This window comes from Brachyistius frenatus, unplaced genomic scaffold (assembly GCF_029030835.1).
Source record: "Brachyistius frenatus isolate BFR_SWC_R1_liver_20210118 unplaced genomic scaffold, ASM2903083v1 Contig_104, whole genome shotgun sequence".
NCBI classification, from domain to species: domain Eukaryota; kingdom Metazoa; phylum Chordata; class Actinopteri; family Embiotocidae; genus Brachyistius; species Brachyistius frenatus.
This window is the reverse complement of record NW_027210703.1, coordinates 1,218,304-1,359,407: the sequence shown is the minus strand read 5'-3', so window position 1 is coordinate 1,359,407 and position 141,104 is coordinate 1,218,304. Positions and strand designations below refer to the sequence as shown.

Below are 141,104 nucleotides of genomic sequence, written 5' to 3'. Positions count from 1 at the left end.
ACACACACCGCTCCTCAGCCTGAGAGATATATGGTTCCATGTAACGTTTGGCTCCCGTGAATTGGAGCTGTGTGTCCCGAGCTGCCCGCCACATCCATTCATCAACACCAGCGGCTGTCCGTTTAACATGTGGTGTGTCATCCGAGTGTACCAGAGCTGTGTGTGTGTGTGTGTGTGTGTGTGTGTGTGTGTGTGTGTGTGTGTGTGTGTGTGTGTGTGTGTGTGTGTGTGTGTGTGTGTGTGTGTGTATCCCCTCTGCACGCGGTGGCTGGATTTACCCTACTGACCGCCAAACCACACACCTCCTGGCTTCTCGTGCATTGTGTTACATCGTGTCACCTCCCGGTTCCCGTCAAGCACAGACTACACAGCAGATTATACGTGACAGCTTCGTTCAGAATGCGGCTGCTGGCATCAGGTAGCGGAGATCAATGCCAGGTGGCACGAAGGGAGCTGAGAAGCAGAAGAAGAGCATAGCGGGCAAAAAAAAAGAAAAGAAAAGAAGAGCAAACCGACACGGTGAAATGTGCAAAGAGCAGCGTTTTAATCACCTTCTGTGTGCTGTCAATAGATGATATTTACTTATTTGTTGAGGTGCGCAAACAAGATTTGCCAAAATAAAAAGTCAAATAATATATTTCACTTTGAGAAGTTTATTTAAAGCAATGCAAATCAGAGTAAAAAAAAAAAAAAAAAAAAAATCCAAGAGATTATGGGAGATGTATTTCAAGACATGCAGTGGATATCTTAAAACGTTAAAATTATGGAGCTGGGATTGTGTACCTTAAATTAAATGGCAAAAATTATCATCAGGAGGAACCATCCTTAAATCTTTTGCACGTGCTGGAAAACATTCATCTGGGCAACAAATATGAATATCGTTGAATGGAGTTAAGCTTGTGTGGGGAATCAGATGGTGGCATCTTGCGTCTTTTAGACTCGGCTTGCAGTGAAGACAGAAATCCTGCAGAAAAATCGTTGATATGACAAAGACAAATGCAGTCGTGGCAGAACAGTAAATGTACCGTTTGGGCTCTGACATATTTGACATTTTCTGACATATTTGTTTATTGTAAGGCAGTGATATGTTCAGCAAATGTTAAACAGAAGCCTTTAAAAAAAAAAAAAAAAAGCCAGAGTTTCATGCTGGACATCACGGCCGACTGTCATTTTGCTAAAGAAAAGAAAAGAGTGATTATTAAAAGAAGAGGAAAAGAAGTGACATTTATTACGAGCCCTCCGCTGCTGATTCTGGTAAATGCAGCCGTTTTCCAGACAGCCAGTGATAAACTGAAGAAGCAACACATCGTTTGTTTCGCTGGGCCACAAGTCAGCAAATTTTTTTTATCACCATGCTTTTGTAATTCCATAGAAGCCCCCCTCCAACATCATTTATTTTAAACCGACTTAAAAGCCAGTGATGGCAGGCTTTGATTTTTAGCCCATTTTCCAGATTACAATCCGAACCAATAAAGCTCTTTTGTTATTTATTAAAATTACAGCCACAAACTTTATCCCATCTCGTTAATTTGCAGCAATTTTCTCTGAATTAATCGTCAATGTCACGCTCAAGCGTTTTAGGTCCCATTTTGTGTTCCAGCGCACAGAACAGCAGACGTCACTAATTCTCCCAAACTGTCCTAATTTATTCATTAAATTGTCCAATTCTGCTACGAGACTCCAGCGGCTGTAAAAAAAAAAAAAAAAAAAAAAAAAATTAATTACAAAGAGATAATAAATGATTTATCCATGTAGGGGCCAGGGATGAAGCAAATGTCTCACTGCAGCTTAATGATGTTTTATTGTTTAGTGTTTAGAGGCCAAAAGTTCATAACACGCATGTTAATTTTTCTTCTTTTTTTATTCAAATGTTACATGTTAAATCACTATTTATTGAATACAGTGGACAAATGTACATATGAGCCTTAAGCTATGGCTATTATGAAATAATTTGAATTTATTAAGTGTATGAATATATAAAATTGATTCATTTAGCTAAATTTAAATGAATTATTCTGGTTTAATTTGATGAAACAGACTTTTTGAAGTGTATGTCATGATTTGAATGAATTGTTCTTCGTCAGGTGCATGTTGTTTTTGAATTAGAGCCCTTTTAATATCCATATTAATATGTTAATACAGTCTGTGCAGCGATGATTTGTCAAGCTGCTCTTTAACTAAAGATGGGAGTCAATGAGGTTAATCATCTCTCCACTGGCTCCGCCGCCCGGGCCGATCTTTCTTCGTTAGGGGGCCTCAGTTCATCCGTCACGGGGAGAAAAAGCCTCCGAATTCTCTGAGATTGCTCGACAGTTTCTCGGCCTCTCCCTCCGCTTACACTCAAAACGATCATCAGAGAAGATGAATATGCACGGCGAACGCACGGGCTGTCGTAAAAATGGCCTCTGTTCCGGGAACGGCCAACTCTCGATGCGCTCCGCTCCATCATCCGTCCAATTGACAAGGGGGGAGGGAGGCTCGGTCCGGGCTTGTCGTGGGTAAAACCGCGGGCTGGGAGCTTCGCCGCTTTTGTGTCCTTTATGTCTTCCTGGACGCTCGGGGGTGGGGGGGGCCCAGCTGCTCGTCAGGGCTCCCCGAGCCGCCGTTCTGTCAGTATCGGCAGCCCAAACTAAATAAAGATGTTTACTGACAGCCTAATGAACGGATGGGTCCTGGTGATTTAACCTTGATGAATGGTCCGCCCAGGTGTTTTCAATAACGACAATAAGCACTGCAAGCCGCAGGCCCACTGATACTGGTATAATGCATTATTAGGCCATTAGAGGCAGGCCAAGAGAGACCACTTATGCACCGGCCTATCAATAATGCGGTGTCCCAGTCCACATTTGGGCCCAGGGAATTAGTCATACTGATATTCTATTTAATAAAAAAATCACAAGACGACGCATAAAGAATCTCATTACATTTTAACAGGGTTACAGTAACCCAGGAGGACTGCGAGTTTAATTTTCATAAGAGCATCCATTCCTCAATTATGTCAAGCAGAGAAAATGTAAATGGCAAATGGAATGCTAACAATATCTAACCAGCAGCGCATTGGCAGGAGAGGAGAGCGAGGGGGCTGCAGCGCTGTCTGTCTGCGTGGTGTGTGACCGCATAGTTTCTGATCGTGCAAAAAAAATAAAACTAAACAAGAGAGAGAAGCTCTTGATTTGCCACAAGTGTGTGTGTGTGTGTGTGTGTGTGTTGACCAGGTCCAATCCGGTGAAACACACTGCGAGCAGCAGCGAGGTGTGACATACCTGCAATGAACAGGATTCCTGCAAACAGGATTCCTGCAAACATCTGACAGTAAAAAACTATTAATAAATCACGATAAAAACCTGTTACGTTATTCTCATTTCTAAAAGGTAAAGGAATGTGTCCACTTCTTGTCACCTCTGTCGGTGATCACACAGCAGGTGACAGAGTGATGATGAGCGATGTTTTGCATAATAAATCTTTACATTGTTTTCAAAGTTGTTGCTCAGAAATGGGTAAATACCACTTTTGCACTTTGTTTTATAATTGTAATTAATATGCACTGCAAAAAAGAGCAAATTCAAGAAAGTCATACAAGTTATTTTATGATGATTAAATCTTATTTTTTGTGACAAAAAGTAAATAATCGTAATACTCTGTTCAAGTTTTGAGAAGAAGGATATGAGATTGAAAACTTCTCGAGGGGCTTTTGACGGCTATACGAGGGTGTCATCTGCATATAAGCTGATTTTGTGGTAAAAATGATCTGTTAGTGCAAGTTTAATATGATTATTTGTATTAAATGGCAGCTGCAGGACGTTCAATGAAAATGGTAAACAATAATGGAATCCTTGTTTTGTGAGTTGTGAAGTGTTATGAGGTGTGATTGTTGATTATGACTCAAGCTGACGGGGATTTTTTTTTGATCCGCTGAGTGAACGACTCCTCAAAAGGAAATTTCTTTATGGTTCGCGAAAAGAAATGTCAAGTTGACTTCATCAAATGCGTCCAGTGATGCAGTAATTGTGTTTTCTCCGGGATAGAGAATAGAGATATTGATATAAATGTCTGTCCTTGATGAATCCTGTTTGGTCCGGAACGATTAATGTAGGTATAACTGTTTCTCCTCTGTTGGCTCGTGTTTTAAAAATAGTTTTTACGCTGCAGTTAATCAAGTCTACAGTTTCAGGTGAGAGCTGCGTTTGTCTGTTTGGCTCCCGATAATTTGAATTTGTTGATTTCTGTGACTCTCTGACGCTCTTAAACTACAAACAATACAGAAATGAGAACAAGCTTAGGGTTTGACTCTGTTCTACATTTATATTTTTGGAAAGATTCTTGCAAAGAGAGAATTGAGAACAGAAATCTCTCTCTGATGTCAGAGAGCCAGCTATTGATTAGCTTAGCATAGATTAACATAAAGACAGAGAGCAAGGAGAAAGAGTTACCTCAAATAGTCCACCGACGCCTCTAAAACTGCTTAATTAACACTTCGTATTTTGCTCCTTTGATTCGAACACAAATTTCTGGTTTTACGGAGGGAAATGTGCAAAATATTGAAATATTTCTTGCGGTGACTTCCAAGTCTTGCCAATGCCGTGTGACAGCCAGCGGCTGTCCGAAACTTCAGAAACTGTGTTAATTGAGCTCTGTTAACTGACAAGAACATTCATATGGGACAATTCTGCAAAAGCCGGGATCACTTCCAATGTTAACACTTTTAAAATTCTTGCTCCATAAGGTTGTCGCTATGTAAAATGCATGCTGCTTCCTGTATTAGCACGGCGTTGACATCGGAGTATAGAACTGTCGAAAACGGACCTAATTCTCTGAGATACGTTTGGTTAATTTATGAGCCCCCGAGGTGTCGACAGCTGTAGTTTTTTTTTTTTTTTTTTTTTTTTTGGGGCTTTGGACAGAACAGGGTGTTTCTGTTGGCTTTCGGTCTTTATGCTAAGCTAAGCTACTTTCCTCCAGACCGGTGCCAAACGTACAGAGTGGAATCAATTCTCTGATCTCGCTGATGAATGAATGAACTTAAAACTGTTCCTTTAATATTTGTAAAAAAAAAAAAATTTAAAAAAAAATTCCAGAGTTAATAGTTTGACCTGAGTGACATCGTCCCATTAAAACAGCAGCGTGTCTATAAACGGCCACGACGACAGAATCAATCACAGAGAATCAATCTCTGATTACTCACCGAAGTTAGAGTCCGAATGATTGAATGACTCTTTACGGCCCATCCATGACTTTACCGTGTAGAACAGGACACGTGTTTTAAACCGAGGCACAAACCAACACACACACACACACACACACACACACACACACACAAATGCATCAGTAAGTCCTGCGGAGCTCAAACACATCAAGTCTTCGGTCGACTCACGCCACGTCTCGTCAAAAACTCCAAAGACCGCCGTTGACGGGTGTCACTCCGCGCTCTGGCGTCCCCGTCCCTCTCGCACACACTGGCTCACACACTGTCAGTTGCGGTATTGGCATGTAGCTATCAGCGCCCGGGGGGGAGTGGGTGGTTAGGGGGCGGGAGGTGAGGGGGGGAGGCGGGGGACGAAGCCGAGGGGGCCCCTGCAATAATAAACTGCTAATTGAAGGGCTGCAGTGAGCAGAGAGGTGTTAGCGGGGAGCCCGGCCGCTGAAAGATCACCGCGGCACGCCGGCCAGCCGAAAGGCGCTGAAAGAGCCCATTACACCTCGCCTCTGTACCTGGACCCCCCCCGCGCTCATGAAAACGCACACTTTGCACACGCTCTGCCTGGAGGAAATATACACCGTGTTCATCTGACCTCACCTGCTGCACGAGCACGCAGGTCTGCAGAGCGGCAGGACGTCGCTGCGGGACACATCGACCGAGCTCAATATATAACCTGCGTTGTTTTACTCGGGGTTTTTTTCTGGTGGGGTGATTTTTTTATTGTTGTTGTTGTTGTTGTTGTTGGGTTTTTTTTCAATATTACGTCCCTGCGTGCTAGCTGTTGTTGAGTTTGATCAGTTCGTGTAAAAGTCCAAACAAACAGTAAGTTAGTAATTATGACACGGATTGACATAAACAATTTCTATAAGCCTTCAAATCATAATAATGGATCAATACCTTCCAAAAATGACCACTGGTTAGAAAACCTGCATTTGGGAATTGAGACCACGATCGTATTGACTCTTTTTTTAATGGGAGTCAACTAGTGGCTGTCTGTATAATTGCACTTTTTCTTGGGATAATTTGTTGCAGAAGTGTGTGTGTGTGTGTGTGTGTGTGTGTGTGTGTGTGTGTGTGTGTGTGTGTGTGTGTGTGTGTGTGTGTGTGTGTGTGTGTGTGTGTGTGTGTGTGTACTTATAAAAACAACTAATAAGCTCCTTTTATTTCACATCTTTCTGTATGATTGCAGTTGCTGCATATCAATTATATAACCCTGAATATGGGTTGTTGAAACTTTCCAATTGACATAGATGCATTGGCTCACTCTGACAACAAGTTGTTTACAAGTAACACTAAATAAAAAAATTTAAAAAAAAACCTGCCATTGTCTCCATCCCCCGGCTGAAATCAAAGACCGGTTAGTTTTATAAGTGCGGGATCAGAGAGGTTGACAGGAGTAGCAACAGAAGCCAGGAGTGTTGGGGGCTTAGCGAAAGGTCAGCAGGCTACAGACTTGTGGCTCTGTGCAATTTTTTTTCCTATTTGGAAATGGAAATTCCTGCATTTAACCCTGACATGGTGGCAAATTTGGAAACAGCTGCTAAGCAAGCTAAAAAAAAAAAGAAAAAAAAAAAAAAGGGGGATTCATGATACTGTGGTGAAATTTGGGACTCTTCAGATGTCTCTTCTACATTAACAGTCAGTGGAAGCTGTAAGACTGACCTGAAAACACCACATCTTCTGCATGCCTCTTCCCACCCCCTCCGGCACCAAACCCACCACACCCCCCCGTCGGCCTCCGTCTCACCCCCTCGGAGAATTAACCGAGGGGCCCCCGGGGAGAAACAGCCCCTTATGCGGTGTGCATGAAGCCATGCAGAACACTCATAATCTTTTAATACTCGCACAGGCAGGAAAAGATTAAACCGTCAGGGTGTTGACAAGTGACAGGAGAAACTTGTCGAGTGTGTGCGGACTCACACATACATTCACACACTACATGCAGGGTCTTTAACCCCCCCCACCCTCCCATCCTCACCCCCTCTTCCCCCCCCCCCACCTTTTTTTTTTTTCTTCTTTTTCCCCAAATGGTCAGTGACTCTTAATCTTAATTAAAGCAATTGGCTCTGCAGGTTGCCTTTCCCCGATACTCGATCAGGTACATCTGTAGCAGAGTAAGAGGCTTAGTCAAAAATCGCCGTGGTAACGAGAGAGAGAGAGTACTGGACGAGGACGGCTGGAGAACAGAAATACACAATTAGGACGATAAAAATAGGAAATAGGCCATTCATTCACGGCAAGTACACAACATGGTTGTTGATATAGTTGTACTATATATGCTGACATAACATAACTCGCTTTCTATCTGTAAGTATTTACATGATTCTCTACTTTATTTTTTTCTGCTTTGCCATCGTAGGTTGAACAACAGGCTTTGCACTGCTGCTCTTATTGGCTCGTCTTCTTTCTCGTTTTATCTACATTTTGGTGCTATTTTTATATCGAACTTCTTACTTAGTCATTCTTCTTTCATTCAGTAACATTAACAATAAAGCTTTTTGGATTCTAACATGTAAACATACCGTTTAAAATCACATAACGGAATGAAATATAATCTTTGCTTCATGTGAGTATTTTCTTCCATAAGGAACTAGATTATCGCCAATATAGTTATGATGTAACAGTCTTTGAAAAAAATGCTTTAAATATGAATTGAAAGACTTTGAAGGAGTTAAAGACCAGGTGTGTGTGACTGAAATGCACTGACATGATTTTTTTTTTTTTTTTTATTCAATCCGAGAACGTGACAAATTTCCGGACATTGTATTTTCTTGGTGTTTTATTTTGATGTATTTTCTTGGTGTTTTATTTTGATGTATTTTCTTGCTGTTTTATTTTGATGTATTTTCTTGGTGTTTTATTTTGATGTATTTTCTTGGTGTTTTATTTTGATGTATTTTCTTGGTGTTTTATTTTGATGTATTTTCTTGCTGTTTTATTTTGGTGTATTTTCATGCTGCTTTATTTTGGTGTATTTTCTTGCTGTTTTATTTTGGTGTATTTTCTTCACGTTTTATTTTGGTGTATTTTCTTCCCGTTTTATTTTTGGTGTATTTTCTTGCTGTTTTATTTTGGTGTATTTTCTTTCTGTTTTATTTTGGTGTGTGCTTTCTCTTCCCTCCCATGTGTTTGGCACACAGTCCCTCATTGCTAACTGGTCCATTATCCACAAGGTCCCAGCTGGGTGACTTTAGAGGTTTGTGTTGATCGTGGCAAAGCAACTCAACTTGTGTGTGTGTGTGTGTGTGTGTGTGTGTGTGTGTGTGTGTGTGTGTGTGTGTGTGTGTGTGTGTGTGTGTGTGTGTGTGTGTGTGTGTGTGTGTGTGTGTGTGTGTGTGTGTGTGTGTGTGTGTGTTGGGAGATTGCTGCCGAGACCTAGCAGGGCCCCTCTGTCATTGTATAGAGTCTGAAAAGGAGGTCACTGATTTGGGCTAATTATATTAGATAGACCCTACTCAGGGCTGGTGAGGTCTACTTTCATGTCTGTGTGTGTGTGTGTGTTTGTGCGTGCACTTGTCTGTCTTTGTGAGGACCTCGGTTTTAGTCCTTGAGATGGGTGACGTTGTCTTCGATCTTTTTCAGAGATCTGTTTGAGGGGACTTCATTTTTGGATTTAAATACTAAAAGCTGGTGCGATACACGAGAAACCGAACTTTATCCCCCAAAAAAAAAAAAAAACGCACTCCTCGTAATTCTACCCATCCATCAAACAAAATGCTGCCACGTATTGCTGTATAGCACGGAGCCAACACCAACAATGCCAACATGCAGCTTAGAACCACGTCACCTGTGCGTCGTCCACGTTGCTGCGGCTGATTCGGCGCGCGTCGGCCTGTTGACTCTGTCGCTGCTCTGCTTCATTTGTCTGCACAGCCGGCGCGGAGCAAAGCCCGTCATATGACTGCATGCTCTGCACATCGGCCTAATCATATGGAAGAGATGATCACAGGGCAGGAAATCACAGCACAGGGCCAAAGGAAACAATCTTTCTGCACTGGCTTAAGCCAATCATGTCCTCTCTCTCAACCCGACGCTTGGCCTCTCGCTGGCCCTCCGTCTCTCCCTCGGCTCCCTTTTTTTAAACCTTTTTAACTGTGTGCTTACAGTTCCTGGATTTTCCAGGAGTCGTGTAGTTACATTTGATTTTTTTCTTCATCTATTTTAAAAAAAATATTTGTTCAGTGTGGACACACCATGAACTTTAACGACAACATTTTTGTTGTTGACGTTACAATATAGTGGCTTTTTTTTTTTAATTCAAAAAGCAAAACAAAAAAACATGGAGGTGTTGACGTCCCACTTCCTGCCTGCTCAAAGTAATTTATATTTTTTTCCCTTGTCATTTTCTACATTAAAAATATTAGAGACTGCTAGTAGTCCCGCTAACTAGACATCAACTGCTTTTTTTTTCACGTAGACTGGTTGTGCTCTTGGCTTGCGAGCTATAACGTTAGCATTGCCCAACAGACGCCAATAAATCACACGGTTAAGGAAAGTTGTACTTTTCTCCAATTTCCGTCCATCTAACCTCCTTATAACATCAAATAACTATTCGAAAACAAACTTATCAGAAAAAAAGACCACTTGACAGGATTGATTGGATTGAAATGTAACACAAACAATATTTTTTCTGAGATCCATTTTTTTTAGTTCAGTTTAGCTCCCATTAGTTTATGACCTATACTGTTGCCAGCCACCAGGGGGCGATCAGGATACTTTGCTGTACCTTGAGAGGAGTTGTTCTGCAAAACCCGGCTTCCAGGGATGGTGCATCTTCAGCACGGCCACTTAGCTAACTGCCAAACTGTGGGCTATAGCAAGTGCAGTAACTCGCAAATTTAGTGGGAGCACCGCCGGTGCTAATATAATCAAATTTTACGTGATTCTTTAGGGGCGGGGTCATGCTAAGTACAGCTCGAATGGATGATTATCAGGGATAACGTGTTTATTTTGTAAACAGACTTTAAGTCTTTTAAGTCTCTCCCCAAGGATAGCGACTAGGAGACAAAGGTTAGATAAATCTCTTTACTACAGCTAATGGTACATTTTTTTGTTTACGACAAAACCGAAGCAGCCTGTCTGATGTTCAGCCCGACGTCTCCTCCTCCGTTTATCTCTCCATCAGCGGAGCAGCAGGTGAACCGGCCGACAGCTTTTGTCCCGGGAAGCGAGGGATTCAAAACGCTCGAGGTCATGGTGCCACTGGTAATCCAGGCAGCTGTGTTACCGGGATTAAGATGAGGCCAAGGCCATCACTGTGTCCACCTAAAACAGGTGTTGTCATGACGACGACCTGGGGGTAAAAGGCAAAAAAAAAAAAAAAAAAAAAAAAGTCCTACATCCGCAGCACCTGTTGGGGTTAAAGACAAAACATCTGATCATGGGAATAACAGTCAGATAAAAATATACCTCGCAGATGCACCGTTAATACTCGCACGGTTACAATCAACGACGGACTCGGACGAGAAAAGATCTCCTATCTGACACAAGACCCTCATCCCTACCTGGCACCACCTTATTTAATGTAAATAATATATGCTCGAATATCAGTTTTTTTTTTTTTTTTTGTTCTTATTATTTCAACAAAGCAGGCCATTAAAGGAAAATCACATGTAAGGAGACTTTATTTATGTGAACAGATGTGAAGAAAACATGAAGTATAAGGTTGTCATGAGTTGAACTGCGGGTTGCAATACAAGCCTGTTTTTTTTTGGCCTATATTTGTTTACGTTTTGAAAAATTAGGCATGCCGAAAATAACAAATTCAAAGTTCATGTTTGATTCCTGTCACTGAATTTAGTTACAACTGTCAGTGAATTAATTTAAGAGCGAAAAAATCTTAAAAACCTCGATTCTCAGGCAAGTTCTGAAGCTTTCTAATTCCTGTTCCATCATTGAGATTTTTTTTGTCTCGTGTTTATGGGTGATGATGTCATAAAGTGGATTCTCAAAAAAAAACATAAATAAAACCTTTATTCAAAAAAACAACTGCACAATTTCACTGCAATTATAAACCAAAGAAAAATCGAGGACAGCATTTGAGTATAAGAGTTTTGTCTTTTTAAACTCGATCTCCAGTTTTAAGCATAAACCAGTGTCGAAAAAGTAAAAAAAAAAAAAATCAGTTAAAATATCATCACTTTTAACCTCTAAGATTTAAATTCCCTCTTCACAAACACACAGACACACCCTGTGTCCGACAGCCGCTCTCTCCTGCGGTCTGACTGATGTGGTGTCGCGGCCCCCCCGAGGCCCCCTGGAGAGCGCTAATTGAATTGGTTTCCAGAGAATACTAATGGACCTTAATGTTGAGATAACTGATACGCAAACAACGAGTGATCATTGACAGCATGTGTTTCTGCTCCGTAATAAACATGTCACAGCGACACGGGGAGCCAGTGGGCCCCTAAATTAATATCCTCTGCCCCCCCCCCCCCACACACACACACACACATATGACTTGCTTGAACTGTGCTTGCGAGGAAAAATATAGCGCCTGTTCAGCCAAATAATCTCAGACCAGATAAACCGATAAACTGCCAATTGCCAGCCGTAACGAGGTCATTAAGATAACTTTAGTTCCCTGAGTCAGGAGAAATTCTGACAGACTTAGAGCAACAAAAAAAAAAAGATTGTTTGCTCTAACGTAACCTGCCTGTTAGCAACATTTTAAATGTATTGTCAGACAGTCAAATAAAGGCTTTTAGGGTGAGAAATAATTCTATACAGTTAGGAAATAGTCAAAATTCGAGTCATGAAAAGGCCACTTTTAATCTAGCTTCCTGTCCTCGGCCGTACAGTAACACTCTATTACGGCGACTGCCACTACTACTGGCGCTGTTGTTTAGTTTAATTTGATTTAATATTATTCTATTTTATTTGTGTATATATGTGCCTTTTTAAATTTTTGATATTTAATATTTAGACTACCTCTATTTTTTTTTCTGTCACCTACCTACCTAACTACCAGTTAGCTGGACATGCTAACACCTGAACCTTACATAAGAAAACACACCGTTTCATTATTTTGTACACTTTTTATACACTGCTCTTGTGTTTTTTGTTTTTTTTTGGCATTAAAGAAGCTAACTAAATAAAGTCAAACCTAGTGAACAGTCACTATTTAACCTTTAAAAATAGGTTGTAAAATCTATAGTCGTGAAAAATGTGCTTTAGCTGCTCCCGTTCTTGCTTTATTTTTGTTGGTGCCGTCCAGCTGTCTTTAATTTAGCCGGAGGTCCTTTTAGGCAACGCCGATCGTCTCGGATAGAAGATGTCGTCAACCCCACCACCACCACCCACAACACTGACTCAGACCCCCCCTCTCCCACCCCAAAAACCCCACCTTCCTGACAGTATACCCACCCACCCACACACACCCTCACCCGGCCTGGGCCTCTGCCACGCTGTGTTTGGTGTAAAAACAAATTCCCTCAGTGTCATGGCAAAGCTGAGCGAACAGATTTTCAATAGCTTGTCCTTCACCGGCGACACCTCTGCGTTTCCTGACGGCCCCTGCATGGCGACCACTCAGCTTCGGGTTCTTGTATTTCGGCCGGGCGTGGCTGTCTCCAGTCAGAGGGGAGTTTGAGAAAATACCACGGCGGTAGAAGCGATGAGGAACCAGAGGGGCTCCATGCGTGGGTTGGAAATTTGGGGTTGATGATGAAAGATGTGGCATGCGGAGGTGGATTTTTTTTTTTTTTTTTTTTTTTAATTTATCCCATGCGATGTCCACATGTGCTGGTGGTTTTTTTTGGACTGGCGAAATGAGGGGAGGCACAAACGCAATGGCACTCCAACAATAACTGCTGAGGGTGGTGTAACAATAAGCATCATGTCAGAGGTGGGTGGGCAGATGTGTGAGGAAGATTGTTTGAACAAGGCAGTGACAGCAAAACCAGTCTGGGAAGCAACATGGTGAGAATTATATGTAGGCCCGATAAGTAATATGGGATTAAAGGGAAGGAGAATATTGGGACAGTTTGACCTCGAGCAAGCAATACTTTTCATGAAGTACTGTACTTAATAATAATAATAAACTTTATTTGTATAGCACCTTTCATACAAGAAGTGCAGCTCAAAGTGCGTCATGTGTTTCACATAAAAACAGATATAAAGGAACATTTAAAAATATAGGAAAAAAATTTGATGTATAAGAAACGGATAAAATGCATGAAATTAAACACAAATAGAGTTCAAATATAAAATAACCAATAGTTACTTAATACTTAAGTACAAATATGAGGGAGCCTACTCGTACGTATAGAATATTTTTTTTATATGGCATTTTGTACTTATATTCCTCAATCTCACAACTTTAGTTAAATTGTAAATATGACTTTAAAAAAAACACACAAAGAGATTAGGAACTATAGCTACAATAGCCATGGAATATTTTCAACACTGAATAGTTTTTTTTTTATAGATACATAATATTTGCTTTATATTAAACACTTTCACCACTAATTGAGTATTATTTTTTATCGTCTGGTATCAGTACTATTACTTCAGTCCTGTATATTGGAGGTTAAAGTTTCCAAAAAGAGACAACCTGAGTTTAAACTGACTCATCACTTTTTTTGCCTGTTTATTAGGATTTTAGTGGTCGTGGCAACTAAATAAACTCAAACAGCCATCTCGGTATAACGAATATCCTCTGTATCATGATGTTTCAAAGCATTACAAAAAATAAAAAAAAAACTTTTTTTTTCTTTGGTATGAACTATAATGAAGACGTTAGAGTGACATCACTAGAGAAAATAGATCAAACACAAAAAAAATACCATCAAATAATCAAACCTATTCCTTTCCTCTGCACATGGCGATTCTCACATGCCAGCCTTTAGAAAAAGAAATTAAAAAAACACTCACCGCCTCCAAAAATGTCTCAGCCACCTCTTCCCCCAGTTTTCTCACCCTCCCAGAGAGGGAAAGCGTTTGTTTGTGGAGTTTGAGGGAGACGGTCATGATGTAACCACCAGAGGGCAGGCGGTTTTTCCACCTCTTTTTTTTTTTTTTTCCCTCCTCAGTCCGTCTCCAAGCCAAACAGATGAGATCAACTCATCTTTCCTGACGTCCCCGCTCGCCACACATGAGCACCGCACCATCCAGTCTGAAACAACAACAACAACAACAACAACCGTTTAATACATCAAAGTCGTCTTCTCTTGAGTTTTGCCGTGATTTTTATGAAAATGCTCAATTTCTCCTCCCTTTTATGGACAAGGACTTTCTCCTGAATATTAAAACTTCTGTTAATCAAATTAAAGAGAACGTGAAGATATATATATATATATATATATATATATATTTATTTATTTTTAAAAAAATTTAATAAAACAAATTCATAATTAATAATAATAAGCCAGATCTTGATTTGGAAACAGACAGCCAGAGTGAGTGCTGAGATGAAGTTCAGAGTTTTTCGAGTGCAGATATATTGTAGTCCTTTAGTGACATCTACTGGCACTTAATACTTTTGTGATTGTTGAGCTTCAAATTCGACCTGATATTTTGTCATATTAGTGGCCAATTTTTATTAACATTCATTTCAAAATGATCAAAAACCATAAACATATGTCCCTGCTTGGGTAAATAAATTGAAATTGAAATACGGTAAAAGCTACCAAACACAACATTTGAATGTGGTTTTGTGGTTTTATTTATTACTGCACCATTTTTTGCAGATCTGTGCAGCCTCGGACTTTCCATTGTTTGTTTGCAGTCATTTTGTGTCCCTTCGTGTTTGGTTTTTGAGGTTTTGTTGACACATATTTAGCAGCCTTTGTGTGCCTCTTCTGGGGTCGCCCGGCAATTCTTTGCAGTTGTTTTATGTCTCTGGTCATTTCAGATGTGATTTTAGTCCTTCTGTGTCTACATAGTTGTTTCATCTATTTGCAGTCATTTGGTAAATCTTTGCGTCAATTTTGGGACTCTTTGGTGTCATTTTGAAATTATTATTTTTTTTAGATGCCATTTGTCTTTTTGGTATGATTATGTCATGTTTATTTGATAGACTTTTCAAACAGCATATGTTTCAAACTTATCCCTCTGTGTGCAAAAGGCCCCCTTCAGCAATCCTTTATGGATGAATCTATCTATGCCTTTCAGATGCCCACTTTTTCCCAGTTCACACTGGGCAACAAAAATGACCAAAATATGTGAAACTTCGTGTTGTACTTTTTACACTGAATTCAAAGCTACATTTTTATATCAAGCATGATTTTTAAGTGACACAGTCCAGGGCGATATTACTTATAAGACTATTGTTACAATTTAAAATATGTCGCCTACAAACTTGCTGCCTATATTTTGTGTCCAGCAGTTGTCTGGGGACTCTACTTTTCTTATTGCTTATCCACCACCATGTGATTAAACTGAAACAACAACAACAACAACAACAACAACAAAACCGTGTCGAGACATTACAAAAACATATGGTAGGTAGGTAGGTAGGTATTTACTTTATTAATCCCTGAGGGGAATTTTTTTTTCGCTACAGCAGCATACAGAAGCAATAAGATAATAATAGAAATAATAGAATAAAATAATAGAATAGAATAATAGAAAAGCAATAAAATAGCAGTAAATAGCAGTAAAAAATATAAAATGCACAGTATATACAGTACATTATATATATATATATATATATACAAACAAACCAAGAAACACAGTCAACATATATATATATATATATATACACAGTACAGTATATATCTATATATATTATATACAAATAAACCAAGAAACACAGTCAACAGTGTTATTGTACTTATATATTTGGAGTCGGCGAGCAAAAATACATTTAAAAAAAATGTTTTAGCATGAGATAAAAAGTATTTATTTGCCAATTAAAATCCCCTCCCCAAATTATGAAGACCCCTTTATTCTACTCTGACAGCGTGTGGCGCGTTGCGTGCTACTTGCCGTTGCCACGGCGACCGCCAGAAAGCTCTCGTGCAGTGGCACCCAAACGGCCGGCAGGGGGCGCCGGCCTCACAAAGAACCGTTACGTGGGAACCAGTCGAAGCGTCACTCAGGTAGTAAAAAGGGGGCAGATCCGAGGAGCAGATCCGAGCGGATAGTGTGGAGCTTTGCTGGAGCTCAACACCCCTCGGGTTGTTGGTTTTTTTTTTCCTCCTCCCTCTTCCTCCTCCTCCCTTAAACCTCGACTCTTTCCACTGGGGGAAAAAAAAACCAAAAAAAAAAACCCAACAGCAACCATGGTGGCTAGAAACCGAAAACAGCCCTCGAAGAGTCCGGCGACCCAGACCGACCGCGACAGGAGCCCGCTGGTTTCGCCCCCCGGCGGCAGAACCACCGTGAGGCGACTCGGCAGGGACGGCAAAGCGCTCAACAGCCCGTATGCCAACGGGCTCTCGGGCATCAGACACAAGCTCGGGCTAACTCCCTCCGCAGCCGCGAAGCTGGGCACCGCTCTCCTCCTCGGTAAGTTACGGAGCGCCGGGTTTTTAGCCCCGCTTAGCTTCCGCCGAGCTAACGGGGTGCTAGCGGTGCGTCTCACCGGTAGCATTCAGCGGGTTGAAGTTATCTCCGCCACCGATCTCTCCTGGCTAACGTTAGCTCGGCCAACGGCAGCTAACAGCTGCTCCGTTATTCACTGAAATGCAATCAAAGTATGTTTTTTTTTTTTTTTTTTTTGGGCTTATGTGACACAACACATCTCCACACGTGTTAACAGGTTTTTTTTTGTTTTTTTCCAGGCAAAAGTTCAAGCTTGCATTTCTCCTCTAAATGCACATCTGTATCATTTATCCAAAGTCACCACCACCTTGTGATTTTTAACTAGTGTTTTTGTGGCATTGATATTTTCTGACCGTCTGGTCTCAGTCATGAAGAAGCATTTTGTTTTCTCCTGCAGCAGTGAAAGTTAATTCTCTCTGTCCACAGCTGCTCTGACTGGATATCTGCATTGGTAAGCTGCTCTTATCATCAACAACAAAATAACTACGGTGTTATTACTCATCCTCTGCTGCTGGGTTTACTTTGCTCCTGGCTCATATATATATCTATATATATATATATCTATATATATATATTTCTCCTCCTGTGATCAGGCATCATCTCTCACAGCTCTTCGAGAATGACAGACACTTCTCACACCTGTCCAACCTGGAGAAGGAAATGGCTTTTCGAACAGAAATGGTAAATTAAACAATGTTTTTTGTTGTTGTTGTTTTTATTGTGAATGCACCAACAACATTGTTTTGAAGCTGATGTTTACTGCTGTCAACCAATAGCTATGCATGTGTTTACGTTGGAGGAATGCTGGTGCAAGCCTATTGGAGGAAAGGTGATTAAGTTTAGTAGCTGGTTTGCGGGGCTAAACAATTACGTTTATTATCAGTTAATGAGTTGATTGTTTTATTAATCAGTACAATAATTGCATTAGGATATTCATTTGGTTCAAATTGACAGCCCGAATACAAGTCGGATGCTTTGTTTTGTTTTTGTTTTTCCCAATTAACCGTCCATAAACGTACAAGCATTCATTTTATAATTGGGTCACACAGAGGTGCCACGTAAACTCCTATTAGAGAAGCTGGAGTCTGGAAATATTTCTATCTTTGTCTGAAAAATGACATTTGAGGTTCTAACTAGGTTCACGACAAACAGCCGAATGAAAATAGGGGGATTCAGCTTTTGTCAGTTCTGCTCCAAAAGATGTGGAACAAACTACCTGTAGAAATAAAGGAAGGAAGCGAGCTCAGGAATTATTATTTTTTTAAAGAAAGATAAAAATATATCTCTTTGCTTTAGCCTTTAACTGGCTACTCCTGAAGCTGTCTTGCACTTGAACGACCAGACCTTTAAAATACATACTGCTTTATTTTATATTTCAACTTATTATTATTTTTATGATAGCTGGTAATCAATCTTTGGTCGATCAACAAATAGACTATTTGTTTCCGTTTAAAATACTGTGATTATTATGCTGGTTTGACACGAATACCGTTTATCTGTCCTGTAGAAAAAGAAACGAATGTCAAATTCTGAAGTCAACAGGTATGTAATATGTAATCGGTGTTCGGGGAAGTGAGCAACATTTTCTGAGGCAGCAGCTTTGGTGTGGTGAGTTTATTCACCCTGTGTGTCGGCGGATGGGCAGCCTCCGCTTCTCATTTATCGTTATATCATCTGAATGGACGTGATGATGCCAGGTCCATTTATTCTGAAAGATCTGAACCGTGAGAGTTAATCCTAGCGATTTAAAAAAACAAACAACAACAACAACAACAACAAAAAACATTTGGACTCTTACAGTTCAGTCCATTTCCAATTTTCACTCACTTTCCTAACTGGGATCACCACAAAAGGCAAAGTCAGTGAATGTGTGTCTTTGTGAAGTCTGTTTTTCGATCCCCTTCGCTGTAACTGTGTGAAAGCTGCTGATGTTTCACTGGCGACACCGAAGGTGAAGATCCAATCGTATGCGAACCCGGTACTTTTCTCGCCTCACCTCCCCGCTGCGATTCTACTGAACGAGCCGCGAGCCGTTGCCATCTGCTGAATTAGATCATTTCCGTTTTTTCTGTCCGTCTGCTGCCTCTTTCTCGCGGTATAATTCTGTTCGGTCTCCCTTTGCTTTCTTTTTTCTTTTTCTTTTTTCTGCACTAGTTTCATTTGTGTGACCTTTCTTCCTTTTGCTTCCAGGGTCTGTACTACTCCTACTACAAGACCATCATCGAGGCTCCTTCCTTCATGGACGGCCTCTACGTGGTCATGAACGATCGGCTGACGGAGTATCCCCTGGTCATCAACACGCTGAAGAGATTCAACCTCTATCCGGAGGTAAATGTGTATTTTTAGCATGATGTTTAAATTATTTTCCAGTCTTGTAGTGTTGCTCATCTGAACGTGCAAACATTTATTTACAAAAAAATGATCCAAAATCTTTAAAATATTTAACAGCATAAGTTGAAATCTCACTGCTCAGACCGGATCTCTGTAAATGACTTTGAATTCCTGCACAAGGCGAGATCTCTAAACAAGAGACTCTTATCTTTTACAAAAATAACAAGCGGTTTGTTGCGTGTTTCAATTTAACTTGATGTGAAGGTTTTTTTTTTTTTTTTTTTTTTTTTTTTTAGCCTTGCAGGAATACATAAAGTTTTATAGTGATTTTTTTTTTAGTGGATGGTCGGAAGTGCAGCTGGTAGCAGAACGAGCATCTGGATGCATTCAGTGCTTTTATGAACTTTAATAAACAGGTGACTCAGAGAAACGAGGTAATGCAGGTAATTAAAAGAACTTGTTTCCCAACATCGCAGACTTTGGATGGAATTACTCTTAAATCCCCGGATGCATTGTTCCGTGTAACCCCTACCCCCCTCCAGGTGGTCCTGGCCAGCTGGTACCGGATGTACACGGGTGTAACGGGCTTCTTCGGGATTCCTACGAAGACGTGCTGGTCCATCAACAGAGGAGAGGGACTCACTCCTGTGGACAGCTGCGAAGGTACAGACCGTCGCCAAAACATTGTTATTTTCCAAAGTTGTAAGAGTTATATATTCAGCAGAAGTTGTAAACAAGCCCAAATAAAATGAATCCTCACGTTGCTTTGGATCAATGTCCCAAATTGTCAATCTGTTCCTTTAATAAAAGACTTAACTGGCACAGAAGATGAAAAAATAAGCATCAAATCTCACCAGTGAAAACCTCCAACTTGTTAAATATTAGCTCGACACTCTTGTCAGTCAGCCGATCAATACATTTTCAGTGCTGTACTCGGTCATGGGTCGCATTGAGGTAAAAATAGTTCCAAAAAAAAGTCAGGTCGGTTATTGCACACAAAGCGGTTGAATAACAGCTGTAACACAGCAAAAAGGGGAACACTGTGACTATTGTAGTCGCCCTGAGGGAGTAGGAGAAGAAAAAAAAGAGGCTTTTTAACCTATTACATAGAAATCATTTTTCAATTTGCCGGCGGGACCATTTTTCTCCTTCGAGGAGTCAATCTGCTGACAGTGAACAAGCCAAAACAGTTGTCGGCTTTCCTTCGTGGAGCTGCAATCTCTGTGTTTTCTGTCAGTCAACCCCACCCCACCCCACTTCTCCTCCCTCCACCTCTGCCTCCCCCCCAGTGTACACATGCTGTTTTCACACTGTCTACATAAACCTGACACAAGCCGCCCTGCGTTTCCTGTGACTGTCAGCCGGGTTACAATATTTATGTGCGAAGTGAGCGGAGAGGGTGTTTCAATATAAAAAATTTGCGACTGTTTGGAACGAGATCCTTTTCTCTTTGTTGTTGCTGTTGTTGTTGTCGTTGTTGTCGTCCTGTGATGTGCCGTCACGTCGGCTAACCTTGTTCAGTCGCTGCAGCTGCGTCAGTCTGATGTGTGTTTAACTGATCAATTCTGCGGGCAGGAGAGGGAATAGATTGTTTTTTGGGGTTTTTTTTGGAGGTGAAGCAACGTCCGGTTGTTGACCTCCAACGGAAACACAACATCTGAGGATTCGTTTCTTTGCTGCTGTGTAACCTCAGACTTTCCCGTCCTGAACAGTCCAGAACCTGGAGATTATTTAGTTCTAATAAACCCTCACGTTTACCAGCAAATATTGTTGCATTATGGGATGATGATTCATTACTTGGATGGAGTCTCAACATTGTGTCTATCTTGTCTATTTGTGTGTGTGTGTGTGTGTGTGTGTGTGTGTGTGTGTGTGTGTGTGTGTGTGTGTGTGTGTGTGTGTGTGTGTGTGTGTGTGCGCGTTGTCAGGGATGGGCGACCCGGCGTACTTCTACGTGTCCTTCGTGTTCCTGCTGAACGGCGCGATGATGAGCCTCTTCTTCGTTTACGGCGCCTACCTCAGGTAACTCCGCCCGGCTCTCCGTCACCCTCAGATCCCCATCGACGGAGAGAGAGAGAGGATCGTTTTTCTTTTTCACGTGGTCCGTCTTATCTCTCAGCGGGCGAGCTGTCAGCGCGAGGACCCGTTTCTCTCTCTCGCTCCCCCAGATTTATGGATGTTGAAGCCTGAGACTGGGCGGGGGCGGGAGGGGGGAGAGATAACCTCCGTGAATCTCTCTCCTCGCCCTCTGCCTCCTCTTATCTAATGTACTTCTTCTTCTTTATTTCTTTCTTCTTTTTTTTTTCTTTTATTTCCCACCAGCGGCAGTCGACTGGGCGGTGTCGTGACCGCGCTGTGTTTCTTCTTCAATCACGGCGAGGTGAGCGGGACCCCCCCACCCCACCCCTCACGTATCTGTATTGAGAAGGGAGGTGGGGGGGGAGGGTCAAAACTCTGCAGCTCAAGCACGAGTACAAGTTATGGTAACATCGAGTGTAAGCTTCTGAAATGTGTAAAACTCAAAAGGAAGAAAGAAAATGGAAGAAAAGGCACTCAGAAAAGCAAAGGGTGGTTAATACGGACTCATTTCAGCCCTCAAAGGAGCTTAGAGTTGTTTTTTTGGCTGGCGCTCAAAGCTAAGTCCCTCCACCCACCCGCCTCTTTCTTCTCCTCAGTTGCCACCAGAACAAGAAAAGCAAGACGTTTTGTTTTCACAGACGTTTGTGACACGCGCGTATAAACTAGCAGGTGTTCGTCGGCGCTTTCGCCGTGTACGGAGGTGTTTGGTGACATTTCTGGAGCATCCGTGATTTCTTTTTTTCTTTTTCTTTCTTTCCCTTTTGGTTTGGAGGAAGAAGTGAGATGGTAAATTGTGTTGAGCGCTCGCGAGGCGACGAACACACGTGGAGAAGGAGGTGTTTGATTTTTATCAATCAGCTGCAGGTCAGGAAAACCTCCCCAGCGTGCCATGACATCATAGTTACGTTCAGCATTTAGAAACACTGACTTTACTTGTTAGATGATGTCATATTTATTTTTATTTTTTTCAAAGGTTAAAAAGCTGCTTTGAAAATAATAAATAACTTGCATCTGATATTTTGATTTGTTTACTCTGTAATACTGCACTGCTTTTGTTAATTCATTTTTTTGGCAGCTGCTTGAGTTACTTCGGCGTTAGAAATCCTCAGTACAGGATAAATAACGACATTTATTTATGAGCTCCGGAGGAATAAATTGTCCGTCTGCATCAGTATCTTGTTTGTTGTTTCCTCTGGGAAATTGTGTCTTTTTTTTTTTGTATTATTATTATTATTATTATTGTTGTGGCTTCACGTCAATCAGAGCACTCGTGTGATGTGGACGCCGCCGCTGAGGGAGAGCTTCGCCTACCCCTTCCTGGTCCTGCAGATGCTTCTACTCACCTACATCCTACGGTAAGCTCGCAATCTCAGCTGCTCACTTACAACTTCAAACGTAGCCTTTTGTTTTTTATTTATTTATTTTTCATTAAAACACAAACTTACTGCAAGATTTTACCATCAAGCACACATTTTCTTCAAATTGCTGAGTCATACAGTGTCCCACAAACACGGTTCAAATATTGCCAGATTCTAGACAATCCCCTCTACACAACTATAAACGGATATCTTCACTGCCAGTATTTATTGGTAAATGTAAAAACATGACAATTTCAGAAGACAAAATTATTAATTTTTTCCGTGATATAAAGGCTAATATTTAAAAAAAAAAATCTCTTAAGAATTATCAAATTAAATGATGAAAGATTTGGGTAGCCTAGACTGTCCTGAAAAAAACAAGCTATAGCACGGGTGGTTAGCGCCTATAATGACCAAGACATGAGCGAAGTGAAGGAAGCGAAGTTACTCTAAAAATTGCCGTTAGGGTTCAATGAGTAACAATGAAACATGGACGGGCATCTGGTTTTTGGTTTCTTTTCTTTTCTTCGTGTTAACAACTCGTCTCCTCGTGACTTTACAACTAAAGGAGGCTGCAGACAGTTTCTGCCAGTTCGCCCTGCGTGTTGTAATTAGCGGTGGCAAAGCGGAGAGCAGCTAAATAGTCCATCGAGGCGGGTTGTTCAGCGAGCTCAAGCACCGAAAACGTAGTAATCGTCTCGTCAGCAGGTCGAAGTCGCCTTCTGCTTCGTCGAAGCCGTGACTTCTTTTTAGCATCAGTTATTACAGCCAAACGAGGGATGACCTCCGTTTGGTTTCACCGGCTCGGTGCGTGATGCTGCAACACGGTCACGAGCGAGATTAAATGCGAGCTTGTGTGTTTTTTCTTCTTGTGTCTTAATGCGTCCTCTCTTATCTCCCCTCCTACACTCTTATTATTATTATTATTATTGCTATTGGTTTTTCTTTTTTCTCCTTTCACCCTCTATCTCCGTTCTCCCTCCGCAGGACCCGGAACCCGAGCCGGACGGCCATGGTCGCCCTGGGCGTCTCCAATTTGTGCTTCATGCTGCCGTGGCAGTTCGCCCAGTTCGTGCTGCTCACTCAGGTAAACGGGGGAGAAACGGGGAGGAGGAGGTGTGTGTGTGTGTGTGTGTGGGAGAGGGGGGGGGATTAGGGAGAAAAATAAGAGGCCTGGCGGGGGGAAGGTGCAAAGAGGGGCAGGCATTGGGTGGGATGGAAAGGAAATTGAGAAAGGCAGGAAAGGCTGCAAGGAACCAAAGACGAGGAGAATACAGTAGAAAAACACACGTGAAATCCAAAGAAGATTTTAATTGGAACGGACCGAGCTGGACGGATTCAGCTGAAACCACAACTGCGGAGCGAACAGGTCACAGGCAACATCTTCGCCCACGCTGCCCCCCACCACCACCCCTTCAAACCCCCTCAGGCCACAGCCGCTCGCTTCCGTGCAGCGATGTCGACGCACAAGCTTTTTATTTACTCCTTTTACATTCGTGAAGCCGGCTAATTGAACCCATTCGCAACGCAACGCCGACTACAGCCGCCCACGCCGTGCACTCAACGGTCTCAAGGGGAGTTTAGAAAGTCTGATTTCTGAACTGCGCTACAATTATGCAGTTTCAAAACATGATTATGACATCCATTTTGCGGCAAAGAAGGAGGAAGAATCGTTTTGATCTGCCAGTATGTTTTACACAGGATTTGACACGCTTAAATTTGACCTCTGTATTTGTAGCCATCCATGAGTGTGTACACACACGCGCACACACACACACACACACACACACACACACACACATACACATACATCCCTGGCTGTGGACAGAGCAGCTGGCGTTTTGGTGGTTTTATTAAGGACTTTCCAGTCATGCGTGTTTTTCCCTTACCAGGCGCAGGAATTGAACCGTCACCCCTTCAGTCCCGCTTTTAGATATTTAGAAAAATTGTCACATGCGTCATATTTGACAGCAGTAACTGAATTTCACATTTGAAACTCCAAAAATGCGGAAGCTTTGTTGTAAGTTGTAAACGGGAAGAAAAACCTCCCGACAGAAGGAAGGAAAAACTTTCTTTTAACAGGGAAGCACATAAACTACGCGAGCGAGGGGAACCGTATGGAGAGGGCAAAAAAACGATAAGCAAAAACCACTAAAGAGAGAAAGCGTGAAGTTATTAAGATGTAACGGTGGCATACGACTCTATGAAGCTTGACAATGACACAGTTGTTTAAATGTGGTTCGGTGTTGGGAGTTTTTCTGCAGTGCATCGCTGAGGTTTTCTTTTTGTTGTCCAGGTGGCCTCTCTGTTTGCGTCGTACATCCTGGGTTACCTCGCCGCCGCCAAGATGCAGTCCATCCTCGTTACTCACATGGTACAGTAGACGACCTCCCCAACTTTCCTACATCACTCAACCAACCAGTCGAACAAATCAGTGGCATTTTTTTCTCCCGTGCTTCTGCCTCGGTTCTCCTCTTATCTCCCCACCGCGGGATTACTTTCTCCGGCATTAACGATGCCGCCGCGCCTGTACACGAGACCCCCTTTTCTTTTCTTTTTAGCATGGGAGACGGGAGAACATTTGGGCATCTTATTTCACGACCGCCAAGGACAAAAGTATATCTGTGTTTACTCGAGATGTGTGTGTGTGTGTGTTATTCCGGCCGTTATCCCTCTTCTTCTTTTTTTTTTTTTTTCTCCACATTCTTTGCCTCCTAATCCTCTCAGCATGACAGGCTGTTAGCCAGCGTGCTGCTCCACAGATAAGGCGACGGGCCTCTGTGGTGAGATGCTGGAGATTTGTGTCAGAGGAAGGCATATGGCTCTGCATAATTTAGAGAGCTTGGCAATGGTGACTTTGTGTGTGTGTGTGTGTGTGTGTGTGTGTGTGTGTGTGTGTGTGTGTGTGTGTGTGTGTGTGTGTGTGTGTGTGTTCAAGGAAAGAATACAGACATACACACACCCAGGCGGGTGTGTGCGTCCTCTCTGACCTACAGCGCCGTTTTCGAGCTCAAGCGGTGTCGCTTGTTGCGGAGCGTGAACACGTGTTGGGCTGGAAGTGAAACCGTATTTTCATTGTGACTTAATCTGGTATTTTTTTTTTTTTTTAATTTTTATGATTAATTGATTGTTTAGCAGATGTTTAAGATGTCAAAACAATTATTGTGGAAAATTGCTCAACGCAAGTTTTCAGATCCCAAAGTGACGCCTTTAAATCCATCGAAACCCCCAAATATTCAGTTTGCAATGATGATAAATCAGAGCTGAGTAAATTAATGAACTGTATATTTTGTTAATTTGATGAAGCAAAAGTGTCATAAATTCACTCCTGGTGGTCTTCTGTGATAGTTAACAGATTTTCTTTGAGGTTTTTTTTTTTAAAACAAGTAATTCTAGGAAATTTAAAAAGTCCTATTTTATGACACTTGATAGACCAAAACATTGATTAATAAAATCATGACTAGATTAATTATGAATGACATTTTGACTGATGGCCAGAGTAACCTGAAGTGTTGCGTCCGCACTAAAAAAATTATCGGTAACCCGAATTTTCACCTCTCGTTACTCGCGCGACTAGGACCGCTCGAGTTAAATATTTCCAACTTGCGCGGACGCGAATTCGTGTCTTTTGCGTCGACTTTTGTACGTAATCGCTTCTCGGAAATAATTCGCTTTGGTCCGAAGACGCCGTAACACGGTCGGGCCCTCAGGAATGTCAGATGGACCCTCTTTACGCTATTTAATGCTTATTTGGTCTGGTTTGGATTTGTACTGCGTGGCTACCTGTTTATCCAGGATATTTAGTTATTAAACTATTCATGTGGTTCATTTAGTAAAACATCTCATCTCTTTATTGATTTACGTTTAGCTAACTTCCTTCGAGAGTGCCTGCTGGATCTCCTCGCTCGTTTAACTTCTTTTTTCCGTCGCACTTTTTCTTTTCAAAACATTTTTCCCAAATACTTCCTGCTAACTGCGTGAAATGTGCCTCCTTGATTGTAAGTGCTCCTGATTGGTTATCGCCGTCCACACAATGCCGAGCGCGATTATTCCCGCTCCTCACTGTGGGATTAAGCGTCGAGAGTTCATTGAATGGGATTATATCCCGGCTCGAGGGTGTGTATTCACAGTTTAATGCATTTGCGCGGCTTATTATTGACACTTTAATACGATCTATCTCCCGGACCCACCCTCCCGCTCGGAGAAAGAGGCAGAGATGCTATTTGAAATGTGGGAACCGTTTGTACGTGAAACCCTACAGAAGCTGTCCGAAGCCTCGGGGAGCTCAACGTCAGCCATTATTTCTAATTACACAGACAGATCACGCACATGGAGCCGCCGGGGTGGGCTATGGTGGTGAATACCGTGGCAATCGGAATGAATGTAATTTGTGTTTCCTTTCCTGCCTCCTGCAGATCACCCTCGGTGTCTGCTTCGTCCTGATGTTTGGGAACTCCATGCTCCTCACGTCCTTCTACGCCTCCTCGCTCGTCTCCATCTGGGTGAGTTCGACCCGGAGAGTCCGACATGCAGCGTGCCTTGTTCACTCGTTGATTCGGTGGGTCGGCGAGGTCTAAAACCGCAGCGCGTATATTTTGTAAGAGTTGACTGTGTTATGAGGAGAAATGGACCGAAAAGTTACCTGTTTCTAGTTTTGTTTTTTTATTATTTCAGGTGATCATCGCGTTGAGGGATCGATTCGCTCAAGTCTTCAAATCTGGCATCATCATCTGGGTATGAACAATTACCGGTCCTCTTTTTTATATATATATACATATACCTTATTGCATTACATATGTTGATAGTTTAAAGACAAAACAAGACAGAAGGTTTTTTTGAAATGGTATGAAAAAGGAAAACGAGAGAGAAGAATATACAAAAAAAACCCTCTGAAGAACACCTCAAATAAAAGATTCCTGTTTTATTTAGCTGTGGGTCTCATATTTCATCTTTTTCCACCACACATTCAAAATACTCCCAACATTTTCCTCCTTCTTCTTTTTCTGTATCGAGTTATGTTAAATAACCAAACATGGCTAAAAGCAGTCACTTCATATCAAATTTTTTAAAGTGCTTCTTACGTGTGCGCCCCCCGCGCCCCCCTCCAAAAAAATGCTATCGCTTATGAAGCCTTTAGTTTAAATTCCTGTCAGTTAGTTTGCAAAAAAGAAACAACACCAACAAATCGAAGCTGACAGGGTAAAAAATAATGTTGTTTTTTTGAATCAGTCAGAGTTTATTAGCTCACTCTCGATCGTGTGTGTGTGTGCGCACCTCTCCCTCCTCTGCAGGTCATGCAGGGTCTGGCCTGGGTCGGCTCCACGGTTCTGCTCAAATTCATGCTGTCCACGATCTTCGGTGCCTCTGATGATGTAAGCTACCTTAACAAACACTTTATACTCCTCGCGTGGTAACGATGATGCATTTGACTGAACATTATGAGTACACGACTACAAAAAGGGCTTTCATGTTTCCTAAAGGGAGAAAAGAAAATTAATTTTGACATCTATGTAAAAAAAATTTGGTAGTTGGACCCCCCCCCCCCCCCGCCCCCAAAAAAAGAAGACATCAGGAATTGGAAACGTGCAGTGGATCTGTTTTATTAAATATATAAAGGTGTAACCCACAAAAAAAGGTCATATCAAACAATTAAGAACATTTTCAAATGCATTGAAGAATGTAAAAGTCAAGATTTTTTAATTTAGTTTTAAAATACAAAGTTTTTTGTGTGTCTTTTCCAGGCTCACATCAGCGGACTAATCAAGTCCAAGTTCACGAGCTACAAGGACTTCCACACGCTGATGTACACGTGTGCGGCTGAATTCGACTTCATGGAGTTGGAGGTAAAAGTTTGTTTCCGATCAGAATCTCTCTTCCTCCCAATCGAGAGCTGATATTTATCTTCGCGGCTCTCACAGCGGGGGGGCAGCGTGTCGAAGGAAGCAGGTCTGTGCTCTGAATGTTGACAGGAAACAGAAACCTGGCAGCTTATCTTTTCTGCTGAGTTGTGTGCGAGACGGCGGCCTGGTTTTGAGTTTGTGTTAACTGAGCATCACGGAGCAACTAATGCAAGCCGTCAGAACTAGCTGACTCGACAAAAATACCATGACTCGGCTACAATCAGTCCAGAGTTGACAAACTAAGGGCAAAAAGAGACCACACATTAGTTTAATGAAGAAAAACACAACCGTTACACTGGCTTCTTCTTATATTTAGCATTTTAAAGTTCTTCGATTCGTTCCTTAGTCACTTCATGGCGTTGCACCGAGCTGTCTATCAGAAATGTTTTGAATTTTTTAAGCAGCAGAAAGGCCCATTGTATCCGCTCATGCTGAAAATATTGATATTTTAAGACAGGCAAAAATATCTGTTTATGTTGTAATTTTCATAATATACATTTTGTAATGTCTTGGTCCTTGATGCTTTTATTTCCCAATTCCTTTTCAATTAACATTTCACATTTGTATTGTGAGCTATCAAATCTATTTTATGCACTATTTTAGAAAATCGTATAATTCCCTGTTGTTTTAACTGCTCTCTAAACTGCTTTCTACTCACCTTTTTTTTTTTGATTGTTGTATCGTTCAATTAATTATTATTAACTAATTCTTCTAAAGTCATTTTTAAGTATTATATTCACATTTAAAAAAAATCACGCTCCTTAAACGACATTCAACTTGTGTGGAAGTCTGAAGTCTCTATAAAGTCTGATTGGTTGATTGATTGATTGATTGATTGATTGATTGTTGTAAATGTACTTCAGTGTATATATATATATTTTTTATTTTTTTTAATCATTAGTCATCCCGTCTCTGTCCTCTACCTCACTCTGTTTCTGTCTCTCCCCCTCAAGACGCCTCTCCGTTACCTCAAAACGTTGCTGCTGCCCGTCAACGTGCTCGTGGTTGCTCTCATTGCCGGCAGGGTGAGTCTTCTCGACAAACACTTGTTTTCAATGCAGCGTAACAAATTGAACAAACAAACAAAAAAAACACGTTGACTACATAAAGTCGGACAACAAAGCAAACAGAGGCTGCAGTATGAAACCTCTCATCTCCCCTTTCACAATAAAACAGCAGGCGGTCAAACTCGAAGATCGAATCTTGTCTCGCCTGCTCTGCTTGCTGCTTTTTCTACCACCTGAAATAGAAGAAAACACTTTTATTTTTAATTCGGGTTATATTCTTAAACTCATGTTGTTTTATTTCTGTTGACATATACATGTGTATATTTAAGTATTACGAAAGAAAAAAAAAAAAAAGGTGAGATTTGACACCCGAACCGTTTTTAGAGAGGAAACATCAGAGGAAAATATATTTGAGGGATCGGCTCTTTATGTAGTTTAATCTTATTATGTCTTGCCCACGCTAAGCTAAGAATACATGAATTGATTTGACAAAGCATGGTGTGCAGTACATGAGCAGGCTGTTAGGTGTGTGTGTGTGGGGGGGGGGTATTCTGGGACAAGAAATGTGTTACACAGAGCTGGAAACGAGGCTTAAGAAAGGAATATCCTCTTCAGTTTTTTAATTTCATTATCACCGTTTGTCCTCTACAGACTGTCCAGGATATCGTCCGCTTCCTGAAGCAAGGAGGGAAGACGTCCGTCAATACTGACGACGATGAAGCTGCGGGGTGATGCTTCCTTGCCTGCTGATTTTCACTGTAGCAACAGTTTTAAATAGAAAAATATGACTTATTATTTTTTAAATAATCTCTTTAAAATCCTCAGTGAACTACCCTGGATGTGGTTTTTCTTCTAATAGCGGAAGTTAATGGCTGTAAAATCTCTAAACAAAACTACCAACAAATACAAATTCTTGGCAAGAAAAGCCAAATTCACAGATACACCAACGTTAAAAGCTCTAGTTTGAGTCTGGTGTTAAGCCACTTTGATAATGCTGCTACTTTTTGGGGGTTTTGCAGCTCCTTTCAGGCTCGAAAAAACAAATTGCAAAATATGCTAGTGAGATTTGTTTTAAAGCCAGCCCCTCGCACACATCTTGATGCAGTTCATTTTATAAAATTGAACCTTCCTCTCGTGGATGAAAGGGTGGTGCAAATGAAGGTGGGTATTTCCCACAAGATCGTGCACAAACCTGCAACTCCCCTGTTTATTCAGTTATTTAAACTTAGTAGAAAATAGTTCCATTTATAAAACGTTTGTTTAATGTCGTGACAGATAATACTCATTATTCTCATATTTCGAGTTGTAGTACGTGATTTAGTTTTGAGTGGGCAGCTGAATTCACGTGTTCTCGTCTGTTCTGTGTTGCAGGTCTGAAATAGTCGCAAAAGGAGAGGTGAGAAAAATGCTTTTCGCTTCCTTTATATAGATAAATAGCTCCAGATTTAAGCACCATCACCTCCACGTGAACTTACAGGCGTTGGTTTTTTTTACAGTGTCGCTACATTTTTCCAGACCTGTTTTTTTTTTTCTTCTTCTTCTTTCATTGAATTTCTTCAGTGCAGTGAAGTCGCCTCGTTTTGTCATGTCCCTAAGTGATTTTCATCCCTTTTCTCATTACTGAGAAATGAAAGGCAGTTTTTGTTTCCCCCCCCCCCCCTTTCTGCATTGAAATCCCACTCGGCTGCCTTTTTCATCGGCGTACTCTCCAGCTGCTTCGTGTCATTCTTCTGTAATATCGCTCCCCGGGGGAGGGGGGGGGGGTGCTCAGGTGTTTTATCCACCAGCTGCAGTGCGTGGAAGTTTTTTCAGTTCCCCACACACACGATAGATAGATAGATAGATAGATAGATAGATAGATAGATAGATAGATAGATAGATAGATAGATAGATAGATAGATAGATAGATAGATAGATAGATAGATAGATAGATAGAAACTAAAACAACTTTTTTGTATACAAAAAAAGCACAATTTCTAATTTTTTGATTTGCAGTCCATGTAGTTAAGTTCCAACCTCCGTCAGATGTGACAGGCTTTCAGTATTTAAATGTGTTTGCGTTTTACTTTCGCAAACAGCCTTAATTTGATCCATAATTTATCCATATGTAATGTTCAATCCAAAAAGCTTTTATTAAATCTCAGTTTGATGTCGTGATAATCCGCTCACCTTTTTTAAGTTCTCGAAGAGAGAAACGACAAACAGGAGATGAAACATCATTACAAACGGAATATTTCAAGTCAGGTACTCCAGAAATATGATTTTTTTTTTTTTTTTTTTTTTGGGTGAAGCTGTGTTGATATTTGTCTGTGATTCGCTGCCCCGGCTGACTTTGATCCCGGTTAGATGATTAAGGTCTTGTATTTTTGTTTGTTTTTTGTTTTCCTCCGTGGCCTCCTGTCAGCTCTGATCAGATCTTCGTGTGTGTGTGTGTGTGTGTGTGTGTGTGTGTGTGCGTGTCGCTCAGCAGCTGGTGTACCACAGCCTGCAGCTGGTGGCCTTCACCGTGCTGGCCGTCCTCATCATGCGCCTGAAGCTCTTCCTGACGCCGCACATGTGCATCATGGCCTCGCTGATCTGCTCCAAACAGGTCGGTCTCTCAAGTCCCCCCCCCCAAAAAAAAACCACCATATAATTTTTTTTTAAAAACATAAAAAAGTGTATTGTTCTCTCTCTCTCTCCCATCGTGTCCTCCCCGTCAGTTGTTCGCCTGGATCGGGGAGAGGTTCAAGCACCAGGTTGTGGTTTTTGCAGTCCTGGCTATCATGGCCGTGCAAGGGGTGGCCAACCTGCAGGCCCAGTGGGCGATCATCGGGGAGTTCAGCAACGTGCCGCAGGAGGAGCTGCTGGACTGGATTCAGGAGAACACCAGTCCCGGTGAGTCCCGATTATCCCGGATGATCGCAGAGTCTCGAAGGATACGTTTACTGCAGGCTGGGTCTCTAAATATTTACCGTAGCTGCAATGCGCCAAAGAGAGCTGCTGGGCTCCGCCGCTGGGAGAGCGAGAGTTGATGCGCTGCGGGCAAAGCTGCTTAGAAATATGGATGAATTCAGAAAGCGTTTTTCCATCTGAGATCTGATACCTAAAGAAAACCCAGAAATCAACGTGTTTTCGTGCCCTTTTTAATTTTATTTTGTTTAACACACTCAGCAAACACACAGATTCTTCTGTCCGGCAGCAGTTAGTGAAAAATAAACACTTTTATTTGGTGTTCAGGAAGCAGCTGCAGCTTCTTGCCTTAACTTGAAAATTCCTTTTCTGGTCAGTGGCCCCGCCCCCTTCCCCTACGTAACCAGGATGGCGACCGTTTAGGGTTGGAAAGCGTACCAGCGTTTCCAGACTTCTTCTTGTTTTGTTTTTGGACCGTTTTAACTGCGTCATCCTGGTACTTTGTAGTTCACTGCAATGTTTCTGTACTCGACTCGAAATAGTGAGCGTTAGTACACTTACGAAGAATAGAAAAGTGAAAGTGATGATAAATCTTCTCAAAAACATTGTGTGTGCGTGTGTGATACAGACTCGGTGTTTGCCGGCGCCATGCCCACCATGGCCAGCGTGAAGCTTTCCACCGGTCGGCCCATCGTCAACCACCCGCACTACGAAGACGCTGGTCTGAGGTCAGTTTGGATTCACAGCTGCTCTTATTCTCAGATAGCAAAGAGGAAAAAAAGAAAAGAAACAAAATGTTTGACAAAGTATCTTTCATCATATTCGGTTAGAAGGCATTGAGCTAAAAAAAAAAAAAAAAAAAAAAAAAAAAAAGGAGTCATGATCAGGATTTGATGTTTAAAAGTGTGGAAAATAAAACTCGGCGGCGATTCACTGGTTTGGGTGTTTATCTCAGTTCCTGGTTCAGTTTCCTCCTTCTGAATTCAGTATTCTGAACACTTTATGGTCTCTTGTTCCTGCCGGTTAAACAGCTCACGGCTTCATTAAGCAGGAGGAGTTGAGGCCATTAAGAAGGTAGCATTATTTTGGCCTTATTTTGTCCGTTTCTTTCTGCAACTTTGCTGTCGGCAGCACAATCAGCAAAGTAAAGATCTCAGCGCAACATAATACTCGGTGGTTCGACAGCTTTGGAAGCAGCTGTTTCACTGAAGGACGCGGCAGTCTGTCAGGAGAAGGAGGCGCAGAAGTGGAGAGAAAGAAATCAGGGTTGAATCTGCGATTGCGTATTAATGTGGCCAAATCTAAAATTTAAATGGAAAGTAAATAAGCGAACAGACATTCAGAGCAACTGGACTTTTTTTTTTTTTCCTGAATCCACCAGCTCTCACCCAAAAGGCTTCTTCAGTTCGACAAGTCTTTCGGATGAAAGACGAAATGTCTCCAACAAACTAAAAGAAGTCCAGTTGCCTTTGGATAAAACGGACCATTACCTTCACGGAGACATTGAGAGCCTTTCTTCGCATGTTAATGCGCAGTTGCTTTCAGATTTTTATGACTTTAAAAAAATAGTTTATGTGGCATCTGCAAAGCTTTGAGCACCTCAATACATCAATACTGCCAGTAAAAAGTTTCATTTTTAACCTTGGCAACACGTCACTGTGGTGTTATTTTTTTTTTTTTTATGAGTTAAATATACAGTCAACATCATCTCTGACAGTTTGTTTTTCCAGAAAATAATTTTCTTGGAAAAAAACCTTTTTTTTTTATTAATAAAATGTGTAATTTTCCTAGGAGTGGTAAAACTTGATTATAACCTCGCAAGTAAATTCCAAGAGAAATTGCCTTTTTTTTTATATATACAATGCTTCATATAATAAGAAAGCGAGAAAGAAGCCAAACAAATGTATTCTTTTTGGAATTAAATATGATTAAAGTCATTTAAAACTGCATGAACATGAAACATACTGCTCTGTCATGGCTGTTTTTTCAGGACTGCAAAAAAAAAAAACAAAACTGGAATTCATCCAAATATTTAGAAGATCAAAGAGCTCGCTGGCTTTGATTCCTTCGGTCCACTTTTCTTTTGGTTTGATTCAGTCACTCCTCAAATTATGAGCGGTTTATGACACCTGTTATAATACGCATCACGTGCGTGTTTTTTTTTTTTGTCGTTTAGTTATTTTTGAATTTGAATTTGACTGTGAAATATGCCTCTTATTCTTTGTGATGTTTCTGTTCTTCCTCAAAGGGACAGAACCAAGCAAGTCTACTCCATGTACAGCCGCATGTCTGGAGAAACCGTAAAGGGGAAGCTGATGAAGCTGGGAGTGGACTTCTTCGTCCTGGAGGATTCTTGGTGCACCAGGCGAACCAGGTACCTCGAAAACCCACTGGTGTGCCCCCCCCTCCCCTTTCACAAGAGAACCAACAAAAATAGAAAATACAAATAAATCCTGCTTCTAACGGACATGTTTTTTTCTCATTCCTCTTTTTCTTTCTTTAAGGCCCGGGTGCAGCATGCCAGAGATCTGGGACGTCGAGGACCCCAAAAATGTCGGTAAAATTCCACTCTGCATCCACATGTCCAGGAACTCGCGACCCCACTTCGTCACCGTGTTCTACAATGACATTTACAAAGTCCTCAAAGTCCTCAAAGTCCCCAAAGTCCCCAAAGTCCCCAAAGAGCTCAGATAACATCGCCCGGAGACGGACGGGCTCGGCATCCAAACTGTCCACCACTTCTTTTCTTTCATGGTCGCTAACTGCCGTTGCTGCTTTTTTTCTTCTTTTTTTTTTACTTCCCAAAACTCAACCCCCTCCCCCCCGTTCCCCTTCTTTGCTCTGATTCACTGAGCGGTGGACTAAAATAGGTCAGACCACACAAACAGTATGCCTTGAGTTTGAACCCTTCTCGGTGGCCTCGCAGTTATCAGTATTTCTTTTTCCAGTGTCCATCACCCGCGGCGTCCTCGTTTACGCTCCTGTCGGCGTCCAAACGAACGCCAAAAGGTGTCGTAGCTCCTCGTTCCGCTCGTTGCGTCGGTCCGTTACTTAGATTCCTTTGACGGACGCCGTTCATACGACTGTATTTTTTTTTTTTTTTTTTTTTTTTTTTTTACAGTGTAGAATCAAAAATTCTTTGGGTTTTTGCTTCATAAGTGAAAAACTTTGTCTGGCAGGACCAATCATATACTGTGAAGCAATACCCTTTGCAAACTTGACAAAAAGCTGACTTCTTCTATTCAATGTAATGCACAGTGCAAAGATTTTTTTCAGTAGTATACTATTTTTATAATTTATTTGTGTGAGCGTTTTTATGCAACTTTGAGGTGTTTTCTTTTAAAGCAAAAACTGTGTTTTTACGAGGCTCGGGAATCCCCGGAGAAAATGTTGTTCTTGTGTTTGGAAGCTTTTTTCAAAATCTTTTTTATACATATCATTCAGCATCGGTGTTTAGACTGAATTCACTCACCAAGATTTTGAACAAAATTTCTCACGGTGGAAGAGCTTTTGTTCCTTAAATCAGTTGTAATTAGTTTATAATATAGTTTTTTATGGCCAAACAGAGTAAAAAAAAAAGAAAAGAAAAAAAAAGAACAAGTAGATCCCTCCAAACTGCCCTGTTCCAACTTTTTTGTAAATACCCAAACTCTTTTTGTAAAATACTGTACGGCCTTTGAAAGGTTCTTTGTGCTTCTTGACTTATTGTTTGTTGCCAAAGGAAGTCTCGTTTTTAAAGCTGCATATTCAGGGTACTGTAGCACATTAAAGACGTTTTTCAGTGATTTGAAAGCCGTCAATTTGTGAGTTCTGTAACCGCCAAATCTGAACTAATCGTAGCAATGAATTTTATGTAAATGTTAGCGGCCGTTAGGTTTCTTTGGCGGGCCGCGTTTAAATAACTTCGACACTTTAGGAAATGCCCTCTGCAGATTGTTGCTGACAATTAGATGAGAAGGAAAATATCGCTTTTATGTCTGTGCGGTTAATATTGCAGTTCATATTTGACGGACGTGAGAGCGGTATCGATCATCTCACCGAACCTTTGGCGAGAAAACTGAACGAGCTCGTCTCCCAAAATGTTAGACTGTTCCTTTAAGAGGGAGGAGCCTCCGCTTTGGGGGAGTGGCAACGGAACTTACTCAGCCGATAATGAGGTCGCTGTTCCGCGTTTCCTTTTTCAACACGACTACTTATCAAATGTACCATGACGGGGTTTTTAGCTAAAACAAATAAATAAAGACGTGACGTTTTTGTGGTTTTAACGTACTTTTATTTCCGTAAAGTACGACGTTAGTAATGAGGATTACATCCGGAGGAGATTAATGAACAAAATGGAGCTTCTGTGAAACGAGATGTGCCGAAGCGAACAAATCGCAGAGTCCATCAGATTTCCGTTTGTTTCTGGTTGTTTTTTTTTAACTCGTATGAAGGCTCGCGGTGTTTTAAGTGCCCGTTTTTAAAGAGTGGTGCTGTTGTTACATTTCACCAAACAGTTTGTTCCTGTCAGGCCTACGTGTGTTTCAGATGTCTTTTATAATATTTGTCTATTTTGTCTGTATTTAAAAAAAAAAAAAAAAAGAATTAAAATAAAAAAATGTTTGCCATTGTTCCCGTGGCTCTCTATGGGGTCATGCACACTTTGCGCTCTCCGCCTCCGTTGTAGAGCTCCATGGAAACGAGGAGTTGCACAATACGGTGCGTTTTGGGGCAAAAAGCACAAGGCTTTCCAAAAATAAAAACTTTCCACTAAAATCTATTTAAACATTGAGAACAAATCAAATAAATTAGCCAACAGCACTCTTTAATCACTGAAATACTCATCCTTGCACGCAATTTGGTTTCTGTGTACGAGTCTAACTTTCTGGAAACTCGACCAGCTGAAAGCAAACAAACCATGATGAAGAATTATCCTTTAACTTCTATTCAGTAATGTTTTCTTAACTCACAGCAGTTCCACTCAGATTTTTTTTTTTCTCTACAACCCGTCAAGTTTTTTTGTCTTGCAAAAAAATACAAATAAATCTGCAGCTGAAATTTTTAATAATCTACTGTGACAGGAAAATGAAAACCCTCGTAAATTCAATAAAGCAGAAACATGTAAGGCTCTTTTATTTTTTTTATTTTACTTTGCTTCAGAAGAGATAACTGCGTAGTACAATCACAAGTTCAGAATCAAAAATAGCATTCGATATTGAAATGTAGATGGAATAAGAGGACACATTTTGGCTGCTGTATTGATGTACCGAATGTTTCAAATTGATCTTACGCATGATTTAACCTGCTTAAATCACACAGTGCTCTTTTTTTTTCTTTCTGCAGGTCTCATTGAAATTACCAAGCGCGCCGTTATTTGAGGCGCAGAGTTATTGCGCTGACATAACTGCGTTTCTTGATTATATTGAAGCTTAAGCTGTGATTAGAATTTTTTTTTGGTTAACATGAGTACACGTGAAAGCAAAATTTTTGTTACTGTTTTCGACCTAATCCAGCCTCGAGCCGTACACCTCGACCTCGCACAGAGTCAGGAACTCCTCTCTGTCGGGGATGACGATGTTAACGTAGCGGCCGTCCATCCCGTTACACTGGTATTTACCGACCGCACCTGCCGAGATTCTTGTGATCACGGCACACCTGGCGGAAGAAACAGAAAATATAGAAGAGGTTCAAAATGGATCGGAATAAATACACAATATTTGGAGATTAACATACGGGCTTTGCCTAAATTAACAGTCTCTAAACTGACCTGGGATTGGTGTTGCCACTGGTTTCCAGGGAATCTCCAATGTGGATCTCGGCTCCATTTAATCGGTCCGAGGCCTCATCTCGGTTGACGATTTTAACGGTAAACACTTTATGTGTTTTGCGCAGATCCAGTCGCCACCAGGGGCCGACCTCGTTCGTGGTGTGAGTGCAGGACGCCTGCTCCCACTTGGAGTTACGATTCCCATCTATGGCATTATACGCAATGCCAAAGGTATACAATGATGACTGCGTAGCTTTTCCTTGGAGTGCCAGGTTCTCTTCTGCAAAAGAACAGGGTTGAGGGATAACGTTTTTAATGTTGTATTCAATTTATCGGGGGACATTTTTTTCTTAAACACGTCAACCTGTGGTCATGGATTTTTACCAATGTCAAAATTACTGCTGACACCTGTGTGTGGTTATCTATACAAAAAAAAAAACAATCACAACAAACGGAACAATTATTGTTCAATTATTTGCTGTCATAATGTTAAATAAAAGCAGAATTAACCATCTTTTAAAATATCAAACCCGTTTGCACATGAACCTGAAAATACTTGAGTTTATAGATAAACTGAGAATAGCTTTATTTTTGCCAATAGCTCCAATTCTCACCGGTTGGGGCGTGGTACCCGTAGACTTCCACTTCGCAGAGCGTAAGGATCCTATTTGTACCAGGTAGAGACAACATCACGTAACGTCCCTCCACATGTTCAGTCAAAGTCACGGCGATCGATTGGCCGGCACCAATGTTAGGAATTGTACCAACCCTAATCAATAGAGACAGAGAGAGAGAGTTTTCCATGGCAGCAGTTGACGGACATTTGAGACAAAGCAATGCAAATTACTACAAATGCACAACAGTAAAGGTCTTTACACAAGGAGAGGGAATTTTTCTTTCGTGCTTGTCAAAATATATTTTTTTTTAACCCTTTTTATTTTGAGTAGTTTCACACAGAACCACTGATTGTATATAAAAGTGTTCGTAGCTTCCGGGTCTGAAAAATTAGTTAGATGCGGAAGTGCCTTAAGCTGCAATACCACCGAGGGCCACTAGAGGTCAGCTCCAAAAAACCTCCGACTCCGTAGACTCCCATTCAACTCTTGGAATTCTCAGGTCAATAAAATTTCTCTACGAGTTATCTCAGTCTTGCTAACGAGATTCGCTCCTTCTTATCAGTTTTCCACCTGGAAATAATCCCGTCATTAGTTATAAAATAAAAAGCTTCCAAAAGCCATGATTTTGGGAGGCGTGTCTGTTTGATTGACAGGTTACAACTATCGGCAGGCAGGATGTAATATCGCCGGGTTTCCAGTCAGATCCACCGCGATGAACACAGACTGTCTATAAAATGGACATAGCTTCCGTATCTGAAACATTAGGCCAATGCAGTAGTGCCTTAAGTTGCAATACCATCTAGGGCCACTAGGGGCTGGCTCCAAAAAAAGGCTCCGGCTCTAAACAAAAAAAAAAAAAGGAAAGGCAAAATAAATGTCCACATTTCTGGATATTCTCTCATATTCACTCACTTTGGGTTTTGGAAGCCATTGTTTTGTAAAGAGTTGCCTATGCGGATCTCCACCCCGTTGAGCCTTTGTTCGCAGCAGTCTCCCCTGTTTGTGACGATGACCTCGGTGACGACGTAGGACTCCAGCAGGTCCACTCTCCACCAGGGGTTGTTCTGCTCATCGGTGTGCGTGCACGACCCGGCGTGGAAGTCAGATTCACGGTTTCCATCGATCGCGTTGGAGGCAGATCCAAAGACGTTCTCGTAACGGTTCGACTGGGTCGCTTTCCCACGCAAGGCCACGTTTTCTGTGAGTTAGGGACCGCGGCGCGGACATGACACTTATAACAAGCAGAAAACACAAACAAAGTGCAGAAATACACAATTGTTGCATTTTACACTGAAAAAAACGTAACTTTTCAGAGGATATCGTTAACGTTGCTGCCGGGTTTCTAATTATCGTGGAGTTACTTATTTTGTGACCTTTTCTTCTTCTTTTTTTTTATGGCTACACGGATGCTAGCCTGAAACACCAAATACACTTGCTAGGCTTCCAGAAAACACCTGACATTCCTTCTGAATCAAAATGTTAAACTGAACTAGATTTAAGCCGTTGACTCGTTTCCCTACGCAAGATTGTTAAAATCAAAAGATTTCTCACTGACTGACGGCATCGGCTTTTAAAAACTTGTCATTCTTATTACTCCTTTTGTTCTCGATAAATAATTTATGTTTCAGCACAGTTTAAGTTCCGTTTTCTTCATCGGGTAAAAAATAAATCAGTCTTTTTAAAATTCAAACTCAAGATACTGTTTTATTTATATGAACGTGTTTAAAATTATATCAATTTCACTCATATTGAGCCTGACATAGTTGGTATCTTTGGAAACTTTGTGATCTGCTCAATAATTTAAAACCCTTTTGTTTTGTGGGTTTGAACGTGGATTAAGATGTTTGCAATGACGCTGCTTGTTATGAGGTCAAACTGCGTTGCACAACAATCCTGCCGTTTCAGGCAAGTTTTGCAGAAAAGAGGAAGCTATTCTGCAAAATGACATTCAGAGTGCAGACAGCAGAAAAACATTTTTAAAAAAAAAAGTGCATCCATTTATTGGTTTAATTTTGAGGCCGGCCAACATCAGTTCATTTGCTGATTAATATGTTTTCTTAGGAAGAAAATAACTACCACGTCAAGGAATTTGAAGCAAAAGCCAGGCAGTTCAAATGTCATGATAACGCAACAGACCTACATCCACCTCTTTTTATTTCTAACCCGCCCGTTTCATATTATTACACATAATCATAATCTCTCAGATCACACGTACTGTAAGCGGAAGCCGGGCTCGTGGCGGGGAGGAGCAGCAGAAGGAAAACGATGAGTTTCATCATTCTGCTGGAGACAGATGTCATTAACGCACAATATATAAATATTTATATTTCTTTTCCCACGTTACAAGTTAGAAATGCATCAAATTTGCATTGTGGAGGAGCAATTATAACTAATGTGGAGACAATGCATTTGTTAATGTGGCAAAGAAATATATATAATTATTTAAACCACTAACATCAAATATTCATGACTAAAAAGTCTCTTCAAACCAATAAGAGCAGCTCAGACAAGAACACATGTAAATCGTAATCGTTTTTTAGATTTGAAAAAAGGATGCTGCAAATGATGACCGTGATTATTTAATCAATTAATTGGTTTGAGGTCATCTTATTTAAAGTGGTGTCCCTTTTGAAAATTCACTCAGAACAGGATAAGCAATCGAGCCCAGATTGAAATGATCCGAGCGTTGAATGACTTTCTTCAAAAAGGTAGCCCAGATTTTAAAGTGCAAATCAGCAATTTCTTTGCAATTACAGCATTTTTGTGAATCCCCAAAAAAGTTACAAAAAACTACTAATGGTTCTAATATTGGACCCTAAAAACATCAATTCAATTAGTCTAATAAATTATCAATTGGAAATTTTTTATTATGAATTCATCTATTTTATGTGTAGCTGTAAATATTGCTCATTTCAGATATTTTTGGTGGTTATTTGCCTCCGTAGGCTGCAGAGATTCATGCATATACAGGATACTGCTGTATACAAAGTCTTTTGTAAAGAGAGAAAGTGACAAAAGTGACCGCGCTAAAACGATCTGTTGCAGCAAAGAAAAGAAAAGTGTCACCTGGAGATCCGGACAAAGTCAAGGCTTTCTTCCTGGATTCGGATGATTTAACAGAAATGAGAAAAAGCCCCCTGAAAGACAAACAAACTTTTGGTGCTTTTTATACGTTTCTTCGTCTTCACCTCGTGATCGATTGAACCGCATCCAACCAATCGTCCGATATCGAATCACATTCATGATCAACACCGTCCAATCACAGCCCGCCGGGTTGTTCAGATGCACATTGGTTTCATTTCCCTATTCATGAATTCAATTTCAAAGGTTATCTGAGCACACGACAACAGACATTCACACATTATTGATTTAGAAGTATAAACAAGACACTTTGATACAAATTTAATGTTTCTTTGACGACATTTTATTCTCACAGTGAACATTCCTCAGTAAATGTTTCGTACAAAGCTTTATATGCCATCATCAACCCTCTTTCCATTTTACAGTTTTCAACGAGGAGGTAAAGATACCTGAATTGTAATTGGAGGAAATTTCCCTTAAATTATCAGCACCAGCAGAGTTGGCCTCTTCGGAAGCGTTGCTGGACTTTATTGAAAACACAAAAGGAGTTCGTATCCGATCTAGTGCGGGTTTCCTACTATTTGTAAGTTTGCCGGTTCATTCTCCAGTTTACATGCCGAAGCGTCCTCCGTGGGCAAGACGTCAACCCCCCCGAGTTTCTTCCAATGGCTGACGGCAGCTTTATCACCTTTGGTGAGTGAATTTGTGTGAATGAGTGAATGGGAGGCAAATATTGTAAACCGTGAAGGCGAAACGTGAAGATAAAAAGTGCAATATAAGCACAAATCGTTTATATCGGAGTATTACATGACATGACATTTCATTTAGCTGACGCTTTTATCCGAAGCGACTTACAATAAGTGCAAGTACAATTTTCTTCAAGAGCCAAACTTCAAAGTGCTATAAGTAAGTGCCATTTTAAGTGCTACTAAAGTGCTACCTATTCAAGGTAAAGTCGGAAGAGGTGTGTTTTTTAGTTTGCGGTGGAAGAAGTACAGACTTTCTGCTGTCATAATGTATAACAGCATGTAAGTGTGGCATTAAAGGAACCGAGCACTTCTTATACCGGTAAGGTTGATCGGCTCGAAGCTGTGGAAAGTTACCACATATCCAAAACCAAAGAATAAAAACAACTGCAAATGCTGAAAATGCTTAGTCGCACATTTTATTTTTACTTTTGTGCAATCTTGGTGAAACTTCTGTTGGATTTCCGGGTGTTTCAACATTACAGACGCTCTGTACACTGTCACCCAATTCTTTGTTATTATGCCTTCAGCCAACTTTATTCTAACTAATCAGCACCAATGTCATACTTCTCTTTTTGAAATGTCTAATCTCTAGTACTCATTTACGTGAAATTATACCACTCGTTTTTGAGTAAAATATAGAAATTACGAGGTATTTTGTAATGTAATTCACTGGTCAGGGTACACGGGATATTCACAAATCAAAAATTACTGGTATTTTTGGATAAAATTCATAAATCAGAGCAACACCAGGCAAAAATTGTATTTACAAAAAACAATCAACGTTTATTTCTAATTTCCACAATTTGTAACTTTTCAGATTATATCGATTATTTGGATTATATATTCAAAAATACAGAAAAACGCTCTCAGTGTGTGTGTGTGTGTGTGTGTGTGTGTGTGTGTGTGTGTGTGTGTGTGTGTGTGTGTGTGTGTGTGTGTGTGTGTGTGTGTGTGTGTGTGTGTGTGTGAGAGAGTGTGAGTGTGTCATCAATGGCAGTAAGTGGTTATAATGGCTGTTTTTTTTCAAATCTCAGTCCACAGAACAAACAACTTGAAGGCCGACAGGTCGGTCATGTCGTAAAAGACCACCAGGGGGCAACGGGGTGTCATTCTTTTACAGGTGTATATAGATGCAACAAAAATAAACATTCAACACTCAGCTTTGCTCAGGTTGCTATTAATGGTTCAGATCCCACCTTGGCCTGTTGATGGTGATTCAACTTTTAGTGAATGTTTGGAGTTTGGAGAAATTGAAAAAAGTTTTGCATACACTACATATTACAGGAAGATATTTAATATCACGTATATCTACTATCCAAAGGAATGTCTGTGGCAATTTTGGTCGCATTTGAATGGATATTTATGGACGGTGGAGTTATAGGTTGCAGTGAGCCAAAGATTTTTCACAATGCTGTCCAACTCCCGAGATTGATTGGTGTTCGATCCCCCCCTTTGTCATGACTTAAAAAATAATAATAAGTCTTTTTTTTTTTTTTTTTTTTTTTTAACGACATGACTTTTGGTCACTTTTTTGGCCGCCACGCCACGGGGCACACCGATCGACCCTTCGGTGCTCGGGCCCTAATGACTTTGTACATTTTTGTGTTCATCCAGGAAAACAATGTATTTTTCCACACACACACAAATATTTTCAGATATGCAATATTCTTAAACACAATATAAAATTAAAACAAGTATATTTTTAACAGGCCAGTAGTTTGTAATTTTTTTTTTCATTTATGAAAAAAAAAGAGAAAAAAATAAATAAATGAAAAAAATAAATAAATGACAAAAAATATTACAAACTATTGGCCTGTTAAAAATATAGACTGTACATAAAAGGAAAAAAAATGTTTTTTTTTTTTGTTTTTTTTTAAATGGCTCGAATGAAAACAAGTAAAAGTGCACCGAGGGGGGCCAGTAGATGTTTTCAGGTCTACAAAAGCTTTAAAGTAAAAATCCTAAAAGGAAAAAGCCTCTTCCGATGCCTCCATTTCCCGTCGACCCTTTCGTACCGGGTTCTCGCGAGACTTGAAATTTGTGAACAGGTTTGCGGCTGCGCAATATCATTCGAAAACTTGCACGCTGAGCGACGCCGTGGAGGAGAAAGACAACGCAGCGAACAAAAACACACAATGGCGACGGCGGCGACAACGGCAGGCGGAACGGGCTCAGGCGGACCGGCCACCGGCCCGGCCGGCGGCGGAGGGGCCGCAATGGGACGCAAGAAGGACGGCGGCCCATCGACGAAATTCTGGGAGAGTTCAGACACGATATCCCAGCTGGAGACGGTGCGGCTGTGGATCGGGAAGCACTACAAGAAGGTGAAGCGAAGCTGCTCCTCCATTGATTCCTACGAAAGGCCCGCGTCCCGCTGGCACAATGGGGGGGCGGGAGGGGGGCGCAGATATCTTTAGCCAGCTGCAACCACGCAAAAAAAAAAAAAAAAAAAAAGACTAACCCAGATACACGTTTCAAATGTGTTCGCGTGTTTAAGACACGTTCGTGTAAAACACGCCGGGAAACGGAGAGACTCCCAATTTTACTTTGAAGCTATTTAGCTTTTCAGTTAGCTCGCCGTTAGCTCCGCTAACCGTCCATTCAGTAACGCCGAGAGGGGAAATGTTTACAAATGTTTATTGTTATTATTTGCAACTTTTCTCATTTCAAAATGTTTTTTTTTATTTTTTTTAAAACTCTCTTTATCAGCATTAGTTGAAGTGCCCGGGGAAGCTAAACACCCCCCCCCCCCCCCCCAAAAAAAAAAAAAACGGTAGTCACGGGGACACCATGCAGCCAACCTCATTATTATCATCGAGATAAACACAGCCTGACTTTTTTGTTTTGTTTTCTTTGCTTAAATTATATTTTTAGTGTGAAAGTTAATCATCAGATCTCCGCGTGCGTTTTGCAAGCGCATTTTTTTTTTTTTTTTTTTTTTTTTTTTTTTGGTGCCAGTGTTGAGTTTTGTCAACAGACTGTTACAGCCTCCACAAAGCCTGCTGCTCCTCAAGCTCCCCCATTCAAACCCACCGATACAAAATAATAATAATAATAATAATAAAGAAAATTAAAAACAAAATTCCAACTTGAATGTCATTAGTGAGAGATTGCAGTTTCGGAGGATTTATTTCACATTTTAAACAAACCAGAAACTTTACATGAAATCATTATATCGAGCTTGTTGACAGAAGTGAATTTTTTACTCCCGTGAGAATATTTATTGCGTCGGAAAAGTATCACAAAACTTTTTGGGGGGGTAAGAAAGCATCCTTGAAACCCTTCCAGCTGTTTGTGTACTTTTGTTGTTGGCCCTGAACTTGTGACCTCGTGTGGGGTGTGTGAGTGAAAACACTCGTTTCAGTGGCTGCTTCATATTAAATTCACCCACGGTTGACTTTTTTTTTATCGAATCTCAAATCCATCCTCAAAAGTTTTGGGCGAATTTTTTTTTTTTTTTTTTTTTTCCCTGCTTTTAAATGTTTGTGTTATTGTGACTTGTACTTTTTTTATTATTATTATTATTATTTTTTTTTACTTTTCTTCCATTTGATGACATTTATAATTGATTTATCAAAAAGAAGTTAACGGTCTCTGTGAAAACGGTGATTATTTCTACTTGTGTTGTTTATAGTACAGTTTTATGTCCGTTTGTCTGATGTGTGTGTTAATGAATGTTTTCATGCCCCCCTCCCCCCATCCCCCCGGTCCCGGTCCCAGCATGTCCAGAACGACTCCCCCTCCAGCAAGTCCTTGGCGGGCCTGGTGGTCCAGCTGCTGCAGTTCCAGGAGGACGCGTTTGGGCGCCGGGTCAACAATCCAGCTCTGACCAAACTTCCTGTAAGCAAACACACACACATTTTACTCCTAATGAAACCACACGCCACCAATTACAGCTGCACCCCCGGATGAAAGAAAAGGGGAAAAAAAAATTGCATGGTCATCGTTTTGTTTTTTTTCTTCCTCTTCATCCTCAGGCCAAATGTTTCCTGGATTTCAAGGCGGCCGGTGCTCTCTGTCACATCTTGGGGTCCGTGTACAAGTTTAAGAGCGAGCAGGGCTGGTGAGTCGATAAATCTGGTGTTCGCTCTCACACATAAACTCTCTCGTGATCCTGTCACGTGGACCGCGTGGCTTCTTTTTTTTTTTTATGTATTTGTTGAGAGTTAAGAAAATATTCTTATAGTTTTGCATTTTTTTAGAAAGCTGGTGTGGGTAAAATATATATATTTTTTTAAATTAGTTTTTTTTCTCCCCCCTAAATTTAACACGTGGGCAGTTATTGGCAATCATAGGAAAATCTTTCCATAATTATTATTATTTTTTTTAGTATCAATTACAAGTGCCATGTTGTAACCACATATGTCTCGTCTCCTCTCTGTGGACTCCCAGGCGCAGATTCGACCTGCAGAACCCGTCTCGGATGGACAGGAACGTGGAAATGTTCTTAAACGTAGAGAAGAACTTGGTCCAGGTACGAGATAAAGTCTTTTTTTTTTGGTATTTTAATGCATTTGATGATTACAACCAAAATTAAGATGCTTAGTTTTGTTATATCCAGTTATTTAAAGCACAGAAACTTACAGTTTTAGTTAACTGATTTTTTTTTTTTTTTTTAATGCCACTCCGTAACACAGTATGCAGGATATTCTGTTGTCATGTTGGTGTGTTGTGAACACAACATCTCAACCACCTTACGGCTAACGTGAAGCTTCATACCGACACCGTCGATCCCCCCATGCGTGGTTAGACGATCTGATTTCATTTTGTGAGGCTCTTTCGGCGCGAATTTGCATATTAATGAGTGAACGCTGATTGCCCGGGAACGGCTGCAACTAACAAGGTCAGGTTGACACCAGAATAGAATTAGATATTTGATTTTCGTGGTGCCTCGTTGCGCGTCATTTTTGCACATCAGCGAGGTGAATACTTCTTTCACACCGTTAGCCGTCTCGATGACAAAACAACATCGAGCACACGCGTGCGCCGATCGTCATCCTGCCGCTTTGTGTAACTTCTAAAAACACTCGTGACCAAACTGTAAAATACTTCGAGATGAGCAGCGATTATCTGACCGAAGACCTCCCCCCCCCTCCCCCTCTGTGCTCGTAGAATAACTGCCTGACCCGACCCACCGTCTTCCTGTCGACGGACATCGAGCAGAAACAGGCCAGCAAGCTCAAAGACATCATCAAAAGGCACCAGGTGAGCAGAACATCTCTGAAAAGGAAAGCTGTTTTGTTTCCTGTCATTTTAGTTGTTTATTCTTTTTTTTTTTTTTTCTTTCTCCATCAGGGCTCCATCACCGATGATAAGTCGAAGGCCACCCACCACATTTACCCCTCATCATCCCAGCAAGAAGAAGGTCAGTTACAAACCCTCCGTAGCTCACAGGTTCAAGTCTTAATCCCTTTATAATATGTAGAGATATTTCATTTCCTCGTGCCACTTTCATTATGTTTACAATATAATTATTATTTTTTTTTTTTGAAAAACTTATTTCTGCAACGAAAAGAAGCGGGAAACATTTTTAATATGATGTAAGAAATGCAAAGCTAGTAGGAATGCAGACAAGTGTTTTGTCAGAGTAGATTTTTGTTTATTAAATACCGAACATTTAATTGATTATTGTGACTGAACTGAACGTCATCATCCCCCCCCACCCTTTGTGTGTGTGTGTGTGTGTGTGTGTGTGTGTGTGTGTGTGTGTGTGTGTGTGTGTGTGTGTGTGTGTGTGTGTGTGTGTGTGTGTGTGTGTGTGTGTGTGTTTGCAGACGAGTGGCTGCGTCCCGTTATGAGGAAAGACAAGCAGGTGCTCGTGCACTGGGGTCTCTACCCGGACAGGTGAGCTCTCGGAGAAACCAAATTTAACCCGCACGTTTACATCTCTTTCTTTTTTTTTTTTTTTTTTATTCATCATTATTTTAATTTGTTTTTACAATTTGCATATATTAAATTATCCTGAGTTTAATTTCTAATGAGTACCAAAAAAAAAAACCGTTTTTTTTTTTTTTTTTTTAAATGAAACCCCTCTCGTGCCTGTTGGGAGTAACTGGTAGCCATGGAGACGGCAGCATATCAGATGATGAACGTCCTACTAAATCGCTCATCCACGACCGCTTTCTCCTCTGTTAGCTATGACACCTGGGTGTCGGCCAGCGAGGTGGACGGCGACCTGGAGGACCCGCCCAGCAGCGACAGACCCTGGAAGGTGAACGATCTTTAACTATCAATTAGTATTTGGTGCTGAGAACAGGAAAGTTGTCAAGGCAGCAGATTTGTATTTACTTTTAAATTTTTCTTGATGGATTTTGTTGTTGTTGTTATTTGTTTTAATTCTGAAGATTCATACGAGGATGCACTGGGTTTCAGGGTTTCGTAGCAGAAGTGGACCGCCTCCACTAAATTAGTACAAAAAAAAACTATTTACCCTCAGAGAAAAGAGCAGGGTCACATTTTTAGTCCATATTGTTCAGGCTTCAAAGTAATTTGATCGCAAGAGACACGTCATGATCTTGAGCAGTTCTCATGTGACCTACATTTCTACTTCATCTCATCAGGATCAGAGCTTTATTTATCCGTTGAGCGCTGCTCTTTCACTTTTTTTTACATCCAAGACTACAGAGGTCTTTTTTGGCTTCATCTGCTGCCGTTTTATCCCTTTTTAATTTGCACAATTTTAATATAATGACTGCATTTTTGTGTGTGTGTGTGTGTGTGTGTGTGTGTGTTCTTGTCACCAGTGTTCGCCTGTGACACGGTTGCCGATGCCCGATTAGTCAAATTTCCTCTAAACGTATCCAGCAGCCATAAACAGATGTTTAGTGTGATGCTGTGGTTGCATTTATTGCCATTCTCGATATTTTATAGATCATTTCAAAGTGCAGCATATGTTTGCTGAAAGTACTTAAAAAAGAAAAAAAAAAAATGAAACCGGTTGGTATTATAATAAAATACTGATTTCTAGTTGTTGTTTTTTATCCTGCAGCAGTGACTCTTCCACTGGAGAAATGAAGGCCGCGGTGTAATTGGATCCATTTTGAAAGTGATCTGATAAACGACCCAATAGTAAACAACCTCTTTTTGTCTCCCGTCCTTCCACCGATCAGGTCCACACCAAGTGGGTCGTGGACACCGACTCCTTCAACGAGTGGATGAACGAGGAGGACTACGAGGTGGACGAGCACAAGAAGCCCGTCAGCTTCCGCCAGAGGATCTTCCCCAAGGAGGAAGAGGTAGGTGTTTCTATGCTGTGTGTGTGAAAGTACATTTAGTGCATCACTACAGCTTGAAAACACAGTTGTTGTTGTTGTCAAGTGTCAACAACAACAACTCTACTGATGACGTGCGGCATGATTGTTACAACTAACCAGGGGGAAAAAAGCATCGAATGGCGTTCAGAAGATATGAATCTAAAACTGCTCACGAGTTCTGAAAACCTTTTTGTTTAGTGTGAATGCTTTGCGTGTGAGCGCCCGCTCTGTTGTTTTTGTTTTTGTTTGTGTTTTGCTGCACGTGGCCCCGCCGTGCGGGTTTCGTGCATAGTCGCCCTCCTTCGTCCACAACTGGCTTCAGTCCGTTTGTTGCCCATCCCCTTTTTCAATCCTTTCCTCACACGTTTTGTCTCCTTCCGATGAATCTCGGAGGGGTTTCTGTTCCTCGTTAGGAAAACGACTTTCCAGGAATTAAAAAAAAAAAAAAAAAATCCGACAGAAGGCTGGTAAACTGAAATATAACAGGTGGTTAAACTCACCGCACGTTACGGACTTACAGCCCAACAGCTGTCATGTAATTGCAATTTAAACACCCTTTAACTTTTCATTACGCTGTATTATTTTGGCAGCTTATGGTTTCCTCTAATGTTCGATTGGCCGTGCGCTGTTTCTCTGTTCCACTTAAAGGATAATTGCAGTTTTATTTCCACCAGCTATATTTCCCATTAAATGTGCCTTGTAGAGATTCATGGGAACACACAAAACTGCATGTTACCGGTGTGCATCGGAGCAACCGGTGTTGTCTCCCTGCAGCATAAAAACAACAACAACCACCGCCCAGACCCAGAGGTGCATGTCTGTGTTAAAGAGAAGCTGTTTTCCAGAGAGGACCGGTACACAGGAACCCCCCATCCCGCCCCCCCAGTCGTCGTCTCCTCCACCACCACCACCACCACCACTACCACAGCATCCCTTCCCCCTCCCCCCCCTCCCCGACACACACACACACACACACACACCTTTTCCTCCCTGCCGCCCCCCCCCCCCCCACTTCCTTCCTTCCTTGTGTGTGCAACCGTTCCATCCTTCTCATTCTGCGGCTCTTTCTCTCATCCTCCATCCCTCCGCCCCTCCCCACCCCCCCTGCGGGGTTTTTTGTCTGATCAGTCTTCCCGTACGCCCGATCGCAAGGAGCGCAAGGCCAACTCCGCCAGCAAGAAGAGGAGGCGCTCGCCCTCGCCGCCCAGCACACCCGCCGAGTCCCGCAAGAAGGGAGGCAAGAAGGGGTGAGCGAGGCCGATTTTATTCCTCAGTTCTTCTTCTTCTTCTTCTTCTTCTTCTTCTTCTGTTCAGAGGTGGAGCAAAGAGCCGAAAGTTTGTAAAATGAGAGAAAGTTTGAATAAATGCAGAAGCGATCTTGAGAAATCTCTAACCTCGTCTTTGCGTCTCGCAACCCGGTTTCCGACTTCCCTACACTGACTGTAGCGGCCGACTCAAAAAACATTCATTCGTGTTTTATTTACCTTCTTTTGAATTCACAGCAGTTTTCCCGAAACATCTCGAGGACTGTTTTTTTTTGTTTTTTTTTTTTAATGAAACGGGACTATTTTCATCTGCGGGTTAATACTTTCTGCCGAGTATTGAAGGCAGCGGGACAGTGGAAGATGGGATTGGGTCAAAGTAAGCGACGCGGTGATAAAGGAAGCTCACTGATGTTGTTTTTAATAGTTTTCTCAGGCAACACTTTGTTTTAAGTAACGTTGGTTTTGAACTTTCGATGGGAGATTTACTTTGGGACGTGCGGAAGAAGAAAAAAAAAAGGTGCTCTAAATTGTAAAGTGGTTTCATTCGACTGACCTTGTAATTTCCTGGCCGACGTGTCAGGAACTCGGGACCTCACTGGAAGCGACGAGGCCACAGAGGCGAGGAGGAGGACACGGAGGAGGACGTCACGAAGGACATGGACGACTCCTCGGCCGGCGCCAGCATGGAGGAGGGCAGCGGGTCCAAGAACGGTAATGTGCTGACGGGGCGGGATTCAGAGCCGAACGCTTCGAACAACCGGCGGTTTGATTGCAATGTCAAAAAAGAGTCAAGAGTTCTCCAGTAACTGTGTTTTACTGGGGATCAATGTTAGGACATGCGGCCAAAGCGTTATGTGCCGCTGTGCATGCTGGGTAATCTGGATTTGATGCAGGGAATTAAAAAAGGTTGTTAGCCCGGTGAGAGCGGGACTTCTTTTTTTGTGTGTGTGTTGCAAAAACACCATTAGCATCAACAACTAAAAACCTTTTTCCGTGTGGACCAGTAATTGATCTACTTGTGTTTTGGTCAGATTGTTTTTTATTTTTCTTGTGATTGATCTGCCACATGTCTTTCATTCTGTTTACAAATGCATCACGAGTGCAGCAACATTCAGGTGTTACCTCCCCAAGATAGTCTGAATTTACTTCCTTTATAGTCGCTTTTTAAAAACCTTCTCTGTTGATTTAAAAAAAAAAAAAAAAAAAATCTCATTCAGTTCTTTGTTCCTGGTGTACTAAGAAAAAAAAGATCCATTTTAATTTGACATCTCTGGTCGTGTGTGTGTGTGTGATTCCCCGTGAGGTTATCGTGGAGAACAGGGATGACGAGAAAAAGCACTCGGCAGCACAAAAATCTTCCCGACTCTCCCGCCGACAGACGAGCAGCCGGCAAAAAAATAAAGTAGCAAAACAGCCCCGGGGATGTTTGTTTATTTCCTTGATCTGTATTCGCCTTTTAAAACCAAACATGCACAAACCTCACTAAAAAAGTTTTTTTTTCTCTTCTTTTTTTTTTTTTTTTTTTAAGACCAAGTCCCATTTGCGATGTCCCACTTTTGTCCCAAAAATAAAAATGTCCTTTTCCTCCACACACACACACACACACACACACACACACACACACACACACACACACACACACACACACACACACACACACACACACACACACACACACACACACAGGATCTCTTTCAGTGTCCTCTTTTGCAAAAGCATCGTGTCGGTTAATGCCTCCACGCCCACGGCTGAATCAGACCGTCCTTGGATCTGTTTTTTTTTTTTTTTTTTTTTTTTTACTACTTCAGTTCTTCACTTTTTGTTCGTGTCTTTCTCTTTTGTTTCATGCAGCCAACTCGAAGAAAGACAGCGAGAACACTCCGGTCAAAGGAGGGACTCTAGCTGACCTCGGTACGTATCTATTATCGGATATGTGTGTTTAATCGAGTATGAAGTACAATAATCAGATAATTCGTTTCCAAAATGTGATCCTGGGACTTTTTTTATTCAAATTTTTTTTTTTTTTTTAAACTTAAGTCTGGTTTTTCTTTTTATTCCCAGATGACATGGAAGATGACTCCGTGCTGTCTGGTGGAAAGGTAAAGATGATTGACTCTGTATGTCTTCATCAAACACAGTCGGGGGGGAGGGAGGTGTGGCTTCTCGGTTAGGGTTATCGTCATTACAAGTATAAAAAAAAAAAAAATGTTTTTCTAGATAAATAATGAGTCCGACGAAAACATTTCTAAACTTCTAGTACATTTTTCATCTGAGGTGCGATCAAAAAGTTTTAAGACTCTTCCTTTTGCATGTAAAGTTGAGAGCCAACGCAACGATAACTTTCGTGAGTACGTTTCAGGGCTCGATCAACATCGGAATCGTTGTGGATTTTAGCTTCTTCATGTTCTTCCATTAAAACTTTGCTTTTTTTCCCCACCCGGTCAAATACATTATTTTGGGAGTTAAAAAAAAAAAAAAATCGAAATTCAGATGCTTTTTTTTTTCAACTATAAATTTCAAAATGCAGAAACTACATCTCTTGTTCTGTTTTATTGGTTTCAAAATTCTCCAAAGTTTTTTTTTTGGGGGGGGTGGGGGTTCGGTAGATTAACCAATCCGCCTTTCCTTTTCTCCCATTACACCCCAAATCCATCTTCACTCGCAAAAACTGCTGTGTCGGCTTAACTAACATATTGTGCATCGAAAGTGAGATTATTTCTGCCACAGCGGCTTCGTTTCCTGATAGAAACGCATCCTCATTGTTGAGAAACTCTACATCACACAATACGTCATCAACAGCAGGCTCTCATCACCCGCCTCGTTCATGGGCAACAGTCCCCCGAATACTTCACAAACAACAATGGCGTAAACAGAGGAAGTTGAGATGAACTTCTACTGTAAACTCACTGGATTAAATTAATAACACGTTACTGAAGAGTGTCTGTGCAGTCGGTCGCAGCAACAACAACAAAACAAAAAAAACAACCGCTGATCTCGACAGAAAAAGGGCTTCGTGTGGGGAAGACAACGGGATGCTGTGGGTTAGCAATTCTAGCTCAGTCGTTTAGAGAGCAGCATTATTATTATTATTAATATTATTATAAGCTAGCCTTCCGCTTCAGATCTTTTCTGCCTCTCCGCAGGATGACGAGGAACAAGGCAAAGGGGAGATCAACAGACTGATGGACGCCAGCGAGGACAACGTGACCGAGCAGACGCACCACATCATCATCCCCAGCTACGCCACCTGGTTCGACTACAACTGGTAGGAGCAGCGAAAAACGTGCATCACAATCAAGCTATTATTTATTTATTTATTCATTTTCAGATCGAGTGTTATTTATTTATTTATTTTTCGTGGTGTAATGAGTACTTTTGAGACGGTGTCGCAAAAATGCCTTCCGCAGCACACCGATGAAAGTGTTAAAAGCTCCAATGACAAGGTCACTATTACGGCAGTTTAATATTAGATTTGGTCATTTTTAGACTGCAGAAGACCACGTTTATCTTTGTCATTATTTTAACTTAATTGATGGTGATTTTGGATTTTAATTTCTCCTTGTAAATTATTATGTTTTTCTCTCTTTTCTTTGCTAGCATCCATGAGATTGAGAAAAGAGCCCTGCCTGAGTTCTTCAACGGAAAAAACAAGTCCAAAACTCCAGAAATGTGAGTTTTCACACGGTCACATCCACCAACAGCTTAAAAATGCAATATTTGTACGATGTTTTTTTGTTTTTTTTCTCTCATCATAATCTCCCCGTGATTCACCTCTACCACTAAAACAGATACCTGGCTTATCGTAACTTCATGATCGACACGTACCGGCTAAACCCTCAGGAGTACCTCACCTCCACCTCCTGCCGCAGGAACCTGACCGGGGACGTCTGCGCCATCATGAGGTGAGCTACATCCACACTTTCGTACTATTTTTCTCGGACCCTCTTGCATCATTAGGTATCACTCCAAACAGATTGTGCGCAATACGAGATTGTTTGTGATGGTTAACGGACTCATTCGAGGACCGATGCAGGAGACCATTCCCGCCCGCTGCCGTCACACTCACCTCTGGCCACATCTGTCCTTCACCATTAACACTGTTGTTTAAATCTATCTATAAGTTTGTATTAGAATGGATAAATGCTTCTGAACAGTAAGTGACTGTATTAGTTTAGTATTAGCCCTCCAAACAGCAGAAGATAACGAGATGTAAATGCTCAGAAAGAGAAGAAAATGAAAGTGTGACCTGTCATCACCGTGTCTCTCCAGAGTCCATGCGTTCCTGGAGCAGTGGGGTTTGGTGAACTACCAGGTGGACTCGGAGAGTCGCCCGTTGCCCATGGGCCCCCCACCCACACCCCACTTCACCGTGCTGGCCGACACCCCCTCCGGCCTCATGCCCCTCAACCACCGACCCCCTCCGGTAAGGAAAACTTAAACGGGGGGGGAGGGGCATATTATTTCCAGGTCTTTAAAGGCACTAAAACAGGAGTGTGTAACTCCGAATGTGTACTAATGCGTTCTGGGTTCGATCCCTCCAGATCCCGCCTCAACAGCCGATGCCCAACTTCATCGACAAAGGCAAAGACAAGGCCATCGACCTGCAGAACTTCGGCCTTCGCCCCGACCTCTACAAGAAGAACGCCAAGGTTGGGCTCACGATTCGACATCCTGAACGTGTTTTTCTATATTTAAGATTTGTACAATTTCCCTTTGAAGTTAGCGAAATAAATTCAAAGCAGCCACACTTTTGAGTCGCCGATTTTGATGTGATTATTGTTGTTTCGGCTCCTTTCAGGGTAAAGTGATCACCTCCACCAGGGATTGGACCGAGCAGGAGACTCTGTTGCTGCTGGAGGTGAGTTTTAACAGGAAGCTGCCAGAATATACTGCGAGGCTGCTCCTCAGTCTCTCTCTCTTCTCTTTTTTTTTTTTTTTTTTAAACTCCCTCCCTCCGCATCTGATTTTTCGAGTCTTGCACACCTCTCTAATCTCTAGCCCGAAACACGTACGAGGAAGTTATGACTCATATCTCGGCTTCCTCCCAGGCTCTGGAGATGTTCAAAGACGACTGGAACAAAGTGTCGGAGCATGTGGGTTCGCGCACCCAGGACGAGTGCATCCTGCACTTCCTGCGGCTGCCCATCGAGGACCCGTACCTGGAGAGCACCGAGACGACCCTGGGCCCTCTGGCCTACCAGCCCATCCCCTTCAGCCAGTCGGGAAACCCCGTCATGAGCACAGTAGCCTTCCTGGCCTCCGTGGTCGACCCCAGGGTGGCATCTGCTGCTGCCAAAGCAGCCCTCGGTGAGAACCGGTCGCAGAGAGGCAAAAAAAAAATTAAAATATGTAGATTATAAATAGGGATTGAACAGGATTTTCGAATAGTCGTAAAAACATAAAAAAAAAAAAAAAGTCTTCTTATATCCGACGATTGTTCTTTCCTGAATTTTGCCTAAAATCAAAAAGCTCAAAGCAAAATTTCTGTATTTTTGATTGCATCCCTTTTTATAAGATTTTCGCGGTGTATTATATTGGCTCCATTTTTTTTACAATAATAAATACATTTGTTTAAGAGAAGTTTTAAATGAAATTAGCATTGATTCTGAGCCACAGCTCCACATACTGTCTGTACAGATGTTGCTGGCTTTGCTTTTGCTAAAATCTGCAGTGTGGCAAATTAACATGCACAGTACAGCGGTCGGATTTGTGCAAGTGACCAAAAAATTTTTAAAAAAAAGATGTCAGTTGAGAACCGAAAGTATAAAATGCCCGCTCTGGTTTTTTTGCAGAGGAGTTCTCTCGCGTGCGTGAGGAGGTGCCCGCCGAGCTGGTGGAGGCTCACGTGAAGAAGGTGGAGGACGCGGCCAGGACCACGGGCAAGGTGGACCCCTCCTTCGGCCTGGAGAGCAGCGGCATCGCCGGGACCGCCCCCGAGGAGCCGGAGAAGACTGGTGAGCATCGCGTGTCCGGATGTAGTAAAGGTAGCCGCGCTCACACTCTATGCCCGCCCTGAAAAGTTTGTAATACGTGTGTTGAAAGGGGTAAAAAAAAAAAGAAGAAGCAGGTCGGGTTGAAAAGAGGGAAATGTAATCTAAGATGTAGCCACTGGGGGGCAGCAGTATCACGAGGGAAGCTGTTGGGCAGGGAGAGGCCTCTTGGATGCAGATCTCTGTGTGTGTGTGTGTGTTAATGCTGAAAGGAGAGTGGATGATGTCATCTTCACTTTATCAGTCCGTCACATCTTTGTTTTATTGTTCCTCAAATGATTTGATTTCACCAGAAAATCAGGCTGAGATCTATCCGTGTTTGTTGACATTTAAAGGTGATTCGGTTTAGGAGCTATACAGAAACATTTCTGCTATTCTGCTATATCGTGCTATTTATTTTGTGTGTGTGTGTGTGTGTGTGTGTGTGTGTGTGTGTGTGTGTGTGTGTGTGTGTGTGTGTGTGTGTGTGTGTGTGTGTCTGTGTGTACTGCCTTGGTAACCAGTGGATTAAAACAACAGTGGCAGATGGGGCAGGGCGTGGGGGGGAGGGGGTTGCAGAAAACTGGGTCATCACACTCCACCGTGCTCATGTGCTTTCTCCCTGTTTGGCTTTGTGCTTTCTTGAATCTTTTTTTGTTGTTGTTTATTTCTACTATCGTCGCCACATTCACTCATAAACACCCCCCGTCCCCACACACACACACACACGCACGCGCACACAAAATAAATAGCACGATTCATGAGCTGTGCCTGAATTAACGCCCTCTTGAGCCACAGTCATAATCAATAGGCTTGAATGTGTGTCCGCGGCCTGAAGCACTCAACCGACGCGCCGTCCACATTCAAACCTTTAACACACGCTCAAGTGCATCCGTGACACGGTTTAACACTCAGCTGCACACATGTATCCACCCAGTCACGTGTGTGTGTGTGTGTGTGTGTGTGTGTGTGTGTGTGTGTGTGTGTGTGTGTGTGTGTGTGTGTGTGTGTGTGTGTGTGTGTGTGTGTGTGTGTGTGTGTGTGTGGTCATTTGTGAGTTGTGTGCAGATGCTCCCACACCTCTCACTTCATTTCCTCTGGGCCTGTTCACACAAAAAAAATGCTTTCAACCTTAATTCCACTCAAACACTCGTTGTTGTTGTTGTTGTTGTTTACCTTAAATAATCAATAAATGCATTTCACTGCCGCCACCATCTTGCTACAGTTGTTATGACACATTTTTTTAAACTTGAGGCTGTAACACAACAATCACTCACCGTTTTTATTCTGCGTGTGTGTTTGTGCATGTGTGTGAGAGTCATGCTGATTTTTTTCTGTCACTTTTTTTAGAAACCACAGAGCCGGAAAAGATGGACACGGACTCGGACTCCCAGCAGGCCGATAAGGTGAGATCACCGCTTTGACCTTTTTTTTTTATTTCCCTCTATTCATGGAGGTTTGGCACACATTTACAAAAGAGTTGTACGACAGAAAGAAAGAACAAAAAAACAAAAAAAAGTATTTAAAGGGTAAAGCTTGGTGGTAACATGACATCACAAACCTGCCGAAGTTCACAACAGCACAGTTGCTGAATAGACACACCACTCGTGTGCATTTGTCCTTGGACTGAGCTTTTTTTTTCTTTCTTTACGTAGCACCCAGACCCACTTTATGATCCAAAAAACAAATAGAAATCAGATTTTATAGAACATGGGACCTTTTTAAAGTCCGACTCGGGGCCCTCGCCCTCGTTTCCTGTTTTTATTGGCGCCCTCCTTATCACCGCTCCTCTGCGTCGTCGCCCTTCAGGCCGAGTTGAAGGACGAGGCCGAGAAGCCCAGCGAGTCCGCGGAGAAGAGCGACAAGACGGAGGCGGCGGCGGAAAAGGTGAAGAAGGAGGGCGGCGAGTCGTCCGAACGCGAGGAGGAGAGTGAAGAGGGGGAGGAGGCCAAGAAACCGCCAGCAGGTAAAAAAAAAAAAAAAAAACTAGGTTTACGACACGGTGAAAGAACATGTCCGACAGACCTCCGGTTTCATAAGCGTTCATCTCGAACACTGAAGTTGTCATTGCTTGTTTAAAAAAAAAAAGTGTTTTTCAGCCCACTCGGCCCTTTTTCAAAACACCTTCACAAAAGTGCAGAAGGACTTTTTTTTTTTTTTTTACTTCTTCTCTGCTGATGCTGGTATTCAGAAAACACGCTTTAAAAAAAAAAAATGTCTCTTTCAGCAGACAAAGACAAAGAGGAATCTATGGAGACGTCGTCCTCGGAGCAGGAGAAAGAGAAGGAGGAGAAGGCAGCCACGGAGGAGGGAGAGGACAAGAGGAAGAAGCTGGAACACGACATCGGGGAGGGAAACATCGCCACCGCGGCCGCCGCCGCCCTCGCATCCGCCGCCACCAAGGCCAAGGTGGGGGGGGGGAAACACACAACAACTTCCATGAAGCGATGCACCTTTAATGTAGTGTTTCTGTGGGTTGGTTAAGAAGGCATTCCTGGGAAATACAGGAAATATAAATAAATATATATATGAAAAGAAAAGGGGGGTAAATGACCTCCTGAAACGCCACGATATCGGTCTGAACGTGTCCCTTCCTTGCAGCATTTGGCCGCCGTGGAGGAGAGAAAGATCAAGTCGCTGGTCGCTCTGCTGGTGGAGACCCAGATGAAGAAGCTGGAGATCAAGCTGCGGCACTTCGAGGAGCTCGAGACCATCATGGACCGCGAGAAAGAGGCCGTAAGTCAGACCGAAGCCTTCCCCCGAGATTAAAGTTGGATGCTTATTGGCCAGCGTGACCCTTTCTTAAAGTAGGAAAAACAGGCACGGCGTTAATTAAAAATAATAATAATAATTAACGCCGAGCCCTCGTATTCTCTAATGCGCAGTAAAGGCTCTTAGCAGTGGTGGTTCATAATGAAGGTCCATAAAGCGCCTAAAAATACGTTCAAAAACTGCCCACGTTATCCCCTCGGATGGTTCGGCATCACGCGGCGCCATACCAGTACAGACGCTTTGATTTTAATCCAATTTATTAATTACAGTACAAATCATGTTTAGAGGGGGAGAGTATCCCCGGTATTTTTTTAAAATTTTTTGTAGCTACGATTGACAGATGTTCCCTAAACACCTCACATGCAAGCTTCAATTCACTCGTGTTCCCTAAACACCTCACATGCTATCAATAGACACAAGCTGTATTTAAAAAGATTGAAATAAGGTGTCTTAATGTAAGATTTATTTCAGTTCAAGTGATTTAAAAAAAAAAAAAAAAATTTTAATGGACCGAAAGTTCTGGCTCTGAGGAACTCGTTTCTTTTCTCTCCAAAATAATCGAGAGTATCGACGCTACGATTCATGAAGCACTTTGACCGGACGGCAGCCGGAAGTTTCATCGTAGCCGCGGTGGAACGAGCTAATTAGCTGCAGCTGCTGTAATCTGCCAACTCGGGATGTTGTGTTGTCTTAATAACCAAAAAGCGACAGTTGGCGCCGACTAAAATTAGAAGCCTGATGATGAGTTCCCAAATCTGTGTTTTGCAAATAAGAAGAGGGCTGAACACGAGACGGATAATAAGACAATGCCTCCATTCGCAACATGTGTTTGACTTTTTAAAGATAAAATTTTTTTTTTTTTAAATGCATCCTTTTTTGGGGAAATTTCCCAGACGCCATTAATCACTGAAGAATCTTTTCCTTTCAGGTTCTTTAAGCGCTCGGGATCTTTTTCCCCGACAGCTAGCGTCTTTCTGAGCTCATCATCTGGGACGGCAGTAATTCTTGACAGTTTTGACAGGTTTTTTTTCCTCTCCATGTTTTATCTTTGCAGCAAAGACATCAGGAACTGATTTTCATTTCTTTGTTTAACTAATTTTCTCCGTGGCAGAAAATGTCACCAGCATCAGGGCTTAACAAAAGCGCTTATAAACTGAACTCAAACAACCCACAATGCATCGCTCTCTGCAGAAGACACTTTGACACCGGTGCTAAAAACATAACTTTCTAAACATATAACAACGGCCACTTTTTCAAACCTAATTTTCCCCGAAAAAAATAAATATTGTCTTTTATTCCGGCCAATACGATACGACAGCCAACAAACAAATAAAACGAACAAATAACCACCAAAATATCCAGCGTCACGCATCACAGCGCTTCGTACACATCATTACCTGCTTGGCTCTAAACAGCGAGTTAAACCTGAACATTTTGAATTCATGTGCCCGCAAAACAAACATTTCTAGGTGGGTCATTTATTTTCCTGGACATGTTACACCAATGTTAATATTTTATGAGGTTTTTTGGGGGGGGGGGTGGGTTATCACGACCACAGCAGCTCCGGCACCAACATATTATTTATTGTTAAGTGTAAAAAGTATCATTTGGGGTGGGGGAAAAAAAATCCACAAGAAAAGAACATTTTTAAGTCTTACGCTTTTCTGAGCAACTTTGAAACGAGCGTCTTAAACTTTTATTCACTTTCTGGGTTTGTTAGCAAAGTGTTCAACTTTGACGTCGTAAAGTTTAAAGGAGCTTCAGAACATTTCAATTCAGAATAAAGACCAAAAGAAAGAACCGCGCATTAAAAGTAAAGTATTTAATGAGACTGCATTAAAAGTGACTCAGAGCGGTTTTCTGTGTTGACCCGAGGAGCCGGTAAATATTTAGCTCATCGGCAAATGTTGCCCTCTCAACCAGCCGCTTCACCGCTCCGTCCCCAAAATCTTCCGCGGAGACCGAAGAGCAGAAACGGCACCGATTTGCTTTCAGGGAGCCAAATTGGCAATAAAATAAATTTTCCACAGTAAAAAAAAAATAAAAAAAGGTGTTTAGTGAGGCAAGTGAAACGGTTGCCTACCTCAAAAGGGGACATGAATGACTCTCAGTGCTTGTTTGTGTGTGTGTGTGTGTGTGTGTGTGTGTGTGTGTGTGTGTGTGTGTGTGTGTGTGTGTGTGTGTGTGTGTGTGTGTGTCCTGCCGACCCCCCACCCCCTTCTTCCTCGGACGATCCCCGGAGACGGTAGCGAGAGTTTAAAAACTGTGTTTTCACCGCATCGGGAGCGCAGCCCAGTTTCACAGCTGTAAAACGAACTCTGGTTAAAGAAGCTTTCCAATGACTGGAGAGAAACCAACCCGCTGCTGCTGTTGCCATGAGCTATAAAACCCAGAGCCTCCGAGGAAAAACAACAACAACAACAACAACAAGAGATCCACACGGTTACAGCGAAGACAAACACGAGACAGATTTACAGCCAGTTTAAGACCTTCGTCCATCTACGGACACAAAAACAGCCCCTGAAAATGAACCGACCTGCTCCTTCCTCTCCTGCTCGTTTTAAATTTTAAGCTTCGTAAAGGCTTTTCGTGGGTCAGTTAACCCGCTATCTTTTTTTTTTTTTTTTTTTTTCTACTAGCCTGTGTATATATTTTTTGTTTTTTTTATACACCCAGCTCCACCAAAGCAACATGCAAGTCAAGCCAGTGGATTATAGGAAGTGCTTCTGCAAAGGCTGCAAACTGCTGCTGATTGTTTTTTGATATTATTTTTTTCAATGCTCCTTGGTGCTACAAAAAAATGCATAAAACATCGGGGGATGGGTCCCGATAGCCGCTTAAATTTTTTTTGGGATCCGGTACCGTGCTCGTAAAACCAAATTTTGCTTTTATATGACGGCGGTAGTCGACGCGATGCATCGCCTGGTTCGTGGTTGTTTTTCTCCCGAGATTCTGTTTTTTGTTATGCACGCGACGCTCGTATCCGCCGGCCGCTGGTGGATGTCTCGACAGTTGTTGTTGTTGTTGTTTATGACGAATCTTCTCATTTTAATCATGTTCCTGTGCGCGTCTTCCCGCAGTTGGAGCTTCAGAGGCAGCAGCTGCTCACCGAGCGTCAGGCGTTCCACATGGAGCAGCTCAAGTACGCCGAGATGAAGGCGAGGCAGCAGATGGAGCAGCAGGCGGCCGCCGCCGCCGCCGCTGCCGCCCAGGCGGCCGCCGCCGCCGCTCAGGCGCAGGGACAGGCGCCCGGATCCGGACCCCACGCTGGGGGGCCGCCTCCGTCGGGCATGCACCCCGGAGGACCCCCGCCACACCACGGAGGGCCACCGCCCGGCGCCGCGATGCACCCGGGCTACCCGCCGATGGGCCACCACCCCATGGGCCCGCATCACCCGGTACAGACAGGTGAGAAATCCACGACGGTTTTTAGACCACGTCGGCCCACTTTTGTGTTTGTGATCATAGAGACAACGAAAAAAAAAAAAACATGTTCGAACAATAAACTGTATATAAAAGTGTTTGTAGCTTCCGGCTCTGAAAAATGAGGCCGATGCAGAAGTGGCTTAAGCTGTGATCCCACCGAGGGCCAGTAGAGGGCGGCTCCGAAAAGCCTCCGGCTCCGTAGACTCCCATTCAACTAGTCTCATCAAATTCTCGGTGTTGTTAGCTAAAGTCGCTCCTTTTTATACGTTTTCTGGAGGTCCATCTGAAAATAATCCCTCATTCATTAGAAAATAAACTTCGAAAAGGTGTGTTTTGAGGGGCGTGTCTGTTTGATTGACAGGCCTGTGGTGCAGTCAGGTTACGGCTATCGGTGGGCGGGGACGTAGTATCGTCGGGTCTCCAATCAGATCGAGCCAGATCGCCCGCTCGTCCAAATATGGTCACTTCCTGCTCCAAACTAGCAAAGATGGCACCGGCCAAATTCCGAGCTCGAGGTTTCATAACGGCCGTTCACAAACCGACGGGCGACGCCACTGCTGGCCGCCGCTTGGTTTTAAGAGACACAGACAGAGAGGGATTTAATTACATGCTACTTATTTGTCATTTAAAAAAAAATTCAAAAAAATCTAAATGGTTCATGCAGATTTTTTTATTAAAGCTCCGCCCTCCCCGTTTGATCCCTCGTGACATTTCCTGCTGCTCGTCCTCCTCCAACCAAAATCTCCACACGTCTGCTCCCGCAGGACCGATGGGACCCGGCCAGCCGATACCGGGACGCATGCTGACCGGCCCGCCCTCTGCCGGCCCCCCTCCCGGCGGCATGCCTCCCATGATGCCTCCGCGCCACCCCGGGGCTCCCAACGGCATGTGTGAGTACAAATAACGTGTGCGCGCATATAATCCACTTATTTGCACCGCACACAACCCGAGGGAAAAAAAAATTTAAAAAAAGGTTTCCCGGAATCCAGACGCGACCCAACGCTGACAAGCTGGTATTTACTTTGAATGTTCAGCTGCAGCTGAACATTTGGATCCTCGCTTGCTTATTAGCATCAACATCGCGCGCCCGAGTCGGCAGTTTTAACGTTGATTTCTCCGACCGTGTTGGATCGGCGAGCCAATCAGCAGCTGAGATCAGGCGGCGGCATAATGACATGTTTTGACAGCTGTTGTGTTTGTTGTTTCTCCACCTGCAACGCAGTTATTATAGAATACAATTCACACACTTTCAGAATGTATTTACCAAAGTTTTCCACTTTAATTACTGTAAATAGACTCTTTTTTTTTTTTCCAGCACATAAATTAAAATAATACCAATAACTTTAATACAAATTTTATAAGAGCTCATAAGTCGTTTTAGGCTTTTGTTCGTAAATCGAGATGAAAAAGAATAAATGGCTTTTAGGTGTTTGTTGATTTTTGTAAAAAGAAACAAAATACGCTGCTTCTACGCAAACATTACAACACAAGAGGTTGCATTCAAAATCCATTTTGATGCAACTTTAAAGTCAATTTTCCTCTGTAACGCTTCGAAGTCAGGCAGCTTCACAACATAATCTCTCCCTGACGAATAACAGAAACCGAGAAGAAAGGGGTCGAAAAAATTCAGACGCATCGGGTTTTCAGCGTGAATAAAACAAGCATCCTCAGGAATAATAATAAAAATTTAAAAAAAAGCTGCTTCTGCACTACATTAATAAAAAAAATTTTAAAAAATCCAGTTTGCTTATGGTCCAATTTCTGTAACGTCCACTCCAGCGACTTCTACACTTGTTTACTGTAAAGCGATCTAATCTTGACGACCCTCACCGTAGTTGCACATGTAGTCCTATGTGATGTTTTGATGACGAAGCATAAAAATAAAAAAAAAACAGCAAAGATTACTGGCAGATATATAACTGTTGTTTTTTTTTTTCCCCCCCGCTTCTTCTCACCTGTTCTCGTTAATCATCTTAAGGTTTCCAGAGAAGCCCTTTCACACTCCTCGTTTAACTTCGACCCGGCGAGGCTTCTTTATTTCTGTCTCAACCTGCATCTTTCCCCTCTCCCGCAGACCCCGGCCCGCCACCCGCGCAGCCCGAACCGATCCCTCCTGTTCCCGTGGGTCCTCCGGCGCCTGCGAGCGGACGAGTCGCTGACAACTAAGAAACCTACACACACGCAAACACACACACACACACACACACACACGAAACTAACTCTGAACAGCAGCCCTCTCTTTAATGGCCTTTTGCTACTGGCTCGATATTTTTCCCAGCAACACTCACACCTACCACAAACTACATCTCACACACACACACACACACACACACACACACACACACACACACACACACACACACACACACACACACACACACACACACACACACACTCAGGGTTCAGTGGCAAAGGTAACCCGATGATTTTTTTTTTTTTTTTTTTTGTGTGTTTTCCACACACACACACACACACATGCAGACTTTCCTCTCAGGGCACAGCTGCAAGGGTCGTCTAGTAATAAACACTGTTTTCTGCTCTGGAGGGCCGGATGGAGGCTGTAGGGAGGCAAACAAAGACACACAACTGATCAGAAGAACAACAACAAACTTTTCTCTCTTTCCACTGCGGTTTTAATTGACACTGTAAGTCCTTCTCACACACACACACACACACACACACACACACACACACACACACACACACACACACACAGCTCTTATCGTCTGGCTCCACTTTTCTAAAAGACTAACACTAGGGGGAGCTAGTGAGACGGGAGGGCCAGACAGACAAGCAGGTGTGTGAGCTGCAGCACACACACACACACACACACACACACACACACAAGGCCAACAGATTGTTCGGACAGTAATACAACTAAGGCCCCAGCCTGCCCTCACTCTTGTCTTGTCGAGTATCTACCTCTCGCTCCTCTTTAAATGATACACTGTAGTGCTGTGTGTGTGTGTGTGTGTGTGTGTGTGTGTGTGTGTGTGTGTGTGTGTGTGTGTGTGTGTGTGTGTGTGTGTGTGTGTGTGTAAGACAGAGGGGTGTTTGATGGTGGTGGTTTGTGCCTTTTTTTATATATATATATATACGTAATTAGTGGCTTACCATTTAATTCCTGCACAAGTTGAGTTGCAGGAAACTTGAAACTATTTAATGCCAAAAAAAAAAAAAAAAAAAAAAGATACAAATTGAAGAATAAGGCTTAAAAAAAAAAAAAAAAAAAAAAAAAAAAAAAATGCATAAATATAAATGCTAAAGCCTCTTCTGTCTTTTTGCTGCAAAAAAAAAAAATAAACCCTCGAATCTGCAGGAAAGCTGTTTTTCTAATCTGCTTGAGAGGTTGCGTCTCCCCCGTTTATCGACCCAAACAAAGATGGCAGCTGTAAATAGTGCTACTTAACCGTCTCCCGGGTCGAGGAGCGCGGAGGCTCCTCGTGGGAAAAAAATCGATTTAAAACTGTTACTCATTGTACATAGAAGGAAATATTTCTCACAACAGGATGCAAGAGTCATTTTTTGGGGGGGGGAGCGGATGATTTCTGTTTGAAATTTAAAAGTGGCGGGGTTTTTTTTTTTAATTTATTGTCAACAAATCCTAAGAAAAAAAAAAAAACTTAGCAAAAAGTGTATGTCGGTCTCTATACTTTCTGACCTCCTAACTGACTGAACATGTCCTTTTTAAAAACGGCTCGCAAACATATTTGTTTAAAGAGGCTAAATACCGTCTTGTTTTAGCAGCTTTTTTTGTTCGTTAAACTGGAGGAAAAAGTGCATTATGGGAGAGCGGGGGGGGGGGGATACTTTCATCTGTGGATTAATCCTAATCAGGGACTACAGGTCACACAGAGCAACAGTTGGGCTCACCGATGTGTTTTTTTTTTAATTATTATTAACAACAATGAACATCCAAATACATTCTTCTTCTGTTTTTTGGGGTCTTTTAATTGGAAATTTTATATATATATGGTTTTTTTAAATGTTAAAACTTTTGACATCTGAGGCACAAAGCTGAAGCTCGGTCCACCATCATTCCTCCTGCTGTCACACCACCACCGCAGCACTGTAGCTCGCACACACACACACACACACACACACAGAAAACGTAAACTAAACTGAGGCGAACACTGGAGGCTGCACACACACACACACACACACACACACACACACACACACACACACACACACACACACACACACACTTGGCCAGACCCTGCCACAAAGCACTGGACACACACACACACACACACGTAACCTCCTGCTGACCTTCACGCAGCCTTTTTTCAGAGAGTGAGACGCCGCGATGCAGCTCGGCTGAAACAACGCGGCTTTTAGACTTTTTTTTTTTTTTTAGGTGCTAATATTGTAGCGACTAAACTCCGCCCCCTTCCTCCTCCTCCTCCTCCGCTCAGTTTCCTAGCGCTGCCTACCTCGCTAACACCCCCCTCCCCCTCCTCCTCTTTATCGCTCGCACATGTACGTTTTCTTTTTTTTTTTTTTTTGCGTCGCTCCGTTAAAACTCAGCAATATCCTCGTTTCTGCGCAGCGACCCGCAGAAACGTTCCCGAGCTTCTAAGCGATCGCGACAGTTTCAGTCCTCGAATCCTGCGACGTTTTGCCGTTGAACGTAAAGGAGAACAACGATTGGCTGAAACGATCGGCGTTAGACTCTTCGGGAAATTATCAGGAGCTACTTTGAGCAACAAAAAAAAGGCCAATTGAGAGTATTCAACGAACTGCCCGCTGTTTTTTTGTTTTTTTCTGTTATAAAAATGGTGAAATTAATATTCTTTGGTTTCAGGACGGTTGGACGGAAGAAAAAAAACCTACTTTTTCCACAAAAATTGTCATCGGTTCAAAAACTTCGCAGAAGATGCGTGAAAAAAAATCTTCAGTTACGGCTTGTTTATTTTAATTCTCAATTGCTTAGTCAGCAAAATTGGTGATAAATGCTCGTCGCAGTCCAACCAGCAGCTATAAAACTGAGAAATGATTAAAATCCGAATATGTTTGGTAATTTCTTTAGAAGATTATTGAGACTTAATTATTATTCATATTTATTATTGTTATTATTTGTTCTTCATCCCCGAGAAAGCATTTTGACAAGAAAATAACGTGATTCATTAGTGACCGTTCGTGTTGCGCAATATTCCTTGACGGTTCATGTTTTTTTTAGATATTTTCTGGGCATTTTAAGGACTTTAAAAAGAAAAAGTCTAAAAAACAAACGTCGAGTTGTTCTGAAGCGTTTTTTGTGAGCGAAAGAAAAAAACTTTCTTTGTTTGCAGGATCGACTTCTGAAGTTCTTTTTAAAAAAAAAAAAAAAACCAAAAAAAAAAAAAAACGGTGACACGGTTGGATAAGGTCATTAATTAATGACCTTCACAAATATGTAAAAAAAAAAAAAAAAAAAAGTTTTATACTTATCGTTCGTTCCACTTCCACGTAACGCTTAGTCAGCTTTAAATCACTGACGATTAAAAAAAAAACTCCTTTCAACAGTTAATTTAAAAAAAAAAAAAAAACATCCTGCATCTGTCCACAGTCGACACACGGGTCAATAATAAAGAAAAACCCAAAAATTAGGTCGTTTTTAACGTGAAGTCTTAAACCCCCCCCTCCTGCCGCTCCCCCTTTTTGCTAGCACTGTTAGTATCTGCTACCTCTTCCTCGTTCATCCGCTAGCTACCTCTTCTAGATAATCTTCCTCTCGCTATCTGCTACCTCTCTTTGCGCACCCCTTCGCTACCTCTCGTTCCCAATTGCCTTTCTTTCGGTTTCCTTCTTCTTTTAAAAAAAAAAACAAAAAAAAAGAAAATAACAATAACAATGTCTTCTCGTCTTTTCTTTGCCCCGCCCACATGACTGCTGCATCACTGACTGTTGCCCCGCCCCCTTTTCTCCTGAAGAAGAAAACGTTCGTTCATTCACTCGCGCTCTCGTCCGCCGTGACCCCCCCCTCCCTCTCCCTCCCTCCACCCCCACCACCACCACCACCACCACCACCCCTCCCACCCCCTCCATTCGACATCCTACCAGGCTTGTTATGTAATATCACTTAATTATGACGGGATTCACCTTACATATATTATCTTTAATCGAATCTTTTGTGTTGATGGTAATGTATTTTTAAGGAGAAGTTTTGTGTAGATGGACGTTATCTCTGTTCTTTGTAGCAATTGTTTTTCTTTTGTTTTCTTTATTTTGTTTTCTTTATTTTGTATGGGGTCCGTTGGTACTTGGACCTAGCCACTTGTCGAATAAACTGTTTTGTATGAGGTCGATGTCTACATTTTTATTCATACGTTTTTCTTTCTTCAGACATGAGACTTTTTAATAAATCGGCCGAAATCTCACAAAAGCTGAAGTTGCACTGTTAAATAGCGGCAAAACGGAGCAGCAATAAATACACCTTCAAAATTCACTTAACGTTCCCTTTAAAACAAATCGGTTTACAATAAAAAAAAAAATAAAACAAAAGTCTGAAGGAGAAGCACTTTAAAGTGATTTCCAACGTAACGGAACAAAAAATATCTGATTAAATAATCTGCTCCAAAACTTTAAAAGAAGTTAACCGATGGATTTTCGGATTTGTTAATGAAAAGATGATTCATTTCCTGCCATTATGTCCATGTTTTGTTTTGTTTTTTGTTTTGTTTTTCACACGCTTGCAACTCCAGGAAGAGAAACTGGATTATCCGTCTCTCGCTTTTGTGTCGGGATCAGCGACTTTGCTGTTAAAACATCTGCACCGTAAATATGTTCGGCGTGTGTGAAGCGCACAGTCTTTAGTTTTGTAGTGATGTCACAGGATTATCCAGCCGGTGCGGAAGAAAAAAAAAAAAACGGTGACGTCTCTTCAGATCTTCCTTCATTTTCCCTGGATGATATTAAAGAGTTTACACTTAATTATTTTTTTTTTTCTTTCATATCGAGACTTAAAATAAACTCTTCCTTTGTAATACAATCTGCTAAATACTTTGTTTTGTTACGCGCAAAAGTACAAAGATCCCCAAATTAAATGAAACGACCACCAAACTGCAGCTCAGCAAAATCCTCGTTTTTTTGTTTTTGTTTGTTTCCTTATCGAGATTATTTATATAAAAAGCTCCATCGTGGGTCTTCGGCCGGCACGTGATCCGGAGTGAAAAAAATGTTCTCGTGTGGTTGTTTTTTTTTTTTTTTTTTCTGAACATGAGTCCTGTCGCCATTTCAATCCTAATCCCGGCCGTCCGGCGCCGTAATCTGGCCGAGACAGGGAGGGGGTTAGAGGGGGAGGAGGGATTTCTCCATCCGGCAGATTGCCGATGAGTATTTTTATTGAGAGGGATGAGGGGCCGGGGGGGAGGAGGGGGGGTTATACTTTCACACAGTGGAGACGCACTGTTAGCTGTAGGCCAACGACTGAAATGAAAGGTTAAGTGGTTAAACTGTGACTACACTGTTGCCAGGCAACGGCGACATTGACCATGTTTCGAAGTCACAGATGCTAAAACATTTCGCCAACTAGTGGACGGTTATCGCAACGCAGGAAATGCATAACGACAAAGGGGAAAAGAATTAAACATCGTTTAAAATTTAAAAAAAAAACTATACGACTAAAATTACAACTAATTTATCATCCAATGAAAACTTGAACTTCGGCGTCCGACACGACTTCTGAAAACGTCCGCAAAAACGTGGTCACGGCTCGTTAGCTCGCAGCGTTCAGATCATTTTAAGGTCTGAAGCCGTGAGGACCACAAGAGGGCGCCGTCGTCGTCCAGTCCGGGCTCCGACTCTCCGACCTCCGAGCTGCTTTCGGCCGTGCGCCGATTTCCAGAGCAGGAAAAAAAAAAAAAACGTGCCGACGTCGGGGTTTTTCATATCGAGGTGTGGATTTATTTTTTTTTTTTTTTTTTTTTTTCCTTTCAGGTTTCTCCTCTTATTTTGAAAAAGGGAATAAAGGGAAGCAGGTAAAGACGCACGATAGGAAACGTAACCGCACGGCTCTAGAAACCAAATGCAGATTTTAAGTGAAATCTAACGTGCATTTAAATGACAGTTCATTGGTCCACACTGGTCACGTGACCACATATAAGGAACTCGATGTAAAAAAAAATTAAAGGTCCTTAGTCGGACCTTGTTTAACGATATTCTCAGTTGGGCCGGAAACGGAGAGCCGCTTCGAGCGGTTACGGCGACGCCTCCGGTAGTAGTTCGGATTATTTCATTGCGAGGAATTGTACGAGATCCGCGGTGGGAGTGTCGGAGAGGGCAGAAGATGTAAAAAAAAAATTTTTTTTAAACTCCAGAGAGAGAAAACTTGGAACGGCTGAGTTGTGAAGCGTAAAGCTCATCAGTTGTGGCAGATTCGGTGCACATGTGGGCGGCCGGAGGGAGCGGCCATGTTAATTATGAAAGCGTGTGTTCGTTTATACGCACACACACACACACACACACGTTATACAGACATGCACAGTGGGAACATACAAGAGTGTAAATTTTAATTCACATCTTAAATTTTTTTTTTAAATTAGCATCTTCTTGCTTTGAAAATTTTGTGAAAATGCACATCTGCTTTGTTCATTTATTTACACTCTTAACCAGTGTGTGTGTGTGGGGGGGGGATGATGATGCATGATGAAGAGGATGCGACTGGAGGAACGAGCGGCGGCGACCGCAATTAAGAATTTACAAGTTGTTTACTGTCATGGCAACAAAAATGTGACGAATCAAACAGAAATCATTATTTTATTTTATTTATTTTTACATTTCAAGCTCTAGCTTTTTTTTTTTGAGTCTGACACCTCAGTTTCTGCTCCGATAGTCGCTGCTGCTCTTATTCGAAGTTCCCCCGAAGAAGTGCAGCTGCTAAACTAAAGTAGAAATATTGTTTAGCGATAAATGAATAAATAAAAAGTAATTCCAGTTGAAGGCTCTTGATTGCGTGTGATCTCATGCTGTTTGGATTATTATTATTTTTGTTTGTTTGTTTTTTTAAGTTACTGTTTTCATTTCAACACTGAGTGCATCCATCTGTCTCTGTCTCTGTCTCTGCGCATGTCTTAAATCTGCAGGTCCTTTTGCCCTTTTGTTGTAGGAGCCTGTTGCTATGGCGATGGCTCCATGGTTACAGTGCCTCCGGCACCCGGCGTTTTATTTACTCCCCGGCTGACGCTCCGCGACCAACCCGCGACCCGTCGTGTTGATAAATCAGAGTTCTGTTGCTAAGGAACAGCTTTTTTTTTTGTTTGTTTGTTTGTTTGTTTGTTTTGCCTCCCGTTTGCTGTTGACATTTACAAGAAAGAGGATGGAGAAAAGAAAGAAAAAAAAAAAAGTGACCTGATTCACGTTTGCGTTTCAACAGCACAATCAGCCAGTAGCGCACTTTAGTTGAAGGAAATTCAATTTCAACTCTCGCGGTATCCAAACATGTTCCAGCTGTCTAAAATGACGTCCGAGGTCGTTCGAGGTTGAACGCTTCCCGCTTTGGGGAGCTGCTGCATATTGTACACGCTGTGTGGTTGCGTAACAGGTCGACCACTTATCTGTTTTACAAGACTCGGTGCTCAGCAGCTGAGTTTTGTCTTTATTCACACTATAAAAAGACTATAATGGTGAAATGGATTTTAAAAATGTACACGCTGCAAAGGTCAACGTTGGGCTGCTTTATTTTATGTTGAGGCTTTTTTTTTTGGGGGGGGGGCAGGTTGCTTTGTCTCCTGGAAATGAGAGTCTTGATGGGAATCTCTGAAATCCTCTTAACTTTAGTGAGACATGGAAATGGGGATTTAATGTCTGTATGTTAAATATAGGCGGGAGTGACGTTTGTGGTCGTTTTCAGCCGACGTGGAATCTGCTCAACGAAACGGCAAAGAAATGTGGGGAGAATTTATACAACAGCGTCGATATTTGGCCATAATTTTTCGCCATTTTTCTGTTGCTGTTTTTCTTGGATGTAGTTCTGTTGCTTGCTCATGTTGGCTGTGTAGAAAGATGGAAGTCCTCAAAGGATAAGATACCGGATTGAGTTGGAAATGTCTCGGGCTCAAACGCTCAATTCAAAAACCAGTACATTTAAATGTACACAAATCCTACCTAATTAAACACAGTGACCAAATCAAAAGAATTGAACCAATAAAAAAAAAAAACAGATGTGTGAATGTACAGAAGCCCAAAAAAATGTCTTTTATGTTGCTATCTCCAAATATCAAGTAAATTATTACGTGATCTAATTTTCTTGTGATAACGGAAAAGAAAAAGCTGATTTCTTTAAATAGTGAGATAATTTTTCTTTGTATATGAACAGTAGTGAATGACGTATTCGGACCCCCTTCAAGTTAAAGTAAAAATACAGCACTGTAAAAATTCTCCACTACAAAGTGGTGGGGGGGATGGTGCTTATTATCAGAAAAATGTTAAAATTTAAAAAAAAAATTTTTAAGCATCCAGTTCAGAAACGTGATGCCTGTTAGTTTATATTGTTATAAATGATTTTTTTTTTTTTTTTTTTAAAGAGCACAATCGCTTTATAACAGCATCAAATTTGCCCTCAAGAGTAAATTTTTCATTTGTAAAGTCAGCACCAACTACAACTTTTTTTTCCCTTTTGAATTTGTGGAGTTAAAGTAGGCGGAATGAAACCAACGCAGAAAAAGTAAACACCAGGACGCGAGAGGAAAAACTTCGTTGCATCTCACCGCCGGGAAATCAAGCAGGAAGCCGCCTTTTGATTTTCTCATGATATCGTGATGAAAATATAACAGGCTTTTTATTTTTATTTTTATTTTTCTCTTCTCTCGACAAAACTAAATAATGAACTCGAGATAACGGCATTCAAAAATAATTGCAATCCAAATGAAACGAATATATTGTATTATACCTGCAGCAGAAGTTCAACGAGCCCACGTTAATACTTCCTACAATACGAGTGGCAGTCCTCGTCTCGTTGGCGTCATATTTAAACAGACAGAAAAACCTGTGCGTAGGATACTTAACACCTGCACACACACACACACACACACACACACACACACACACACACACACACACACACACACACACACACACACAGTGTCTCTCCCAATAATACGATATACTTTTCTGTGTTTTCGGTTTCATGTGTGGTCATGCATGTTTTCATCTCTTGACATTTCACCGCTGCGTCTGCATGCTCGCGAGGGCAGAAATGTTGACTGTGTGTGTGTGTGTGTGTGTGTGTGTGTGTGTGTGTGTGTGTGTGTGTGTGTGTGTGTGTGTGTGTGTGTGTGTGTGTGTGTCATAAAAAATGGAGAAGGCTAAAGTAGGCCGGCTGTTAGCAGCGCTACGGGAGCGAAGGAGCCACACAGGCGTCCTCCCTGTCCTCCTTCTCCTCTTCCTCCTCCTTTGTCTCCTCGAGCCATTGTTTCTTCTCTGTCCTTTGTCTGACTCTCGCTGAGGTACAGCGAGCGACAAGGACCCAAAAACAACAACAACAAAAAAACACACTTATTGTTTGAAGGAGACCGGAATCGTAAATAAAGCCACAGTGGAGCGCCGATCGGTTCCTCTGTTCTCCGGTTGGCGGTGGATTCATCGTAATGATAGTCCGTCTTCTGTTAACGTAGCTTCCGGGTGTGAAAAGTGGAGTTGCAGAAGTGCCTTAAGCTGTAATACCACCGAGGGCCACCAGGGGGTCGCCTCCAAAAAGGCCTCTGGCTCCATAGACTCGCATTCAACTTCTCTCATGAAAAACAAAGCCAATAATTTTTGTTTAAAGTCATTATGGTCTCATAAGCTAAATTCGATCCTTCTTATTAGTTTTCTGGCGGTCCACCTGAAAAGAATCCCGTCATTAATTAGATATTAGACCTCAAAAAGCGGTATTTTTTGTGTGTGTGTGGGGCGGGGGAGGGGGTGTCTTTTTGATTGACAGGCCTTTGATTGAAAGCCTGGAAAACACAGTGGAAGGAAAAGAGGAGGAAGTCGAGACGCACACGGGTAGGTTCACATTCACGCACTCAACCGGATCAACTGGCTTTAAACTGGTGACCAGAAAATGTCTTGGTTTGATTTTTAAATCTAACCAAGTAGTAGTAGTAGTAGCAGGTTCAAAATGTCGGACGATTTCCCAAGAACTTCTCGAACCCGATGTGCTTAATTTTTTTCCACAGTGAGACTCTGTTGGAACTTGTTTCCAAAAGTTTGCCGTAAATATCTTCCTGTTTGTTTTCCTTTTCCCGCTTTTCAGAGTTTTTTCAAAACTCCAGAGAAGCTCCATCTGAGGCTGCTCGGCTGAGGCCGAGCCTCAGAGGAGAAAGCTTCCCTGGGAACGGGCGGGTATCACAACTGTAAGTGTTTCTGTTTAAGTTCAAGACATTCAAACAGCATTTTGGTTTTATTATGCGGGAAGACGGGAAGACGACGGGACTCCCAACAGGCTGGATCTAAATGAGCTTCATCCAGTGAGGTTGAAGTGAAACCTCAGAGGTAGGTCGATATTATTTTACGTGTTTTCACAGAGAAAATTTTACTGGTTTTTTTTTTATCTGTGCTTAATTCCAGACAGCGAGAGGAGGAAGTTGGTGAAGATTCGGAGAAACGGCAGCAGGAAGGAGTTGCATCACTTCCTGGTTTTGATGATTAATCGTTACGCAAGAAATAATCTCGGTATCGTATGATCATATTTTGTTATAGTTTGACGAGGTTCAAATCCTACACAGGTATTATAATGATAAGCAAACACGGTGAGTTGTTAAAAGTCTCTTCTAATGAAAAATGTTCTGAAACAATAAGTTGTAAGAGTTGTATGTTCAGTTGTCGAGGATTTTTTTTTTTTTTCATCACTACGAATTAAATCGAGCCTAAGTTTGGCTTTTGAGAAACAAATATTAACGAAGAACCTATTTTGGACCCGTTGGCTTGAAAACCTGCTTTTGCACATCGACAAAAAAAAATATGAACTTGCTCGACGTCGGTTCGACACTTTGAACTGCAAACTTCATCTCGTCCATCTAGAAAATGAAAAAGAAGCTTATGTGTGTTTTGGAGAAACTTGTGTTGCATTAGGAAAACGAGGTTTAAGTGTGTGTGTGTGTGTGTGTGTGTGTGTGTGTGTGTGTGTGTGTGTGTGTGTGTGTGTGTGTGTGTGTGTGTGTGTGTGTGAGACCGCAAACTGTTGTTCAGGGAGTCGGAGGTAATATTTGTGGGAGATGTGAATGGGAGGGGGTTGATTATGAATGGGGGAGGAGGAGAGGGGGGGGGGCAAACAGTTTATTTCTGCTCTGGTTAGCAAACACAGAAACGGGGAATAGAAGAATAAAAAGAGAAAAGACAAGACGAGAGTATGGAGAGATGTTGGTGGAGAAAGTAAAGAAGCAGGGGATGTTTAAATAAATAAATAAATAAAACGTAGTGAAGGCTGCGACGCCATTATACGCAAGACATCTGCACTTTTTTTTTTTTTTTTTTTTTTCTTGGACATTTTCAGACGTGAGCGTATCTGAAAATCCCCCGTCCTCCGTTTGTCGCCCACTCCTTCCATAAATGTGAGCTCTTTACTGATGTCATCAGTTTTTGTGTCGTTTACCCGCCGAGTCATAAAATGGTGTTTTCTCAAAACTGACGTGACGAGCACTTTATTTATTTATTTATTTTTTATTTATTTTTTTAGTTCCACGATGGATTTTTAAAGCACACGACGGCATCTGGCTTCTGCAACGTCTTAAAACCGCACACGAGTTTCTCCCCCACGATAACGCGGTCGTCTTTTCCCCGACTCTCCCCTTCTTGTCAGATTTGGCGACTTGTTTCCTGCTCCCAACAAACTCGACGCAAAGTTTGAAGTTCATCAAGCAACGTAGCTTTGGAATATAAATATAATTTGTACTATTCGCGTTGTAACTTGGGGGATTTTTTTTTTTTTTTTTTAATCATGCGGTGTAACTTCATGTAAATTTAGGATTCATCTTCTGGGACTATGAATAACCTTTTTCTTTCAGAGCGGACATGTACGGTATGACGGAGCAAGAAAAGCACAGGTGTAAAAAAAACAACAACAACAACAACAAAAAAAGCTATTCTGCTGCAACTTTAAAAACATGAACCTTTTCTTTTATAACACTAAATATGTGAGATTTTAATTGCATCTTGTGCAGATGTTAAGTTGTTTTTAATGTTGCTGTTCACGGCCTGTTTGTGACATAAAATTTATTTCTATTACAATCAGCGCGGCTCAAAATAACACACGAGCATCTTTCTTTTGTCTAATTTTGAACAGGCTGGAACAATTTTTTTTTTTTTTTTTTTTTTTGTTCTCTCGCCACGAAACATATTGAAATGACTCTTCTGCTTCCGCTGCAGCGTTGTGTGCTCAACTTTATGAGATGATTTCCATTGCCATGACAACCGGGGACGTAGAGAGGTGATGAGGCGTGTAATAAGTGTGTTTTTTGGGGGGTTTTTTTTGCGCTCATAATTTATTCTTCTCTGAGAGATGCAGAGACGAGGGAGGAAAGGAAAAACAAAGTGGGGATAGGGGAGGGAGGAGGGGGGGGGGGGGGTCTTTTGCGTTTTGGTGGGAGAACAAGAGGGATTAAAATGGCTCTATAATCCATGTGTTGATGTGCGGTGTCCCCCTATTTAATATCAGTGAGGCCCGGACTGTCACAACAGCGGCACGGGATCCCGGGTCGGACATGATAGCAGCAAAGAGGCATTAACCCCGAAATAAGTTGGGGGGGGGGGAACGCCACAAGTCCAGACAGAATTAGGCTGATGTTTGTGTATAGTGTGTGTGTGTGTGTGTGTGTGTGTGTGTGTGTGTGTGTGTGTGTGTGTGTGTGTGTGTGTGTGTGTGTGTGTGTGTGTGTGTGTGTCCAGCCCCAAATTCTTCTACAGTCACACAACTGCTTCGGAAAAGTCAGCAATGATTTTTGGCGATTGATTAATACAAATTTTCATCATATATATATATATATATTTCTTTCTCTACATATATATATATATATCTATCAGTGTACTTGTATGTCTTCTCTATGAATAGCAACGTATTGCTGATTTAGGAAACACTCCTACGGGTCGTAATTGAGGGCAAGAACAAACCGACTTGTTGAATTTTGGTGACTGCTGGACTTTCCACCATGAGTGGGTCCAGTTCCAGTTGGACCGGTAGTGACCATATTTGGGCGAGCTGGGGGATCTGATTGGAAACCCGGCGGTACTACGTCCCGCCAACCGATAGCTATAACCTGACTGCACCGCAGGCCTGTCAATCAAACAGACACGCCCCACAAAAACACAGCTTTTTGAAGCCCAGTTTCTCATTAATGACGGGATTATTTTCAGGTTTACGGCCAGAAAACAAATAAGAAGGAGCGACTTTAGCTAACAACACCGAGATAACTCGTGGAGAAATTGTATTGACTGAGAATTTTATGCGAGAAGTTGAATGGGAGTCCGTGGAGCCGGAGGCTTTGTGGAGTCGACCTCTAGTGGCCCGCGGTGGTATTGCAGCTTCGGCTTCATTTTTCAGATTCGGAAGCTACGTCCAACTTTTACATACAGTCAACGATTACAACCAAATACCTGCGCAAACTAGAAGCGATCCCGTCGGCCTCGAGTGACAGTTTGCAAATGTCAGCACATCAGCATTGTCAGCGTGAAAATGTGAACTTTGCCGGCACGAGCATTTCGCTATCTCTCAAGTCTTTGTTGCGTGTTTATAAAAATGTACTGTAAGAGTTGAATTAGCCAGTCGCCAAGATGTCAGCAGGGCTACGTCGGCTTCAGCACGGTCGGACAAAATGAGGAAAAGATGGGACCACAAAACACAAACACAGCTGCTTTATTAGATTTTTTTTTTTTTTTGGTGGAAGAAACGCGATAGAAATGTGTCCACAGAAAACGGGATCACCGACGGGACACCTTTTTGTTGTTGTCGGCTCATATCGGCGCCACACGGTGGAATAGATGCCACCGCTCGTCCGGTGAAATCAGATGAAGGAATGAGGCGGCAAGTCGGTGTGGATTTTTTTGTGTGTGTTATTGTGGTCAGGACTGTGTGTGTGTGTGTGTGTGTGTGTGTGTGTGTGTGTGTGTGTGTTTTAAAGAAAGAGCGAGATTAAAGGTTGTTTTGGCAGCACGTTACAGGAGGATAGATATTCTTTCACACAACCGTAAAGCGACAATATTTTAAAAATGATGTAAATCGAAAGCCGCCAAAATGTCCTCTTGACCTACTTTTCACAATTCACTGAACACCTTTTCTATCCCGCTACACATTTCATTATCAAAACAACAACAACAACAACAACAACAAATCTGCTGACTCCTCACATGCACATAAACACACACACACACACACACATATATATATATATATATATATATATATATATATATATATATATATGTATATATATATAACACCCTCCTGTTGCCCAGCCCCTCTCTTCCTTTATGCTGTGTGTTGTGTGTGTGGAAGAATGCCCGCGACCCCCACCACAATCATTACCCCCGGGGCCCTTAGGCATTCATCACCATCTGCATCTACCCCACCCCCCCCCTCACCCTCACCCCACTCCATTGACCCCTTCAACCACACCCCCACCCTCACACACAGACACACACACACTGTCACCCACACACCCCCGACTCTTCCCACTCCCTTTTTGTGTGTGTGTGTGTGTGTGTGTGTGTTTGCTTCTCCGTGTCACACCATTAAACAAAGCTGGTTGTTTTTGACGGCATCAAACATCACACTTATTTATTTTATTTTATTTTTTTCCATAATCTCAAACCGCCTCGTCCTCGCACACACATGCAGTGATGAAGGGATGAAGGGGAAGTTTAAGCTCCTTCGAGATCTTCCCCTGGGAAAGAAGAAGGAGAAGGAAAAAAAAAAGAAAACAGGGGGGGCCAGAGTCGAGTGTGTGCTCTCTATTGAGATCCAACACTCCCAAATGAATAGCAAATGACTGAAACCTTTGGGAGAGGGAGGCGAGGAAGAGGAGGAGGAGGAGGAAAAGTTTTGGGAAAAGCAGAGAGGAGGTGGAAGAAATGGGGAAAAAGTGTAAGAGGAAATAAAAAAGAGTTTTGGAGGAGGAAGAAGGAAGTTTAGATGGAGGAAAAAAAATAAAAGTAAGTTTTTTTTAGGGAAAAGGAGATGAATGGGAAGAAAAAAAAAGGAAAGGAAGGGACATATGCTTGAAGAGAATTTCTGGAAAGAAGAAAAGGGTAAAAAAAAAAAAAAAAAACAGGTTTGAAAAGAAAAGACTAAAGAGTTTCAGGAAAAAGTAGTGAAAAGGTTTATGGAAAAAGGAAAGAAATGAAAATGAGAAATCATTTGGATAAAAGAAACATTGAAGATGAAGAAAGTGAGGAAGAGAAGGAGAAATGTCGAAAAAGTTCAACTTGGATGGAGAGTTGAAGGAAAAGTGAAGAAATTAAAAGGAGGTTGGTGCACAAAAGAAGAAAGTGAAGAAGAGGAGGATGAGAACGTCTCTAGAAAAGGATGAAAAGTAATGGAGAAAAGTTTTAGGAAAAAGGAAGGAAGGGGGGATGTATCTTGGAAAAGGGAGGAGAAACAGGAGAAAGGAGGTGATGGAGGAGGGGGGGGAAATGGCGGAAGAGGAGGAAGATGTGGATGAAAGTGCTGGAAAGAGTTTGAGGGAAGGGAAGGATGAGGAGACGGGGGGATGAAGGAGAGAGGGAATGAGGAAGATGATGAGGAAAAGTCTGAGGAAGACATGTGGACACTTTCATGGACAAGTTTGTAGGGGGAAGGAAAGATGGAGGAGGAAGAGGACTGCGATACCTTTTCTGGCGTTAAAAAGAGAGGAAAAGTCTTGGTTGATGAACAAGTTGACATTTTTGTCTCCAGAAAAAGTGGAAGAAGGAGGGACAAGTTGGAGGAAGAGAAAGTAGGAAAAAGTTTGAGGAAGAGGAAGGATGGAGGAGGAGGAGGAGGAGCAGAGAAGCGTATGGGAAAAATGAGGGAACAGAGGAGGGGGGCGTGGGGGAGGAGGAAGAGGAGGAGGAGGAGGAGGGGGGGCATCAACGATCCTCCGTCCCTCCTCCCCAGATGATGAGAAGGCTGCCGAGCCGCGCTGCGCATCACACCGCCGTGCGTTCCGCTCCGCTCCGTTTCCCATCTCAGCCACAAAGTGCCCCAATAAAAGCGCCGGTCCATTCCGAGCCGAGCCGAGCCGAGCCGCGGCGTGCGTCTGCCTGCTGCGCCCACCTCCTCCACCACCACCACCACCCTCGCTTCGCTTCGCCGTCTGCCACCGCTTGGTTGATTTTTTTTTTTTTGGTGTGCGTGCGTGTGCGTGCGTGCGTGTGTGTGTGTGTGTGTGTGTGTGGCAATGGAGCCGTAACCCGCCTCAGCGTGCTGCGCGTGCAAAGTGAAACCGAGCGAGTGGAAGCCAGCGAGCGGACATCACAGCTGAGACCGGACCGCGTTTACTATGGAGGAGAAGCGCAGGGTGGCTGGAGTCTAGACGAACCCCAACAACATCCGGATTTTACTTTGTCCCCCTCCCCCCTCTCCTCACCCCCACCCCCATACCCCCCGCGCCCCCACCTGCAACACTCTTTGAACTCTTTAATTTATTATCACACCGAGGATTTTTTTTCTTCTTCTTCTTCTTCTTCTTCTTCTTCTTCTTTCTTGTCTTTCTTCTCGTGATCATCTTCTTTCATTGCACAAGCGAGGATGCAGAGGAAGGAGGTTTGCACGGGATGCTGGAGACTAACGCTGCTGTCGTGCGTCCTGGCTCTGCACTTGATCCCGTCGTCCGTGCACGGTAAGAAAACTGCCCTGTGCACTTTTAATCATGCAAAAAAAAAAAAAAAGACAAAAACTTGCACATTGTATTGCTGCTGCAGCACGTCGGGTTTTGTGTGGTTGTGTGTGCGTGCGTGCGGATTCAGGGTACCTCAACACACTCCCACAGGGCAGCCAGAAAAAGGAGGTCAGTGAGCCTCGGATTGTAGGTTAGGGAAGCACTGCACGCTCAAGTCATTTTAATAGTCTCGTGGTTAGTCAAATGTGATGATATTATACTCTCAATATCTTTGTAAACTGAAAATGAATCTGATTTCGGCGTATCCAGCATCACAAATACGGATTTTTTTTTTTTACACATTTTTTTTGTTAATTGATATAATATCATCTTATACCATTTTAACACCTCACTCAAAGAATTTTTATACTCATAGGAGACATAGATATTAAGTCACTGAAGGCTCATTAGTGAACATTAAGTCCCTGCGTGGATATTATAGAGATGCCACAGGAGACAACAACAAAAAAAAAAAAGAAAAGAAAAGGCATAAACCAAAATGAGGTCAGGTTAAAGACACAAGTCGACAGTTTTTAAGTCCTTACGGATTTTTTATGGAGACTCCAAGGAGAGCTGACAACTGGGTCAACGTAAAACCACTGGACAGCATGGATACGTGGGAATATCAGAGATATCTATGAATTGACGGTAAGATCAGTATCGGATTCGGTGTCTACAGAAGGGGTTAAAACACCATTTAACTCAAAGAGGCAATCATAGCAGAAAAAAAAAAAAAAAAAAAATCAGGTCACTAAATGTGCTGCAGTCACACAATGAAGCCACATGAGGAATAGTATTGGAGGATTTTGTTTGGGGAGGAGGGGGGGGGATTTTGGTGGACAGTGACAGGAGTCGATGCAGCAAAACCGGATCCCCTCGAGGCGCACTGGCACTACACAGCCACACAAAGGCAAAAGGATTAGGGCTGGAGGAGGGGGGGGGGTGTCGGGGGAGGGAGGGGTGCCTGATGAATAATTCATGAAGGGATCTGAACGGACATTCTGATACACAGAGAGGAGAAAGAAAGAAAGAAAAAAAAAAACAGCCCGGTAAACGTAAAAAAAAGACTTTCTGTCTCCGTGTCTCTTGTCGGAGATTCATTGCGCGCGCGCAGCGGCGGCGGCGGAGCCACGTTACCGTCAGATTAATAATGCAGGAGTGTGCGCGAGACGAAATCGGTCTGGCGTTATAATCTAATATAATCTGGTTGATTCCTTTTTCTTTCTCTCCCCCCTCCTTCTCCCCCCCCCCCACACACACACACTGTGATTGTCAGGTGCAAAGATCCACAGATACATATTTGTTTTAATTGGTTTATTTGGAGCTGCATGCTGACTGTTCCCTGATTTCAAGTGAAATCATTTCATTCTGCAGCCTCCTGCTCCAGTTTTTCCTCCTCCTCATGTCAAAGATAGTTTTTTTGTGGTTTTTTTTTTTTTAAGAGGCAAGTGCATCTTCATACCCCCCCTCCTCCTCCGCCTCCCTTCCCTCCACACACACACTTACATCCTGATTTTTATTTTTTTTTCCGACTCATATTCGAGCATCAAGGCACTTTGATCCACATAAAATAACAGAACGTGCAGGAATTTTTGGCAGCAATATTTTTAACCGGTTGTTTCCCACGAAGCAAAATAAGTGAACTTGGGAGGGTATTTTTTTTTTTTTTTTGGGGGGGGGGGGGGGTGCTGATTACGAATCAGGTTTCAACCTCGATTCGGAGCAAAAAATAAGTAAATATGGGCGATAAAGAAATCTTGAATACACATTTGGTTTTGGCGTGCAACAATACGTAAGAATATTGTACTTATGTTTGTGGCTTGTTGTTGTTGTTTGTTTTTTTTTGCTTTGGAATAAAACACCAAGTGCTGGAAGTGTTTCCCGGCCCGGCGCGGGGGGAGGCGTCCACATGTTCCTCAAAATGTTGAACGAGTCCGTTAAAGATTCACGTTAATATTGATTAAAAGTGCAAACAAAGCAGGAACGTCTTTAAATATGAAAAGATGAGCAATCAGCTTTTGTCACGCCCCCCTCCCTCCCTCCCTCCCTCCCCCCCCCTCCCCCTCCCTCTCAATATACAGCTGGCCGTACAAATCAGCTGTTTGAACTTGACTGTCTGTTATTTGAATATTAAAATAATTCGAGACCAAATTGACCCGACAGCTACGCCAGCGGCCCCGTGAGGAGAAAGACCGCCGAGGTCTGTCGGGGATTCGTCCTCTAGGGACCATGAAAATAGGAGAAATACAAAATTGAGCTGCTGTTGAGATGCTCCGGTTTGTGCGGCTAAAAAATGTTGTTGATAAGATGTTGATTTGTTTTTTTTTGTGAACGATGCTCAGACGACCCAGAGACAACCCCCCCCACCCTCTCCCCCCTCCTCCCCTCCTCCTCCTCCCCGTCACTCATTTTGTTTTCTTTTTCTTTTTTCTTTCTCCTCCGGTAGCCATTTGCAATCCTCCTCCTGTCTGCTCGTTTGTGTTTGTTTTTTTTCAACTCCGATGATGTACCGCTGTCCCCCCCCCTCACCCCCACACACCGGCGGTTAAAGGTGGCGATGGGACGCTGCTCGATGCTCGTTTCGTCTCATCCCTTCATCTTCCTCCCCCCCCCCCCCCCACCCGTCCTCCTCCTCCTCCTCCTCCTCCTCTCTCTCCTTTCCTTCCCTTCCTCTGGCCCGCTGACATATATCTGCTAGTTGACAGATTATCTTTGATGTGCACTGGGTTAATCCTCGAGCCAAATACCCCCCCCCCCCCCTCCTCCCACCCATGACTCCACTAACCCGATCGAGCCCCTTTTGTTTTTGCTTACGGGCCAAAAATAATGGAAGAAAAATGAAAGATTAGGAAATCATAAAAAATTGACTCTCCGTCTATAGCGCTGTGGTATATTGGCGAACAATGGGCTTCTCATCCTCCTCTTCTTCCTCCTCCTTCCCCCCTCCCCCCGCTCCCCGGTGGTCTCCACGGTAACCACACACATCCAACAGACACCGGCCGGCGTGTGCACGTCGCCGCCGTGATGCGTTTCGTGCCTTGAATTTCATCACGCTCTAAAATGTTGGTTGGATTTTGTGTGGAAGTCTCTACGTGCGCGCGGGCGCGTCCGCCGTTCGCCGGTGCAGTCCGTCACCAGCGGCTCTAACGTCCGTAGACGACATCGCCGTTTAAACCGGAGCGTTCGTTATTCCTGCGCAGTGATTTCACTCGCCGCTCGCCCGGAGAAATCTCGCTTTCGAACGCGGCGGCGTGGCGTTTCCCCGTTTGGAGGTTCGACGCGTCTGACTTTTTACCAGGCCGAGGACACGAAGGGCCGCCGGGATCGACGGCCGCCGCGTCGTCGTTCGCGACCGGCTCGGCCCCGACCGTAATTAGCAGGGACGCGCGGTGCTTAACGCGTGAGGCCGGAAACGTGCGAGGACTGCACCGATGTCCATTTCGTCTCCGACGAACCGGAACGGTGACTCAGACTCCCCGTTTTATAAAGAGGTCCTAGATCTCCCATAACGCACTTAATAGCGTCTTTAATTACACGTCTGACAAAGGTGCAACTCGCGAACTCACACTTTAACCGCTGACCCGTCGTCAGCCACGTTTTAAAGGTTTTATTTTGTCGCTTTTAGGTTTCTGTCGTGCCGCCGCACGCGTCAACGTGCGGACTGAACTAACGGGGAATCTAAAAAGGTGGAAACCCAACCCGCTCCGCCTGAATCGGCCTCAGACCTGCGGGATTCGCCGTGAAAGCGCGACGACGTGCGGTCCGTTAACGATTTCGGGGAGAAAAAAACTCGACGGTCAAAAACACGTTTGGTAGGGATGAGGCTTGTTTTGTGACATCGGTCAATAATCGTCCAGCAAGTTCCTGTAATCCATCGTCTGTGGAGGGAAAAGAACGGTCACGTCTGCAATTTGGATCATTTGAACTCACTGAGACACAAATTGGTGCACCGGGATGAATAGTTCCCTCGCAGTCAATAATGCAGATTACACGTCTGATTGATTAGAAAAATCATTTCCTGCATATTATTCACTGATTTTAATGCTGAAAATAACTATTAGATGATTTATTTTAATTTTTTTTTTTTTTTTTTTTACCATTATTCAGACAAAGCACTTTTTCTTTCGAATAAGCGCTCAACAGTAAAAAGATATTCCTCACGAAGCGACCAAAAGCTGCCACGACATCGCGGTGGCTCGTTTCTCCCGGAGGACCCGAGGAAGGACGGGAACTTTATCTCGCGCCGTTAAATCGGGATCGGCGACTCATCCTGCATAAATCTGTTTGTTGGGAAACTAAAGGATCCTAATCTCATTTGCAATATCCTCCCACCTGGAACCTGATATTAGCATACGTAGGTGGCCACGGGCCCGACCCGACCAGCTGCTGTGTGTGTGTGTGTGTGTGTGTGTGTGTGTGTGTGTGTGTGTGTGTGTGTGTGTGTGTGTGTGTGTGTGTGTGTGTTTGTGTGTGTGTGTTTGTCCTCACAGAACAAAGCAACGACACTCTGTGAGGCGGCAGAAAATCTGAAGCCTGTTTCATGCCAGCATTTCGCCGAATAGAGATATTCCGACGATCCGTATGCGAGGCGTTAATAAGCGCCGCCAGCGGTCGCTGCTGCGGCCATTTGCGGGACGGTTACGTCTGATTGGTGGAAGTCAGAGAGCGCTCCGTCGTCCTATTGGTCGACGTCGAGGAAATACGTCGCGGAGGTTACGTCAAAACGAGGCGGGGTGGGGGGGGAAGAAAAATTCTGATTACGCTAGACTTTTCATCGGCGTGTCGTGCGTGAGTTCCTGACTCGGCGTTACCTCAATTATGCGTTTTTTTTTTTTTTTTTTAAATGTTGTATTACTGTTCGTCGTTCACATTCGGTCTCGACGCTGGAAGTTTGTCGGGGGATGAATAAATCCCGTCAGAATCGAGCTCAATTCATTTAGTCTGAGCTTTAAAAAATAACCCCCAAAAAACACAAATTGGATCGGAACAAAACGGCGATTCAGCCTTAAAAAAAAAAAAAAAATCATATAAATGCCACGAGGCGGCACCACAGAACCAGTCGGTGTCCTTCTAAAGACAGTAAATAAGTTTAAGTGTCCCTTCGTGCCGGTGTTTCTGCTCCGGGTCGTCGTCCTCCAGGTGTTTTCTCGCTGCAGCAGGTGCGACAGTCGCTCGTGGTCGACTTTTGTCCTCCGGAAGTTTTTAAATTGCGGCTGCGAGAAGGGTCGTCAGAGTTTCCCCGAGCGGTCCGACGGCGCCGAGTTGCTTCCGCCCGTCCCGACCCGAAGACCAAACGACGGTGCGGTACGCGCTGTTTTTTTGTTGTTGTTTTTTTTCTTCTTCTTTTTTTTTGCCGAGTCGGCGTTGTCCTCAAAATTCTGGATGCCCTTGAACGCCGATTTACACGCTTCTCTGTTCTGTGTTGGCAGTTTGTGCGCGCGTGTATCTTTTTTTTTTTTTCTTTCTTCCACCCGTCTCTTTTACGTTGACGTGTGCTGCCGTTAAAAACGCGCGTTTGTAGCGTGTTGCGGAGGTTTGAGAGACCCGTCATGCGTGTCGGCGTGTCCTTGGCGAGGCGAGTCATCGAGTTCACGCTCGCGCGCCGGCTCGCTCTCCTCCTCGTCTGGCCGAGCACGCTCCCTCCCTCCCGTCCGCAGACGTGTCACATTGGCATGCAGCCCGCTTATCGCACACGCACACGCACACGCCTACCTGTCGTGGCAGCAGACCAGGTTCAGCTAGAAAGAAAGATATAATTGGACAGCTGCTTTTATTTGGTTTGTTTTCTCCTGCGTGATGAGTTTGCTTCACAGTTTACGATCCAAAATCGCATTATGGAATAAAATAAACTTCATTTGTCCTTCGAGGCGGGAAATCGTTCTTTGGTTTTAATCAGCAAAGACGATCAAATGGATGATTAACGTCAATGAGAAAATTGGAATCTTTGGTGTTGTTTTAAGTTCTTTTTGAACCTTCTTACAGTCTCTTTTTCTTTGTTTTGTTTTTTTTCTTTTTGCCGTCGGCTCGGCGCGTGATGTGAAAATGTGATTTCAGAACGTCTCTTTTTGGCTTTCGGGGAAATTGTGATGTTTTCTGATGTTTTTACAGACGTGTTAGACGTAATCTTGGCTGACGGCGGTGAGATACGGCAAAAGAGACTTCTACGTTATTAACAACAGCATCGGGGGGGGGGGGGGGGGTTTCAGGAAATGCCAAAAAAAAAACCTGAGGTACATCTATTTGAAAGAAGCGAAGCTTTTTGTAATAATAATGACGGGACAGAGAGGAGGTCGGGGCGGATGGATCGGTCAACAACACCAGGCTTTAATATGTTACATAACTTCTTGTTGTCTACAAACACTCAAAGCGGATTCTTTGAGTATTTTACACGTCGGAAGGCATCTTTTTGTTTTTCGGTTTTCCGTAACTTTCTGAATCCATCACATTCACATGAAGCCCTGACAGCGGTTGGTCGGGTGTACACATCACTTCAGGTACTTTTTTGTGAACAGGGACACGACATCGTGAAAACACTTCGAGTTGGGCGACTTGTTTACAAGCCAGTTGTCTTATTTATTCTTTAACTGTGACGACATCAGATCATGAAAAGCTTTCACGTTTCATTCCGGACGACAGCTGCAAACTTTTATCTCGACGTTTTAATACGACGACTCGGTTTGAAATTTTTTAACAAATTACCAGACGCGTAATTTCACCAATTTCTATTTCAACCCGTTTTAAATTCTTTGAAATGAAGCAGACAAATTGGAACCGATTTCCACTGAGATTTCATGTCTCATGTCAGGTTTTGTGCTGCAGGAGGAAGCAGGCCGCCGCAGTTTACAGTCGCGAACCAAAGGCAAATAAGATGTACACCAGAAAAAGGAAGATTAATTCACTCATTCAATTTAAAAAAAATAAATAAATAATAAAAAAAAAAAAAATCAAACACCTTTATTTTGATATTTAAAATACACACTGATCATTTTACAATGGCAAAAAAAAAAAAAAAAAAAAAAAAAAGGACAACACATCCAGGACATAACGACCTGATTTCCACTTTATTTCATGTGAATTTTTACGTAGATTTCCTCCACGCTTGAATTTTAATTGACTGGCTGTTCAGAATAAGGTCACGACAGAGGAGAAAAACAGGATGTGTGAGAGTACATGCATGGCTGCACATGTGCAGTATGCATGTACTTCCATATACCAACACACACACACACACACACACACACACACACACACACACACACACACACACACACACACACACACACACACACACACAGCTGTCCCTTTAACATCAGGATGTTAAGCGGCAGAGCTTAGGTGTGTGTAAAAGGGAAAATGTCATACATGGTCTCAGACACGTGCGGGTGAGCACACGTGTCCACGCACACACAAACACAAACACACACACACACACACACACACGCGTGCGTGCGTGCGTGCGTGCGTGCGTGCGTGCGTGCGTGCGTGCGTGCGTGCGTGCGTGCGTGCGTGCGTGCGTGCGTGCGTGCGTGCGTGCGTGCGTGCGTGCGTGCGTGTTATACATGCGTGAGGATGCAGGATCTTGTCGGGTTTAGCGGCGCCGCATCAGCTCGAGCGAGGCTGAGGCCGTTTCCATGGCAACACATCCTTCCTCCATCCGCGCCACCTGTGGAGTCAGAAATGAAAGGATTTATGCGATGACAAAATTAAAAAAGACAGAGGCAGAAAATGTTTCGGAGAGAAGACACTCGGGGGGGGGAGGGACGGAGGGACGGGGAGAGGGGGGGCGAGACAGAAAATGACTGGAGGAGGAAGAGAGGAAAGCGGTGATGTAAGATGTGGCGAAGTGAAGACAGCTGGGAAGGAAAGAGGAAAAAAAAAAAAAGATGAGTGGAAGATGGAGAGAGTGAAGAAGAACGCAGAGTTTCCTCTTTAAATCGATATCAATGAGCAGCGTCGAGTAACGATAAAGAAACCTCGTGTCCTTTTCATTAGAGTGAGTGTGGGAAAAGAGATGAGCTGTGTGTGTGTGTGTGTGTGTGTGTGTGTGTGTGTGTGTGTGTGTGTGTGTGTGTGTGTGTGTGTGTGCGGGAGGGGGAGGGGGGGTGGTTCTCCTGAGGTTCAGGTATTTGAAGCTGAAATCAATGACAATGAGTTAAAGAGGATCTCATTCATCTCCGTTCCCTCGGCGTCATCGGCCTCGTAAGTTTCCGCCATTTTTCTTTAAACGGGTGAAATCATCTCTGCTGTGTTTATAAAGTCCAAACGCTACGAGAAAATACCGACGGTTTTAGTTTTAATAACCAGAGAAATGTGGAGTAACTCGGACCATTTTCCTACATTGCCGGGCTGGATTGTGTTTCTTTTTTAATTCCCATCATAAAATCTCGAGATTTTTTTTAAACGTTTTTTTTATTTTTTATTGTCCCCTAAATTGCAAACACATTTATCGTATTTATCATATCTGTTAGCATGTTTGGAGATTTCACCGCGACAAAAAAAAACCACAACCTCCATATTGTTTCTTAGAGGAGCTCGTAAAAGCCCTTTGTTTGTTTGCTGTCCGGCGTCCAAACTCTTCCCCATTTCTACCCTCTAGTCTGGGTCACCAAACTGGCTGGCGGGGGCCCGAACTGTCACAACCAATCAGGTTTCCTCTTTACGGTCTGTCGCGGCCAATCAGAGTTCTGCGAGTGGTTTTAGTGGCTTCCCCTCTCCAAAAAAAAAAATGATCTGGGTTTAAACGAAGGGGGCGAGGCCGGAGGGTCGGCGGCTCGCCAGCACGGGCTAACAGCACTTGGCCCCGAGGCGCCATCACCCCCCGAAACAATCAGTCTGACACACGCGCACGCACACACACACACACACACACACACACACAAACAAGACACACATACATGCAAACAAGCCAAACTTTCTTCTCATTATGACCATCCACACCCTTCACCAGAGGAGCTGGAAGCCACCCCAATTACCAGTGGGTTATATTGGCAGAGAGATGACAACACACACACACACACACACACACACACACACACACACACACACACACACACACACACACACACACACACACACACACACTCAAACCCACTAATATAAACAAATTCATGCAGTGCGAGGAGTCCCATTACGTAATCCTGTTTGATGCTCTCATCTAAAGTTGGAGGGGAAACAAACAAACACTCTTTCATTTCATTCTGTTGGGTTTTGTTTGTCTCATTTCGGGGCCTCAGCCGGTCCAGAACCGAATCTGAGAATCCCGAACACGGCCCCTGTCCTGGCTCGCCCCGACCCCGCCGACCCCCCCGACCCTGCCAGACGAAGTCGGGTCCGCCAGTTTCTGCGGCTCTAATTGGGTAGAAGACACTGGTCATTGTTGGCGCTGCCAGACTTTTCACTGCCGAAGCACTAATTTCCAACGCACGCGGAAAAAAAAAGAGAAGAAGAATCCCCAACTCATGTCTCGTCTTGTTTGTTTTTTTCTTAAAAATGAAACAAAAAAGAGTCTGTGATTCGTGCGAGGGAAGTTTGGTGATCTAAATACTGAAGTTCAGCTGCAGTTCAACCATCAGCTGTGATTCACTGCTGAAATGTTGCTGAAAAACAGCAACGGAGCGTTTTAAATTCGACGTTCAAAGTTTATTTCTGACCTCGCGTCACGGTTCATTTAGCAGCTTTACTAAAGCTCTCAATCATTTTTACATGATCTTCACCGCAGAGTTTACTCGGGTGATTTATGCTTTTTGGGGATTTCTCATCTGTTTTTTTGTTTTTTGTTTTAAAGCTTTTCACCCTGGAAACAGCAGAGAGAAAGGTCCATTCAGTGGATCTTTCAGTCACATGATAACATTTTCTTCGAAGACAACATACAAGAATTGCTTAGCAAAGATTTGAACAACTCCATGCAACTCGACAAACATTCATCAGCTGATTAAGACCTTGCGATTTGATTGCTTCTCGGACATTTCATGGAAAATACTGGCTGCTGTTTTTTTTTTTTTTTTTTTTTGCTGCTACAAAACATCAGACGAGTATTAGAAAGGCTTTCTATAATCACCATACCGTGACCTGGATTAACATCAGTCCCGGTCCTTTAGATGAAACCTCTTCTAAGGGAGGCAACATGCTGGAAAATTCAGGACAAAACTGCTCGTGTCAAAACGAACCAATAGCAAAATCCTAAAAACTATTTTTCGAGCCGCAACGGTTACCTTCGTTATAAATTCATCTTCAGGTTTGATCTTTAAAATGACAGAAAATAGTGAAAATAATTGTCATAATTTTCCACGGCACCGAAAAGATTATTTCAAACTGCAAAGTTTACCGTCACGTATGAAAATGAAACGCGGGAAATCGGCACATTTGAGAATCTGAAACCTGCAAATGTCTCTTGAAAAATGACTGAGAAGATCGTTCGGCGTTTAAATTACCAGCGAATCTACAAATGAACAATAATTCGAATTAAACTCTAATGTCTCGTCATCTCGGTGATGAAACGTTTGCGCGTAGATGAGAGTAATTTAAACTCGGTTTAAAATGGATGCAGATTAAGTTTCTGTAAATCGACGTAATCCGTCTTAATCCCGGGTTTTTACTTTACGGCGCCGATGTGATGCCGAGAGATCCGTCGGATCCGACTCAACATTGACGTATCCGCGGGTGAATAGTATTCTTTTCAGCTCAGTCGCTGCACGTGAGGGGAAGTTTTCCCTCGTTTTCACTGAAAAATCAGTCACAAAAATCCTTTAAATCGCAGCTTTGTCATCTTGATCATTAATTTTAAAACATTCACTTAACGGGTGAAAGGAAGTCGTCCCGTTTCGATGCAGCGCTGGTCGTCAACACTTCATTTATGGCGCTTTTTTTTTTTTTTAATCACAATAATGAATTCCTTTCTACGGGGCCGTGTATTCCGAAACAGCTGAACAAAGTAAATAAGAAAAAAGATGTCTCAATGCAGAAGTCACTTTTGTGGTTTCGCCACCGAGCCCGTCATCGCTGCTCCGAAACCAGCCGTCGGTCAGAAGGTTCCTCCTCGTTAATCCAATTAGGCTAACGAGGCGCCGAAAGGCGAGACAAGTGCGCTTAATTGGAGATTCTGGCAGGCCCGACACCGCCGTGGTCTCCGGACGGCGGACCACCTGAGTTCTGACGGTTCTGTGTGTAAACAAGTCTGAGTTTGTTTCGCCGCTTTCTGACGGCGCCGCTTAACGCTGTCGACTCGTTGAGACTAATAACTGGGAGACGAGTCTTCCGTTCGCCGTGTGGTCCAAAGTTACACCTCTCTGGCTTGTTGATGGGTCTTTAAGTAGTTTTATAACAACTAAACAACTTTTCTTCTTAGTTATAATTGATACAATAACAGAACCTTTACTCATTTTAATTGCTGTATCAACATCAATGACTACAAGAACTAATACTTCTTTTTTTTTTTTTTTTTTTAAATCAAAGAAAAAGTCAGTCACCGTTATTGGTCCAAATACTTCCCTTAGTACACTCGCATGTACTTTTACACGTTAGTACACTTACTTGCGCTGTACTTGAATTCCGACTGGGTAAGTGCTGTTTTGCACTGACCGTAAATAACCGTGGCATTTGAACGCATCACCCGCCGACATATCTGCCAGTTTTACCCAGAAAATGAAAGTTTTTGTTCCCTCTACATACAAAAAAAACCAACATACGGATAAGGACTTGTGTGGGGTCTTCTGCAACGGCTTCCTTGGACGCTGCAGTTTTAATACGCTTTAAATAAAGTGGTGGTTTTGCTCTTTTTCCCTCTCTACATTGCTAAGATGGTGACCTTTGAGCATTTTGAGTACATATTCCTGGTGTTCACAGTGCACTGCATTTATTCATACTTAGCAGCGTGTAAGTACGTAAGCTTGGAACAGTGCAAATTTTGTGTAACGTGAATTTCAAGCATCAGAAAAAAAAATACATGTAAAGACAATAGGGCAAAAAAAAAAAGGAGCAAATAAGAGGCTCTTCTCAGTGCCAGCTTTGTCAGGTGATACTGGTGGACTTGAAGTAATAACGGCAAATGTACTGGGGCCAATTGACTTAAGGAACCAAAGAGGCTGAATAAAACTCCACATGGTGCCAGAAGTGTTGAACGTTGAAGAAAAAAAACTGTCACCAAATTAAAGTTTCCTTCATGTTTGTGCAGCATCCCGACTTTGAATCCACTTGGGTTTGAATCCAGCTAACGACAAGCTCAAAAATCAGACAACTCACGGAAGACGCGATGGCCACCGCCTTCCTTAACATACAATACATCCAGATCGGTGACGTTTTAAAGAAAAAGTACATTTTAAAAGTACAAATTTTGTACATGAGCGTGCGCTCGATCAGCGGGTGGTGATTTCTCTGCTTACTTTCCCCACCAGGCCCCACCTGTTATTTATCCAAAATGGGATTTTATTCCAGCTGCCCGGGATGAGCCGATAGTGAAACACAAACTCTTCATACTCTCCTGCCGTTTCCACAAACCTGCGACTGTCACAGGAAGTACGTCCGCAATATTGTTACAGCCTGGATGGTAAATGAGGTGACAACTGCTGAGAGGTCTCTCTGCTCCAAAGCTTTTAAAAAGCTCGTTCACACCTGTCAGGAGTCCCGGCAGATATCGTCGCTGAAAGCCCGCAGCTCCTGTCGGGTTCCCGCTTCTGTTGGTGGTGTTTGAAGAATCGTATTATAGAGGTGGAAATTAAAAAAATCAGTCTGCCTATTCAAAGTTCACTTCAAACATTTATAGTTGACAGACTTTGTTTGCTAACTTTTCCACTCAGCCGGGCCATCGCATCACCTTTCAAGTGCAGTAAGTGGGTGCGTCATCGTTAATGAGGCTTCTGACTGGACTCATTATAAGTTCAGCGTTTTCGCTGCTTCATCGTGACGGTTTCTGTGGCTTTTGTGATTTTTCTTCTTCAAACCATCATAGCCATTGACATCTCATCTTGGTTTTAGAGATCTAGATTAGCTTTCTTTTTTTTTTTTTTTTTTTTATCTTGGTACCACACGGATATTCGATCTTCAACACCCAAACAGATTCTGTCGCATGTAAACTGGTGTGTGCATAATACAGGACATACATTGTATAGTACTCTTTGTTTTCCATTTCTGCTGATAAATCCTGCAGAACGTAAAAAAAAATGCGGCATCTGGAAACCAAACTGTACATCTTCGTCTGTTGAGGCGAATCAGTCGTTACGGCAACAAGTGGCAGAAATGTCTAGGAATCAAAAACCCGCACGCAGACAGTCGTAAAACCTGAATACTCTTACTTTTAATGCTGCGCGATAAAAACTAAATCGGGATAAAACTCCATGATGAGTTAGTGAAGATGTTAAAACCTCGAAATCACAGTGTCCTGCAGTTTTTTTGAGGCACAACACAGCGAGTCTGTTGACACGTTTACAGTCGATGCAAATGTTTTCACTGGGGTACCAAGAAGGCACAAATGCAACACCTGCAGCCCATAATAAGCATCAGCTGTTGAACCAGGAGCATCAAGATTCGCTATTGCTGCGTTCAAATGGAGCTCGTGGTGACAACGCGGGAAGTCGTGTGCACCGTGTGCTTGTCGTTCGAGGTGTTAAGTTGTAAAAAAAGCTGTTGCTAGGCGACCGCGACGTGGACGGCGTCTAGAAGCCACAGAGGCTAACTAACACTGTCTGTTCTCCAGACTGTGCGGTTTGTATCAGGCTTGTTGCAGGAGGAGGAGGAGGAGGAGGAAGATGAGGAGGAAGAGGAGGAGGTAGGGTTGGTTGTGTTGAAGGCTGACTGGTCGACTCAGGAGATTCATCCAAACACAGCACTGATGTGGGCAAGCTTAACGACTTAACGAGTGTATTGCCATCAGGTGTGTGTGTGTGTGTGTGTGTGTGTGTGTGTGTGTGTGTGTGTGTGTGTGTGTGTGTGTGTGTGTGTGTGTGTGGTTGCGCGTGCGTGCGCTTCACAGAGCAAACTAAAAGCGAGTGTGTTTTCTGTGGGCAGAAGAGAGAAAGACGGACATTCACGGCCTTAAATCCTAATTTCCTGGTGAGAGTCGAGCGTTTTAATGTGTGAAATGCTTTTGTGCGGTCATTGTGTGAAGCCTGTTTTTTAAATGCGTGTGTTTGTGCGTGCGTGCGTGAGCGTGTGTTTTTTTTTTTTTTTTTTTTGGCACAGTATCCTCCTGGCTTCCTCGGTTGATGCGTTGAACAGCAGTGGATTGTGGGACTGCTGGAAGGATTAGCCCCGGTACGACCCCGGCTTCAAAGACTCGCTGCTGATGCTGCCGCCGCTGCCGGAAAAACAAAACCGTCAATAGACTGAAACCTGTCAGACGCCTCGTGGCTGAAGTGACAGCCTCGCGCCTAATGAAGACAGCAAGGCGGAAACCGTTAAGCACCTTATTGGCACGTTTCTTGTGTTCAGGTGGATCGTTTCCTTGCAGGCGTGTGAGGATGTTTCACGATTTCCGGATGCGGCGGCAGCAGCAGCTCGAGTTTTGCATCTTTTGGAAGTCACTCAAACAAATAATGAAATTCATCATCAGTGTTTTTCGTGTCTCTCACAACCGTCTGCTGTTAAAATCAACCAGAGATCTACGATTTCCACTTCTAAAGATGTCCGATAGCTCCACGTCTGGTCGTCTAACGTGGAGACATTATTCAAATATTCTAATTTTTTTTCCATAAACTATTATTATTGTTTATGACTTTAATGTCAGTTTTAACTCAATACATCTAATTTTCTTTGCTCACTGACAGCTTGAATCTGTCTTAACGTTTATCAGACCACTTTGTTCCCACAAAAAGTGATTTGAATTCAGCTGAATCATTTAGTGTGTTTTACAAATTTCAACAAAATAAAGGACAATTCGCAGCTTTTATATTCACTAACCTACACCAAAAAAAAATCACGGTGATATTACGTGCTCAAGCAACTTCCCAGATGTAGTTAAGACACTGTACCCACCTTGCCGAGATACTAAATTTGGGCGGCACGGTGGTGCAGTGGTTAGCACTGTCGCCTCACAGCAAAAAGGTTCTGGGTTCGAATCCGGTCCTGGGCCTTTCTGTGCGTAGTTTGCATGTTCTCCCTGTGCTTGCGTGGGTTCTCTCCGGGTTCTCCGGCTTCCTCCCATCATCCAAAAACATGCACCTCAGGTCAGGTTACCTGGCGCCGCGCTAGTGGCAGCCTGCTGCAGCAGCTCCCCCCTGAGAGCCCCCCTGCTGTAGTGAAGAAATTTCCCCTTGGGATTAATAAAGTGTATCAAATTATTTAAAAAAAATTAAATTATAAATTAAATGGCCCTTTTGTACGAAGGCATTTTTGTGTCTTTACTATGCAAACAAAACAAAAAAGTAAAGTTTGTAAGTAAAAATATACAAACTGAGAATAAAATTATTCTGATTGTTGTTTTGATCACAGAATTCAAAAGTTGACTTACGAAACGAGAAACCTTTTGTGTTACGAAAAGTTTTGATTCCAAATCTGGCCTTTTTGGTTGCCGGTCAAAACTGTTTGTTTGCAAAGCGAAAACTTCAGTTGGACGTAACGCAAACAGAGTCTATTTTTATAAGCAAAATTCTGTGAGCTCATGAAAATTTGCCCTTAAAGCTGTTGTCTTTGCTTTCATAAAGACACAAAATATTTCCATACTTTTTTTTTTTTTTTTTACCTTAACGGTCCCAAAACTTTTAATAGTTTGCCTCCCACTCAGCAGAGCCGCCATGCAAGGTGCTCGCCGGCCATCTTGGGATTCAGTGTCTTACCCAGGGACACATGGCATGTGCACATCGAACCACCAACCTAATGATTAGTGGGCGTCCTGCTCAACCATCTGAACCACATCCCAAATAGTTTGATTAATTGTTCCTCTGCTTGTGTTTGTAATCAAACAGAATTTCAGCACCAATCTGTGAATATTCTCGTGATGCCAGATATGTGTTGTTTTCCAGCCAAAGCTGGAGCAGCTCCGTCTTTATAATGAACCAACAATAAGGACCAACAAGACTCTCCAAACCAATTAGTTTTTATCTGACAAAGACTCGGTGGCCTAAATATAGCACGCAGTTCAATGACGTGTTTGTTTTTTAATGATCTTGATTGTGGTTTTTCTGTTTTGTTTTTATTTCATGCTAGATTGGGAATTCATAGAAATCCTGCAGACGTTGTTTGTCATGTTTTACTGCCGTTGGTAAGTTATTAAATTGTGGTTCGTTACTCTCCGAGAGTGTTCATTTTCAGACATCTCGTCATAGTTGTAAAAACCGTGATAGATGACAAACACTTTGGTTGTGTAAATGGAGACTCGCTGAGTGTTGAGGAGACATTTAGAGATTAAAATCCCAGAAGCTCGCCATCTGAAGCTTAACGTCCGTCAGCAAAGATCCTCTCAGATTTCCTCACGCGCGCCATTTGGTGGAGACTGTCAATGAAAGCTCCTTACAGGACCGAGAGCACGTTTATTTATTCACTGCAGGGGCATCACGGTGGAAATTTAACCCCCCAAGCTCTGTGATTTGAGCGCGAGTTTGTCCGAAACCAGGCGGACGATCAATAATGTAGCAAGACTGCATATTAAAGCTCGAGGCTGGCGTTATTCTATCTATTCATTATTAAAGATAAGTAATTTCTCTGCAGCTAAATGTGTCACGAAGATGGATTTTTTTTAAAAGCAGCGCTGAAACACCGAATGTGAATAATGTTGTGCGGTCGTTTTATGAGGACGACTCGATCTTCATTCCTTCCTACAATTACCAGCAGTTAGTTTAACTCTACTGGCTTTAGTGTGAAAAAAACGGCACCATTATTCTTTAAACATTTGTTTTAAAGGCCGTCTAAATGCATTGTGAGAAATGTAGTAAATTACTAACCTGAAGTACAAGTTTTTTTTAAGAAATGTCTCTCAGAGAGGGAGCTGGTTGACATTATGCTTCCCTGCAAATTACATGAAAGTAGTTGTTTATTCTTGTGCTGCCCTTTTATTTATTCATAATTTAATTTCCCTCGACCCCATACTGCTAATTGCATGAAAAATAATACCTTTTTTCCTACGGCACTTTTGCATGGAACCTCTAACGCACAATGAATGAAGCTACATCAGTCCTGTTGAGAGTCCGGTTGAAAAACGTTACGACGTTTAGCTTCGTGTATTATTTCATTTTCAGGTTGCCGTGCCGATAAACAGGCGCTGACCAGACTTTCGTACGTCGGGGTTGTTTGTGATTTTGGAACGAACTGCGTATTGTAATAGTTTCTTTTTAGTTTTACATTTCCCGTCTCTAATCTCATGTACGTCCTGTGACACGGAGCTGGTCGGGTGACGGTTGTTGATTGGTTTCCGGTATCGTGACGATGTTCGGGCGTAATTAAAGGCAGTTGGCGAAAAGTAAACGAATAGCATTCAAGACTAGGTGTCCTGGTTTTTGTATACCAGAGTTGAAGTTACCAGTGTAAGCAAATTTGTATTGGATGTCCTGTGCTTTTATTTTGAAGTCAAGTTCCGCCCGAACGCAGTGCGTTTAATTAGGACCTTTTATTGTGAAAGGTAGGAAACGAAAGTGTGGTGTTTATCGCGCGGCGGTTGAATTTAAGGGAGTTCTTCGTCTGAGGGTTCATTGCTCAGATAAAGTTCCTTTCATTGTTCGAATCGCTGAAAAAGCTGGAGATGTGAACGTTTGGAAATAGGCTCCACAGAAAAGCACAAAAGATGTGGAATATTTTTGTTCCTTTTCTCCCGGTCAGAAAGAAAGTTTTTGCAATCTTCCGCAGTCTCGCGTAATCCGTCTCCCCAGTTGCATCTTCTTGTATCAGAATTACAGCTTCGTCGCAATTGTTGAGACGTTGTCCTGTCTGAGTCTCCCCAAGATCCCCCTACCCCCCACCACCCCTCCTGTAGGGTTTCCCCCAAATCCTTACCCTCTCCAGCCCATGTAATCCCTAATCCTAGATCCTTGCCCATTCAAGTACATTAGTGAATTATTCCTTTAATCCCAAAAAAGTGGGGGGCGGCCGCAAAGCAGCTTTTTGCATGACTTGACGAGCCGCCCCCTCGGATGAAGTAATCGACCGGAGGATAAGTTTACGGCCAATCAGCTCTCGTTTTAATTTGTTTCGCCCGCCGGAGTCTTTAAACCCGTTTTTTTGTTGTTGTTGTTGTTGTTCCTGTAGTTCACTGTGTGAAGTTGCCTGAGTCATGAGGACTACCGGTGTGCGCGAGTGTGTGTGTGTGTGTGTGTGTGTGTGTGTGTGTGTGTGTGTGTGTGTGTGTGTGTGAGGCTGGAAATGACGTTGGAAAGAGTGAAGCAGAACCAGATTGTGTTTGTGTTTTATTGTCAAACAAACAGCAGCAGATGTTTTCTTCTGTTGTTCCTTCGCTAATATTTGCTGCTTTCAGTCGACCTGGGTTTCATCTGGGAGTTTTGTGTAAACATCACACAGTTTTGTACTGGCGGAGATTCGTCTGAGTTACGTTACAAGAGGCAGGTCACCCCCCCCCCCCCCCACGCCCTCCTCGGTGTGTAGTTTGCAGGCTGATTTTGGCCCATTTAGCTGCATTCATTATCTCATGAAGGCTACTGAGGTTCTTTAAAACCCTTTCGTCAAATCTGACCATGCAGACACAGCCGATATATACTTTTAGATTCAGTTTGATTGAAGATATCGTTCTCTTCCGCGTCTCTGGTCAATTAACAACCGTAAAATCGGCTCAGAAATCATATGAAAAAATACTTTCCTCGTGACGCCAGGCTAAGAAATAGGCTCTGTTCATTTCTGCCCCGGTGTTGTCGATACGATCACTCAGAGTCAGTATCGGTGCTACAAATCGAAGCGGCTGATTTTCTGCGGACACGATGAGCTCTGCGTTCCAGTAAAAAGTCCCATTTGAGGACTTGTAGTTTTTTGAAAAAGAGGATTGATTCAAACTGTCGTTTTCTAGACTGGAACCGTTTTCGCCTCATTACTTTTGGTGCAGTTTTCCCCGCCGCAGTATTTCTCTACTTCCTCCTCCTTCAGAGAGGAAGAAGACGTTCTTTTCTTTTGAAATATTTAAAACGACCTCAGACCTCTTTCTTTTGTTTTGTCTTTTTTTTTTTTTTTTTTATACTGAGAAAATGTTTTTTCTGTGTTTGTAGGAAATGCTGTCGGGACCAACGCCACTGAGCCAGACAGCACGGGCAATGCCACCTCCCTGCTCAGCGAGGAGGAAGGGCTGGTCAAGGTCAACGAGGTCATCGCCGTGACAACCGGGACGAGCACCTCGGCCGCTCCCGACGCAATCAGCACCGTGACCGCGAGGGCGGGCCGCATCCCCCGCGCCGGCGAGGACGACGAGCAGAGCAGCGGCATGTTCGGGGAAACGCTGGTTCCTGCCGTGGAGGAAGTGGGCGTGGCTGCCCCGCCCCAGCTCATCCCCGATTCGGCCGAGACGGAGCACCTGTTGCCGAGCAACCCGCGCAAACAGGAAGACATGGAGGCGGAGGCGGCGGCGGCAGAGGAGGAGGCGGAGGAGGAGGAGGAAGAGGAGCGTCTGCCGCACACCGACCCGCCGTGGATCCACGCCAAGGACACGGCCGTGTTCGACCTGGACCAACTGTCCACCACCAGCGCCGCCCCGTCCCCGGCTACCGCTAACCCCTCCAACCCCGACATCCTCCACGTGGACTTCTTCGACCCGTCCTCTCGCGGCCGTAACCTCGACCTGGCCCCGCCCTCTCCTTCGTCGCACGCCCACGAGCTGCAGGCCGGCGACGCGACCTCCTGGGCGATGCCGGAGAACTACGACTATCTCACGCCCTACGAGGACGGCGTGTCCCCCACCGCCGAAGAGTACACCTACAGCACCACGACCGACGCCTACGAGACCGACGAAGACCTCCGGATGGGCGCCGGGTCTCCCGCTCGCACCCGCCCCCGCGTCCCCGGGGCGGCGCTTCCCGGCGCGGGAGCCGCGGTGCCAAACGTCCCCGCGGCGGCTCCTCCGGCGCTCTTGCCCAACGGGTGCCGCGCGGGCTACCAGATGATCAACGGAAGCTGCCGCTCGCCCTGCGACATGATGCCCAACTACTGCTTCAACGGAGGACAGTGTTACCTGCTGGACGGCTTGGAAGTCTTCTGCAGGTATGACGCAACACGACCCGAAACAAGCCGCATCCATTCACCACAACTCAATATAAATCCAACACACGTGCTGCAGCAATTGGGAAAGTTACCTAATTGATGGCAGGATTATCTGCTGACATTAAACATCCATAAAATAGTGAAGTCATCATATAAAAGGGAAACTTATTCCTGCAAAATTCGTCCTCATAATAATTCAATATAGACATTTTCTTCAGTGCCAGAAGTAATCAAGGTGTCCGTTGTGGTAAATAATCCTGTGTCAGTAATCGTTTGAACCGGGTGATGGTGTAATCTAAATTTATAAGGGACCATAAACCATTTATTTTTAGAGGCGTAAGACAAAAAAAAGTGTTGGGTTATATACCACACTGTCATCTGTATATGAACAGTTACAGCGCACCAACTATAACAAATATAACAACATGGACATTAAAAAAAACTCAGACTGCATGAAGACAGTTTTTTTCCCTAGTTTTTCGGTTTAAGTGTCCATAAATATATATATATACATGTGTATATATTTGTTGTTTAGCTATTACGGATTACACAATAAGTATGTTCATCCAGGGAGCAAAAACTGAGCATAAACAGCCGAGGGGTTCAAAGAGATAATCAAGAAAAACACAAACAGAAATCAGCTTTTCTCGTTAAAAGAAATGTAAATTTTTACTAAATGTTCCGACACCGAAGTGCTGCAGCTGCGTCGGGCTTCATCAGGGTCGCTCATTTGCATGTATAATCGAGGATAATGTTCTACGGTGCAATTAAGACACCGGTGTGTAAATAAAAAAAAATTAAAAAAATCTCTCATCCGAATGGGTCTCCATGAAACTACTGATTCAGAGTTCTGCTTTCTGGTCAGGAACATGTGGAAAAGCTCAGAGCAAAATAGAAAAACCGTGTTTTTATGAGGAAAAACGTCTCCCGGTCTGCCAGACTTCATGCTTAATTTTTTTTTTTTTTCCTTCGTTAAACTGGACTCGAGCTACAGAAGCACACAAACAAGCGAGGAGATCCACGAAGCAGGGCGGCCGCGACTTTCCTCTGCGATGAATCTAGGCGGAGGTCAAAAGTCGAACGGATTAAGAGAATCGTTTTTGAAAATATGGTGTGAGCCGCAGAAGTAGTTTCGGCTCAATCCGAGAGTCCTCTGCCGATGGATGTGAAAGTCAGCAATCAGAGTGCATCTGTGGATTGACGCTCGAGTTCACCGCGGCGGGCTTCGGGATTAGGAGGCCTGCCGATGTTAGGGGGGTGGAGGGGGGATGAGTGCTGCGCCCGATAGCTTTTCCAATACTTTTTTTATTACCGTGGAAAAGATGTTGGCCATAATGTAAATAGAAGGGAACAAGATTGAATCAATACCAAACTTGCGTTGAATTTACATTGGTTGTGTCCCGGCTCGTGCTTTTCATGTATTAGCCTGCATTTGGGTCACACAGCTGAGCTTTCAGTTTCCAGAAAATAAAGTCCAAGGTGACCTTTGGAAAACAAATACAGAAGGTCGTTTGACAACGCTAATTCAGGCGGTCGAATGTCCTCTTAAACTAGTCAAACTATCTCGTCCTTCGGGTGCATGAAAAAAAGATTTGTCATTTTGATTCTATTGTATTCGGCTTAATCACATTTTTCTCGCAGTATTATGACATTAATTAGTTCCTTTAAAAAGAGGCTAAAATGCTTTCACACTATTAAAGTTATTCTTTAATTCCTACAAATACTGCAATTGAACATTGATTTTTTTTTTTTTTTTTGAAAAAGAAAAGTTCCATTTCCCAAGAAACAGATTATAAATCATTTTTAATCATTAAATTGGATGTTTTCTGGGTTGTTTTTTTTCTTTTTCATTCTTTGAGGATTCTGGAAATACCTTCAGAATCGGTGTACTTGTCGTCAACAACCTTCTGGGTTTTTGAAAGGTCACCTAACGTTATATTGTGAAAAGTGAGATCACTTCAAGGTCAGCGATGTAGGTCAGCGATGTGCGTCAACGACCTCCGTCTCCGCCGTCTGCTCACTGATGTCTTTTTACCCCACGTCGAGGTCGTGACCCCGATCTTAGCCGACCTTTTTCTCCATCCATGTGAAACACCGCCATGATTGGAAACAGCGTTTTAGCGTTATTTCCAATAATAGACATCTACTGCAACAACATTAAAAGATTTTATACTCTAAGTTGACCTGCTGTCAAAAGGGGGAAGTGTATCGCGCATTTTATATAAATATGATAGAACCAGCGGCAAGACACCACCCGGCCACTGGACACGAGCCGTGTAATGAACTGCTAGTAAAAATATGTAAAAATAAGTACTCATGGTTCAGATTCGCGTGTTGTTGTTTTTTCAGTCAACGATCATTTTAAAAATGAACTATTTGTGTCTCCCAACCTTTAAAGCAGTCTGGCAGCCCAACAGTGTCATAAATCTTTGAAAGTTTTATGTCCAGAATGTCAAAAATCATAAATAATCTTTCTTTTTAATTATTATTTAGGCAGACCACTCCACCAAATTGGGGTGTGAGATAAACAGCTAATTTGATTTTAGAAGTTTTGCTAGTTAGAAACTAGCAAACTAACCCGATTAGGCACTAAGCAGACAATTAGGTCCACAAATTGACCTTTTTGTGTATTTTTTTTGGTTCATTTGGTTCCTATAACATGACAAAATAGACTCGATCCGTCACATTTCCTCCCACTATGTTTATTAATTCCAGTGTAGTAATTTAAAAAATGACTACCCCCCCCAAAAAAACCCCCAAAAAACAAACTCTGTTTACACAGCAAAATGTCTGGTTTCTGACAAATGATCATCGTTGTTGCGTCGAATCAACAGATTATGAGTGAGAGAGATGTGGAGTGATGGCTGAAGAAGAAAAAAAAAAAAAAGTATTGCTAAGCGGACAACGTGATCCAGATATTTAGGGCAGATTTTGGGTTTCAGTCAGCAGATAGTAGTCAGCGATGATGATGATGATGATGATGATGATGATGATGATGATGATGAACCTCCTGATAGTGAGTCAGACGAGCGCTGGAGAAACACTGAGAGGCGTTTGACTGCTGGGCAGAAGTGTAATGTGGGTCAATGGAGCGCTGGCACAGCTGAGGACCAATATGTTCCTCTGTGTGTGTGTGTGTGTGTGTGTCTGATTACACATGTGACTGAGTTTGCATGTACATGAAACGCTGTCAGTTCGTATGTGTGTGTAAAGCTGCTTCAAACATCAGGCCGACTCGATTACAGCGAGGATGAATGTTTGGACCTTTAGTCCTCCGCAGTAAAACACACGACCTTGTGAAGTGCTGTTTACTGACCTGGAACCCGCTCGACGTATCTCCTCTATACACACAGGATTATGTTTTTGGAGAGATTATTTGATTTTCTTGGATTTTTTTTTATTTTTTATGCCAGACTAGGTGCTATATTTGAGCTAAATTAAATGAGATATTATTACAGGGTTTTCCCATAGACTGGATAAAAAAACTAGACGTAGTGTCTGGGTCGGAAAAATGAGGCCAAAACGGAAGTGCCTTCAACTGCAATACCACCGAGGGCCACTAGAGGTCGGCTCCAAAAAGCCTCCAGCCCCATAGACTCCCATTCAACTTCTCTCGTGAAATACAAAGTCGATAAATGTTGTCCACAAGTCATAAAGATGTCATTCGCTGAAGTCTCCTACTTATTAGTTTTTCTCGGGGTCCATCTGAAAATAATTTGATCATTAATTAGAGCCGATGTGCGTTGGATTTAAGAAAATAACTGCTCCCGATTGTTTTTCAAGCTTCAACTTTTTCTGCTAAATTGTGCTCGGAGACTATGAATATTTCACGGAAGGGATGAATAATTTTATTTCAGTGTCTGGTCATTTACATGAATCATCCCTCATTAAATTAATTTCACACATTATGCAACGACACAAACCAAACGTGGTGATATGCACACCCTCCAGCATCTAACAGCATTATTCATATATTTATCTCATACAAATTTCAGCAGCAGCCCTACATATAATATCCCAAGCTGTATCCAACAATAGAAATTTGATAAATATTAAATGCAGGTAAAAAATGAAACCCTATCTGTACTGCAAACTATGGAGGTGAGAAGATGCTAGTGAGTTGCATGATGGGAAGTACTGGACCCATTGTGTTAACCATAAACTTTACATTAAAAAGGATGTAGCCTACAGGTCTGAAAAATGAGGCAGATGCAGAAGTGCCTTAAAATGCAATACCACCAGGTGCCACTAGAGGTTGGCTCCAAAAAGCCTCCGGCTCCATAGACTCCCATTCAACTTCTCTCATAAAATTTAAAATTAATAAAAAATGATCCTGGAGTTATCTCGGTGTTGTTAGGTAAAGTCGCTCCTTCATATCAGTTTTCTGGAGGTCCGTCTGAAAATAATCCGTCATTAGTTAGAAAATAAGCTTCAAAATAAGGTGTTTTTGGGGGGGCGTGTCTGTTTGATTGACAGGCCTGCGGTGCAGTCAGGTTACAGGTTACTGTAGGTGGGCGGGACGTAGTATCGTCATGTTTCCAATCAGATCGATTCAGATCCACCGCTTGCTCCTCCCCCAGCTCGTCCAAATACGGTCACTTCCTGCTCCAAACCGCTCCGAACTAGCGAGATGGCGACGGACAAAATCTGAGCTGGAGGCTTCATAACGGCCATTCACAAACCGGCGGGTGACGCCACTGTTGTTCACCGCCTGGTTTTAACCCATACTAGAAAACAGGTCAGGATATTTCACCTTTTTTAGTGTCACCTTCGATCATTCTTTTAAAAAAAAAAAATCTTCCCTCGGCATGATGGCATTGCAGTGATAAATAGGTGGAGTACCCCTTTAACATGTCACACATTTGTCTTTCAGCTTCAGGATGAAGAATGTTTTAATTTCAGCAAAAAAATAAATAAGTTTATGTGGAAAAAGCAGCAAAAACAAGTGGATCTGATTAAAAGTTTAAAAAAAAAAATTTTTTAAAAAAAAGAAGCCTGAGTTCAGCCTCAGCTGACCTGTTGCACGTCGAGCCAAAGCACGGGCCTTGAAACTGGCGTTTGCTTTTGTCGCTGAAGCCACGTTTCAGTGGCCAAACTCACCACGTTATAAAGCCAGACTAATATTTACTTTGTGTTCAGCTTGAGCTGTCTTTTATGACTCCGTGTATTTAGTGCGATTGTGATTCCAAACCTCTTTCGGTCCGTACAAACAACGCTCCGAAGTTTAAGCTATCCGCGGCATCTCCGGCGCTGGCTCTCTCTTCCCCACCGTCCTCCCGGCCGACGGTATGTGTCGGCGTCGGTGTCATAAATCCGCCTCCTCCCGCGGGGCCGTTAGGACCTTATTTGGAGAAACAGATGACAAGAGCGATGGGAGGGGACGGGTTGTGTGCTTATGTTCTGTTTGTGATTGAACAAAAGGCAGATATGGAAAGAGAAAGGAAGGAACGGGAATAAATAAAAGAGAAAGAGAGACAGATGAGGACAAAAGGAGAGCAAGAAAGCATCAACAGGACCTGAGAGGTGGACGGAGAAACTGAGTGGGAGAATGAGTCAGAACCTGCTAACGCTTGCCAGGATGGAAACGACTCGGGCGAGCCAGGTCGAATTTACTGGTGTGTGCGTGTGCGTGTGCGTGTGTGTGTGTGTGTGTGTGTGTGTGTGTGTGTGTGTGTGTGTGTGTGTGTGTGTGTGTGTGTGCGCGTGTGTGTGCGTGTTTTTGTCCTGCAGCTTGATGTAATTAAGGGAAGCTTTGAGCACCAACAACAGTTCGTATCCATTTTACATTTCATGATCACATCATGGAAACGCACTCCAACACACACACACGCGCACACACACACGCACACACACACACACACACACACACACACACACACACACACACACACACACACACACACACACACACACACACACACACACACAGGATTATAGGTATATTAGGTATCCCTTCCAAATCAAAGAGCGAGGGGTCGTGGAATTAGGCCAAAGGTCAAACACACACAGGAGATTTACGGTTGTCGAGAAGGCAGAAAGACAAAAGACACACCCACACACCCACACAGTTTGTTTTTGCCAAAAGTAGCCCGGTCGAACATATTTAATCACTACACGCACACACACACACACACACACACACGTGTATGCACAAATTTGTTCTCTGGCTGCGTTCATCTAATAACTGCATGTTAACTACGTGTTGACTGTTAGGTTCACACACACACACACACACACACACACACACACACACACACACACACACACACACACACACACACACACACACACACACACACACACACACACACACACACAGTGATCTGGTTTTTATTGATCTTTGTTTGGATGAACTCCATTGAACCAGTTCAGAGTCGATCAGCTCTCTCCGTCTCAGTCAACTCTAAATTCCTCTGAACGTTTTATGCTCTTATTTTGAAAGAGTGGTAGAGAGAAAAATCTCCTCCACTGGATTTATCAATATGCAAAATTAATGGTCTAATGGTTTAATGGTGATGCTCACAGGGGATTTTAGCGGCAGCTCCTAATTCTCCTAATTGCTGTCATGCAAGAGAGAATAAAAAAATAAATACAAATAGATTTGCTGATGTATGAAGTCTGGATCCCGTCTGGAGAAAAATCTGCCCACTGTACCAGCACATTTAAAAACTAAGAACAGTTGATGATCCCAAAATATCTGTACAATACTGCAAGTGACAATAAAAAAATAAAAAAAAGTATTACTCGTAAATTGCAGTCGCGCACCGACTTTACCTTCAACCAGATTAACCTGCCGGTCCTCAGCAAAAGCCCAGAAAAGGAAATCTACATGCAAGAACATAAACAAACGAACCTGGGAGATGTTCAGGCTGGTTGGTTGGTTGGTTATAAATAACGTCCGAATCGTCTGTGTTAGAGAAAGAAATGCTCCAAAACGTAGGTCTTAAATAATAATTGCAGATGGGACTGATAGCTCGGAGGCTGATCTATGCACCAAACTTCAAAGAAACCTATTCACGTCTTTAAGTGGATATTGCCCCCCCTCTCCCTCACCTTTTCACCAAATTCACTGTTTTTACATCAGAGTCTCAAAGCTGAGGAGTTTTCACTGAAATCATCCCGTTTGCGATGGCGTGACAAAAGAGACGCATCTGCAAATCGGTATTTGGTTTGCAGTTCATGGTGCTGCGAGGGCTCTCCGGGGAATGCGAGCCTTCGTTTAAATAGGTTTTGGTTTCAGTCGTAAAAAACGGAAATGTGACGGACAAACAGAAATGTGATAAATTAGATTGTTTGTAGTTTACGCGGCAAATGTTGCAAGCAGGATGCGAGTAAATAGATCCAGAAACTGTGCTTTCCCGTAGAGCTTTGCTTCGCTGTTTGTATTGTTATACTGCGGGAAACTGTTTTTTTTTTGTGCTTTTTTTTTTTACTGCATGCAATATCACAAGACACTGATCATTTGTTCAGAAATATTTGGTACAATTCTTTTAAAAACGTTGAACTAAACACCAGAAAAAGAACAACTTTTTTTTCCAGATTTTTCTGCTGCCACTTAATGTCGTAATGTATTCAAATCCCTTTTCCTTATTTCAAATTGATGGGTTTAGCATCACCGGCCGACTGGACGGTCCAGTTTTCTCCCCGCTTACAAGGTCATAAAGGCTCCATCTGCATAATGGAAGTTGATGTAGTGATATTGTATTTAAGCCGAACGTGCTGCAGAGGACCCGATGCCTCAGGGAAATCTAGTAGGATGGCTGACGACAGCCAAAAAGCATGTGACCTAAAGCAATACAACAATATTTTAGATGGAGTCGGCCCGGATTTAAAGATCTGTATCTTTTCTTTGACCTCCGTCGCTGAGCCGCACGGTCGTTCAGACATTGTGACCGTGTTGCTCCAGTCTTCATAATCAGTTTTATTTTTCATTGTCTGACGAGCACGTGTCAAAGGTGCTCGATCAACCGCGCAGCCGAAAAGCCAGAGAATCCGCGATGACAGGCGGCGAAGACTGGAAGCTGCATGGAGATATCGCTCTGTACAACAACAACAACAACAAAAAAAGCTCTAATAATTCGTAGAAACAGTGAGGAATAATTAAAAGGAAAATCTCACTTCTTTTTAATGAGCATCCAAATCAAGTCTTGGGGATATTTTTTTATTTTTCGTATCACCATCGCCGTTGTTTTTCCTCTCTTAGCAACCACAATAACACATCAGTGACCCACGCTGTGAATCGTTCATCCCCTTGAACACGCACACACACACACATTGTAGTTTATTTTGGCTCGATCCCACATGCATAGCCTGCTGCCAGAAATACGAATTAAATGACTGAAATGTAAGCAAATCTATTAATCCGCCTCTGAAAATAGTCCCCTTAAAAAATTTAAAAAAAACACTAGTTCTGGCCGTTTCAATGACATTTACAGACAGCGGTGCTCAGCTGTTTAAGAAATGACTGAACTCTTTTTAAATGGACGTAAAACTAAATGCAAATGTCAACAGTACCATTTCACTACAAATCATAAACTTACGTGGATGAACGGCACTGCTCAAATGTTTCAGGTGTTCTTCTCCGTCATCTAATGCCAACAAGGAGGCGTTCGATTGATCCCAAATTCACATTACAATAACTCCGCAAATTCAGTTCGTAAAGAAGCACCTTCGCCACCAAGAAAAATGAGATGCTGCTGTCAATTGAATCTGTGAAAACAACCAGCCTTGTTACCTTGAAAAACTGTGTGCCGAGAAACATGTGTTGTTTTAGAGGCAAAGGATGGTCACACCAAATATTGACTCGATTTATGTTTTCCTGTCGAAGTTTGGATGAAGCCTTTGTTTTTTTTTATTCACTCTACCTCGTTCCAACCCAGTCGGGCATTTATTCCTTGTTAAAACGAAACAAAGAAGGTATAACATTTCATCCCCTTTCTTCGTTAAAGTTCAGTCTTCCCTCCTCTTCTCTGTCAGCCTTTTAAAATCAATTGCAGTTGTTGGGTTTTTTTTTAAATCCTGTCCTCAGCCTGACCCCGTGGCTTTCCTTCCCCCTCCCAAAGCCCGCAGCGTTTTCAGAAAGTTTGTTTTTATTTCAAAAAGGAAACTCAAATCAGCTTTTGTTTCAGCGCCAGTTTTGTGTTTTATAGATTTTCAAAGGTGACGCTCCATCTCCCGTCCTCCGCCGTCCTTTAAACCTCACATCCACCTCTTTCTTAACTCCTTCACCCTCTGCAGTTGTTGCATCAGAAAATATGTTCTGCTTCAAGGAGGAAAAGTTTAAAAATAGTGCTGTTTTTATGCAAATCTGAGATTTATATTTAAATATTCAGGAAACATCCCGTTGCGTCCTTTCCTGTCAGTCTAGAACCAGCTCTTTCAGGTCCGGCCTTTGGTTGTTCCTCCTCTGACCTTCCAAAGACCTCGTTAAAACACACCCCTCCCCTCCGCTTCCTCTCCCTCTGTACTTCAAAATCCTCTCTGCTTCGCCCTTTACGGGAGTACTTAGCATTAAAAAGAGAGAAAACCCAAACACATCCATCAGAAGTCTTCATGGTTCACTTCCGATACCCGAGTCCAAATCTTGTTGAAGCGGATCTGTTGGGGTTTTGATTTATTGCCTTGATATGTCAATTCCCCGAGTGGATCCAAATGGAGGTTTGACCTTTTACTGTATATAAAAGTGGACGTAGCTGTCGGGGTCTGAAAAATGAGGCCGATGCAGAAATCCCTCAAACTGTAATACCAAAAACGTCTGCGGCTCCGTAGACTCCCATTCAACTTCTCTCATCAAATTTTCAGTCAATAAAATTTCTCCGCGAGTTATTTCGGTTTTGTTAGCTAAAGATATGTGTTTTTGGGGGCGTGTCTGTTTGACTGACAGGCCTGTGGTGCAGTCAGATTATGGCTATCGGTGGGCGGGGCATAGTATCGTCAGGTTTCCAAGCAAAGACGGCGCCGGCCAAAATCCGAACTCGGAGCTTCGTGACGGCCGTTCACAACCCGACGGGCGACGTCACTGCTGGCTGTCGCTTGGGTTCGACCCATCAGTCTCGCTCTTCCTTACTCCCCAGTGCTAATAAGTTCAGTCTTATCACCATCGTCATCCTCTGCAAGTTAAAGCCTTCCTCTTCTTCTGTCTCCGCTGGCCCAGCAGGCCGGCTCCTCATCAGGTAAATATTGAAAGGATTTTTTTCAGCTCTGTCATGTGTCTCCGGCCGCCCCCGATGTTAATTCTGCTGTTTTTATTCCTCCCGGGCCGCGGCGTCTCTTTAAATGCGACTGCGGCGAGGGAGATAATGACGGGTTCAGGAGGGAGAAAAAAGAAATGCCGTGGGATACAATGGGAAAGCCCGTGGGACGCGTGGGAAGGTTTGTAGCAGGAAAGATGTTTGACAGCAGAGGTTTTTGGGGTTTTCTGGTCCCTGATGAGGAGTCGCTTCCAGTTTGATTTCTACTCCGGAATTTTTGGAAGAAGAAGAAATCCAATCCTGAAGATCGTCTTTGTAATTTTCGGCCAAGAAGCTACTTCCAACAAATTCAAATAAAACACCAGAACGACCAATGTGTTGGATCGTCGCTTCATACTTTACTGTCTTTCCTAATCTTTTTATGACTTTCAATTACAATCTGATCTGGCCTGCAGTGAAGACGAAACCTTTAAAACCCTGTTTTGTTTCCCAGGAGATCTGCCAATTTCAGTTACGCACCTGCTCATAAAAATGTACCAAGGGAAGAAAGTGGAAAATACAAAGTCACCAAATGGTAGGAAATCTGAATCAGATGGAAAAAGAAAATGACGTCGAGTGGTTTTTGAATAGCCTCTCCGCCCACAGATCGACCAAGAAGTCCTGCGCCGTGTTTGATTTCATTCATTGAAGAGGCCTTCCTCCTCCTCCGTTGGAATATATCACGTCCTTTGCTTTACAGCCACCTGATGTTAATTCTCCCCAGTTTAAATGTCGCTTGGATGATTGTGAACCACCTAACTTATTATCATTCTTCCCTTAAAAAAAAAAAAAAATCACATGGCCAGACTTGAAACTGAAATGTTCTTGGACTCATCGTCCGCAGTCACAGAGGGAATATTTGCTGCAGCAGGAATCACGTGGGCGAGATAATAAACTAAATGCTCGTAGACTTCGTAATGTACTTAGTTTGTTGTGCTTCACGGCAAATGTTAGCCCGCTAACACACTCACCTGCTTCACAACGTGTTACAATAAACACTTTGAGCCTGTTTGCATTCAGGTCTTTGCAGCAACTTGAGTGCAAACCTTTAACCTTTTTAAAAGCTTTTGGACTTTAATTAATGGAGCTCTTTGGCTGCACAGTCAATACTTTTTTTTTCCTCTCTCTCTCTTGAGTTCATTGCTTTACTTTGGTTTTCCTTTCACCATCCGAACAAAAAAAAATCACAGCATCCGCCTCGTTCCCTCCTAACCTCAAAATACGAGAGAGAGAGAGAGAGAGAAAAAACATACAGTTGCACAAACTGAAAGGAGAGACGTGATTCAGCTGGAGGCGCTCGGCAAAGTGCAGGGAGGGAGGAGGACGAGGAAGAGGGAGGGAAGATGGGGGGGGGGGGAGGTAGAGAGCCAGTGAACAAGAAAATAAATTCTCAAGAAGACGAGCAGCAGGAGCGAAGAAGAGGGGTGTGTGGGGGGCGGGGGGGGTTAATGGGGAAGGAAATAGCCGCTGACACCGAATTGTGTCGGGGTGGACGGCTCAGCGTCGACTGCATGGGTGCGATGGCACGGACATTGCCAGCCAGCGCCCGCGCGTCTGCTCCTCCGTTTGGTTGCCATGACGACCAGCACATCCTTGCCTCCCTCCTCCGTGCGTCCCTCCCTCCCTCCCTCTCTCTCTCTCTCTCTCTCTCTGTCTCTCGTTCTGTTACTCTCTATTTCCATCCATCCCTCCCAACACCCACCGTCTATAAGTCCGACTTACGTAAAACCCTCTACTCTGGGTCGAGTGCTCCGAAAAGTCTCCGTTCGAATGTGATCTCGGGCTCCATCGCTCCTCATGCGGGCCCCCCCCCCCTCCCACCCCACACACACCCTCAGCTGGCAAAATAAAAGCATCAAGGATTCAGGAAGGATACGGGAAGTGGTGCCGGTGAAAGGAGCCTGCTTGGCATGTATGGAGGGTCGCGGGAGCGACCCGGACACCTCCGTTCACTTTACATTCCCCTCGACTGTGTGGGTGCGGATCTAAAATGTCCAGTACGTGACAAAGTGTGTGTGAGGGAGAGAGAGAGAGAGAGGACGCAAGTTTAATTGCTCCGTCAGTCGTTTATTAAAGCTGATCTCGCTTTCAGATCACATCAGTGCAGCGTGTTGCGCTCTAATCTGAAATGTGTGGGGGTTTTTTTTGTGCCTAGTTAAAACAATTATGTTTTAAATAAGTGTCGTGACCTTCAGAGTGCTGGGAAAAAAAAAAAAAAACCTGTGGAGTGTCTGGCAGATTGACGGCTCTGTGGTCACAAATAACAAAAACAAAAAAAGAAACAGTACGAGGAAACTATTAAAGTAAAAAAAAAAAAGAAATTCAATGTCTCCTAGGAAATGAAGATTGTTTTTTGGGATCCTTTGACTTTTCATCGAGCCCCACCAACAGCTTTAAAAACGTCCACTTATCGGACACCTTGTTGGCGCCACTTTTTTTTTCGGATCCCATCCGTTGGGGGGAGGGGAAGGGAAGATTCTTCCCAGAAGATTATGTTTATAGACTGAAGCTTGTTTTGTTCTCCAATTCAGTTTTTTGTTGTTGTTGTTTTACTTTTCCAAGAGTAATATGGGAACTTTGATACCAGTTCCATGTCTGGATATACCAGAATCAGGCATCTGTGTGTGTGTGTGTGTGTGTGTGTGTGTGTGTGTGTGTGTGTGTGTGTGTGTGTGTGTGTGTGTGTGTGTGTGTGTGTGTGTGTGTGTACATACTGTATGCACAGGTATTATGTTAGATCTTATCATGTCTTTTCTGTGTGTGTGTTTGTCAGTGAGTGTGTTTAATTCATAAAAAAAAAAAAAATCACTTTAGGCAGTTTTTTTTTTTCCTTCCTCACTTTCTATTTCCAGAAGCACACAAAGTGATATTATATCTTGTGAATAAAGCGTCGTTTAAAAAAAAAAAAAAGATTTATATAACATGTTGTGGAGCATTTGAAGGTTTTTTTTTTTTTTCCCACACCAAAGCAGTTGAAGATAATCAGAAGCAGACGGAGTCATCCTGAACGTTCATAAACAGAATTTGGAAAATCTGGAGGCATTCAAAGCACGCCTGACCGTTCGATAAGTTCCGTGTTTAAAAACTAATAAATGCACGAATAATCACAGGCTATAAACTGAAACTGACTTGCTTGCACACAATATTCTTGAAGATGTGGTTTTAATTTGTTTCTGTTTCTCTTCACATATTTTAGCGTTTTCATTCTCCTTTTTCTTTTCTCTCTCTCTCTCTCTCTGCCTCAGATGTAACGTCCAGGATTACATCTGGCACAAGGGCGCCCGCTGCGAGGCGGTGGTGACCGAGTTCCAGGTGATGTGTCTGGCCGTGGGCGCCTCGGCTCTGGTGGTCCTGCTGCTCTTCATGATCGTCGTCTGCTTCGCCAAGAAGCTCCACGTGCTCAAGACGGAGAACAAGAAGTTGCGCAAGCGCAGGTGAGGCTCCGCCTAGAGTCTGAGGGGCGGAGTTACAAAAAGAAAAGCTTCTTCCGGTTTTTGTTTCGGAAGTCGTCTGACGTTTTAGGAAGAACGCTTTTTAATTATCTTGCAGGGAATTAAGTTTTGCCTAATGGTAGATATGAAGCAAAGCCACCTCTCAGTGCCGCTAAAACTCACCAGTTAATATCTTATGTGTACTTTCTTTCACATTTGGAGTCGCTTTCTGCTGCTAAATTCATTTTACCTTATATTTGGTGCATCTTAAATAAACAAGATTTAAGATTTCAGTCACTGAGTTGTGTCGAGGTAGCCTTTGGATAGAGCTAGGCTAGCAGTTTACCCCTGTTTGCAGTCTTTGTGCTAAGCTAACAGGCTGCTAACGGTATCTTCACATGAACACACATGAAAGTTGCATTGAATTGTTTTCTTCTTGTCTTAACAATGAAGCAAATCATTTCAGAAAAATGTCAAACTGTTCTTTTAAGTTCAAAAGCCTGAACGGTCGTTTGTCTTCTCGCCTCTGTACAGAAGCGTAACTCATCTCAATTCACAAAGATAAAGCATAAAAATATATGTTTATGTCACATTTTCCTCAGTCTGTCAGGTTCTTTTAGATTAATGTTAACAAGTTGCTTTTAGAGACTTCCAACCTTTCTGTTCCACAAAGCAAGAAGTTTCTGATGAATGAATATACAAAACCGAGGCAAAACTCCATTTTGTGCGACGTATCCTGCAGGCTCGACAGTTTTAATCTGTGGATTCATTCGGCAAAGTTTGAAAAAAAAAAAGAAAAAATCCATCAAATAGAACTACAAACCGAAACATTTAATGCCTTGCTCAGAGGGATCGTGGTGCGGCCGATTCATCATCAGTTACCCAGCGGACACCGAGCCTCGGCTGCGGTACATTACTCCCTCCATCAATGTTAAAAGATTGAACCAGAAAACTGTGTTTCTCCTGCGGCCGCCTCGGGGGTGCCGAGCTGCCGCCCCGGCTTGTGATGGGTGCGGAGATTATGGAGTGGCAGCGGCAGACCGGTCGATAGAAAGAGAACACGGGGGAAAATAAGTTCGGGAGGAGTAAAATCTTCAAAAAGGCAAAAAACAGTCCTCCAAACCGCCAGCATTAAACAATCATCGAAATTCAATCAATATGTCAGTGGTGTCTGGGAGAGAGGAAAAATAGCTGTGAAGTTGCAAAGTATGAAGAGATACGGTTACAGACTGTGTTTGTGCTGAGAAACGTGGAGATAAACAGGAAGTAATGCTTAATCCCCCCCCCCCCCACAAAAAAAAAATATATATATATATCCTCCTACAAAAACAACAGAATTATGACTGGTATGACAAAGTCTTACCAACAGTATTATTTTCCAGTTTAAAGACATAAAATAACACTCTTGAAATTAACATTGACCACAGTGACATTCAGAAAGAGGAAAAGAAACGTCTCTGTCTGTCAAATTATCAAACCTTGTGAATAATTCCCTAAAAACTCTCAGAATTTAGAAGAACAGAGAAAAAAACTTGTGTGTCATTGATAAGGAATAATATCTTTTACAATGTGGAGACGTGCCAAGGAAATCTTCCATCATCTTTGACAGACAAATAACAAAGAACTCAGCTCTTTTAAGAAAACAGAGGACAAGAAAACAAAGAAACTCAACTCCATCGGTCACCATCGACTCTTCACTCGTCACCAGACTCTAAACACCAAACCTCCTGTTGTCTTTCAAAGATAAGGACCTCTTTAACCTCACAAACATAAACTCTCCTGTTTCTAAATACAGACATATGATGTGTCCATAAAAAAAAAAAGAAAGAAAGAAAAGGATGACATCGTTTTCGACTTTTCGACATCAACGATGTTGGAATGAAAAAAAAAAAAAAGGAGAAGCTGTTTCTGTTCAAGAAAGTTACTTCGATTTAAAGTGATGCGTTATTGCATAATGTAAAATTTAACGACTCGTGTCGTGAACTCGTCTTGGTTCGACATTTTCTCTCTCATCTTCCTCCTCCAGAGTCCGTTTAGATACCAGTCGACAGAATTTAAACCTCGGGTATTGATCGTCAATTTCGGAGATGCTCATTCATGGCGTATATTTCACTTTAATGTATAATTGTTAAGTACATATGTTTAAAATCTGCCACCAGATTTGAACTGTGAAATGTTGCATTCATTTAGTATCTTGACTGCAATTCTGTAGTAATTAAATTCAATGTATTATTATTTAAAAAAAAAAAAAGTTTGCTCATGTCTCAGTAAATATATTTTTATTGGCTTATTTAAATTCTCAAATACTGATATTGGTTTCTAAATCAAATATTCAGTAGTTGACCTTTTATTTCCAACTATGCTACAAGAACGTGAGGAGAACCAGAAGTTTCAGAATTATATTTACTTTTTATGCTTGTTATCATCTCGGGATCTTTTTCGGGGGCCTGAAAATTTGTTTGGGGGAAAAAACAACTGCGTTGTGTAATAGTTAGAAGAAGGCTGCAGCGTCTTGCAACGCAAAACTTTACAATTTTGGCTGAGAAAGAAGTTGCATTCTTTTCTCGGAAAATCTTTCATTTCAGTTTAAATGTTTGGAAAATGATAAAACAGATGATGACCGTGACAGAACTGAAACCACTGACGGGGAGAAGTTTTTGTTAAAATGTCAGGAGCTCACAGCCGAGTGACAGTAAATGCTTGCGATTTCTGGGGGGAAAACATAAAAGAAGAAAGGCGAAGTAAACAAAGAGCGCAGTTCTGTCGCATGAGCAGAGAAAGACGAGGATGTAGAGACTCGTTGTTGTTGTTGTTGTTGCGGCCTGAGTGCAGTCATTATTTATCACAACAATAACTTCTCAGCTTCATTTTTCAGGAAATAATGAGTGAAGAATCGAGAATGAGTCGCAGTCATTGAAGCAGTACAAGGCTCAGAGTCTGACTCAGTGTTGAGGGATCGAACCTGATGCTGCTTACAGAAACACTTTGTTTAGTCTTCTCTAGTTTTATCACACTCGCACACAGTAAATGAAGACAGAAGCGTTTACTTGAATTTGTTCACCTTTATTTTGATTGAAAGCAAGAATCACAGCAAAATGTGAAATAGCTACGCTTTGGCCTGCCTCGGCGTGACATAGACACGTTTTCATGTAGTGGACGAAAATGAAACCTGTCCTTTATTCCCTCTGTTGCGGGACCTCGGTCACATGATCTCAAGTCACACGACATTTACGTGCGGGTAATTTTCACGCCTTCAAAAACGTGTAACTGTCACGCATAGACGGGCTAAATCGTTGCTATTTCACAGTTTTGCCACAACGGACAGGCGTGTTTATTTCACGCTTTGCAGTGATTCTGGGTTACGGGAAACACATGAACCAAATTCATCACACAGATATTTGTTGAAGCAATCAGGTTGTAAATGTGACACGGCAGCTCCAGTCATGTTTAAACAGAATTTACCACAGTTATGAAATTGACTGACGATGATTCAGCATCTTTAATAGTCACTTGGTGAAAACCAAATCCAGCTTTTGCAAGATTTTTAACCTGTTTCTCAAATGACGCCACTGTTTCCTAATTCAAATAAAAGATGGTGGCAGGAAATGACAAACTATCTCTTTGCTCTGTTTTCAGAATATTAGTAGATATTTATGTTATTTTACATTATATATCTTCATACAAGTTGTGTTGTTTTTTTTGTTTTTTTTAAACTTCGCTCTTTTCTTTTTTTAACAGAAAGGGTCATTTTATTTCTGGCTACCTGGACAGGAAGTGGTGTCACAAAGAAACGGGTTAATACTGTATATTTTGCTGCGTAGAGAATTTTATCTGCGAAAAAAATCTCTGAAATACCTTCAGAACAGTGAAAAATTGTTGTTGAATGACCTTCTTGGTTTCTCAAAGATTGCTGCCTTTATCTTTTTCGGGAAAATCGGATGCTTGGTAATAAGTGAGAGTCACAAACGAGAACAGATAAAAAAAAAAAAGAAATGAAGAGGGAGGGGGGGAACCAGGTAAGGAAGATGAGGCGACTGCGAGACAGGAGGAGGAAGAGGAGGAGGAGGAGGGGGATGGGCAACAAAGAAAAAGACACGGAGACAAGGACAGTCTGAGGGAGATCGAGGGAGTCGGGAGGAAGGAGGTGGGAGGGGCGGCGTCGAGAGGTGATGGCGAGCAGGCGGCAGAAAAGCCAGATGACAAGACAGAGAAGGGAAGCAGAGAGATGAAGGAAAGAGCTTCTGTGAAGGCATCCAGTTTCTCTGTTATCATTATCCATTCATCCAACCTTTATTTATAATCCAGAAATCCTTGCGGTTGACCCTGATTTACAACGCTCATAAATAACCATTTAACTGTCAGATTAGGGAAGATAAACCCGGAAGATGAATTAAAAACAACAAAAATATGGAGTAAGGAAGTGATGAATCAGTTACGTGAAACAATTGCAAGTAAAGGTTTGGAGATTTAAAATCACACGTCTGTCTCAAACATGTTAGGTTAGTGAGGTTGTAGTGGGTTCAGGAGTCCAAACAAAGGTACCCACCGCAGGCGCACACACGTCGTCGTCATGGTTACAACGGCAACCACGTGGTTAAATTAGATATCTTGCAGTAGGTGGCAAAATTAAACTGCAGAAATTGAACGCGATTCATGTTTGAAATCATTTCCATCCTTTTAAGCTTCAGGTTCAAATTAAAGGTCCAGAAAAGACATTTATATGTTAAAATGTGGAAGCTATACCGTCCTGTTACCGCAGAACCTTTTCAAGAAGTGTATACGGAGGGGAAAAAAAAGACCGACTACAGACCGGAGGAGGAGAAAGAGAGTGACGGACAGATTGAAGTGCTGGATTGAATATAAAAAAGGGAGACGGGTGTGTGTGTGTGTGTGGGGGGGGGGGGGGTTGTTTCGCCAGCGCCGGTGTTTGGAGAGGCGATCTCCCTAGCAACAGAGCCGTCGTTCGTGGATGAGCAGCAGCCCGGCGACCGAGCGCCGCGGATGCAAATGTGAACCGAAGGACCGAAATCCTCGGCACCAGATCCCACGCTACCGGGGAGGGTGTGGGGTGGAGGGTGTGGGGGTGGAGGGTGGAGGGTGTGGGGGTATTTTTTTTTTTTTTTTTTATCTTCACAGGGAGGAGTTAGGAGGAAGAGGAGGGGGAGGGTGGGGAGGAAGGTTATCCTGCTGGTCATGGTGGTGGAGAGATTATGGATGATGAAGATGATGAGGAGGAGGAGGAGGAAAAGTGGTGCAGTCAGTGTAGCAGCTGTAACGCTAGCTAGCAGAAATTTAAAAAAAAAAAAAAAAAAAAAGGAAAAAGAGAGAGAGAGAAAAGGGTGATGTCATAGGTACTCTGGTTCCAGCTGAAAGTAGGGCAGTCTGAACAGGAGGGGGGGGAGTGAAGGGGGGGGCACAGTGGGAGGCGGGGTTGACCTACATACAGCTGTGCGACCTGAGGGGTGTGAGCGGCGGGGTGCAGCATGAAAGAGACAACGCAGCCTCATCAAGCGGTCGGCGCAAAGAGAAATCGAAGAGGAGAAGGAGAAGGAGGAGACGGTGGAGGAGGAGGAGGAGGAGGAAGAGGAGGAGGAGAGCGACAGATTAGAGGAGTAAAAAAAAAAAAAAAAAAAAAGGAGGGCAAGATGAAAGGAGGTGGAGGAGGCCGGGAGAGAAAACTGTTGCGGGAGAAAGAAAAAGAGAAAGAGGAATATAAAGAGAGAGCAGTCGGAGAGAAAGAAGCTCAGCGTGATGTTGCTGCGTGTGCGTGTGCGTGTGCGTGTGCGTGTGCGTGTGCGTGTGCGTGTGCGTGTGCGTGTGCGTGTGCGTGTGCGTGTGCGTGTGCGTGTGCGTGTGCGTGTGCGTACTCCCCCATCTGCTGCCGGTAATTGCAGCGTTTCTCTGCCGCAGTCGAGATCGGACCCAACGTCGGGACAGGAAAGAGATGAGGAAAAAAAAATCTTTGAATCGAACTTTTCGAATACGACGTCCTGGTGATCCGAAGGGCCCGCCGACGCCGCGGAGGCGCTCGCGAGGCCCGTCGCCCCGCGCGGCCCGAGAGCCGCCCGCCGAGCCGTTAACCTCGCGTTCAGTCGGGGTTGAACGTCCCGCTGAACCGAAGACCGATATGTTTATTTAACGTCGCGCGCCGCGACGGACGGCGAGCAGTCGGCGGTGACAAAGTATTGGAAACGAGCCGATGGCCTCTTCGCGAAGTGAGCGCTCCAAAATAAAACATCCCCGTCCTCCGAGATAGCAAGAGAGAAGTGTTTTCTAACCTGGCGCCTTGATGGAAAAGACTCCATCATTTGTTTTGTCTCCCACAACTGCGATGTCTAAAGTTCGGTTAGATTTGGGTGCAAAATAACTTTTGATTAAAAGTCCCCGTATTTTAGACTAATTCAGCGTTTTATTTGCGGCCTTCGTATCCATAAATATATATACGGATACGACTAAGATGATGCTTCTTGGCATCTTAAAATGATCAGAGTGAAGAGTTTATACGGGCGGGGGAGGAGGGGGAGGGGGAGGGGAGGCGAACGACAGATGTGTCCCGACAAGACGGATTTGCGAGAGACAAATCTCGACAAAGTTATCGTCTCGTTCGGTCTCCGAGAGAAACGTCTCTTCGCTTTGAGATGTCGGAGACGAAGAAGATGAAGAAGAAGAAGAACAAGGAGGGAATTCAAAGAGTTCAGCGTAACTCAATCAGAAGGAAAATCCCCGAGTTCGCTGCCTCCCCCCGACGAGATGAAAAGGAAAGCCTCTGTTTATCTGCGTGTTTTTTTAAAAATTTATTTTTTTATTTTTTAAAATAGCACAGCAAGTTTTCAGGAGCCTCGTCTCGTTGATGAGATTTAGATGTCGGATGACAGAAACTTAAATCATTCAGTCGAACAGCAACAGAATCAGAGAGAACATTTTCCAAATGCTTGTTTTCCACAGACGATCACTTCCACCAGAATATATATATATATATATATATATAAAGAAAAAGAAAACGACTGTTCCTCTCTGATTTCTGATGTTTTACGTTTTCTGACAACTATGTGATTAAACATTTTTCCTAAATGATAAGTGCTCAGATAGAACTCGGTGTTGACAGTCTGACCCTGTGGGGGGTGAATCTATGGTGCACGTCTCCCCGAATGTCAAAGAAAAAAAAACAAACAAAAAAAATCCCACTTGGTTACGCGCCTGAACTGACGCGTCGTTTCCGGCCGGTGTCATTCGTAAAAATTCAAAATGTCGAATCAAAACCTCTCCGAGCTCTTCGCTTCGATGCCGTCGGCCTCCTGAAACATTTTAAAGGGTTTCCGTTGCTGATTTCCAAAATGTTGTTGGTTTGTTGGCCACATAAACAATCGTGGGTTAAATCTGAGTCAGCTTTTAGCTTCTTTGGGGGTCTTCAGTAAGAACCGGGTGACGTTTTTTAATCTCCGTTTGTTGCATCACAGATGAAATGTGTTTTATTCTGTTTGCCAGCTCACAAACAGAAGTCGTAATCTTGCTACCTGACTAATGCTGCTTTCTTGCTTTTTCTCCCCCCCCCTATTGTTTTTTTTTTCTGACAATCCTTTCTTTCTGTGTTTTCCTTAACAATATAATCTTCTCCTAAATTTGTCCTCTTCTTGCCTCTTTTTCCTACTCATAACCCCCATATTTCTGCTACGGTCCCATTTTTGTTTTACCCGTCTCTCCATTTGTCTTTTTTAAAAAAAATTTTTTTTATCCTTCTTCTTTTGGATTTACTCCAAATTCACCTCGCCCAATCTCTTTCTCACTCTTCATCTTTCTTCCTTTTCCACCTCCTGGAACGTTTTCAAATCTCAAAACTGACTCACTCGTCCTTACATTTCCCAACTCTCTTTTTTTCCTTAATCTGGCTCCCCAATTTCCTCTTTATTCTGGTCTTTTACTCTCATTCTTACTTCCTCGTCCCCTCTGTATGACCTTCTGTCTTTTCACGCTTCATCTTCCTCCCTGCTTTGCTCCGAATCTCAAAATTTTTGTCTTTCTTTCTTTGGACTTTTCTCCTAAATTTCTCCACATCTTCTTTCTCTCCCGTATTCGTTCCCCTCCCCCCACCCCCGCCCCCCTTTCTCCCTCCTCCCCACAACATATTTGTTTTCCTCCAACTTTTACTCATCCTCCTCTTCACACCCCCACCTCCCCCCCCCACCCCGCCCCGCCCTCCCTCCTTCATTCCCCGACGCCCAGCAGTAAGTACCGGCCTTCATCGGAGCAGCACAATGATAATTTCTCGCTGTCCACCATCGCTGAGGGCTCCCACCCAAATGTAAGGAAACTGTGCGACACCCCTCCTAACGTCCCTCATGCCCGTGCATTGGCTTACTATGATAACATTATCTGTCAGGTAACGTGGTTCTCGCCTCTCTCTCTCACCCCTTTTTCTGCATCTCCTCCCCTCCCCCCCTAAAAAAAAACAACCCTGCCCGGGCCCTCGACTCCCCTCCAAATGCATGGGCATGAGTATTCTCCGATACTCAGAGGTGTGAAACGCTAAAGGACGGGGATGGGCGGGGTCGAAGTGCGAGGAAGGAATAGTGGGAGTTTTCTCAAATGGTGCCGGAAAATCAAAATCCAAGTGGATGGAAGTAATAGTACCTGGATGTCCGTTGGCGTTGTTTTTTTTTTTTTAATTTACAAACTATGTCAAAATCAGATCATCAGGGATCTTTTTCATTTAGAAGGCCACACCAAGGATTTTGCACGTTTTAACCTGTTCATCACAAACTATAAATATTTTACAGCACAGCTAACCACTTTACAGTAATTACTGCTGTGTTTTCATATAAATACACCTTTTCCACAGCTTTTATTTTTTATCTCGTAAAATATTGGATATTTGAATAGTTTTCCAAAGTCTTAATTGAAGGAAGCAGTCTAAGAAATCATCTACAACTAATTAACATATTCAGGGACAGAGGTTTTGTAGACTGATGATGCTTTGACGAAAACCACTCAAGTTTAGACAACTTAAGCTATTTTTCAAGAGTCTGCTAATTGAGATTAATATCGCACTTAAATGATCTGAAATGAAAGGTTACCTGGAAAGGTAGAAAAAAAATGTACTGAAACCTCAAATCTGGAAAAACTTTGTGGTAAAGCTTAATTATCTATTTCAGGTAATGTCCCACAACATATCACAAATTTATTTTGACTGAATAGTGTCTAAAACAAAAAAAAAACACTTTATTTTAGGCGCGGCATAAATCATGTCAGTGGTTGAATAATGGCTCTGACACAGCTGGTGTCAGAGGTTAAATCCCCCCTGAAACCATACAGACTGAACATTTATGGACTGCCGTCACCGAGTAGCCGCCAGCCGAGCCGCCGCGCCCTCAACCCAGCCATTTAAAGAGAAAACTCCTCGCTGTGACCCCTCCCCGTCCCGTCTCTTTCCAACCTGCTTTCTCTCTGATCACCTCTTGCATCGGTGTGTCATGGCATGTCTGCTCTGTCGCTAATATGCGCCACCCCCGGTGGCCATGTCAACCACTGCAGCTCCGCTTGGCTATCCGTTTTACAAATCTGTGCTTTTTAACCAAAATGTCTTGCTTGACTTGTTTATCCTGAAAATGGGGGTTGAGAGTTGATCTGTCAAAAAAAAAAAAAAAAAAAAAAAAAAGGTGGGGGGAAAGCATTGATGTCCAAATCAGGTAAGCTAACCAGATGTGGGGGGGTTCTTTGTGAGAAATGGTTTTTTTTGGGGGGGGGTTATCAGGATAAACATCTGCGATGCAACGCCTTGCTGCTGCCTGCAGGGGGCAGCAGACATCTGACAGGTGCCTCACTAACTGAAAGCATGGGTAGCTGGTAGCACTAAGCTAACATTGTAGCAGCATGGGTAGTTGAAGTGCTTCAACCGAGATAGTTTGATTTGTTTTTTATTTAATTTTTCAAATTTGAAGTCTTCCAAAGATGTGGTACCACCCTCTAACAACTCCATCAGTAGTTTTTTATTTTTTATTTACCATTTTAGCTGACAGTATTTAGTTTTTATATTCTAATTTCTTTCACGTAACAGTTTTAGACTGAGTTTGTTTTTGAAGCAAAAAGTGTCTCACCCACTAATTGTAACCCCAACTAAAAGCCATTTTCATTACCCTGACAAACATTAAATCCCTAAACCGTAGTAAATAAAGAAATCCATCATCTCTGAACTTCTGAACGCCTAACCTCAACACGACTTACATATCAGACCCCCTAAAAAAAAAACCTCATCCACTGGATTGAATAGTATTTGTAAATAATTTCACTGGTTTGTTTTCAACCACTTAAAGGTGCCCTGTAGAGTTTTTAACCACTGGTGGCGCTGTTGAGCTGCGTTTTACCAAGAAATGGAGGAATCCGCCAGGAAATTTAATAAGGAAAAATACTGCAAGCTGATTAACAATGCAGTTGAAAAATAAAAATAAATTAAATCTGATTTGCGAATGTTTTACGAGGAAGGAAATTGTCTCTGTCTTGGTAAAACATTGGATTAAAAGATTACTTTATTTGCAAGAAAAATAGGGTTTGGTTTCAATGCCAGGCTTACATTTTTTGCAGCGAAAAGCAATGTTCAAAACCTTTTTTTATTTATTTATTTATTTTTTTAAACAACAAAGCTTTTCCATGTTTAGACGAAACTGACCTTCACATCAGCCGTAAATCATTAACTTTAACTTCATCATAATTTTCTAAAGCAGCAAAACTAAATTTGGCTAATGTGTACCGAATGTGCCGTCCCATTGCAAGCAAGGGACAGTAGTTGGTTCAAAGATGGTTTTCATTCGCAAAATGATGTTTTTGATTGCTTCGAATCACTTTCAGTGGTCTGAATCTTTTTGTTTTTGCTGTATGTTTAATATTTTCATCTTAACAGAGCTGAATCAAGAATCCCTGTATTTAAATAAGGCTGCAAATAGTTTTGTAAAAGCAGCAGTTCATTTCTTTATCTAATTTTCAGGTTGTAGCAAGTCTTAAAATATTCAACGAGTGGTTTGACTCTTTCCTCTCCTGCCAGCTAGAAGGAATCTGAATAGAGTCGATAAGGAATGTGAAAGATTTTAGATAAACTGATTGGATTTTGGATCCTGGATTTAGACTTTATAAACTGGTATTGGATTCCCCCAAACTTAATAATAAATGAGTCGTTAAGTCACTAATCTGGTGTGACTTGATGTCCTTTCATATCTGTACGGACTAGCTGTGGCGCATTCTGCCCTTCTGTCCATCAATTTACCTCGAAACAAACATAACGGAAATATTTCCAACTACTATTCAATCCAGATTTATTTGGGAACAACATTTTCCAACCACAAACAAAACTCACCTAAATAAAACCATACTGACCCACCCGTTCCCCCCCCCTCTTCCCTCCCTCCCCCCTAAATAAACCCTTATAAATACACCCTCTAATAAAGCAAATAACCTCAATTCCTCTTCCAAAACAAAACAGCTTAACAGCCCCAGCGTTTGTTGCCACGATGCTCGAGAAACCTCACCAGTAACACCCAAACCCGAATGTACTGTGGTGATGCAGAGAAACGGCCGGGCAGCACCGGGAGAGTCTGTGTTTGAGTCGGAGTCAGTCGCCCGCTGGGAATATCAGCTGACATCTGACAGGAAGTGTCTCCTGCTGTCGGTCTCTGTCTCCGACACCCCATCTCTCTCTCTCTCTCTCGCTCTCTCTCTCTCTCTCTGTCTCTTTGTCTTTTTCATCCGTCTACCTTTATCTCTTCCTGTCCGCCTCTCCGATCTCTCCGTATCCTTCTTTGATCTGTCCCTCCTCTCCCCCTCCCTCCCCCGTCCACTTCTCTCTTTTTTTTTTTCCTCTGTCCATCTGTCCATCTGTCTCTCTCTCTGTCTCTCTCTCTCTCTCTCTCTCTGTCGTTCTCTGAGGATGCCTTGTATGGTTTTTCGAGGAGTTATAACCCTTTGCCCCCATCCCCCTCCCCTCAGAAAACCATGAGCAGATACACCTGGGAGTGTAAGACCAAAGAGGAGTCCGACTGCGAGGTAAGACCAAATTCAAAATGTCAGATAGTACCCGAATCCCCCCCTCCTTCCCCGCCTTCCCAAACAGCTGTTACATTGTTACTGTGGCCCTGTCAATCACCCTCTTCAACTCTCAGCGAATCAGTCCGAGCCTTAACCCCCCCCCCATCCCCCCACCCCACACACACAAATAAACAAAAACATAAATATGTATAATAAACTGAACTCGACATCAAGAATATTAAACAAATATTTAGTGTTTACTTTGACAGAATTACTTATAGAAGTACAGCAAACATTGAGCTTCATTTAACGATCCCGAGGATGTAAACAAACACCGATAACCAGATTATTTTTTCCTGCCTTTACACACTTTACTTTGGGTTATTTATTCACCGAGAAAACACACAATAATTAATATGATTGTGTGTCAGATTTAGGTTGATTTCAAAGCAGACAAAACAACACATATAGTCCATTTAAGAACACACAATATATTGTATTAGTCGTTCAACTTAATTTGTTAAATCTGGGATCTTTACACCGAACGCAGCATTAATAAAAAAAATTAAAAAAAACACATGAAGCTGAAACATCTGGAGCAAAAAAAGAGAAGAGAAAGCTTTTAAGTTTGACGTTTATTTGCCTTCCTAATTTATAAGGGAACTTTTTTATATATCGAGATTTGATTAATACAGATGAGGGGTAGATGAATGACAGCTGGATAATGTCCTCTGTGGATGTGCAGAAGCTTTGGCAGGTCGAATGAAACGACTACGTAGAAGCTTTCAGTTTTTAAACATGAAGCCTGTGAAACAAACTTGGACTTCATAATGGAAAGTTTTTCCTACAAAGGAAGGAAATAACCGAGATACTCAGAAGCAAGAATCAGGATCTATTGGCTTTAGCTGCTTAAATTCCTTTGTTGAATCTGTGTCTCCTAACTTTCTGGAAGTGAAATACTAAATTGCTTGTGCACTCCTTTAAATATAAGCTATGAATTCATTCTCAACAATAAACATTAAGCCATTTAAATTAGTGACATATTTACTGCTGTCGATACAAACATTAGTAATAAACAAAGCGTTCACATGAGAACAATTTGATAACTTGCATTTAGTTGTTGTTTTTAGTCTATGAAAAGCATTCGGTCCTGCGTTGGAAGCTTTGGTGACGAGATGACTCTTTCTGTTTATATCTGAATCACAGATGATGCTTTTAATGTTAACCTTAATGTAAATACCTGTTGGTTTACCTGGGGTTTTAGAGTCAGTTTATCATCCTATGAAACAGAGGGAATTCTGTAATATTTGGAACAAAGTTAGATATATATTCAAAGTACATTGCTGCTTAATTAAAACCAGAAGTCCCACATCACATCACATGAACTGCTGTTATTAAAGCTCAGTTTACGCCAATTTGTACCCACTTAAATTCAAAACTTGATGTCTTTGCAACACCGAAAACAAACAGTTACGGTACATGTAAGAACCTGCGTAGATAAAATGATGAAAACTGTGTTTTCCCTTCAACACATTACAAAAAAAAAAAAAATCCTCCAGAGGCTGCAGAGTAAATCCAAAACCCCAATCATAAACTGACATAAAACCTGCATCGGTCCTGCGGCAGGAAGCTGTTGACCTTGTGAAGTCCTTGTCACATGTCCAGACGGCCGAGGCACACGCACGAACACACACGTCTTAAATACAAGAAAACGGCTTCACAAAAGGACGAATTTACGGAGAAATTGAAGCACACATAAGCACATGCTAACAAATAGTCATTCAACACACAAAAGCCAGACATTTGTGCACAATAACACAGAAAGCACTTATGTTCCTCTGCGGTAATTCAGCGCTTTGTGTTTCGTTCAAGGCGGTAGATTGAACCCACTTGTCCTCAATCTTCCCCTCCCGGTAATTCAGTCGAGTTCCAGCTGTGCGGTTTTTCCTCCTGCAGTCAAACGGCAAAATGGAATTTTTTTTTTTTTTTTTCTGTCAATACTAAATAAATTCAACAGAGAAAATGAATTGACCGGGCAGAGCAGGCCGTAATTTTCTAAGAGGATTTAATTTCCATCGACGGAATTGGCTCTCAGACGGACTTATCATAACATGAGTCGACCTGAAATCCAAAACGCAATCGTGCATTTTACAAAAGGAGAAATCGCTTTGAAATTAATACTTTTACGCACAAGATTCTGTGATTTTTCAACATTGAACCGATGATCTTAAAAACTTTTTGGACTTTTTGAATGTGACTTTTCCGCAGATAACATGAGCAAGCACTGTTGCTACTGTAGCTCATATTTACCTGTCCTAGTTTTTTTTTTCCCAAGCAAACATACTGCTGTCATAATCTAAAATAGATTTTTATTTATGCACCAGAAGACTTTCCGGAGGAGGAAAATGCACAATTTTGTTGGAAAATGTGAGACGCAATTTGAATTTTTACAACAACTTCGACCTGATTTCTGAAGTCAGGGCATCAGCTGAGGAGTATTTGAACACTCGACCAGAAATCGTACTCCTTCCTGCAGTGATGTATAAGTGTGGTTACAGGTGCGTTAACAGACATACTGCTCCCTTTTCTTTTATTTAATGTTAATTTATACATGTATTACATGAGCCAAAGCCACATAGCTCAGCATTTATATCCTTCCTAAGCTTGTTTGCGATGTGCTTCCTCGAATGTCCGTTTAAAATACATAAAACTCAAGCAACACAGCCGCAAGTCCCTTTTAAAAAAAAAAAAAAAAAACCCGAGACAGCTCTGCAGGGTCCCTCGTCCTCTCCTTCGATCCTCTGGACTCCACACAAAAGCCAGAATATTGACACACATATATTAAGAAGCAAACATCTGTCAGTAAATGCAAACAAGTATGTATGGCAAATATACACAGACAAACAAACACACACACACACACACACCAACACAAATATTTTAATATGAAGTGAGCCCAAGTGTAAAAAGGCACCGTAATCCTAACGCACACAGGTGTATTTACACTCAGAAATAAATCTGCTGCAGAGACGCAGCTGAAGGAAAATACTGATCCAGATAGACTGATGCACCACTAAATAATACTAAAAATAATGTGGCCACACATTTCCGACCACATTTCCCATAAACCCCATCACTTCCTAAAAACAAACAGATTGTCTTATTCCCAGAAATATATTCTCTTTTTACTTAACTTCCCCCTGCATGTTTATTATTTGAACCTTGATGACGGTTGGCAACTCCTCAAAATGGTTTATCTATGAGCCTGCATGCTAACAGAAACTAACATGCTCACGTTTTGAAGGTCAAATCTTTTTAGCATGTCAGCATGCTAACATTTGCTAATGCAACAATGTGGACAGCATTCATTCGTTTAGTTTTGGTGAAATATGATTGAAAGTTGAATGGGTTTTTTTTTTTAACGTGTCATTCAAATTCATCCTGAAGGGGACAGGAATTATCTGTAGCTATAATTTAATGGCATTTTATCCAAACATTTGTGGAGATATTAAGCTCATAACCAAGAAGCGAAACCAATATTTCTATCCATAGTGCCGTGATTCCGCCACGTGGCTGCAAATAGAAAGCAACGAACAAACAAACAAAAACGTCCGCGCTCACAATTCTTTGAAAGATGATTTCAATCAAAGAAAAATTAACACACGGAAGCTTTGAGATTTATGGACATGATTGATGGGAGTTTGGCTTTGAATACTAAGAGCTTCTCTTTATTCAGTGGACACAACGGTCACCATTCACACATAAAAGCAATTCAGCAGAGTCTTAAGAATTAACATGACAATCACTTCCTAATGTTTCGATACGTCGTCCGGCGCCTTTTAAAACCAAATCAAAAAACCCACTAAATAACAAAAAGAACGTCAGGAACTGTCCGTGTGCCTCCATCATCATCATCATCATCATCACCACCATCATCATCAAAACCCTGTTTTATCTCTGTTCCCGCTCCACCCGCCCCCGCCCCCCCCCCTCGAACCCCCACCTCAAAAAACCGACACCCACTCAAAAGTCCTCGTGACTCCGTGACTCCCACCCGCTGCCCGCTACCCCCTCCCGCCCCCCACCTCACCACCACCCATGCACAGACGAACAATGAAATCCAACAAACACAAAACATTTTCCAGTTTCACGCTGACGGGAGGACTGAGGGCCCCTATCCCGTAACCATGGAAGTGACGTATCCGCACGTCCTGCCTGAAGTTACTATCTAGGCCAACAAGCCAGCGGGTAAATGCTCTCACTGCTCTTCCTATTCCTAAAAAGTGCCATTGAGTTCCGAGCGCAAACATTCAATCAGGGAGTGTTTGCAAATGGCACAGGCCTCCGGGTCTGGAATTTGATGCGTGTGTGTGCGAGTGAATGTGTCCATCTCACCATACTCTGCCTCTGTGTGTGTGTGTGTGTGTGTGTGTGTGTGTGTGTGTGTGTGTGTGTGTGTGTGTGTGTGTGGCTGTGTGGCTGTTAACTTGCCCGTGTGGTTGACAAAGAGGCGCAGACTGACGCCCCGGGATGCCTCGGTGCAGCGGCGTCGATGATGCCATGCAAAATTAATGGGCATAAGAGGCTGGAAAACAGCGCTTAAAATGGACTCCGCAATCAATTATTTCCCCCCCCCCCCCATCTGACCTGAATTAAATTCAGATTGATTAAACTGAAACCTTTAAAAACACGATGTTTTGTTCCCCTCCTCACCCTACCCCTTCCCTTCCCTCACCCCCTCCCACCCCCCACACCACCCCAGCGACTGCTTGGGTATGTATGACGGTGGTACCCACAGATAATCAAACTCATTTTTTTGTTATTTTTTTGGGGGGAACGAGCGGAGACGAAGCAGGAGGAGGGAGACGGAGGTGTTTCTGCATGAGCGGCCATTAACTGTCGGGGTTGTCAGGGGTCTTGCATGTGGATGTGCATGTGCTTCCTGGCTTGCCTGAGGAGGAGGGGGAAGGGGGAGGAAGGGTTTGGGGGAGGTTGTCGCTCATGCAGCTCACCTCAGTGTCTCCCTCGACCAAAAATACAACATCATGCCAGCTGAGCATGACGGCAGTTTGAACGGCGGTGACTTCGAACCACCGACACGGCTGCTACTAAAAACTGGTTTTAGCTGTTTTGATTTTCTTGAACATTTTATTGGTATTTTTTGCTCCAATTCTGGCGCTATTTAAAGGATTATACATGTGTTTTTTGCAGGTTTTAATACTTAGACTGCAGATTGAAATACTGTACATCAGCACACAGATGCTTCCTTATAGGCAGATATAAGTGTGTACTAATGTACTCGTCAAGAATTTGAACCCCTTTCTGATACAGTAAAATCCAGTCGTAATAATGACATATCCAGTTAAAATAAATTTCCTCATGGAAGAAGTTATCATTGTTGACCAATACTGTACATTACTACTTAGATTTCCATTATATCTGCTTATTACAGTGTGTTATAATACATTTATTTAATGTTTGTATGGTACTTGTAGTAATAGTGGAGTAGATTAAATGAAGCGTTAGCAGATTTCCATTGATTTCTGCACAATTTGAAAATTCTATTCGCCAGCTCTTTAAACTCGTGTAGTTTTATAACCCATCGCAGCAAAAGTGGAGGAAATGCATTTCAAACATTGTCCTCACTGATGACTGAAAGAAGCCAAAATATTCTGCTTATTGATTTTCAAACTGTACAGAAGTTAATGGAGGTCAATGGCTACCAGATCTAAATTTTAAAGCTGGCATTCACGAAAAAACGTAAAGATCGGAAGTTAAGCAGCTAAAACTTACAAACACACCGGTGTGGTCCTTTAAAGCATGAAGACGGAACATGAAAACCTGTTTCAGTGCTTGAAATTAAAGACCGATTGAAATTCTTCTAAAGTGTACGAAGCCAAAGTTAATCTCGGTTTATGTCCAATGGTAAAGTTTTTTTTCCAAATGGCATCGATTGAGTCAGAACAAAAACTCGAAGCCTCGTTTTGATCCGCTCCCGTTTGCCCTCTTAATGTTAGTCAATGCGTTGAGCTGTTGTTAAACACTCAACGCTTCTCGTAGCTGTTTCCAAACAAAGAACGCAATACTTCCCAAATTGACTCCGAACGTTGGACAAAAATTGTAAGTTGCAGGAAGCATTTAATATAGAAGGGTTTGGTTATAATTTGATATCGATTTTTAGAAAAAGATGACTGGCTTCTAAAAGGAAATTCACTTCTGGTAGTTTACAGAGGGCGTAGAAAAGCCAAGTTTTCCACCGATCGGCAGGGTCAAAGATGCTCTTGAACACGGACGCGATGCTGCGGTTCTAACTGTATTTTATACCCCACCCCACCCTCCACCCCCTCCACCTCCACCCATTCCTCTCGGACAGGATGATCCTAATTCCCAGAACAAGCTGGAGGACCCGGTGAAGGCCCCGCCCAAGGAGGACGACTCCCTCAACATCCACAACTCTCTGACCCCCAAACACGAGAACCACAAGGTCCTGGGCGAGGAGAACTCCTCGGAGGTAAACTCACTGCAGAACAACATGATGTGAAACAAAACAAAACAACACAACAGAGCAAAACAATCCCAGCAACCTTGACAACACGACACCAATATCGACAAGGTGCGCCGGCGAAAGGGGAGTCGACAAACGCCTCCCCTCGTCTCTGACCATCTGCTGCCGAGCGCGTCCAAAATGCCGGTCAACCAACCAACCAACCAACAAAACCAGCCTTGCCAACGTACCAGCCAACCAACACGGTCTGCAACCAACTCCGACACGGCAACACTGTCACCGAGCGGCATCGAGTCGCTGCAAAAAAAAAGAAAAAAAAAAAAAAGAAGATGTACACCAACCACCACCGCCGCCGCCGTCACTGCCCCCAGCTGAAAGTAACCCCGCCCCCTTCCCGCCTCACCCTTGCCGCCGCCTTGCAACACCTCCCCTTTACATCCAGCCACGCCCCTGTTTTGCTGGCCCCGCCCCCTCCCCCTTGTTGCTGTCACTCCCCTTATCTTTCTTACCTACACACACACACACACACAGACATGAGAAGCATACACACACATACTGTGAAAAGATAAAGACATAACCACGCTTATATGTATACACACACACACACAAATCTTCCCCCCTGCCTGCATTGGTGTATTTTGTAAAAAGAAAGAAATCATACAGAAGTTTAAAACGTACGTAAAACGTCATTGTAAAAAAAAAATTTAAAAAAAAGTTACGATAAAAGCTACTGAGAGGTTTTGATGTTTGTCTGACTAATCCAGTGAGTATGTATAAATATTGGGAAAAAAAAAAATTGCTTGGATTGATTTAAAAGAAGCAACACAATGTGTCTTGGTTTTCATTGATGTGATTTCTAATCCTTTGATGTACTTGTTTTTTTTTTGTACTTTTTTGGGACTTCGAACAGAGAATAAACAAACGAGATTCAGACAGTTGTTCAAATAAACCTTTTTAACATGACCGTTTTTGGATCCTGTGTTTTCCTGAGTGTCGCCTCCCCACCCACCATTTTCTGTCCCCTGATTTCCAACGCTCTCTGCATGGCTTTGAACGCAGCTTCTTCGATCCTTCTCATATGTGTGCTTCTTTGCTTACATAAAACACAGCCAGGCTCAGGTACGTTTTGATCACTTTATTTCCACATCGACCGTTAGTAGTCGCTTTCATATCATCATCATATGATTATTAAAAGCTTCATTTTTTTCATCTTTACTTACTTCGGATTATCAGTTCACATGTTAATTGTACCATATCACACATACGAGGTGATGAATATTTCATAAAGAGTTCGCATCACAAAGCTCCCCTTATTTGGTATTTCATGGAGCTTGCACACATCTTGGCAGATGGAGGTGGCTCAGTCGTCATGGAGACGGTTTAGACTGTATCTCACGAATGTAACGCCAAATAACAACTAAACTTGTTTCCGTGGCAACTGAGGCAACTCAAACCTGCTGAAGGTCAATAAATGTGGCTTAAAGCTACAAATGAGTGGACCTTTTATTTATCAAAATGATTATTATGGATTCCTGTATATTAAAACATGATTATTAAACCAAACTTGGAACATAAAATGAAAAAAACTTTGCAAACTAGACAACCAGAAAGAAAGTTTTAAAGTGTGTTATGTGTTTAAAGTCAAGTTTTAATTTAAAAAAAAAAAAATGTTATGCCTTAACTAAATGAAACAGGATTATTATAAATTGTTTAGTGACTCCAGGATTACCGTGTGCCTACTGCACTAATTTAATTAAAACTTTATTTAGGAAATTGCACCACTAAAGCCACATATCAAATCTTATGGTACAGGTGAATCCTGAAGCCTGTCGTGAAGGGGGGTCCTTACAGTAAAATCTACTTTGAAGATGTGTTATTTCACTTTTTTGCTTGTATATTCATAATCAAAATATCATATCGAAGTGGGGTGTAAATATGATTTTAGTATAGAAAAACATTGCTCTCATAGTGGGAGGAAAGAAGAACCCCCCAGGAGCTTAACTGCTGGGTGAGAAAATTATATAACTCCTGAAAAAAACAACATGACAGCCAAGTTTAAACAAATGTTGTTTTTCTTGTATTCTGGAAATGTAGGAATTTTTAAGGTTTAGACCTTTACAGAAGGTCAAAAAAAATTTGGTCTCATATCACAAAGATAGATGGACGGAAAATAAAGTCGATGATGTGACTGCGAGCTTTTCCATCTCCGAAGTTGACAGTCGGTCAAACTGTTTGAGAAATTGTCTTCGCAGCACATAAATCGTGACAGCAAACACCAGGAACCAGTCTGCTGCTTCTGCATGTTTCCTTCCTCCAGAGACGCTTCTCTTTTTCCAGCTGGACGCACACGCAAGCAGGCAAACATGCTTACACCTGCAAATAAACAACACTTTGAATAAATGAACAGAAAGAGATGAAAAACACATCACGTGCATACGTGTAGTTCAGCTGTAAGAAATGAACACTTTAAACCATTTTACAGTACAAAATGAGGTCAATACAATAGTTGTTGGCTGACAAAATCTTACAGAGACAAAATTGTTTTCTTATACTCATCCGTGCTTTCATGCAGCCACACACACCTCCCACACATTTCTCAGCTCTACTCCGGTGGACTTTTTGTTCTATTGAGGATGCTGAACTGACACAACAGCGCGCACACACCATATTCACACTCACATTCACACATGGCCAAAGCATCTGTCGGCTTCCCATGCTCTTAGACACATGCAAAGGCATTAGCTCTTCCACACTTGCGAGAACCCTCAATAGCGCGATACATTTTCTTGGCACTTTACCAATTCTGGTAAATCACAAGTCTCGTCTCGAGTCTGTCGAAAGGGAAATCATCAGAGTTAAGTTTGAGTCAAGTTTCAAGACTGTTGGAGAAAGTTAAACCTCAAATTCTCAAGTCATTCGAAATAAGTTCAAGTCAAGTATAAAGTCATCTGAGACAGATTGAAATCAAGTTTTTGAGTTCAAGTCAAGTCACAAGTCTTCATAAGCAAGCAGGTCCAATCAAAGTCAAATAACTTGAGGCGAGTCTAAAAGTCATTCAAGAGGACGCTTGGTTCGTCTTTGAGACGCGATCAAATATCTCATGGAAGTTTCAAGCCAGGTATTAAGTCATTTACGATGAATATCAAGAGCAGTCTTCAAGTCTTTCCAGACAAGTCCCGAGTCCAATCCCAGGTCTTCCAAAACAAGCGAGTTCAAGCAAAGTCCAGTATCTTAAAACAAGTCAAATGGTCACTCAAGACTACGCTCGTCTTTTGAAACAAATTCAACTGAAGTTGTTGATGACAAGTCCAAGTCAAGTCTCAAGTCTTTCCTGATGATTCATATGAGATGTGTTTCGAGTCAATTCTCAATACATTCAAGTTTCGAGGCAAGTCTGAAGTTGACTCAAAAGTCCAAGAGAAAAGTAAAAGCCATTGGAGAGAAGTTCAAGTGAAGCTTTAAAGGATCTGAGACAAGTTCGGTTAAGGTTTCAAGTAGGTTGAGACTAGTCCAAGTGAAACTGCAGGTCATTTGAGACAAGTTCAAATCCAGTCTCAAGTCCTCCAAGACCAGTTCCAATAAAGTAATTCAAGGTAAGTTTCTGAAGTCTCAAATGAAGCCTCGTTAAAGACTTTCTTAGTTTTTCTGAATGTTTTTGCTTTCAAGAAGATTCAAGTCATTCGTGAGTCAAAATCTCTTGCAGGTCCGGCCTAAACGCAGTCGAGTCTGTCCTCGTATGTCACCTTTCAAGTACTCATTTTTGTGACTCGGGTCCAAAATCTCGTGGTGGGTGGGGGTCCTTTTGTGTCGCAATGTGCTCTCACTCCAAAAAAAAAGCATTAAAACTCAAAATTGGTTCCCACAAGGATATAAGTACGACAACAACAACAACAACCATAACACACGTTCACATGGTTGCCGACCGACAGCCCCGAATGGGTCTCGGATGAGGCCGCGAGCGCCCGCGAGCCTTTTGTCAGGTCGCTCCTTTTGGATCTCCATGAAAAAGCGACGGGTTAAACAGCGGCATTGTGGGAGGAGATCCTTCCCAAGGGTGAAGGGGGGTGCCGATGAGTGGAGGGCGGGGTGGAGGGGGGGGGGGAGGTGCCCTTCTCTTTCTTCAGATAAATAGACAGAAAGCATTTCAGCCCCCAGAAGGTAAAAAGAAAAATACTTCTTTTTTTTTTTTTTTAAATACACAGAATAGGAAACAGCGGTAGGCGCGCTACAAAAACAGCAGCAACAGTGATTATCACCCTCTTTATTCCTGTCAGTCCATCTCACACACACACACACACACACACACACACACACACACACACACACACACACACACACACACACACACACACACACACACACACACACACACACACACACTCGTGGGAGCTGGCACATGCAGTGAGCACATGACTGCACATACTCAAACACACACATACTGACACCAAGAGGAGGGGTCCCTCTGAATTGTGAACGAGCGAAGCCAGAAGTACCAGTGGACGCCATGGCAACAAGTGGGCATTACGTTACCAACAGAGACGAAACTGAAGCAGGATGGAAGTGGGTGGGGGCGGGGGGTGGGGGCGGGGGCGGGGGGTGTCTTCATCCCTGTGAGAGTAACACGGCGACTGCCTGAAAACCAATGCGCGTGTTTCAACATATTATCATGTTGTCTACTCGTTCTTCATTTCAGGGAATCGGCTGTCAAGCAAACCTTTGAGGGGGACATCGTCTCATTCCTTCAATGGTCTGTTTTATTGGGGGGCAAAATTACCCAAAATGTACCAGCGTATATAAATGTCATGCTTTTTCAACACGTAGCTGTGTTTCACTCCACTTCCGGTTCCCTAGGCGGCCAGTCGAATCGGGCCGATTTACGCTAAGCGTCGGCGCTCTCGGACGTTTTTTTTCTGGCCTCATGTTTTTTTTTTACCCAGTAGTGTTTTGCCCAGATTTGGCTGTGGCTTTGGTCGGGTGGATTTCTTCCAGTTTGGGCTGAGAATTGGCAGATTTATCCGCATTTGGAACGACTAACCTGACGATGAGTGCGTGACTTGAATTTGTCGAGATGGAGAACTTGGAGAAATGTTTCGGGTTTTTTTCGGTTGGCGTGCTTGTTTTGAGTTTCGGTTTGGTCCGTGTACCCTGGTGTCTCCTACCAGATGTCCCCCTCTCTGTCTCGTCCAACCACTTGGCACAGCCACCTCACCTGCTCCCAGTTCACTCAACCAGTCCCAGCTGGAGTCCCTTTTACATGTCATGCCGTTACCTCTTCCTGTATCCTTGACTTTTGGACTCGTTCTTTTTTTGAACTGGACTTTCACACCATAATTTGTAAGTAAAGTCCTTTTCGTTGTCCTTCCTCCTGCTCAATCGGGACACTTGCCGGTTTTACTTGGGCCGATTCTGCGGTGTCTTTCAAACGGCACTCGGCCCGAGTTATTTCTTCCCGCCCACCGGATTTGGTTCGTAATATTTCCAATGGAAACAGGAAGACATGAGCGTAGCCCAACGAAGACGCGGATAAACCTGAGGTGCGAGCTAAAATTAACGCAGCTTTACGCTCCTGTTTTACCCGGCCAAAGTTATTTAAGTCTGTCAGCGCTATCACCGATTATTGGCTGTTCTACACCATTTTGCAATACGCAAACAAAAAAAAACAAAAAAAAGGCTTTACATTTTTGGTTTTGTGGTTGTTTTTAATATTTCAGTGAACATTTAACTTTTAGAATATGATGTGAAAAATGCTCAAGTGGATAGAAAACCTATTTCACTTGTAGACGTTGATTTATAAATGACCCAGAAATGTCTTGTTGGATTGTAAGTTTTACACCCAAGTTTTCATGTGTTCATCTCAAACAAAATGACACATCCCTGAAACGTCACAAGTTTTTCCTCTAAAAGGAGCTACAAGATGTGGAAAACAATTAAAGCTTCTCTTAATTCAGACTAACTATAAAAACACATTTTAGCGCCGATACTGGCCAATATATTTAAAAAAAAATTTTTTAAAAACGTGACAGAAATGACAAATAAATTGGCATGCACCGTAGAATTAAAAGAAAATCAATTTCAGTACAGAATCAACATTTTTCCCATCATAAAATGACATGTTATAGAAATTATGTTTGTAGCAGTAGTATTGACTCTCCAAAGCTTTCTAGGAATCAGAGGATTAGGGTCATGGGTCAGAGCTGCCAAATATCTCACAAAGCGTCCTTTCCAGTGTGATAATAGGAGCTTTAGAAGGTTATTTTAAAGGGACCGATTTTTAACAAACATCATGGACGCCAACGTCTGAACACCTGATCCCTCCGAGCGAGGACAGAGACGCGCTGATCCGTATTTATTACGGCGGTGAAAGGATTTATCAACCACGTGTAAGCCTGTGTGTTATTTTCTATGTCCGCTAACCTTTTGAGCACTTTCACTGCATCCCTCTTCCCTTTTTTATTTATTTATTTATTTATTTTTCACTCTCACTCATCTGCTTGCTGCCAGAGAGATTTTTTTTTTTCTCTGCATCTTCAGACGGAGGGCGTCGTCGCCATGGAAACCCATTCCGAGGCTGCAGCTCGAGCAGACGAGATCCAAACTCGGTGACCTCCGGCTTCCTCTGCCATCACGCACACGCTCTCGCGCACGCACACGCGCACGCGCACGCACACGCACGCACGCACGCACACACACACACACACACACGGATGGGCGAGGCAGATTAAGCGACTCTCGTACAGCTTTGCTGTCATCTAGTAAACAAGTGTAGAACATCGGAGCATTAAAACAGCTCTCGACTCCACTTTAGGGTCGACGTTGCGCCCTGCGATCTCTTCACACAACCCTAATCCTTCTCCCACACAGCCGTCCAGCTGTC

General features: G+C 42.7%; 4 protein-coding genes across 15 annotated transcripts; 3 read left to right on the top strand and 1 right to left on the bottom strand.

The window, feature by feature from the left end:
- The first annotated feature begins 16,247 nt into the window (after positions 1-16,247).
- Positions 16,248-37,367, top strand: dpy19l1l (dpy-19-like 1, like (H. sapiens)). Its single transcript, XM_069711911.1, has 22 exons — positions 16,248-16,648; positions 17,111-17,135; positions 17,278-17,365; positions 18,875-19,012; positions 19,558-19,678; positions 20,944-21,037; positions 21,338-21,395; positions 22,358-22,449; positions 23,440-23,539; positions 24,749-24,826; positions 26,868-26,954; positions 27,127-27,186; positions 27,744-27,824; positions 28,194-28,295; positions 29,306-29,377; positions 30,011-30,087; positions 30,731-30,755; positions 31,830-31,949; positions 32,062-32,236; positions 32,880-32,979; positions 34,500-34,625; positions 34,756-37,367. Exons 1-22 carry the CDS (start codon positions 16,423-16,425, stop codon positions 34,943-34,945), a joined length of 2,235 nt encoding a protein of 744 aa, XP_069568012.1. The 5' UTR covers positions 16,248-16,422; the 3' UTR covers positions 34,946-37,367.
- Positions 37,358-41,749, bottom strand: LOC138628725 (fucolectin-4). Of its 2 annotated transcripts, none has more exons than XM_069711912.1 (6): positions 41,681-41,749; positions 40,830-40,894; positions 39,527-39,812; positions 38,612-38,766; positions 37,998-38,277; positions 37,358-37,885 (listed from the first exon to the last, which is right to left on the bottom strand). In XM_069711912.1, exons 2-6 carry the CDS (start codon positions 40,891-40,893, stop codon positions 37,735-37,737), a joined length of 936 nt encoding a protein of 311 aa, XP_069568013.1. In that variant the 5' UTR covers position 40,894; positions 41,681-41,749; the 3' UTR covers positions 37,358-37,734. The 2 variants fall into 2 exon arrangements, with proteins under 2 accessions (XP_069568013.1, XP_069568015.1); XM_069711914.1 differs by having other exon boundaries at positions 40,830-40,897; positions 41,681-41,725.
- Positions 41,750-44,395: 2,646 nt separating this feature from the next.
- smarcc1a (SWI/SNF related BAF chromatin remodeling complex subunit C1a) lies at positions 44,396-69,414 on the top strand. Of its 5 annotated transcripts, none has more exons than XM_069711935.1 (28): positions 44,396-44,768; positions 46,165-46,284; positions 46,422-46,507; positions 46,837-46,918; positions 47,557-47,649; positions 47,740-47,809; positions 48,219-48,288; positions 48,580-48,655; positions 49,554-49,679; positions 50,850-50,944; positions 51,543-51,673; positions 52,814-52,873; positions 53,024-53,061; positions 54,106-54,227; positions 54,560-54,631; positions 54,751-54,864; positions 55,232-55,385; positions 55,504-55,611; positions 55,761-55,820; positions 56,011-56,269; positions 56,755-56,946; positions 58,282-58,337; positions 58,741-58,897; positions 59,159-59,340; positions 59,533-59,667; positions 62,784-63,111; positions 63,894-64,019; positions 65,204-69,414. In XM_069711935.1, exons 1-28 carry the CDS (start codon positions 44,580-44,582, stop codon positions 65,293-65,295), a joined length of 3,393 nt encoding a protein of 1,130 aa, XP_069568036.1. In that variant the 5' UTR covers positions 44,396-44,579; the 3' UTR covers positions 65,296-69,414. The 5 variants fall into 5 exon arrangements, with proteins under 5 accessions (XP_069568036.1, XP_069568035.1, XP_069568034.1 ...); XM_069711934.1 differs by having other exon boundaries at positions 44,397-44,768; positions 50,826-50,944; positions 59,162-59,340; XM_069711933.1 differs by having other exon boundaries at positions 44,397-44,768; positions 50,826-50,944.
- An 11,758-nt stretch (positions 69,415-81,172) lies between these two features.
- Positions 81,173-135,193, top strand: cspg5a (chondroitin sulfate proteoglycan 5a). Of its 7 annotated transcripts, XM_069711962.1 has the most exons (7): positions 81,173-81,902; positions 101,072-102,056; positions 115,531-115,719; positions 123,937-124,015; positions 127,687-127,743; positions 131,871-131,973; positions 134,099-134,286. In XM_069711962.1, the coding sequence occupies exons 1-6, from the start codon at positions 81,812-81,814 to the stop codon at positions 131,955-131,957; spliced, it is 1,488 nt and encodes a 495-aa protein (XP_069568063.1). In that variant the 5' UTR covers positions 81,173-81,811; the 3' UTR covers positions 131,958-131,973; positions 134,099-134,286. The 7 variants fall into 7 exon arrangements, with proteins under 7 accessions (XP_069568063.1, XP_069568060.1, XP_069568059.1 ...); XM_069711959.1 differs by lacking the exon at positions 131,871-131,973 and having other exon boundaries at positions 81,175-81,902; positions 123,940-124,015; positions 134,099-135,193; XM_069711958.1 differs by lacking the exon at positions 131,871-131,973 and having other exon boundaries at positions 81,176-81,902; positions 134,099-135,193.
- Positions 135,194-141,104: the final 5,911 nt, after the last annotated feature.

Coding starts and splice junctions, on each gene's coding strand:
- dpy19l1l (XM_069711911.1), top strand. CDS start 16,423: ATGGTGGCTAGAAACCGAAAACAGCCCTCGAAGAGTCCGGCGACCCAG. Junction 19,679..20,943: donor TCCTGTGGACAGCTGCGAAG/GTACAGACCGTC, acceptor GCGCGTTGTCAG/GGATGGGCGACCCGGCGTAC. Junction 28,296..29,305: donor TCGACTTCATGGAGTTGGAG/GTAAAAGTTTGT, acceptor CTCCCCCTCAAG/ACGCCTCTCCGTTACCTCAA.
- LOC138628725 (XM_069711912.1), bottom strand. CDS start 40,893: ATGATGAAACTCATCGTTTTCCTTCTGCTGCTCCTCCCCGCCACGAGC. Junction 39,813..40,829: donor GAGCCCGGCTTCCGCTTACA/GTACGTGTGATC, acceptor CCTAACTCACAG/AAAACGTGGCCTTGCGTGGG. Junction 38,278..38,611: donor CGGGTACCACGCCCCAACCG/GTGAGAATTGGA, acceptor GTTCTTTTGCAG/AAGAGAACCTGGCACTCCAA.
- smarcc1a (XM_069711933.1), top strand. CDS start 44,580: ATGGCGACGGCGGCGACAACGGCAGGCGGAACGGGCTCAGGCGGACCG. Junction 52,874..53,023: donor AGGGACTCTAGCTGACCTCG/GTACGTATCTAT, acceptor TTTTATTCCCAG/ATGACATGGAAGATGACTCC. Junction 59,341..59,532: donor CCGCCGCCACCAAGGCCAAG/GTGGGGGGGGGG, acceptor CCTTCCTTGCAG/CATTTGGCCGCCGTGGAGGA.
- cspg5a (XM_069711955.1), top strand. CDS start 81,812: ATGCAGAGGAAGGAGGTTTGCACGGGATGCTGGAGACTAACGCTGCTG. Junction 102,057..115,530: donor GGCTTGGAAGTCTTCTGCAG/GTATGACGCAAC, acceptor TCTCTGCCTCAG/ATGTAACGTCCAGGATTACA. Junction 115,720..123,936: donor AAGAAGTTGCGCAAGCGCAG/GTGAGGCTCCGC, acceptor CCCGACGCCCAG/CAGTAAGTACCGGCCTTCAT.